We start from the raw sequence: 144,179 nt of genomic DNA, 5'->3' as shown, positions 1-144,179 counted from the left end.
TTCCATGTTTTGATACACGAAAATAAGTCAACGAGTCTTAAATAGGCGTCACAGAAGTTTACAAGCTTATTAGGAAGATGAAACAGTTAAAAACAAGATTTTAGTTGAAAAACACGGCATCTGCGTAGGCACAAGGGTGTGCGCGCGCACGCCCAGGAGATTTTCAAGATGTGTGTGTACGCATAGAGGTGTGCATACGCACAAGTGTAAAATTTTACAATTCTGTTTGCTTGCACAAGGCGTGCGAACGCCCTCAATAGAATGCCCCTTCCAACGTGTGTGTGCGCACAGGTCAGTGTGTGCGCACAGCTTGCAGAACTTTGTTGGTTATGTGCGTGTACAGGGCGAGCTAGCGCTCCCATCAGTAGCCATGTCTCCGTGTGTGTGTGTGTGTGTGTGTGTGTGTGTGTGTGTGTGTGTGTGTGTGTGTGTGTGTGTGTGTGTACGCACAAGGCTATGCATGCGCACAGGTTCAAAAATTCACGGGTTGTGCATACGCACACAAACCAGAAATCACAAATTCTGCAGCATACACAGAATTCAGATTTTGACACCAAACTTTAAATGATCATATATTTCTCTACAAAATTCAGATTTCCAGAAATTTTAAACCATTTCAAAGCTTGTTAAATTATCTTTCATTTGATATAAAATACATCAAATTTCAATAACTGTAGCTCAAGATATAATCCGTCAAAGTTAGCCCAAAACTCATTTTTACCAAAAAGTCACAAGTTCTCAACTTTCTAAAATTTTCAACCAAAATCAAACCAAAACCATACCAAACTCCAATTTATCTCATAACTCACCCTTTGTGTCACAATTCACCATTCATACCAAATTTTCATTCACAGTTCATTATTCTCATCCTCAAATATCAAATATATACACTATAATCATTCCTCCACCAACACATTCGTCAATCATCATTTTATCACTATCAACCTTCATCATCAACCTCATTCATACTCCATATCAATAATCAACAATATTACTCACCCAAGTTCATCATACAGCATACATCAACAACATTATTTAACAACATTAACAACATCAATTCGTCATACATCATCAACCAACCAAAATCAACAACCATATCAATCCAAGCCTATCCTTTGGGTCACTAGCCTAAGTGTCCAGAAATATTATATACTACATAGAGAAAACCGAAACTATACCTTGACTGATTCCCAATATGTACCAAAACTCAAATTGAGTGCAAAATCAAGCTTCCAACCACAACCAAGTCACCAACCAACTCCAACAAGGATCAACAATCACCAACAAGCTCCAACATTCAAGCTAATATCACACATTTCATATAAATCAAAACCTAATACTCACAGTTACTCAATTTACAAGGGTTCTTGAGAAACCTTACCTCACTCACTGAAATTTAGGATAGAACCCAACATTTCCTCACTAATGATTAGCACCTAAACAACCAAAACACAAATATTTCTCAAGATCAACACTCACACCAAACTCGAAATTCTTTGGGCAGCAGGAAGGAAGGAAAAATTCGAAATCTAACCTATGAAAGTTAGATGAAATTAACAGCCTCAGCAAGAGCTTTGCGTAGCCGCTGACGGCATGCGAATCGGAGCACCGTAGCTCGAGATACAAGCGAAAGAAGTTGTATGTGAATAGTGCTCTCTCTCTCTCTTCTCTTCCTTTCCCTTTCACTTCAGCCACTCTCCTTGTGTGTGTGTGTGTTTATGGCTGATGGATTCATTTAATGAACCTATATATATATTGGGCTTGGGCCCAACTTGGGTCCGGTCTAACCCATTAACATTTTTAGCTCGTTTGGCCCAACTTTGGGCCAAACTTTTAAACGCCCAATTTTTTACTTTTAATATTCTACTAAGGTTTTCTACTATTTCTAATTATTCTCGCGCTGTCCCGGGCAGACTTAAACCGGTTCGACCGGTTCGGCTGTCGATTTGCGATTTTACTCAGATTTTTGCAGAAAATATATTTTCTGACTCAGAAAAATATATTAAGTCCAACAATCATTTTTAAATCCTCAAATTCTCATTTTAAATTTTTGGATCCTATTTTGGACAATATTAATTATTTAATTAGACGATTAATTATTCTCGATTCTTACAAGAAGAGGAAAAGAGAACTTTAGAAATGTGATTGATAGGGTGAAGGTTGGAAAAGTAATTGCCTATCTCTAGTTGGTAGAATTATTTTGGCTCAATCAGCCATAGTCCTTAATATCAACTTCGAAATGCAACATGGAAGAGTTTCTAAAGGAATATGCAATGAGATTGAAAAGCCCTAGAGAGGATTTATTTGGAATGACAATGAAAATTAGAGGAAGATTCATGATATTAATTGAAAAACCATTTGTTTACCCAAACATGAAGGAGGTTTGGGATTTAAAAAGCTCAATGTCATGAATGACACCTTTCTACTAAAAATAATCTGGAATATGAAAAAACAATTCTAACTTCCTTTGGTCGGAGGTTTTTACACACAAATATTGTAATAGAAACAACAACCTAGTATAGTGATAAACCACTATTTTATGGTTTATTTTTGTATTGAATTGAGTGGATTTTATCCATTATTCTCACACTTATGCATATAATTCGCATGCTTTATATTATCCTTCCTAATTTTGTGCTATGATTGAAAACATGCTTCTTTGGCCTTAAATTTGCTAATTTTAATCCTCTCTTATTACCATTCGATGCCATGATTTGTTTGTTAAGTGTTTTTAGGGTTTATAGGGTAGGAATGACTTAGAGGATGGAAAAGAAGAATGCAAAAGTGTAAGGTACACAAGAAATCAAGTATTTCAGAATCTGGTAGTGACGCGTACGCGTGGACGACGCGTATGCGTGACTGGTGCAGCATACATACGATGCACACGCATGGCTGATGCCTACGCGCGGCCAGTGCCGAGTCCAAGCGACGCGTACGCATGACAAAGCGTCACGTGCTGCAATTTACAGAAAATGTTGGGGGCGATTTCTGGGCTGCTTTTGACCCAGTTTCAGGACCGAAAATACAAATTAGAGACTACAGAGTGGAGCTAGAAGGGGAACGCACTTTCATTCACACAATTTTAGGTCTTAGATGTAGAATTCTAGACTCTCTCCTCTCTTTAGGTTTTAGGGTTTCTTCTTCCAATTTCTCCTTAGGTTCAGGTTTAATCTTTCTTTAATTTAGTTTTCTCTTACTTTTATTTGTTAAAGCACGTTAGTTCATCTTCTTCTCTTGTTAATTTCCCTTTTTCGCCATTTTTATGTTTATGAGCTCTTGTTTTGTTTGATTTCTTTTAATGCAATTTATTTTCTCTATGTTTATTATTACTCTCTTTAATTGTTAGTCATTGATGCTTGCAATTGGTTGTTTAGATTTAATATTCCTTGTTAATTTTCTATATTTTTCTTTTGTGCCTTCCAAATGTTTGATGAAATGCTTGGGTGGATTTTAATTTATATTTTTATGTTCTTGATTTGGATTGATTATCTAGAGACTCTTGAGTTATCAAAAGTCTTTTGTTGATTGGTGATTGAAGATTGCCGGTTAGCTTGAACTTCATCAAAGCTAGTCTCTCACTACGAGTTGACTAGGACTTGCGAACTCAAGTTGGTTGTATGCACTTGACCTTCCTCCATTGGTTAGAGGTTAACTAAGTGAAGGCAACTCACATTTACCATCACAATTTACAATGATAATAAGGATAGGACTTCTAATTCTCTTTCCTTGCTAAGAGATTTCTTAGTTATTAGTTTATTTTCTTGCCATTTTACTTTCTTGTTTCTTATTACAAAACCCAAAAATATATTTTTCTGTAAAACTCGGTCAAATCGTAATTAATTAAATAATAAATTAAATAGGAGAGAATATGATTTGAAAATTTAGCAATCAGAATTTGGTAATTTAAATATGATATTTGGATTCAGTAAATTTTTCTGAGTCGAAAAACATAGTTTTCTGCGTAAAAACGCACACTGGAATTTTGACCGGCAATACCGGCTGAGATCTGTTTGGTACTGCAGCTGAGAAAATTGATTATGAGTAAATGAGTTTAAGAAATTAGGAATTATAATTAGGGAAGGTAGAAATATTTAAAGTGCGATTTTGAGCGCTAATCTTAAAGGTTTTGGCCCAAAATTGGGCCAACGGACAAAAATAAGTGAACCGGACCTAAGTGGGCCCAAGACTCAACATATATAAACATTAGTTATGAACATTTCAGCTCATTTGCCCTAAAGAATGGAGTTTGGGCGCAGCTATTGAGAAGAGAGAAGAGAAGAGAGAAACCTTAACTCTCTTTGATCTTCAAATCACCATAACTTGAGCTACGAAGCTCCGATTGATGAGCCGTTTACGACCACGCGTTGCTCTTCTCATCCTCTACAATTTTATATAAGTTTTGTGGTGAGTAATCCACTGTCCTCTGCCCAGTTTTCATTTTCCTCTTTAAATTCGAATTTAGTTTGGGTTTTGAGGAAATCTTGTGATTTTGGTTATTTAGGAGTGCTCTAGTATGAGCCATGGGTGATATTCATCACAAACTTCAGTGGGTTAAGGTAAGAAACCCTCCAACCCTTGTGATTTATCAATTTCATGAATCCTAGGTTAATGTATATAAGTGAAATTGGTTATGTTAGTGTATTTAGTGATTTTGGTGCACAATTGGGAGATTGGTGTTGCTTGAAGAGCTTTGGTGAGGCTTGGAGCTAAGGTTGGTGGAGACTTCCAAAGAAGAGGCTCAATTGGTTTGGCTACAAGAGGTACGGTTTAAATTTCATTTAAGTACCATATGGTGTGATGAGAATTCCTAGGCTAGATGCCCCTAGGATTAAGTTTGGATTGTGTGGATGGTTGGTGCTAATGTGCATAATTGATATGTAGTGTGAATTAATGATTGGATTGAAAATTGTATGAAAATTATATGTTTGGTGTGTTGCGAATATGATGTATTGGATAATGAGTATTGGTTTGTGGATTATGCAATTAAATTGTGAATTTGGGCCGGAGGCCGTGAGTTTTGGGCCGGAGGCCAGAAAGAGGTAAGGAATGTAAGTTGATGTGTGTATTGTGTGATGATATGACTAATTGGATGAATTTTAGATATTGAATGTGTGAATAATTGGGTTGGTTCTTGAATAATAAGGTTTGAGAAATTGAAGTGTGGAATTTGATGGTTTTGGGTGAAATTATGTAGATAAGGTAGGTTGGGCTTTGGTTGAGTGTAATTATGTGAATGTGATTGGGTTGTGGTCATTTGGATGAGTGGAAATGAATTTGACTTGTGAACATTGGAAAAATTGGTGATTTCTATGTTTGGGTAAAAACCAATTTTTGACCAACTTTGGTGGTCCGTAACTCGGTCCACATAGTTTGGAATCCTTCAAAAATGAATTTTTATGAAAGTTCATTAAAAGATATTTCCAACGGTTCAAAAATGGTTGAAAAAGGAATTTTGTAGAAGAAGTTATGTGCGTTGGAAGTTTGGGATTTAAAATTGTGAATTCTGCAGCTTTTTAACTTAGTAAAATTTTTGGCTGAACGCAATCCCATGTGTAAGCGTGGCCGACGCGCACGCGCCGTTTTCAAATTTTCACTCCCCTCGCGTGCGCTTGGTCCACGCGTACGCGTCGATGTACTGCATCAGTTGACAAGCCAAATTCCCGAGAGTTGTGCGAGACTTGTGCTGGTTTTGTGCGTGGGGCACAAAACGCACCCACGCGTACGTGTGGCTAACGCATAGGCGTCACTTGGTTTTTTCCCATCCACGTGTGTGCGTGGGCGACGTGCACGTGTGACCCTGTTTTCACCCTAGGGTTGATTTTTGAGTTGTTAAAGCCAAATTTCAGGCTTCTGAGTCTCTATCCTCACCCTTTATGTGCTAAATACTTATAGTATGCCTAGTGATGGAAATAGGCTAGGAGATGTGGTAACTTGTAGACGAAGTAAGGGGAGATTTAATGATGAGTTAGGACTAATAATGACTGTATGGGTGTTGAGGGTGATGATAGAAGTATGGTGTATGTTGTGAGCCAAAGGACTGTATTTGATATTGATTATTGGCTGGTCATAGGTTATGCCATGAGCCGGATGCTTATGATAAATATTGATTATTGGCTGGTTATGGGTTATGCCATGAGCCGGATGGCTATGATGAATATTGATTTATGGCTGGAAATGAAATTATGACTTTGAATGATTGCTTTATCTTAAGCTCTTTTCTCGAAAGTGCGACCCCAGAGAAATGGAGGAAGGTGAAGATCCCCTTCCTTGTTCTTCCTGGTATTGTAAAATTTCCCCCAGCGAGATGGTGGGAGGCTAGGATCCCCTCCTTGGTTCCTCCTAGACATATGAGAACGTACCTCCTGCGTAGTAGCAAGGGTTGTGGTTGCGCCCCACTTGCTCCAGGTTAGTTAGTATAGAGACTCCCCGGGTGGACGCAAGGGTTGTGGTTTTGCCCCACTTGCCCCGAGTTATGATGGGTGATGTATAAATGTGCAATCATGTGATGTATAAATGACAATATGGTCATGACAAATGATTATGGAATGTTATGAATGAATGTAGAATGATTATCTGATATACGAGTTTTCTTAGATAAAAACAGTGACTAGCCACCATATGCTCCAAGTTGAGACTCGATACTCTGCTGACCATATGTCGTAAGTGTGGCCGGACACTGTAAAAGTTTCGGATGAGCTCGCCCCCGTGGATAAACACCAGTGTGGGTGTTGTATGGATAAACACCAATGTGGGTGTTATATGGATAGACACCAGTGTGGGTGTTGTATGATTGTGATTATGATTATGATCATGATTATGATTGAGAATAACTCGAATTGGGGATGCATGACAGAGGGACAGTCCAACGGTTAGCTACCAAGACCTGTCGGGTTGGCTATATAACCGACAGATGATATCATTAGTCATAGGGCAGGCATACATCATTTGTATATATTTGAATTGTTTGGGTTTGCCCAATTATTTTGAATTACTATATCATATATGCTATGTTACCTGATTATGTGCTACTTGTTCTACTTGTACTTTAATTGTGTATTACTTGCCTGCATTGCTTGTGTTTGTACAACTGAGAGGTCCCTCATGTTGGTGTCGGTGGACGCCGAGGGCTATTCTTGAGGAGATGAATTGATAATGTGATTGAATGATGATAATGATTATTTAATGAGATAATTTAAGCTCCCTGGGTGGACACAGTGAAGTGAATTCACTTGCTCTAGGTGAGGATATGATGTATTGATATAGAATTGCTGAGACAGAACAACTGGTGATGGTTTTGTTTATGATCCTGATTCTGATTTGTGGGAGAGCTAGAAAGTCGGGAAGCATCAGAAATATGAGTTAGCTTTAGCTTTCCGTTATGACAGTTGCCTATTTATGGATTAGCGAGAACATAGGGTGAATGCTTGGTGGAAAGAAGTTTAGGATGTTTAGTGAGTTTTTATTGCAGTGCATTGTATTTATTTGACACTTTTACCATACTGGGAACCCATGGGTCGGGGGTTCTCATTCCGTATATATCTCTTATTTTTCAGATACAGGTCCAGGTACTCAGAAGTGAGCTGTGGTTCGTCTGAGAGACGGCGAAGATCTTTATATTCTCTATTTTATATTTTGCTTAGAATCTCCCCACCTTTATTTTGAAGAACTTATATTATGTATTGAACTCTTTTGAACTTGCCTATAGAGGCTCTTATGTTTGTTTTGAGAGAGACTAGGATATATTGTTGTCATCTACTTTCATACTGTACCCTAGCCGGCCTAAACTTCGCGAGTCGTGACTAGTGACTATTTACTTATGTTATATATATTTATCTGTTGTCTATCTCTTAATCTCCTTTATGCCTTTATCTGTATATCGCTTTCGACTTCATGCTTTATCTTTTAGCTGTCGATGCGTGAGTGATGCGTCTCCGTGATTTTATTTTTACTCTTTTCAGGCTTCTCGAATAATACTCCCTTCAAATATACTTATATTTATATATTAAAAATTCACCTGAGAGTCGTACCACCATAATATCATTGACTTATGACTCAAGCATAAGGATTTGAATATTAGGATGTTACATTTTCCATATCCAATAGTAAACATACTTCCCTGCAATTTCTTGAGGACGACCCGAAGTTTAAATACTTCGGTTAATTTTATTGAGTTTGCTTAAATGACAAACAATTTAAACATTGATTGAGGTTTAATTATCGGTTTAGAACTATACTTGTAACGCGATATTTTTGTGAAAATCTTTACCGATATTTTTCCTCCATCATATGGATCATAGCAAAAAATACAGACTCGCCTCTGTGGAAAAAACTGGTCAGACTCTGGCCTTTATTGTTATAAAACACCATACACTACATTGGAGACGGACTGAACACCAATTTCTGGCTCAACCATTGGGTGGAGAACAAAAAAGTCTGTTGAACAGGAAAACCAAAGCCATCTCAAACATGGAAAGCTCTGTGTGGAAATGGACAATTCAAATGAAAAATTAGGATAGACTCAAACTTAACAATTGCTTATCTAAAGACATTGTTCTCAACATCATTACAACACCAACATCATTGGAAGAGTATGACAAAGACAGAATAGGTTGGATGCACACAGAAGACGGAGACTTCTCTGTGGGAGCTACCTACAAAGCCATGCAAAATTGGTCAAAATTTCAAAGAAATCATTGGACCCAAATTTAAAATTAGAAAGGATACTAGAAAGCCAAAATGTTTATTTGGAGGACAATACATGAAAAAATTTTCACTAACCAAAGAAAGACAAGATTATTTAAAGGAGAGAAAAAATGCCGATTATGTGAAGATCAGATTAAAGAGATTACCCATGTTCTAAAAAACTGCCCTAAAGTCTCCAGAACTTGGGCAATGCTTTTGAACCTGAAAAAATGTAAACATTTTTCGGAACCAATTTTGGATAATGTATTGCATTGAACTTATCCCACCAATTGGGAAACAATCAGAACAAAAATTGGATTGCTATTTTTTTAATTACTTGCTAGATAATTGGGAATGGAGAAACAGATAGATACACGAAGAAAATTATCATAGACCTCCTCAAATCCACATTGAAATTTTGAAGACCATGGAAGAGATAAAAATTGCGTTCAAGAGGAAGAAGAAGCTACCTGCAACAAGCATCAGAAGAGAAGAAATCTAGGTTAAATGAAATACACTCCCATCGAATTGGACTACTTTAAACACTGACGGAATAAGAGACGTCATGACAAAAAAGACGGATTGTGGTATTGAGGGATTGCAGTGGAAAGTGGATCGGCGGCTTCTCTCACTTTATTGGGCGGTGTTCGGCGTATAGGGCGGAGCTTTGGAAATTAAGAAAGGGTTAAACTTGGCTTGGACAATAGGTGTTAAAAGGTTGGTGGTAGAGAGTGACTCCAAAGCCATTATATCTCTAATTAATAGCCACATAGGCCACAACAAGCATCCTAATGCTTTAATTAGGAATATTATATTTTGAAAAAAAATTATGATATTAATTTTGTAAATATATACAATGACGATAATAAATATGCAAATTGTCTAGTTCGAAAAAGTTTAAATCTTGACCCAAGATTTTACTTTTGAGAGATTCCTCCTAGAGAGATTAGTAGCATTCTAGTTGATGATGAACAAGGATCTGTTTATCCTATTTAATTTGTAATTAGATTTTTTGTTTAAACGTTTTAGTCCCGTTTTAATACCAAAAAAAAAATTTTAAAAAATATTAAGTACACCAAAAAAATTATGTTATCTATATCTTACCCCAAAAATATTTTTCTCTTAATAGTTAAAATGGATTAAGCAGTTGTTTCACTTTAAAGTTTAAGAGTGTGTTTAGAATTTTAGATACCTTAAGTTGTTAGAAAAAGATTTTTTTAATATAAAATATTTTTTATTTTTTAATATATTTGATAAAATTTTAATAATAAAAAATACTAAAAAATTAAAATAAATCTGTTTTTTAAAAACTATAATTTATATATTTTTAAAAAAAAGATATTTTAATATAATAAATAAATAAATAAATAAATATTTTTATATTATTGTATTTAAATATAATTATTAAATAAAAATATTTTTTTACATATAATATCTAAATATAAATTTTTTTTTACTTTTTAAAATTTTTTAATAAAAATTACTTAAAAAAGATTTTTTTATAGAAATTCACCTAAATAAATTCTAAATTAATTAAAAAATAGGGAAAAAGATATAATTTGTCATCTTGTATTTTTTTTTTTTTTTTCCTCTTGTATTGATAGCACCGTGATTTGTGAGACTATGTAGGATAGGTAGACGCTGCCATTAATTCTTCTTCGGTCCCACCCCCAACCATACAAACAGTAACTAACAAGGAGTCAACGAATACAAACATGAAATATCACATGCATGCTATTGAAATACATCACCATTCAATCATGCTACTTACCTTGTGGTACTAGTACAACAACCAATAAATTAAACGATGACAAGAAGAAAGAGATAGAGACTTAGCGAACATGGGAATAATAATCTCAATTGATTAATTAAGGGCATCAGAGTCGAGAGTAGCCTTTAAAACCTCAATAAACTTAAGGTGAGAAGTAAGCTGAGGAAAATGGCCATCAGTGTGTATGATCTCCAAAGTGGCTTCCCCTTTGATCTTGTTCTGCATGTAGAGTGCTACGCTGCGAGGAACAGCCTTGTCATTAGTGGTCTGTATGATTGTGCATGGAGTTTCAACTTTGTCAAGTAATTCTCTGTAATCACTGTAGAACACAGTCTTGGCTAATGGCAGCGCCACTTCAGCTCCCATTTTGATTAAGCCTTTCTTGTACTTTTCCACGGTCGCAACATTTTCACTGTTAGCTGTATCTGCTATCATCGACGCGAAATGAGAAGCAAACTCTTCATAGTTGTTCTCCATCGCCGAGATTAATTGCTCCACATCTGAGTTCTTAAACCCTCCCTCGAAATCATCTGAATTTAGAAACCTATATGAAACAAGTTAGGTTAGGTGTAATAACATTTTATTACTTGTTAATTAACAGATTGAGTACCTTGGGGAAGCACAAACAAGAACAAGGCGCTTAAAGAGGTCAGGCCTTTTGAGAGAGGCAATGCAACCGATCATGCCGGACATGGAATGGCCAACGAAAGTGGCAGATTTGATGCCAATTTCAGTCAGTAGAGTGATCAAATCATCACCAAAAGCTTCAAAGGAAGAGTACTTTAGAGGGTCGTAAAGCTTCTGATCTTTTACTGATCCAGCAAATGGCCAATCAAAGACAACAACACGGTAATTTTGAGCTAATATGGGAACCACTTTGTCCCAAATGGATTGGTCCGTTCCATAGCCATGACAAAACACTATGGTCTCGCTCCCACTACCTTCAATTCTGGTCTTCAATAACGCTGAAAGTGCCGTTTTTGGTGTCGCCATGCTCTGTTGTCTCTATGTCCTTCAGTAATAACAAGAAAGCACAAAGTTTTTGTAGGAGAATAAAATCCCTGTGCTTATTTTCTTTGTTTGGCTTGTACTACTTGCCATGCCAATTTATAGATAAGGTTATGCCATGTTATATGAAACAAATTTTAGTGGAATTATATGGAGTTTATTTAATGGCACAAAGATTACATATAAAATCATATCCGTCCGTATATAGGGTAAAAAAAAGTATACTTAGATAATGAAAATATTAAATAATATGCATAATGGATATATTGAATATTTAATTTACTAGGTGTGTGGATAGTTATTCTAATATTAAAATTTAAAAATTAACTTGGATTGGTCGAGTGGTCAGCTCACTCGTCTGGTTAAGCAAGTGTTGGGGGTTTGAATCCCGACTTATATATACAGCAACCCATGTGTTTTTATTTTGTTGGACCAATTTTAAAACCTATTATTCATATTATTCACAAAAATTATTATTAGCTTAACAAATTTTATAGGACAAACATATTGAATTTATTGGGCATGCTGCGCGTACCCAATGAGGTTTAACCCGTTCACACCATCCTATCTATCGCCTTCGATTATTGTTATTATCATCCTACCTATATCAAGAAATCTACACATAAATTACTAGCTCCTACTATCTATAAACACTATTAGTCTATTAGCTAGATAAACAGAACAAATTACCCTTTTTAATCAAAATTTTAGATTACACACTATAATTTTTAATAAAAATTGGTTATTTTAAAAGTTTCTGAAAATTATTTCTATTGGACAAACTATTCTCTTAAAAGTTTTAATATACAGAACAAATAAGTTTAAGAAAAAAATTTTCAGTAAGATAAATAAATCTTAAAAAATATTAGTATAAGACAGATTGTTTTTTAATATTTTGTGAAAAAAATTAAAAAAATAATAAAAAATATTCTTTTATTTTTACTTTTTATTTTTCATTTACAAATTTTTTAAAACAAAAATATTAAAAATAAAAAAATAAAAACGTAAACTAAAATGCATCTTTAATCTCCATATATAGGGATCAATTTGTTTCAAAAACTTATAAAATAATATAAATTTGTTAAAAATTAAAGTGTCTAATTTAAAATTCGATCGAAAATATAAAAATTTAGTTTTAGAATTTATCTTAATAAGATTGATATGATCTCGTGTCGTTCGGCGTGCAAAAATATCATATATGTAATATGTCCAAGGAATTCTCCATGAACTGATGAACGTATCCAATGGTCGAACGATATGGGAGGATCAAATTACATTATTTGGTGTACAGATTGACCGTATGTTTTAGCTCAAAAGGCAGAAGAAAGTGACAACACCGAGGTTGATCTATAAATAACAAATCTTATCTTAATACTTTTGAAAAATAAAAAATACTTCATTCTTTCTTTATTTAGAAATGATTAATTATTTCTCATTTATTTAGGTGCATTTTAATAAAAATCCGCAAAATTAGAGCAGAACATACTTTAATCAAACAATGACTGGCAACTATTTCAACCAAAATGTGCAATTTTTCTTCTGAGAAAGTAACTTTTTGTTTGTATCTCAAATTCATTCAATGTCTCAAAATTCCTGATTTGCCGCTAGAACTATTTCAACCACCCTAAGATATATCCAATGACTCTTCAAACATTGAGAAAAGTGTCACATCGAAACACTGTACAAAGTATTTTTTATTGAAAATATAACAACTTGCGTCTGTAGGATTTGCAATCCTATATTATTTGTTTGTTTACAGAAGCGAGAAGCCAACGTTGCATATGCAACGGAGACATCCAACAAGAACTTGAACATCTATGTATTAAAAAAATTAAACTATAAATAATCTATAGTTACTACTGATCTTGGGCTTTTTGCAGTAGAAATATAGGTTTAGAATTTGTTTCACTTTATATTGGAAAAATATGTTTAGTTAGTGTTCAAATTAGAACTTTTCTCTATAGAGTAAACTACTATTTTTAACCATAAAAGTTAAAAACATTGATATATCTATCCATAAAAGACGAAAATTATTATTTGTATCCATAAAGATGACTTTTGCAAGTAAAATTATCCAAATTCTAAAAAATTAAATAAAAGAGTAAATCACCTTCTTCTACAACGGACACTCTTCCTTTGCAAACCGTCACCACCACTTGAATAAAAGAACAGTATTACGAACCATAGCATCTCTAACTCCCAACCCACCTAACTTCTTAGGAGCCTGCACCACTTCCCATTTCACTAATGCTATATCATTCCTACCATCCTCCTTGCTCCATAGGAATCTTCTCTGCAATAAATTCAACTTCTCAGCAACAGTCTTCGACATCTTATACAAACTCAAATAATACAATGGCAAGCCATTTAAAACTGATTTAATAAGCACCAACTTCCTAGATTTATTTAACACCTTAGCTTTTCAAAGGCTGAGTTTCTCCTCCACCTTGTTTATAATAGGCTTCCAGGTCTTGACTAACCTCGGATTTGCTCCTAATGAGATTCCAAGATATTTAACCAAAAGGGTACCTTCCTTACAACCAAGCAAACTACACATGCGTTGGACCTATTGTGCTTCACAATTCATTGGTATCAAGCTAGACTTATCAAAATTAATACTTAGTCCTGACATCAACTCAAAGCAACGCAGGAACCGCTTGTAATTCTTTATAGTCTCCTCTTCTGGCGAGCAAACAAAATAGTGTCATCAGTAAATTGAAGATGTGACAACTCTATACTATCTCTCCCAACCACCAATAGTGAAATACGCCCGTTTGTGACTGCCTCCCCGGCCATTCTATGCAGAACATTTACAACCAGCACAAACAAGAAAGGAGAAAATAGGTCACCTTGTCTCAAACCCCTTTCCATTTTGAACGGCCTAGATGGCAACCCATTTATCAATACCGATATAGATATTGTGGTCACACACTCTATAATCCACGCCATCCATCTACGTCCAAACCCCATCTTTTGCAACACAATGTCAACAAAACTCCACTTGACTTTATCATATGCTTTTTGGAAATCTAGCTTTACTATTGTTTAAGCCACTGAACAGTTTCACATGCAATGAAAGCCCCATCATGTATTTTCCTTCCCTTTACAAATACACTCTAAGCCTCCCACACTAGCCCTGGTATCACTGATCTCATCCTCCTAACTAGCACCTTCGAAATAATCTTATACACACACCCAACCATACTAATTGGCCTCATGTCTTTAATCTCCTTCGCACCAATGAATTTAGGTGCCAAAGCCACCCAAGTGATATTGGAGTTTGTCGGTAACCTGGACGTCTGAAAGAACTCCATCACCGCTGTCGTGATCTCAAACCCAATCTCATCCCAGCATCTCTTAAGGAAATTCATGTTGTACCCATCACAACTTGACGCCTTAGATGACTCACAATCCCGTACTACCTCTCTGATCTCCTCAGTCGAGGGCAATGCCTCCAAATTCATAGATTCATCCTTATCTAACCTTCCCACCAGACCATCTCTAAACCCCACCAAAGGAGAATCTTCCTGATGATACAACTCTTTATAAAACTCTATAATAGCTATTTTAATTCTAGCTTGATTCCTTACCAGTTTGCCATTAACTACTAGTGTATCAATCCTGTTATTCCTTCTTCTTGCTGAAGCTATATTGTGAAAGTATCTGGTGTTTTTGTCCATATCCCTCGCTTGTCGAGACCGCGACATCTGTTTCCAGTGAACTTCTTTCCTCACATACCATCTCTTACAGCAAATGACTAACGCCTTTCTTCTTGCCTCTATCGTTTTATCATACACTCCACTACCTACCATATCATCAATCCTCTTAATCTCTTCCTTAAACTTCAAAATCTTCTTGTTCATCTCACTAAAGTTAGCCTTATGCCATTTCCCTAAAAGAACCGTCAAAGCCTTCAACTTATCTGTGAACTGTATCTCCCCTAAACCTCTCCATTCCTCCTTAACCATTCTAAGAAACCCTTCATGTGTAAACCATGAATCTAAGCTCCAGAACGGCTTCGGACCTCCTCTCAGCATTTCATCTTCCACTATTACAGGGCAATGATCTAACAAATTCCTTCGTCCACCTCTTAACCGAGTTTCTGAAAACTCTTCCTACCACTCCACACTAACCAAAGCTCTATTAATATGACTGCATGAATGGCCCCGAAACCAGGTAAACTTTTGATCGGTGAGCGGTAAATCCACTAAGTGCATATCTTGTATTCAAGTCTTGAATTTCTCAACAAACAGAGGTAAACGATTAGTACCTTTTCATTCTTCCACACGTACTATCTCATTGAAGTCCCCCATAAAACAATAAGGAACCTGACATAACCCAGCTATGTAACTTGAATCCTCCCAAACATGACTCTTCTCTTTTCTACCATGCGCACCATAGACCAAGAAAAAAGCACAGTTGAAATTATTCTTTAATAATACCCCTTCAATACACAGCCATCTTTCTCCCTTACAGCAATTATTCAATTTAAACATCATTCATCCCATATGATCAACAGACCCCCGGATGCACCATCAGAGCCTACAAATTTCCACCCTGCACCATCATTCCCCCATATTCTTGCAACGTCAAACCTCGTCACTACTCGCCTTTTAGTCTCAATCAATCCTAACAAGTTTAAACTATGTTTATTCTTTAGGTTCTTCACCATTCTTATCTTCCCATCACCCCACAACTCCCTAGCATTCCATGCACTAAAAATCATTTAAAACTATTTTGACACACTTGTTTTTTATTTTTGGGTCTGCACTGCCTCATCTTTGCCTTCTGTTTTCTGAGCTATTTCCTCATTCTGTACTTGAAGAATTGCCATGATGTCATCCTCCTCGTTATACAACACAGCACCTGATTCCACCGCCAACTCCTAGGCCATTTTGTTTTCTAGCATTTGTTCCTCCAACTTTGAGCCCTGGGTGTCACTATCTCCCTCCTCTTTTTCAGTTTCTACCTATCCAACGAACTGCATAATTCTATGTCTTTTGCATACCCAACTGCTTCTCCCCATTGACCTCCTAACGTATTGAATGTATCCAATGACCATGCGTGCAATGGAACCCCAACATATTGGAGCCCCACTCTTCGAGTTTCACACCGCTGCGACTCCTCCCACCTCCATACCTTGTGAAACACTTGTAATAGACAATTCAATTGAAAAGTATAAGTGTCGTCAGCATGCAGAACACTATCAAAGGTCAAGAGAGATTTGTATGCTCTCATCTCCCGAATCTGGACAACGGAAGAAAAGTTCTTTGTAATTGTTTCCTTCAAGGAGATGAAATCAATAGGCTTCGACGTAGCCCCTACGAAACTTCTCTGCAACCATTCCAGATTTTCTTTCGCCACTGCTACTTCCACCTCCTTTCTCCCTTCATCTCTATGCAGGTTTTTTACTATTTCCTTCGTCCATAATTCTCGTCCAATTGACAAAGAATCATTGTTGCCTACTTATCGATATGGTTGACAAAAATTTGGGTCCTGACTGTCATCTCCTCTCCGTTTCTTATTCATGTCTGTTGTTTCTGACACTCTTTTATACCTAGTCTCTCCCACAAAGATGATCTTACCTCTCAGCCTCATTCGATTCATCTCCGCTATGGCTTTCAAGACTCCTCCTTTTGTCGTATACCGTATTAAAGGAAAAATGTATAAATCACCATTTTTTTGCTTTCGAGAAAGATATATATCGTTGATGCGCCCAGTCCAGTTGAACAACTGGAATAACTCTCTCTTCTAAATGTCTTCAGACAGATTATTCACAAAAATAGAGAAAGACTCATGTTCTAACCGCCGATACTCTTCTCTGTTCCAAATCCTAGGATCTTTGCCATGTTCCTTAGACCTATCCCTCCCTGTGTTTCCTACGCACACTCTCTCTCGCTCTCATTATTCATGTTTCCATTTTAATATCAATCTCGCTACACATTCAATTTTTTTTGGTAATCAAGTCCAACCAATTGTAGCTTTCTAAAAAGCTATTTAAGTACTTATAGAAAAGTTAAAAAAAATAATTTCTCTCATGATAAAATTTTTTTTATCACACTTCTTTTAAAATAGATACTTTTAAAACTAAAAAAATCAAATACAAAATAACTTATTTATAAACTACTTTTAATATAAGTATTTATTGTTTAAATTATTTTTAAAAAAAAACTTAATTAAAAACTAGGCCTTAATCTAATCTAATATTCTAAAATCTTAAAACAGCTCAACGCTTGACAGAGTATCAAACAGTTTATCAATTTTCAAGCAGCTAAAATAAATCCAACTTTACTCCTCGAGACTTTTTTCAGAATACCATTACGATTGCTTAGGTATAAATTAAAGATTAAAAAGAAAAAGTTGACTGGTATTAATTAAATCAAATCAAATAACATATGTACTTACTACTTAGTCACCAAAAAAAAAAATAACATGTCCTTCAAATGAAAAGTAATGAGAAGTTCAACACTAAATAAATAAATAATATCGTCAACAAACTACAATTCAAATGACATAATTTCTCCGTCTTAACTTAAACATTTTGGATTCAAATTTCATCTCTAACTTTAAAAATAAATAAATAAATAAATAATATCTTTTTTGATTAAATTCATAATAAAGGCGGTAGTCCATGAAATCGCAAAATGGCTACATCTTGAAACTTCACGTCAAAAGATCCTCCGAACCACGGACAAAAGAATTACAGTTTCCACATCTTCAATGCAAATCCTTTTAATGCAAGATAGAACTTGTCTACAATAAGAATGAATCACTTGGAATGTGATTGACTAAAAAAATGCCTGTACAAGGAAGGCGGAAACAATCAGAGGGTAATTTTGACATAAAAATGGTTAACGTAAGATCCATGGGAATAGCAGACTTGTACAACAGGATTCCACACCCTTAGTTTGATGCCAAAGCTTTATTACAGAATCCAGTTCTTGGCCTCTTGTTGGATATAATGTCATAAAAAGAGTCAACAAGTTGCCCTGCCAAACTGCTTGGATCATCAATGAGAGTTTGAACGAAGGTGTTAACCACCCTGCGTTCTTGGTCTGTTGACCTCAGACTAAACCATGTTAGCAATTTCAACCTAAATTCCTGTTTTATGTGACCCTCACATTCTAGCCAACGAATTACTTTCACGCAATACTCGAAGTTCTCATCCAGGGAAGATGAACCATCAGATATGCGTACAGGAGAACCATTTATCAAAGTACTGTCACAATCATGTATCTCTTCATTCGTGCTTGCTATCCTTTTTCTAGTCACATCTATGCGAGAGTCGACAGCTGGCACTTCCCCTGTTGGGCGATGGGTCCAGGTTTGGGAATCACCACTCCCATGGGATCTTGCTAAACCATTCTTCTCAAGATCATGAGAGGCAGCATCATCATCTGCCTCAACAGCCTGCATCAAAGTGCAACCATTATCTTCATCCCTGGAAGACTCAAAAGGAGGTGTTAGTTCTTCATTTAAATCCGGAACTGAAACAACATTTAAATCAAGGCCTCGTGGAACTGAAGGCAACTGCTCTTCTGGAGTTTTAGGCTTGACCATTTCACTTTGTCCACAGCACGTTTTCATATCAGCACAGCAAATATCTTCAAGATAACCTTGTTCCTGAGCCCAAGCTAGATGCAAAATTTTTCCAAGGTCTCGAACCTTAAATCCAGAGTCTTTCATAGTGCGATTGGGCTCAATCTTCGAGCCAGAAGAACAAGCCCCAATTTGAAAATTCTCTCTCTTTCGTACCATAGCAACAGATGGAGGAACGTTTTGAATTATCTCGATGCTCTTCGTGAAACATTTAGCCTCAGAATGACCCAGGTCTCCTGAATCCGTATATGATACAATGCGGAAAGTATATTCTGTACAAGGCTGAAGGTTGGATATCAAAACCCTCCTCTGTGATCTAGGAATCACAGAAACAGGATCTTTGGTGTGTGATTCTTCCCTACTCTTGTAATACCAAAGCTTGTATCCCTTACTGTTCTCAGCCGCCACATTTGATACTTCAAGTAAAATGATTTTGACAGAGGAAGCTGTTACCTCTTCAAAAACAAACTTGCAAGCAGCAGGAAGTGAACCCTCTGTGATGTTAAAAAAAAGATGTCATCATGAATCAAACAATAAAAGTGATGTGAAGAAACCAGCAAGAAATTTGCACAAGCTATTTTAAACAAATTAAGAGAACCAGATCAAACCTCTGGAATCAGGATTCACATTTGGAACACTAGCCAGCCATCTGTCAGCTTTCTCAATAGCAAGAGTGCAGAATTTCTGCACATCACCAGCTATAGGGAGTCTGCTGACAATGCCTCGTGCCATCTTGGCAGAAACCCCATTAACTGGACCAACTTCTGTCTCCAGTTTAGCCTTCGCCTTTTGTACCAGTTCATGCAACTCTCTAAATTTCAAAGTCCCATCCAAGAGCCTGTAGCTCAAATATATCCTGTGACAGAGTGCATCTACACGTCTAGCATCCTTTGCAATAGTTAGCTGTTTCTTCCAGCATCTGCCATTTTTAACCATGAATCACCAATATTATCAAAATAAGGTTGGAAATTCAGTTATAAAAGTTGCAAATGGTATAGATAATACATAGCTTCAACTGTACTGTAAGAGCTGAAAACACCCTATTAGAATTCATCTTCTAAAATCCAAATTGAAGGAAGTAAAAACCGCAAGAGTTTCCCATGCTTTCATGCCACAAACATGAAATGTTAGTGTGCGGTGGGCAGAGAAGAGGCGGGAAACATACACAAATCTTTTAAATTCTATATTCAAAATAGAAGTCAAGAAGCCTTTTTTTTCCTGCTAGACACAGTATAAATCGATTCACCAAATTGGCAAGACCAAACTATATCAAGGGGGGACATAAATTCCCGATAGATCACCAGGTTAGGAAAATCCACTTACTCAAGTATCCCAGTAACTTTGCCACATGATGCACAACAATAGCCACCATCTAGTTGCATCAGTTGCCCATGATCAACAACTCCTACTTTTTCATGTTTGAGAGCACACTCGATATGGCAAGACAATCCACAATAGTCCCCTTGAGTAGATTCAGACAAGCATACCAACCAAAGACTAGGATCTTTGTTATCATCAAAAAGGTGACAAATACAACAAGAACACCGTCTACAAAATGTGTCATCTATAGATAGAACAGCCCTACAGGCAGCATTTTTGCAGATCCAAGAGTTAGAATGTCCAGATTCAGAAGTCTGGTCAGGATTAGGAAAGATCCGCATGGGGTTTTCAGCCTTCCGATTTTGCTTCCTGAAAGGCGGATTTCCAACATTGGAAGCTTTTTTTGAATCTTGTTTCTTAGTTGTCTTACCAGTTGACTTAGTTTCAGCCATCCTTCCTTTTGCAGTAACTTTCTTATGGTCCTTAGCAAAGCACGTTGGAAGAAGTTCCTTCTTCGGACCAGCCTTCACAAACTCTTGAAGGAGTTCTGAACTTCTTGAAGCATCATCAGAATGGCCATTTTTTTCGGGAGTACTTTGCACACTGGAAGAGAGGCTTTGCACACCAGAAACTGAACTTTGGCCAACCAACAGAGAAAACAAAGGGAAAATTGAAATGATATAGTCAATAAAAACTAGACTCAGAGAAAGACAGCAACAACTGAACAAAATTAACAAAGATAACAGACTACAAAAGTATTGAATGGAAAAATTTAGCCCCAATCCATCATTAGGGGCACCTAGTCACAATAGTGTATAATACAGAAAACAGAGGACAATAAAAATATGGAATAGGATGGTCAAAACTATGTGCATTACACAGGAAATCAATGTAATTGATGTGTAGAATCGAAGAAATGAACAGGAAAAACATAATATATGTTTGAAGAAATAATGGTTTCATATGCAACCTCTGAGAAATTTCCAAAAGGTTATATGTCATCCAAATATCGATTCATTAAGCTTTTTGTGAGACACACTAGAAATCATAAACCACCTGATCAAGAAATAACATATAAACGTTGGCTCCTTAGAGGACACCGATTTTTTTTGTAAAAATTCCTCTTTGCAGTGATAGCAATGGTGTTAAATCAAGCCACCTTCAAATTTAAAAGCTTTCAAAATTCCCAGACATCAGCATTGAAATCATGTCCAGAAGCCAACAGCAAACTACATCAGCCATTCAGACACAATCATTTTCAGAACCAGCCAGATCAAACAGAAATATAAATCAGGTATAGGTGTTCTATTCTACCTGCAAATGAACATGCTAAGGACAACACCTGGAATCTGGAAGGGGAATATAAGAAAGAAGAAAAAAAAAGAATACAAGATACAATAAGGAGGAATAAAGTATCAAGCCATCCTGAATCGGATTGATAAAACAATCTTCAAAATAAATTCCAAGAAAGTTATCAAAATCATTCAAGCACACAAAGTACTAAACAGAAGAAAGGTTACAGGGAGTATCTTAGAGACGCCAGATCATTCCTACCACAGGAAAAAAAGAAAAAATTATCTTGAAACATTTCATACAAGGAAGCATCTAAATAGCCGCATACAACATAGCAACCCAAGGCATCCAAGTCCAATGTGTGGCTGCTATGATTGAAACCTATTCATATAGATAGGCATCTATGCAAGTGAGAAAGCGTGTTCCAACACTTCACTTTCTTAAGTTGCTATATATATATATATATATATATATATATTGCACCATCTAAACATGGAAAGTGATTATTCAATGTTATTGCTGGTTTAATAAGAAATCATCGCCTTGACATTCCATATCAGAAATTCAAAGAATTGCTCCTCAATACGTACATAATAAAAAGGGGTGATTTTTTTTAAGAGTATAAATAAGCTAATCTTAAATGTGTGAATAAATTAGAAATCTGTCTTGTTGATTTTAGAATATGAAAATTTACTAATATATCTTCTACATCAGCAAGTAAATTATAAAATGAACCATGTATCTTTTCTAAAGCCTGATGCCAAGTGCATTCTATACCATACTCCACCTTTTCAATAGATTAAGATATGACACTGTGCAAAATAAAATCACTATAGCTAAGGCTCAGCATTATATACAGCATAAAAAGGGAAAATAGATGTTTGTAATGCTAACATTCGAAAGAGAAGATAAAAAGAGAAAGCTCAGAACCACACCTTTACAAACGAATTTCTCTTCTAAGTCCATTAGCAAGTGCTGAACACTACAAGTATACAACTCAATTGCCCTTGTCTGAAAAATGGGATAAATAACATCATAAAGGTGCTGCTTCTGTTAGTGGGATGATCAAAGTAGCGTCATGTACACATTATCACTACACCTTCTGTCTATATAATAGAAAAAGAAAACTTGCAAGTATAGCCTCAACTACGATATTACACCGAAAAAAGTTAAGAAATGGTAATTATCCAGAAAGGTAAATTAAGCATTGCCCTGATCAAGTTAAAATTACAGTTGTCTAAAGATCAAGGACAAGCAACTAAAAGCAACATCAATAAGGAAGTTTAACTTTTGATTGTAGTACACAACTAATATTACTTCCCAAAAAAAAAAAAAAGCGATGATATTTCGTGGGAACAATGTGTATTCATAAAGTCAAATACAAGAATGTAGCTCATGCCTCGTGAATAAACCAGCAACAAAGGAGACTCCAATACAGATTCTTAAAAGTGGGTGGGGAAATAAAAAAACAAGACTACAAATATATGTTTTCTTCTCCATTATTTCATCACAGACCACGATGCCTCATGCACAAATAAATAAATAAAAGGAATGGCATATAAACCTCCCTACAACATTCCAAACACTCAATTACTACGACCAAAAAGAAAAAAGAAAAAAACAATCTTTTTTCCCCTAGAACACCAAATTTAGAAAGTAAGTAGATAGATATTGAAAAAACATAATTTATTAATAAATTAATATATATTGTAAATGCCAAATATGAAGCTGAGGAGGAGAGTGGAAAACACGTTAAAATCGCACATCAAGATTCAACAGCTGTTGTCATATGCATTGTGCCGTGCGCAATAACAACGAGCTAAATTAAAGCCAGCTTTTCTATTTTTCTTCTCCTTTCCAAAAGTAGAAACGATTCCAACACGCAAACATAAACGAAGAAAAAACATGTATTTCTTACAAAATCACGAACCGTTATCACAAATCAGACAAAAGCAAAGTGTAAATGAAACGTAGCAAAGCAAAACAAGAACGAATCTGCGTAGTAATAACAAAACAAAAAAAAAGAAGAAGAAAGAAGGGAAGGAAAAAGATAACCGGAAAAAAGAAGCAATAAATAAATAAAATTTATAAAAGGAAAGAGAAAATTTTGGAAAAGGTGAAGAAGAATCTTGGAGGAGTGGACGCACCTTGGGAAAAATGGGAATGTATCGAGGGTTTATGGAGGGAGCAATTTGCTCCCAAAGGAACAGGAAAACCAATCCAAAGCGCTACTTCTGCTTCTCCGTTGGTTAGTTGTGTTAGCTTCAATACAACAGAGAGAGAGAAAGAGAGAGGAACTTGTACGAGTTGCTCACGTTTTAGAACTGAGGGGGAAGGTGGGGAACATCACGCGCAGAGGAGGGAGCGTGGCGAAGGGAGGCGGAGTAGCACGAAAGAAAGCAGGGGTTTGGGGTTTTCTGCAGGTTCTTGGGAGTTAGGATACTTGCCTCACTCTCGTTGTTATTGCGTGCCTCCTATGCCTACGCTACACGCCTTTAAACTATTTTCCATTCACTTTAATCAACTGCATGGACTTAAATGCCCTTAAATACTCTTGCACGAAATACAATAACTATGACAAATGAATAGCCTGGCTTAGTTTTCCGTTTTTTTCTGAAATAAAATTTCAAAACGCATTAGATATTAGATGCAGACAATTTTTTGTCAAAAGAAAATTCAATCGAATGACGAATTCATATTTCTTATAAATTTAAATCAAAAGGAAAATTTTAGGTAATTAATTCTTTTAGCTAATATTTTAATAAATTAGTCAATTTTAAGCTAAATAAAAAGGTAAAAAACGTAAATAAAACTATTGAAACTCATTACGTAGATGCTAAATAAAAAAATGTTACGTGAATATTTTTAATGGACATATCTATATATATCAATATAATTAATATCGATTTACAAATGTTGATAGTAAATTGAATTAGTATTAGGATGTCAGATAAATTGAATGGGTTTAATTCGATTTATGCATATATGTTGTTAATTTTAGTAAATCGAATGTGCTTAATTCGATTTATTTAGTAATATACTGTAAATTGAATTTGGGTGCTTCCATTTACGATTATTCTACCAAAAAATATAAATGAATTTAGACTAATTCGATTTAGCTCATATTACTAAGTAAATCGAATTGAACACATTCAATTTGTATGAAATCTTAGTAAATCGATACTAACTGTTTCAATTTATATAGAAATGTTCATTAGGGACATTTATATTAGGGGTGTGTATGGGTCGGGTGAAACCGGGTTTGATGTGACCCATACTTGACTCGAAATATATATTGGGCCTATTTATTAGACCCGAATTCGACCCTAAACCCGATGAAACTTATACACTTTCGGGCCATAATTATACCGGATAAAAATCGAGTGAAAACTGAGTCATTAACATTATATTACCTTAATACCTTCTTATAAGCTAGCATGTGAAAATATCCAAATTTCCAAGACTCCAACTATTATTTGACATGATAAAATTCACTTAGAAAAATATAATAAAAACCAATTCTTCTCTAAAATTAAAGCATAACCATAATCAATACTAATATTGTATAATAACACCAAATATTTAAATCAATACAAATAACACAACATTATGCATTAGTCTAAAATCTTATGCATTTTAAACATAAAACATTAACTTATAGTCTTATAATAACTAATAACACAAAATATTAAGGTTTACAATACTTAAATTCCACATAAGAATAGCCATAATCAATCACTAATAACACAAAATATTAATTGTGTATGATGACCGGGTCACCGGGCCGACTTCGGGTGACCCGAGCCATGACCCGGACCCGACCCGAAATAATGACCGGATCTATTTTTGAGACTCTTACCCGACCCTAGACCCGATAAAATCACACCAAATTAGCTCCTAAAGTACTCGGGACCGGGCCGAATCTCCGGACCGGACCGGACCATGCACACCCCTAATTCACGTAACATTTTTTCACCTGAGAGATCTACGTAATTTTAAACTTTAATTGGTTATTTACGTTTTTTATCCTAAATAAAAAGAATATTTAAAATTATTAAAAAAATTAACAAAAAATATCTAAAATTATAAAAATTTAAAATCTAAAAAAATTAAAATAATTAAAAAGAACATCCAAAACTTAACAAAATAAAACCTCTAAAATTATAAAAAAAAACATTTAAAACCTCTAAAATTTAAATATTCAAAATTTAAAAATATTATTTATTTTTATTTACTTTTTAATGTATATTCTCAAAAAAAAAAAATTAAAAACATCTAAATTTAAACGCCTAAAACTTAGGTATAAAAATTATCTAAAATGACTTTATTTTTAATAATTGTTTTTATTTACTTTTAATTATATATTCTCAAAAAAATATTTTAAAACATCTAAAATTTAAATATTTAAAATATAAGTATAAGAAACATCTTATGCCTTCTTTTTTAATAGTGTGTTTTTATTTATTTTTTATTATATGATTTCAAAAAAATATTTAAAACTTTTAAAATTTAAATATTTAAAATTTAGATATATATAAGAAATATTTGTAAGTGATGCATTTTTTTATCATAATTAATTAAAAGAGTTTTGTGTTCAGATGTTAGAATTTTCTGCTAGGTTTCGTATATTATTTTACAATAATTTTTTATCTTTTTTTATGTTTTGAATATTTTTTGTTAGGTTTGGAGTTTTTATAATGATTTTAGATATTTTTTATTTAATTATAAACTTTTTTGTTAGTTTTTGATTTTTTTTATTTAATTTTAGATCTTTTTGTTACTTGTTTATATCCCAACTAATAATTAATTATTGTTAACTGATATCTTAATTAAGAAATAAGTATTGTTTTGGTCTCTGATGTTGAGGGTCAAAATCGAAACCGTCCTCATTGTAATTTTTTATTTAGAATCATCCTTAATGTTTTTTTTCGTATTAAAATCGTCATTTTTAATAAAATTTTTAATTTTATTCCTAAACTACCCCTATTTTAATAAAAAATTATAAAATTTTAAAAAAATAAAATAAAACACGCGTGGGGGAGGGGGACGGAAAGGACGCGGGGATGGGGTGGGGGTGGGGGAAGGGGAGAGGGGGAAGGGGACGGCGGCAGCGAAACTTGGAGCCGTCGTCGTCGGACTTGCCGCCTCGCGCGTCTTGCCGCCTCGCGCGCTTGCCGCCTCGCGCGTCTCGCTGCCTCGCGCGCCTCGTCGCCTCGCCGCTTCATCTGCACCTCGCTTTCTGCTTCTGCATCTTGCTTCTGCTTTCTTACTTTCCTGATTTGGCTTCATGCTTCTGCTTCTTGTTTTTTACTTCTGCTGCTTCTACTTCTTGGTTTGGTGGTGGTGTTGGTGGTGATGGTGTTGGTGTTGATGTTGATGTTGGTGTTGGTGGTGTTGGTGTTGGTGTTAGTGGTGGTGGTGTTGGTATTTCTTTTTGTTTCTGCTTCTTGCTTTTTGCTTCTGCTGATTTTGAGTTTTTGCATCTGTTTCTGCTTCTTGTGTTGGTGTTGGTGTTGGTGGTGGTAGTGGTGGTTGTGGAGGAGGAGGAGGTAAATGCTGGTAGGGGTGAGAGTATTTTTGTCCGAAAAAAATTAAAAGGACGATTTTAATATGAAAAAAACGTTAAGAATGATTCCAAATAAAAAATTACGATGGGGACGGTTTTAATTCTGACTTTCAATGTTAGGGACCAAAACAATACTTATTCCCCTTAATTAATTATCTATTATAATTAAATTGAAAAATATTCATCCATATTTTTTATTGTCCTTTTGTCTTTTATATTTCTATCTTATAATAAAAATGTATATAAAAGTAGAATGTTTATAACTTTTTTTTAGAAGAAAACTTTTATTTAAGAAAATAGCTAAAAGCTATTAAGATAAAAAAGATATTATTTTTATGTTGAACTATAATTTGAGAGGAGATACAGAATTCAATTACAAAGAATCTTATATGACATATATAAACAGAGAATCACAAATTTTTTTATTTCTAATTCTACACAAAAGTATTGTAACACGGAAAAAAATATCTTCTCTTCTTCTCTAAATAGATCTACAAGCTTCGTGAATCTGGAAGTACAACTTCCATGAAAAAAAAGTTTCTTTTATTGCATTTTCATTCCATATATGCAATACCATGTTCAAAATATCCATAAAAAAATTAATATACCACAAAAAGATATACTACAAAGGAAAGAGACCAACCACAAAAAAATTATTATGGATTTAGATCTGAATCTCAAATCTAAATCTCCAAAAAAAAAAGAAAAGAAACAAGAACAGAAAGCAAATAGCCAAGAGGAGAAAGATGGGTGAAAGAAAGAAAAGAAGGGGCGGCAGGGAGATGTGGACGGCGAGAGAGTGGCGATAATGGGAGGTATGACTTGCTAAGAGAAAAGAGAGTCTATGACAGTAAACAAAGAGGAGGATGAAAGATGATAAAGAAGGAAAGACAAAGGAGAGATAGAAGAAAAAAAAAGTTAAAAGAGAGGAATAGAAGAGGGTCATCACGGCCTAGACTAAGGCAGCGACGACAGTCTTTAAGAGAGATTCACAGCTTTTTTTAAGAGAGAGAAAGAGAGAGAGAGAGGCATTGCACTGAATTTTAGAATGTTTATGATTTTGATAGATATTACATACTCTCAAGGTAATAAACTCGTAGTTTATACTTTATCTTAAAAGATTGTTACAGAATCATAATTCGTAATATTTTAAAATGAAATATAGATGACTCATAAATTAAAAACAATATAAACATATGTAATTTTAAAAATATAAAATTAAATTCAAATTTTTACATATATATTTATTATCAATTTTCTTATTTTAATTATTTATGCAGTATATTAATATACTTTAATTACTATAATATAGTCTCTTTTTGTGAAGAAAGATAATTTTATTAGATGTGAATAAAATTATAAATTTTCATAAATAGGACTATCAGCAAAAATAAAAAAGGAGTTCCACACTCAAAGAAAATGAATATAGTAGCAACAAAAATAAATTAAAGAAAAAGAGAAAATTGTATAATAAAGAGAGAGAAATAAAAATTACTATTCAAAATATAACAAAACAAATTTAACGCTAATTCTAACTCTTTTTTTTTTTAAAAAAATTCAAAATTTAAATTTCAAACACTAGAATTTTTCTATTCCTATTCTTACGTTTTTTTTTTTTGTCCGTGTAATTCAAATATTTCATTCTCTTCTTCTTAACAATAAATTAATAATACATTTGTCCCGCTAATCTAATTTCATTATAAACCAATCAATGGATCAGAATGAAAAAAAATAGAGCAAAATAAAATTTCAATGTTGAGAGGGCTGAGAAAAAAAAGGAGAGAAACATAAGAGCAAAGATAATAATCAATGTTGATAGGAAAATAGGAGAGATTGGGGACATAAGTGGTGAAAAAAGAGAAAAGAAAGCTTTAATCGAGAGACAAAAGTAATACAACAACTTTAAGGACAGAGACTATAAAGACGGTAAAAATGAAACAAGACTAGGATTTTGAGCATTTTTATCACCATAACTTTGGAACAGGCCAACAAAACAAGCTTTTAGACTCAGGTTTCTCTCTAGACGTGACTTGCTTGCAGAAGCGCAATTTCAGCGATTTTAAGAGTTTTTCCGACAATTCTACACGAACGCCGTTTCTCTTACTTGAAGAACATAAACGAGACGGAAAGAAGGAGTAAAATCGCAAACTTGTGCGACTTCACGAGTTAACTCGCAATTTTAACTACCCTGCATATTTTTTTATGAGGACCCAAATATTAATCTCTCGTTACTTTGTTGTTAATTATTTGTTTTTATATATCTTAATTTTTTTTGAAAAAGCATTTTTTTATTTTTTAACTTTATTAGTTTTTTTCTAAATAATCAATTATCAATGTATAATTATAAAATATATATTAAAAATAAATTAAATTATATATATATTTATATACAAATATATAATAACTAATTTTAGTGATTAATTTTTGTGTATATATAATTTTTTTAAATATAATATATTGTACAAATTTAGTTGAAAGATTTAATTTCAACTTCCAAATGAGAGGCCTACAATTAAACTGGGCCATATGAATTATATTTTTGATAGGGTAAAGTATTAAATTATTCTCTTATGTTTGGGCATAATTTTATTTTGGTATTTAAAATTTAAAGTGTCTTATTTAAATCTAAAAAAGTTTCATTTAGTTTCGATGTAATATCATCATAAGGTCAAAATTAAATAATTAATGGAATGTCTTACATGACAACAGTACAAGAATAAGGTTGATAATTTGAAAAACCAAGTACAAGCTTTAGAGGCAATATTTTCTATAGAACTAAAAAGAATAATAAATAAATGTAGTAATACATCTACGATTAATTTTGTGTCTCTAGAATTTGTATTTGTTTTTCAGATTGTTGATCTTGTTCTTTTACTACTGTTATGTAGGATATTCTGTTAATTATTTAACTTTGACTTTACAATGAGATTACATTGAAGTTAAATAAAACGTTTTTTATTCAAATAAGACATTTTAAACCTTAAGAATTAAAATAGAATTATGTCCACACATAAAAGATCAATTTAATATTTTATCTTTTTTGATAATTAAATATAAATACTTGTCTTTCATCTGGAATAAAAAAATAAAACACTTTTGTTTTTATGTTCAATTAACTTTAAGAAAAGTGACTTTTGTTTTTAAGTTTGAACTTTCTTTTTTCATGCCTTAAATTGAACGAGATAATTAAATAAATAAGTTATCGATAAAAGAAAATTGATATCCCGACTAATATTGTTGTTAGATTTGTTCTATAGAATATATAATATTACCTGTATGCCTTCATCATAAAATTTTTTCTCCCTTTCTACATAAGAAACAAGTCTTTTGGTTTATTCTTGTCAAAATACAGTATGAACTTTTTCTCCCTTTCTACATAAGAACCAAGTCTTTTGGTTTATTCTTGTCAAAATACAGTATAATTTTATCATAAAATATATTTATTATTCAAACACGGGGCACATGCTAACATAAAACGTGATTAAAACTTTGACCATACTTTTTCTAAGTTGGAATGTGAACCTCAACACAAAATCATTTTCCTGGTAAGTTCATTATCCATTGAGTATAAAACAAATTACAGGGTCACCATCCATAGTGGAGACTAAACCTCGTGACCGTGACTGGTCTCAGTAAGATTCATTGTTATGAAAGAATTCCTAATTAACTTTAATTATTCGGTATTCAAAATGTTTAGTATCTTAGAACAGCGTAATAAAATATTACTACGTGTAAGGGTAAGAATGTCCATTAAAATCTTTTGACAACCTAAAAAAAATGGACCTTGTGATTTGTGAATAGCGAATAACTGGAATTGTTTTTGAACTTTTTATTTTTAATATTGAAGTGGTAATGATATTTTTTTAAAATGTGAATTGTTAGGATGTTATTTTTAATTGTGGAATTGTTTAATTAGAAAAGTAGAAATTGAACTGTCTGATTTATTAGAGGTATACAAATTGAATCGTCCGATTTGTAGAAGTATAGAAATCGGACCGTCCGATTTTTGAGAGTTACACAAATCAGACCGTCCAATTTGTGTTAAAAAAATTAAAAAGTTTGAGGTATAGAAATCGGACCCTTCCGATTTGTGTATTTTCCACAATTTTAAAAAATACCAAAAATTACAATGTTAAGGTATATCACTATTTTTACTTCTATAACAAAAAAAATCAGCCTTATTTTTTAAATAAATAAAATAAATATTTTATTTACGAATATAGATAATTTAGAGAGTAAATGTATTGTATTACATATCTCATTTATAATGTAAACAAAATAAGAATGCTTATATGTCGTTTATATTGTAAACGAAATAAGACACATCACGAAATTCACGTATCATGTTTGCACACATGTTATGACACGTAGCATTTTTATTTTGAAAACGAGATAAGATTTAGACGCGCTTCTATAAGAAACTCGTTCACAGCACCTCAAGTGTTAGTCTCATTGTCCCTTAACCTTCATTTTTCCCTTTGTCAGATATTTTTCTTAATATTTTTGAGATACTCAGATGTTATGGTACGCACAAATACACGAGACAATGACATCAATCGCCTAAATGCGACTTAGCATGTCGCATGAGTTAGGGGTGGTAATGGGTAGGGTAGGGTAGGGTTTGGATCCAACCCTAATCCTACCCGCGGGTTGAAAAGATCTCAACCCTAACCCTACCCGCTCTTAACCCGCGAGTTCCCGACCCTACCCGCGGGTTATAGAAAAGATACACTATTATTATATAACTTGATGATAACTCAAAATAGAACTGACTTTTATGTAAAGAAAATATTAAATTATCAATTAATAATTTTTTTAGTGGCCAATGATCTTTTGCATTTAGTGAGAGGTCTTTGGTTCAACATCCACTTAAAACATATTTTTATATAAGTATATAACATATACATATATAGAGTGCGGGTTGGTCGGATAGGGTTGAGGCTCAACCCGCATCCTACCCTACCCGCTGCGGATCGGGTTAGCAACCCTACCCGACCAGGTGGGGTCGGATTGGGTATCCGCGGGTAAGGTACATATTATCACCCCTAGCAGGAGCGATTGACTTTCAAATTAGTATTGGTTTTTTCCTCTTTTAAATGAATAAGCATATAACTATAGTTATGATACTTTTACAGATTTAGTGCTATTATACATAAGTAGAATAGATTACGTTTTGGCAACATAAAATAAGTTAATTGGCATGTTATTAGCATTTATTAGGTGGTAGAATGTATTCTTGGTAAGCATTAATTAATTACGTAATGTAATTTATTAGTTAATCTAATTTATTTATTAAATATTAATTACGTTTTCTTATTTCTTTAAATCGAATTTTATATTTTTAATTTTAATTTTGAGCATGCTAGATAATTTGCTTTATTGGATATTTGTTGCAATGATGTTAGATAAACTTTTTAAATATTTAATTTTTAAAATTAATTATTCTGAAATGTGACATAATTGTGTATTATCATTATTTTTATCTTTTTATTTTGGAATAAAAATATTTATAATTGAAATAGATTTATTATTGAAATATTTTATTTTTTAACAGAGGCCTCGCCTAATACTCCCTAGACGAGTGAGCCACACTCTTACACCACTGGACGCCATTCTCCCTTATTTGAGGGAGGTTGGGTTTGGCAACACGGTGCATCTCAGGGACATTGTCTTTAACAACTCCCTGAGAGTGTTGGTGTTTGTAGACCCATACTTTTCACCTAGCTTGGGGTGAGTGCACCATCACCTTGCAGGACATTACGTACTACCTTGAGTTACGCACTCACAGAGAGCCAATGAGTGAGTGCTTGCGTGATTTTCATACATGGTACCAGCACCCAACCTGGGAGTGGGTAGAGGAGCTCATGAGTGTCAGGCCACCTCATGCTTAGCAGCAAGAGGCATAGAGGAAGGAGTCATTGTCCATCAAGCTAATGTGGCTGAGGGACCAAGTACGGCATATGCCAGCTACTACAGATGCAGCCACCCTCCAAACAATACATGAGGTGTTACATCTTGTTGCTGATCGGGGGTTACCTGATGACAGAAAAATCAAACAATCAAGTCCATATTAGGTGGCTGCCCTTATTAGAGGACTTCAAGAGGGCCAGAGTCTCTCTTTGGGATCCGCTGTGCTTGCCTGGACGTACCACTCCTTATGCTTTATAACACATCAATCAATCACCAGCATTGCTGGATGCACTCCTCTACTAGTCCCGTGGATCTACCATAGATTTTCTCAGTGGTCTCCACCCGAGAGAATAATTCTGATGTTTTCGCTAGCCGTTAGGTAACTATTTTCATGTATGATTATTGTACTTTTTATGTATGTAATTCAAAAGTTTGTTTTGTAACACCCTGACTTTTAGCACCTCATGATCGTACTAAAAGCATAGGCGTCACAAACCTCTAAACTTTTTTATTCTATACTATCTTTATTTAATATTGAGCCTTTGTGAATACGAACCGATACTTTAATTAAGGAATCAAAAGGAGACTTTATTTTAAATCACTTAACCATAAAAGTATATATTCACATAGTTTTATATACATAGACTTATTTCAAGATTCTCAAAAATAAATCCTACCCTTCTAAAAACTAAAAACAATAAATGATGAGGAAAAAATAAATTATAACAACTCAACTCGTGAATATAATCTTCTATGCTCTTATAGCTCCGCACTAAACCTTCGCACCTGTAGCAGAAATGGGTGAAAATAGGGGGGAAGAACTAAGGAGTTCTTAGTAGGGTCGGGGTTAGAAGTTTAGTTCACTATATATATACTTGGTCAGCAATAACAGTCAACAAGGGACAATCCAATTCAACAATTATAGAACACAGAATTCAAACAGCCATTTAGTTCACCAATAATCACAGGAAACACACTCACAAACAAAAATGCGCAAACAAATATGATGCATGTCTATCCCTAGTGCAGGTAATGAGCTAATATGTCGATTTCGACCGGCTCCCGACGTAACTCAGCAACTTTTGTCTGAGTTTGGTTTCCAGTGCCATAATCTCTGTAAGCAACCTCTGTCTTACAGGTGCGACTCTCTTGAGCCGATGCATGCAAACATAACCTCTGTAAGCAACCTCGGTCTTACAGCTGAGGCTCTCTCTAGCCAATGTATGTATCGATAACCTTTGAAGCAACTTCTATCTTACAGGTGCGACCATCCCCTAGATTGGCCGATGTATCTTTGGAAGCGAATCTCAGTGGACTCACCACCATATCTCATTTTCAGCAGCTACATAATCATCTCAACTCATTCACAAATCTCAATGCCAAACAATATCTCTACTTATCTCCTTTTCTTTTCGTTCTTTCTTTCTTTCTTTTCTTTTCTATGCTGTGCCCTTCTGTGGCAGAGATTCCTTTAGATTCTTTTAATCTTTACTTTCTGCTCTCATGTGGCAGAGATTTCTTTAGTTAATATATTCTTTTATTTTCGCTCTTTGCTCTCCTGTGGCTGAGGTTCTTTAGATTCTTTTAATATTTGTTCTCTGCTCTTCTGTGGCAGAGGTTCTTTTTATATTTTCCTTTCGTTTTCTTTTCTTTCCTAACATTCCATAATATAATTTATCTTTGCATTATTCTCTCGCATTTTCCTAAGTATCTTATGGAAAAGAATAATAAATTACTTTAATTAAGTCTCCGTTCTCTAAAGCTTTTAAGAGTTCTTTTGTTTGCTCTTCTTTGACTTAAATATTCTTAATAAAATGATAATAATATTATAAATAAGATAATTTAAATGGTAAATAATATATATATATATATATATATATATATTTTCTGAAAACTTAGTTTATAAAACCTTATTTTTAAACTTTTATTAATTACTTTCTAAATCACAAACTTTTTAATATTTTATTTTTAACTGTAATATTTTATAAATATTTGAACCCTCACTTATTTTTATATTTATAAAAGTAACCCTGAACTTTTATAAAATACTCATTTTTACTTCCATACTGTATTTATTACCCAAAATACCCAAAAACTTATATAATTTACAAGTTGTACCTTAATTTTTATATACGAATACAATGTTGTCCTTCAAAAATAAAGTTTAAATACTAATCTTTCTCTTGTACCAAAACCAGAACCCTTAGCCCTTTCCTTTCAAAATATCACTTGTGTTTTATTCTATTTTCGAGTTTTTCGGTTACCGATTTTTTTCCGCTTTTAATTTAATCTTTCAACTACCAAATCTCATCAATTTTCTCAAAATACCATATCACAACAATCCTGAAATCATTAAAATAACCACAACTAAGCTGTTCCTCCAAGCCAAACCAACAAATCACAAGCAACAACAATAATTCAACATAAACTCATTCAAACTCAAACAACAATCAACCAAATCAACATTCACTTATCAAATTCACATTTAATTATTATAAAGTTACCAAACTCTACCTCCGTACGAAATCAAAATACTCTACACTCTGGAGAAGCTTTTTGACAGAGCTGCCGAAGAAGAATACGTCAAAAATAGTTTGTGCCTCCTAGAACTCTATTTGGCCGAACTGAAAGAGAAGGGAAGTTACGTCACCATCAACTTCTACCGAACAAAAGTGATGCCAACGTGTAGAGGAGAAAGATACGAACACTTTTATTGGATTATATTTTTTTATTGGAGTTACGGATCACAAAAAATCGAAATAGGAAGGTCGAAGAAGCTTAGGTTTCTCTCTTTCTCTCTTGGTCAATTGTCTTTCTTTTATTCCTCAAGATCAATTCGGTGATGAAGTAAAGAGGATGATGATTATTAAGTGGAAGGTAACTATGTGTCATGTTAATATGAAGGTTCTAAAACTAAACCAGTCATCGAACCGCTCTAGCTACTAGTTCACTGGTTCATAAGTTCAATCGGTTCGACCGTAGTTAAACCAAAAAAACCGTTTTATAGTAAAATAATAAATAAAATATAAATAAATGTATTAAACATAATTATAGTCTAATATAAACCTTAAAATATTATCCAAATTAAAAGTACTACATAAACCAGAATGTTATGATTTCATTCAAATACAAACTCAAATAATAGTTTTTTCCAATTACAATATCACAACAACCTACTCCAGCCTAATAATCTCAAGTTCACAACAAACAACATCCAAAATTATTCACAATTATTCAACAAACAAATAAATTTAGTAGTTCACACTTCACAGCTTAACTAACAATAATTATTCACAATTATTCAACAAAGTTCACAGTTCAGTTCTGTAACTTTAGTTGAATCAGTTAACAGTTTGAGTTTACAAAACCTTGGTTCACACTTCACAGTTCACAGAAAAATAAAAATCAGTAAACCAAATAGTTAATAAAAGAAATTCTGTAGAACTAGAAGTTAGAAAAATCAAACAATTATTCAATCATAGCTAATAAAAAAATATTCACAGAGCTTCACACTTCAGTAAATCAGTTCACTCTTCAGTGACTTCAATACTTCACAATTCACAAAGCTTCATAGAATCAAACAATGGTTCAATATAGTTAATTAAAAAAAATACTAGAAGCTAGAAGAAGCCTTCAACAGAGCATGCAAGAGGGAGACAGTTTCATCGAGTGACCAAGACAAGGAAGAGTAGCTGTGCGATTGGCTTCGAACGTAACCAAGCTAGGTTGCGGGACGGAGGAAGGTTGCGATGGCTGCGCGATGGAAGAGAAGGTTGATATTGATGGCTTCTACACAATAGAGGAAAAGTGAGCGAGCATACGGTGGCTGCTTAAAAGAACGACGGTGGCGGTATGAGGCAGTGGCTGGAGGGAGGTGAGGGACGGCCAGGAGCTCGATTGAGAGGAGCCCTGCCCTGGAATGACTACTGAGTTTATGTGAGAGAGGCAGAGCATTCTAGAATGAGTGAAATTCAGATATGGGCAGCTGAGTTAGGGCTAAGCTAACTGTAGTAGCTGAAACGGCGATGTTTGGATCCCCTTTCCAAAAAATCGGTCAGGTCACGGTTTGGTTCGATAAACTGGTTCCCAGCCAGTTAACCGGTTCAATTGCAATTTTTGAAATCTGCGATTTTGACATTAGCCCGAGTCATTTTCTTAAGCGGTTCACGGTTCGTTCGGCCAATCCGAACCAATTTTCAGAATCTTGGTGTGTGTGTGGTTGAACCGATTTTCAGAACCTGTGTGTGTGCAAGCCATGTTTGGCTTTCTTGATGGCATGTGTGTGTTTGTGTGTGCGTTATATGTGAGCATCTTTCTTATCTTTTCCATATGAATTTGCATTTAATTTGTTAAGTTTAATCAAGAATTAATTGTCTTTTAGCCACTATGGATGCTACTTTGAGTCTCATGCAATTTTGTTTATTTTAGGTAGCATTCGGTTGGATTTGATAGAGTTTCTGTAGCATAAGAATAAACGAAGATGATAGAGAAGAGCGACGCGCGAGTACCTGACGCGTGCGCGTGATTTGGAGCTTTCCATGGCGACGCGTGTGCGTGCCTGACGCGTACGCGTGAAAATCAAAGATTGCACAGCGACGCGTGCGCGTACTTAACATGTACGCGTGACACACGAAGAAGACCATCGACGCGTACGCGTGACATGTGCACGTGCAGAAAATGCAGAAAATGCTGGGGGCAATTTCTGGGCTATTTTTGACCCAGGTTTCGGCCCAGAAAGCACAGATCAGAGGCTGCAGAATGGAGGAATCAGGGGAACACTTCTCATTACTTCCCAATTTAGGCGTGGGTCCTACAAAGCAAGTGGTCCCCATCCATCACTTGAAGACTTGCTGATTTCCATAATTAATTCTGATTTGAATTTAAATATTATAGGAAAAGATATTATCTTAATTTTAGATATTAGATTTTAAATTAATTAGGATTAGATATAAAAGATATGAGGATTCTATGCCAATTTACATTCGGTATTCTACAGTTTACCTGAATCTTTATTTTCTCTGAGTCATGAGCAACTAAACCTCCACTGTTAAGGTTAGGAGCTCTGTCTATTGTATGGATTGATAATATTATTTTTCTATTTTAATTCATGTTTTGATTTATATTTCAAGAATTATTTTCGTTCTTTATTTTATGAATTTGGGTGGAACGGAAGTATGACCCATATTCTAATTGAGTTCTTGTATAACTTGTAAAAGCTCTTTACTTGAACAACAGCTTGAAAATAATTTCTCCTAAATTCTAATTATCTGGATTTAACAGGATACGTGACATATAATCCTCTTATTTTTGGATAATTAGGATTTTTGTGGCATATAAACTGGAATTTGATCATCACCCTCTAATTGGAATTAATTGACGAAGGAATTGGCAGTTAATGAATTTTAGAGGAGACTAGAAAGGTCTAAGGAATTAGGGTCTAGTCACATATAGTTTGCCATGAATTAAATCTTGCATGATTAAAATAGTCAATAAAAAAATCAATCAGAAAAATGGATAACTCTGATAACTTTTTCTCCCATATTTTATTCTCAATTTATTCTCCTGTTGTCTTCAAACTCTGAATTTACTATTTAATACTCTTTGAACACTCAACACTATTTTTTGTTTGCCTAACTAAGTAGTTTAACCAACCATTGTTGCTTAATCCAACAGTCCTCGTGAGATCGACCCTCACTCACCTGAGGTATTACTTGGTACGACCCCGTGCACTTGCCGGTTAATTTGTGGTTGTAAATTACCACACCAAGTTTTTGGCGCCGTTGCCGGGGATTGATAGTGATTAACAATTATTAGTTGTTTGATTGTTTAGATTAGGCATTTTATTTTTTATTTTATTTAAATTTTGCTTTAAATATTTTTGAAAAAAATATTTAATAGCACTAATATTTTTAGTAATTTCTGAAATTAAGTTTGGTGTTTCCTAGTTCAAGTTACCTCACTGGGAATTCTCTACACTCTGACGTAGACAATTCCATATTTTCTTGTCTTTTGTCTATTTATGCGCAGGAACAGAGACAAAGAACATCTCTTAGACTTTGATCCTGAACCTGAAAGGACTTTCAGGCGACGTTTACAACAGGCAAGACTTTACAAAGATGCAAAATCCACTATGGATCCTAATGATACTGCTAATGCTAATGTGGCAAATTCGAATGGGAATGAGCAACAAAGGAGAGTGCTTGGCTCTTACTCCGCTCCTACTGCAGATTTTTATGGAAAAAGCATTGTGGTGCCTCCTATAGCTGCGAACAAATTTGAGTTGAAGCCACAATTGGTCACCCTAGTGCAACAAAACTGCCAGTATCACGGTCTTCTCCACGAAGACACAAATCAATTTATTTCCAATTTTCTACAGGTTTGTGATACTGTGAAGACAAATGGAGTAAACCTAAAGGTGTACAAACTCATGCTCTTCCCGTTTGCTCTGAGGGATGGAGCAAAGCTATGGCTAGATTCCCAACCCAAGGAGAGTTTGGATACTTGGAACAAGGTTGTTACTGAGTTTCTCACTAAATTTTTCCCACCAAAGAAGCTGACTAAGCTTAGGGTGGAGGTTCAGACCTTCAGGCAAAAGGATGGTGAAACTCTTTATGAAGCTTGGGAGACATACAAGCTACTGACTAGGCAATGTCCTCCGGACATGTTCTCCAAGTGGACCCAACTAGACATTTTTTATGAAGGTTTGGGTGAAATGTCTAAGATGTGCTTAGATAATTCTGCTGGTGGTTCACTGCACAAAAAGAAGACACCGGAGGAGACTATTGAGTTTATTAAATTGGTTGCTAGCAACCAATATTTATACTCATCTAACAGAAATTCGGTGAACTCTTAGGCTCCTCAGAAGAAGGGTGTTATGGAAGTAGAAGCTCTTAATGCTCTTCTTGCTCAAAACAAGCTTATGTCTCAGCAAATAAATCTACTTACTCAACAGATGGGTGACATGCAAGTCTCAGCTATCAACACCCAAAATCCACCTCAAGAGGTCTATTATGACATGACAGGTAATTTTGTGCAAAATGATAATTATGATTAAACTCAATCTTCTTCTGAACAGGTCAATTACATGGGGAGTGGTCCTAGAAATCCCAATAATGACCCATATTCTAAAACATACAATCAATGATGGAGAAATCACTCAAATTTTGGGTGGAGGGACCAACCTTAGAGACCTTAGAATTTCAACAATAATTCTCAAGACGGCTTCGAACAGAACAATTACAATAACTGCCAACTTCAGTCTCAGCAACAACAACCACCTCAGCAGGCAAACTCCAAATCTCAAGAAAATTCTAACTGGGAGATGATGAGGATTTTTATGCAGGAAATCAGAGCCTCCATTAGAAACTTGGAAGTGCAAATGGGCCAAATGAGCAAGCAATTACCTGAGAGGTCCGCAAGTACATTTCCAGGTGATACAATGGTAAACCCAAGAGAAGATTGCAAGGTTATCCAATTGAAAAGTGGTAAAGTAACTGGCTCTGAGACCAAGGTCAATAAAGAGTTAGTTGGAAAAGAAACCCCAGAGGAGAAGAAGGAAGAAATAGAGCACGCCCCTCCTAAGCGTGCAGACAACCCATTCCCTGATTCTCTTGACACTTATCCTACCTTGCCAAAGGCTCCCGAATACAAGCCAAAAATACCATATCCTCAGAGGCTTTAGAAGGCTTCCAAAGAAAAGTAGTTCTCTAAATTTCTAGATGTCTTCAAGAAGCTACAGATCAACATTCCTTTTGCAGAGGCTCTTGAACAAATGCCTCTCTATGCTAAATTTATGAAAGAATTGTTGACCTACAAGAGGAATTGGAAGGAACAAGAAACAGTGGTGTTAACCAAGAAATGCAGTGTAATTATTCAACACAACCTTCCTGAGAAGATGCCAGATCCAGGGAGCTTTATAATTCCTTGCACCATTGGAGATGTCACCATTCAGAGAGCTTTATGTGATCTTGGAGCTAGCATCAACTTGATGCCACTTTCAGTGATGAAAAAGCTTCAAATTGAGGAGGTAAAACCCACTTGTGGGTGTTGTTGAGGATTTACTTGTTAAAGTAGGACCATTTATTTTCCCTGTTGATTTTGTTATATTTGACATGGAAGAGGAGGTAAAATCCTCTATTATACTTAGTAGACCTTTTTCAGCTATAGGTAGAGCTCTAATTGATGTGCAAAAGGGTGAATTAACCCTGAGGGTCAATGAAGAACAGGTGGTCCTCAATGTTTCTGAAGCTCTCAAGCACCCTAATGATTCTGAAGGGTGTATGAAAATAGATGTTATTGAACCCCTTGTTCAAGAGGTACTGGAGACTGAGGTACTTGATGACATCTTGGATCCTGCTTCTGAGTATGAATTAATAGAAGTTGATGATTCATCACCTCAGAAAGCTGTGGTTCACACGCCTAAAGAAGAGGAGGAAGCCCCCAAGCTTGAGCTAAAACCTTTACTTTCTTCTCTGAAATATGTGTTCTTGGGTGAAAATGATTCATATCCGGTGATTATTAGCTCTTCTCTGAAGCCTGAAGGGGAAGAGGCGTTTATTTCCGTGCTCAAGAGCCATAAAACAGCTCCTGGGTGGACCATTAGTGACTTGAAGGGGATTAGTCCAATCAAGTGTATGCACAAGATCCTTCTTGAAGATGATGCTAAACCGGTTGTGCAACCAGAAAATGGAGATTCAATCCAACCATGAAAGAGGTGGTCCAAAAAGAGCTAATGAAATTATGGGAAGCAGGTATTATTTATCCTATTTCTGACAGTCCTTGGGTAAGTCCTGTGCAAGTAGTTCCTAATAAAGGAGGGATGACAGTGATCAAGAATGAAAAGAATGAGCTTATCCCTACAAGAACAATCACATGATGGAGAATGTGTATAGACTACAGGAGGCTCAACACTGCTGCAAGGAAGGATCATTTTTCCTACCTTTCATTGATCAAATGCTTGAGAGGTTAGCTGGTCATGCTTTTTATTATTTTCTAGATGGATATTCTGGATATAATCAAATTGCAGTGGACCCTCAAGATCAAGAGAAGACAGCATTCACATGCCCCTTTGGAGTATTTGCCTACAGAAGAATGCCATTTTGACTTTGTAATGCTCCAGCAACTTTTCAGAGGTGTATGCTTTCAATTTTTTCTGACATGGTTGAAAAGTTCATTAAGGTATTTATGGATGACTTTTCTGTTTTTGGTAATTCTTTTGAATCCTGCCTTATGCATTTATCTCTTGTCTTGAAACTGTGTCAAGAATCAAACCTTGTTTTGAATTGGGAAAAATGCCATTTTATGGTCACAGAAGGTATTGTTCTTAGACACCGGATTTTAAGTAAGGGGATTGAGGTTGATAGAGCAAAGGTGAAGGTAATTGAAAAATTACCACCACCAGCTAATGTTAAGGCAGTCAGGAGTTTTTTGGGCCATGCAGGCTTTTATAGGGGATTTATAAAGGACTTTTCTAAAATTACTAAACCATTGAGCAACCTATTGGTTATTGATGTTCCTTTTGTGTTTGATGCTGAATATCTACATGCTTTTGAAACTTTGAAAGCAAACCTTACCTCTGCTCCTATTATAGCTCCCTCTGACTGGGATTTACCATTTGAATTTATGTGTGATGCCAGTGACTTTGCTATAAGAGCGGTCTTAGGGCAGAGGCATGGCAAGCTTGTACATGTCATTTATTATGCTAGCCGTGTGTTAAATGATGCTCAAAAGAATTACATAACTACAGAAAAGGAATTATTAGCTGTTGTGTATGCTGTTGATAAGTTTAGGTCTTATTTACTTGGTTCTAAGGTTATTATTTACACTGATCATGCTACTTTGAAGTACCTTCTAACCAAACAGGATTATAAACCAAGATTAATCAGATGGGTGTTACTCCTTCAGGAGTTTGATATTGAGATAAAAGACAGGAAAGGGTCAGAAAATCAAGTAGCTTACCATCTCTCCAGAATTGAGCCTGAAGCAGGAGAACAACCATCCACAGCTGTGTCTGAGACGTTTCTTGATGAGCATTTATTCCTCATTCAGCAGGCTCCGCGGTTTGCGGATATTGCAAATTACAAAGCCATGAACTATATTCCAGGGGAGTACAGTAGGCAACAAGTAAAGAAGCTATTGACTTATGCGAAGTACTACGTTTGGGAGGAACCATACCTTTTTAAAAGGTGTTCAGATGGTATAATCAGAAGATGTGTCCCAGATGAAGAAACACAGCAGATTCTTTGGCACTGTCATGGTTCTGATTATGGAGGCCACTTTGGTGGTGAAAGGACAGCTACAAAGGTCCTTCAAAGCGGGTTTTACTGGCCGACTCTCTTCAGGGATGCAAGAGCATTTATGAAGCACTGTGACAGATGTGAAAAAGCCACGAATTTCCCTGCCAACCATGAAATGCCACAGCAGGGGATTCTTGAGGTTGAGTTGTTTGATGTGTGGGGTATTGACTTCATGGAACCTTTTCCACCCTCACATTCAAACAACTATATTCTAGTGGCAGTTGACTATGTGTCCAAGTGGGTGGAAGCTGTGGCTCTACCCACCAATGATGCAAAGGTGGTAATGAGCTTTCTTCAGAGATATATCTTTAGCCGGTTTGGTGTCCCGAGGACACTCATTAGTGATGGAGGAAGCCACTTCTATAATAGACAGCTGGACTCTCTTCTGTAGAGATATGGAGTCTGTCATAAAGTGGCAACCCCCTATCACCCTTAGACAAGTGGACAGGTGGATGTTTCTAACAGGGAACTCAAGAGGATTCTAGAGAAGACCGTCAGTGTTTCAAGAAAGGACTGGTCTAGGAAGCTTGATGATGCTCTCTGGGCATACCAGACAGCGTACAAGACTCCCATTGGCATGTTCCCTTACCAGTTGGTCTATGGCAAAGCCTGTCACTTGCCAGTTGAGCTGGAACATAAAGCTTACTGGGCAATCAAGTATCTAAATCTTGATTCAGAAGCTGCAGGAATTAAGCGAATGCTTCAGTTAAATGAGCTTGATGAATTCAAATACTCATCCTATGAGAACGGCAAGCTCTATAAGGAGAGAACCAAGTTATTGCATGACAAGAAGATTACCATCAGAGTCTTTGAGCCAGGACAGAGAGTGCTTCTATATAATTCAAGGCTCAAATTCTTTCCAGGGAAGCTGAAATTCTGGTGGTCAGGACCGTTTGTGGTTACCAGAGCTTCACCATATGGTCATGTAGAAATACAGGAAGAGAATTCTGATAGGAAATTTACAGTGAATGGCCAGAGGGTGAAGCATTATCTTGGAGGCGAGATAGATTGCCAGAGGTCCGCTCATCTGCTGAATTAGCAGAACTGACCGTCAAGCTAGTGACGTTAAAGAAGCGCTTATCGGGAGGCAACCCGATAATTTCGTATCCTTAGTTATTTTCATAGTAGTAGTTTTCTTATTTATTTGAATTTTGTTGAGTTTTATCTTATCATGCAGCTATTTTAGAACAGGAACTGAACTGAAAAAAAAAAGAAGAGAGACGCAGGAAACTTGCCCGAGAGATGCGCAGGAGTGGCGAAGGAAGTATGTCTTGCGCACAAATATGCTCACGTGTACGCGTCCATGACGCGTGCGCGTCGTTTGGAATTTTGGCACTCCACGAGTACGCGTCAAGTACGCGCACGCGTGGGTGAGTAAAATCGGCGTAAAAGGTGTTAAGCCAGAGAGTTGTGTTGGCTTGGGGCTGGAAGTGTGCTAGACGCACAAACTTGTTCACGCGTACGCATCCTTCATGGGTATGCGTCGCCTGGGCTTTCAGCAGTCCACGCGTACGCATTCCTAACGCGTATGCGTCGCCCTAGAAATTGGCGTAAATGGTTGCACGGCCGAGAGTTGTGATGGCCCCGCGCTTGTACTGTGCTAGCCGCGTAATTCAGACCACGCGTACGCGTCGCCCTCACCACATGGCCACCCACGCGTACGCGTCAAACGCGTTGCAGCTCTTACCCATCATGCCGCCCTATTTGTTTTTTCATTCTTTCTCTTCCAAATCCTAATTCTCTCTTGTTCTTTTATCCTTTTCTTCTTCTTTCATCATAATATTCTTTTCTTCTTGTTTTCAGTTCTTCTTTGCTTGAGGACAAGCAATCCTTTAAGTTTGGTGTTGATGCTTCGCTTTTGGCTTTTCTGTTTAACACCAAAGGGAGATGAATGTACTTTATGGAGGAATGAGATGGCCACCAGCATAACTGAGGTGGTTGAGTTCCTTTCATTTTATTTCTCTTCTATTCCTATTTTGTTGTCCTCTGTTTTTTGTTGCTTTGATTGCCTGCATGATCTTTAGTACTTTTAGTTCTTAGATTTAGATTTAATTATAATAAATTGTCTCATGTACCACTCACTATGCTAGAATCTAAAAAGAAAAGAATTTAAGTGATGTATTGCATGAGAAATTGAGTTTATATTTAAGAGGAGCCTTATTACTTAAATGTGGTGGTATTAATTGTGATTTTGAATGCATGACATGAACAGTGCATATTTGAATTTGAATCAAGGGATGTTGATGTATAAGGAATAGGAATTTAGAGAATTATTATGACTTCTTTGAAACAAACAAAAATTTAATCCTTGAAGTAAAAGAAACAACAAAAGAAAAAGAAACTATAAAATCAAGGTCCAAGACTCTGAGTATCAATAACTAGGGAGGTCAAACATGATTAAAAGCTCAAAGAGTTTTTTCCCTAGTCATATGCTTGTGGTGTGATTGTGTCAAGTAACCCTTGAGACAGAACACTTAGAGTCGAGACCAAGTGTGTTTAATAGAGTATGCCAAAGGTTTTGAGCACCACTGTCTGGGAGTAACTAAAAGAAAAATCAGAACTTAAAGAGAGTTCCCCAGTTAAGTGCTTGTGGTGTTTTTGTGTCAAGTAACCCTTGAGACAAAACATTTAAAGTCACGGCTAGGCTCAAGGTGCAAAGCACCAAAGAAAAATAAATTAAAGAAAATCATGTTGTGTTCAAGGATTAAACTGGAGTATAAAGATCAGAGAATTCATAATATGATCCGGATTCTAATTCCGAATGACACTGACATTCCTCTGATTCAAAGGAGAGTGAGATGCTAAAACTATTCAAAATTACAATGAATAAACCCCATTTTAAGAATAGACTTGAGCTTAATCGAACTCTCATTCTCATGGAAATTCACATCCTTAGCCTATATTAGTTTGGTTGCTTGAGGACAAGCAACAATTCATGTTTGGTGTTGAGATGCGTGAGCATCTTTCTTATCTTTTTCTAGTGAATTTGCATTTAATTTGTTAAGTTTAATCAAGAATTAATTGTCTTTTAGCCACTAGGATGCTACTTTGAGTCTCGTGCAATTTTGTTTATTTTAGGTAGCATTTGGTTGGAGTTGATGGAGTTTCTGCAGCATAAGAATTAAAGGAGAGGACAGCAAAGAGCGACGCGCGCGTGTACCCGACGCGTGCGCGTGATTTGGAGCTTTCCATGGCGACGCGTGCGCGTGCCTGACGCGTACGCATGAAAAGCAAAGATTGCATAGCGACACATGCACGTACTTGACGCGTATGCGTGACTGACGCGTACGCGTGACATACGTCATGTGCAAAAAACGCAAAAAACGCTGAGAGCGATTTCTGGGCTGTTTTTGACCCAGTTTTTGACCCAGAAAACACATATTAGAGGTTGCAGAACGGAGGAATCAGGGGAACACTTCTCATAAATTCCCAATTTAGGCGTGGGTCCTACAAAGCAAGTGGTCCCCATCCATCACTTGAAGACTTGCTGATTTCCATAATTAATTCTGATTTGAATTTAAATATTATAGGAAAAGATATTATCTTAATTTTAGATATTAGATTTTAAATTAACTAGTGTATGTTCCCGTACCTTGTACGGGATAATACATAAAATTATATTTTATTAAAAAATTAAATAATATATATAGTAATTATTATTATAAATATTTTATTAAGTTATAATTAAAATCAAAGTCTCAAAATTTTTAATATTAAAATATTAAAAATAATTAGTATTTGTCTTAATCAATTTGAGTTTGTTAAGAGATCATCTCACTCGTCCGCTTAAACAACTATTATGTTAGAATCTCGCCTTGTGTATATAGCAATCCATTGGTTAGCGATAAACCTTAATAAATAGAGTATCAGTACGTGGTTAGACTTGGCAGGAGTTTTCAAATACGCGGGTACCCGACCCGTCCATACCTGGATGAAAAGGGTAATAACTTGACCCGAGTCGGGACAAATTTTGCTCCAGACAGTGTATGGTCGGGTTTAGGGTGTACCCGCCCCAAATATATACATATACACACTTTTTAAGAATTAGGATTTGCCTCACATCACACATGATTCATAGCTTCAGTCTATACTATATAGCCATGCAAGATAAACTCAGTCATCCTCATCTAAATCTTCTTCTTCCCGACTTCTTTACAAAAAAAAATCGCATAGCTCCCATCATGTTGTTGCTGAGTCCATCGCTGCTTACCTATTCACAACTTCCATCTTCCTTCACAGCCAGAGACGGACCCATGTTTAATATAGAAGGGGCATTTGCCCCCACAAATTTTTTTTTTTAAAAAAGTAATACTTATATACATATATACCACTTATTATATTATATTTGTCTCAAAATAAAATATAAATAGTTCTTTTGTATTTTATGTTAAAAAATATTTTGTTAAACTTAACACATAATAATTATATTGTTAAATTTGATTTAGTATGAAAAAATAAATAAATACACTCAAAAAATAGTGATAATTAATTATATTATATTAGTTAATTAATTAATAATTAAATTAAAACTTAGTTTTCTAATTAAATACACTTAAATTATTAGTGATTTTTTAAAATTGTTTAAGATAAAAAATATTATCTATGTATTAATATACTGTAATTATTTTGGTTAAAAAATTTATTTATACTATAAAAATTATAATAAGTAGATTTGACAATTAAGTTAAATAATTGTTTTAAAATATATATAAAAAAAATAATATTTAATCATGTTAAAAATAAAAAAAGTCCTTATGAATATTTTTTGTTATTTTAAATATTATACTATGTGTATGAAATTATATTTTTATTATTTTAAATATTATAATAATGATTGTGTGTATATTTCTAATTCTTATCAATATGTATTAGATAGTTCTAATTTTAAATTTTGAATATATCTAAACCAATTTAGATTGATCAAGTCAAGTGATCAACATAGTCGTTCGCTTAAGTAAGTACTGAGGGTTCGAATTCTGTCTCGTATGTATAGCAACTCGTTGCCGGCCAATTGTAGATTCTTAAATAGAATTCAAATTAATGCCAGATTAGTCCTTAACTTGTTGAATATCGTGGGAAGCAAAAAAAAATATCTATACCTAAATTTTATTATATTTTTGTCCCCATTACTAAATTTTTCTGGGTCCGTCACTGTTCACATCTTATGTTATCGTCGTTGTTCATCCCGTTACTGTCGTTGTTGAGCTCGTCGCCACCATTCTCCTGCCGAGTTTCTTTTCTCTAGGTAAATCTCTCTCTCTCTCTCTCTCTCTCTCTCTCTCTCTCTCTCTCTCATTGTGAGTCTTTTAAGTTCTTCTCTTCTTCTACAGACTCATCACTTAGTCGCCTTTGCTATGAGCCCGGACATTGCCGTTGCAGTTTCATCTGAGTCTGTCACCGAATAAAATAGAATTTTTATTCAAGTTAAAAATAGACATGCATGAGATCATTTTTGCATGTAATTTCTGAATTTTTTCATCCAAATTTGATCTATGTGGTTGAGTATTTTAGTATGGGATCATCGTAGTTTTGTTGTGACACTAATGTGATAAAAGTTTCGGTAATTTCATAACTAATATATGAGATAGACCAGATTATTAAAGTAATAAGAGAAATAACATTCAGATTTGCGCGTAAAATTTATAAGAGGTTATCTCAGGAAAATATATATTTATAACCCAAGTAGAAGATTGTTAGGAAATTATTATTTCTTAATATATTTATGGATAATACATATATTAATTATAATCGTAAATTAAGTAATTTCAGATTAAATGACTTATATAATGGTGGTCTCATTTATTGTCATAAATGTTAAATTAAATAACTCATTATTACTTTTGATTTGGATAAATGAGATTAAAATCATAGATAGCAACATATAATTACTTTAAATTAAGCAACAATTATCAATACTATATAAGGGACACACTATTCCACTAAAAATGATTGTCATAAGAAATAATTTTTCAATTTTTTATACTAATATTAGAAAGTTTATATAATACTATATAATAATATTATCATTATCAATACTATATGATATCAAAACAAAAAAAATCACTGTACTAATATAATATTATCAATATTATATAAATCATCTTTGTATTTATTTTTCTGTGTGTATATAATATTTAATTAACACGTTAAGACATATTTTGTTAATACATATATAATATAAAGTGATTTACAAATTATTTTATTGAATATTATAAATTAGAGTGATTTATAAATTATTATTAATTCATATATAATGTATAATTAAATTTAATGAATTCAATTAGAATAAACAACAAATTATTTATTTTATTTCAGACTTTATAAATGAATAAATTAATTAACTAATATAACAAATTACAATTAATATAGTAAAATTAATTAAGTAATATATATTATAATAAATTATATTAATATTTAAATATCTAATCAAATTAATTAGCTGATATAATTAAGTCATGGTAATAAATTGTATTGAATGAGTTAAAATAATTAAATCGAAAAATACTCTCCAAAACATGCCACGTCAGCTCCATCATTAAGTACAGACATCCAATTTTTATATAATAGAATAGATTAGGATTAGATATAAAAGATATGAGGATTCTATGCCAATTTACATTCGGTATTCTACAGTTTACCTGAATCCTTATTTTCTCTGAGTCATGAGCAACTAAACCTCCACTGTTAAGGTTAGGAACTCTATCTATTGTATGGATTGATAATATTATTTTTCTATTTTAATTCATGTTTTGATTTATATTTCAAGAATTGTGTTCGTTCTTTATTTTATGAATTTGGGTGGAACGGAAGTATGACACATTTTCTAATTAAGTTCTTGTATAACTTAGAAAAGCTCTTTACTTGAACAACAGCTTGAAAATAATTTCTCCTAAATTCTAATTATCTGGATTTAACGGGATACGTGACATATAATCCTCTTATTTTTGAATAATTAGGATTTTTGTGGCATATAAACTGGAATTTGATCATCACCCTCTAATTAGAATTAATTGACGAAGGAATTGGCAGTTAATGAATTTTAGAGGAGATTAGAAAGGTCTAAGGAATTAGAGTTTAGTCACATATGGTTTTCCATGAATTAAATCTTGCATGATTAAAATAGTCAATAAGAAAAATCAATTAGGAAAATAGATAACTCTGAAGCCTTAACTATTTTCTCCCATATTTTATTCCCAACTTATTCACGTGCTATCTTTAAATTCTGAATTTACTATTTAATACTCTTTGAACACTCAACATTATTTTTTGTTTGTTTAACTAAGTGGTTTAACCAACGATTGTTGCTTGATCCATCAACTCTCGTGGAATCAACCTTCACTCACCTTAGGTATTACTTGGTACGACCCGATACACTTGCCGGATAGTTTGTGGTTATAAATTACCACACCAGTGCGCACGCGCGCTTGTAAGTCACGTTTGGCTTTCTTGATGGCATTCGGCCAAAAGAATAGAATTAAATAATAATAATAATAATAATAATAATAATAATAATAAATTTAAATTTTTACCTATTAAAATAGTTTTTAATAAATAATTTAAACTAATAGAATAAGTGATAATTAAATTAAACTTCAATCCTCATAAAATTTTATTTAATTATATTTGGTAAAATAATTTTCTTAAAAACAAAATCTTAATAAATATAATGACACATAAATAACTAATTATTTAATTTTCAAAAATTTAGGGTCTTACATCCCACTTCACTTATAGGAATTTTCGTCCTAAAAATATTACATAGTTTTAACACTTTACTTTTTTAAAATACCTTATGGATAAAAACAAAAAGTCTCAACTCATATGGATACATATATAATTTCAAATACTTGAGTTTTCACATGGCATAAAGATGATAAGGAAGAAGTGTGATTGCAAAGCAGAAGTTACAAGGTAGGCTTAATATCTCAGGAGAAGCGAATATTCCAGGGAATTCAACCAAACATATGCAGTTAAGATCGAATGAAAAACGCATATGAACAAAGAACAAGATTTGGAGAATAATTAGTTCACTTTTCTAAGAAAGGAACTTCAACTGAGCAGCCCTTAGACGCAACTTCTAACGCTTCCAAAATTCACGATTTACGTTACCTATTACTTATATTTCATCCATGATAATCCATTAGTGTTCTCGTATACACAAATCACCAGTATTAAGTTGGCCAGACCTAATACCATGAGAGTTGCAACGGTTGACTAACAGCATTAATCAATAGACAATCAGGCATGTGAAACTCAAACTCTTGTCGTTAGGACAAGTCCTACTGCATGACAGACACTTAGAGTATGCAAAGAAGTATAGTCAGTCAATTCCCAAGGCACTAACAAGAACAAACTGCTCTAATACTATAATGTAACACCCTAACTTTTAGCACCTCATGATCGTACTAAAAGCCTAGGCGTCACGTACCTCTAAACCTTTTTATTCTATACTGTCTTTATTTAATATTAAGCCTTTGTAAATACGAACCGATACTTTAATTAAGAAATCAAAAGGAGACTTTTTTTTAAATCACTTAACCATAAAAGTATATATTCACATAGCTTTATATATATAGACTTATGTCAAGATTCTCAAAAACAAATCTTATCCCTCTAAAAACTAAAAATAATAAATGATAAGGGGAAAATAAATTATAACAATTCAACTCGTGAATATAATCTTCTATGCTTCTGTAGCTCCGCACTAAACCTTCGCGCTTATAGCAGAAAGGGATGGAAATAGGGGATTGATGAGCGGATAATTTATACGCTTTTTGGCATTGTTTTTAGGTAGTTTTTAGTAAGTTTAAGCTACTTTTAGGGATGTTTTCATTAGTTTTTATGTTAAATTCACATTTCTGGACTTTACTATGAGTTTGTATGTTTTTCTGTGATTTCAGGTAATTTCTGGCTGAAATTGAGGGACTTGAGCAAAACTCTGAAAAAGGCTGACAAAAGGACTGCTGATGCTGTTGGAATCTGACCTCCCTGCACTCGAAATATATTTTCTGGAGCTATAGAACTCCAATTGGCGCGCTCTCAACGGCGTTGGAAAGTAGACATCCAGAGCTTTCCAGCAATATATAATAGTCCATACTTTATTCGGAAATTGACGACGTAACTTGGTGTTGAACGCCAAGTACATGCTGCTGTCTGGAGTTAAACGCCAGAAACACGTCATGATCTGGAGTTGAACGCCCAAAACACGTTATAACTTGGAGTTCAACTCCAATAAAAACCTCAACTCGTGGATAGACCAAGCTTAGCCCAAACATACACCAAGTGGGCCCCGGAAGTGGATTTATGCATCAATTACTTACTCATGTAAACCCAAGTAGCTAGTTTATTATAAATAGGACTTTTTACTAGTGTATTAGACATCTTGGGACGATTAGTTCTCAGATCATGGGGGCTGGCCATTCAGCCATGCCTGAACCTTTCACTTATGTATTTTCAACGGTGGAGTTTCTGCACACCATAGATTAAGGGTGTGGAGCTCTGCTGTACCTCAAGTTTCAATACAATTACTATTACTTTCTATTCAATTCTCTTTTATTCTTATTCCAAGATATACGTTACACTTAACTTTGATGAATGTGATGATCCGTGACACTCATCATCATTCTCACCTATGAACGCACGTGACTGACAACCACTTCCGTTCTACTCTAGGCCGGGCGCATATCTCTTAGATTCCCCAACAGAATCTTCGTGGTATAAGCTAGATAGATGGCAGCATTCATGAGGATCCGGAAAGTCTAAACCTTGTCTATGGTATTCCGAGTAGGATTCTGGGATTGAATGACTGTGACGAGCTTCAAACTCCTGAAGGCTGGGCGTGATGACAAACGCAAAAGAATCAAGGGATTCTATTCCAACCTGATTGAGAACCGACAGATGATTAGCCGTGCTGTGACAGAGCATAGGAACGTTTTCACTGAGAGGATGGGATGTAGCCATTGACAACGGTGATGCCCTACATACAGCTTGCCATGGAAAGGAGTAAGAAGGATTGGATGAATGCAATAAGAAAGTAAAGATCCAAGAGGAGTACAACATCTCCATATGCCTATCTGAAATTCCCACTATTGATTTACATAAGTATTTCTATCCCTTTTTATTTTATTTATCTTTATTTATCCAATCTAATCACATTTGACTTTATGAGTCCACTTAACTGGGATTTACAAGATGACCATAGCTTGCTTCATACCAACAATCTCCGTGGGATCGACCCTTACTCACGTAAGGTATTACTTGGACGACCCAGTGCACTTGCTGGTTAGTTGAACGGAGTTGTGACTTCAAATAGAGCCAATTATTAAATTTCATACAAATACAAAGAGTATGTGATCACAATTTCGTCCACCAAGTTTTTGGCGCTGTTGTCGGGGATTGTTCGAGTATGGACAACTGACGGTTCGTCTTGTTGCTCAGATTAGGTAATTTTCTTTTCAAAAAATTTTTTCAAAATTTTTCTTTTATTTTTCGTTTTTCCAAAAAAATTTTTCGAAAAAAAATTAAAATAAAAATACAAAAAAATCATAAAATCATAAAAATAAAAAATATTTTGTGTTTCTTGTTTGAGTCTTGTGTCAATTTTTAAGTTTGGTGTCAATTGCATGCTTTTAAAAAATTTTCTTGCATTTTTCGAAATTCCATGCATTCATAGTGTTCTTCATGATCTTCAAGTTGTTCTTGACAAGTCTTCTTGTTTGATCTTGATGATTTCTTGTTTTGTGTCTTTTGTTGTTTTTCATGTGCACTTTTGCATTCATATTTTCCATGCATTAAAGATTTCTAAGTTTGGTGTCTTGCATGTTTTCTTTGCATTAAAAATTTTTCAAAATTATGTTCTTGATGTTCATCATGATCTTCAAAGTGTTCATCTTGACATTCATAGCATTCTTGCATGGATTCATTGTTTTGATCTAAAAATTTCATGCATTGAATATTTTTGTTGTTTTTCTCTTTCATATTTAAAAATTCAAAAATCAAAAAAATATCTTTTCCTTATTTCCCTCCAAAATTTCGAAATTTTGGGTTGACTTGGTCAAAAAATTTTAAAATTAGTTGTTTCTTACAAGTCAAGTCAAAATTTCAATTTTAAAAATCTTATCTTTTTAAAATCTTTTTCAAAAATCATATCTTTTTCATTTTTTTATCATTTTTTTGAAAATTTCAAAATTATTTTTCAAAGTATTTTCAAAAATCTTTTTCTTATCTTTATATCAAATTTTCGAAAAATTAGCTAACAAGTAATGTGATTGGTCAAAAAATTTGAAGTTTGTTACTTTCTTGTTAAGAAAGGTTCAATCTTTAAGTTCTAGAATCTTATCTTGTAGTTTCTTGTTAGTTGAGTCTTTTTAAAAATTAAATCTTTTTCAAAATATCTTTTTATTAAAATTTTTATCTTATCTTTTTATCTTTTATCTTATCTTTTTCAAAAAATTTTTATCTTTTTCAAAATTTGATTTCAAAATATCTTATCTAACTTCTTATCCTCTTATCTTTTTCAAAATTTGATTTCAAATCTTTTCAATCAACTAACTAACTCTTTGTTTGTTTCTTATCTTTTTCAAAACCACCTAACTACTTCTCCCTCTCTAATTTTCGAAAATATCTCATCTCTTTTTCAAAAATTCTTTTTGTTTAAATTTTAATTTTAATCTCATCTTATTTTTAATTTTCGAAAATTACTAACCTCTCTTTCAAAAATTATTTTCGAAATTTCTCTTCTCTTTTCTTCTTCTATTTAATTATTTAATTACTAACACTTCTCTTCACCTCTCTTCATCTCAAATCACCACCTCTATCCTTACCCATTCTTCTTCACTCTTCTTCCCTTTCTTCTTCTACTAACATAAAGGAATCTCTATACTGTGACATAGATGATTCCACTTTCTTTTCTTGTTCTCTTCTTCCCTATATGAGCAGGAACAAGGAAAAAGACAAAAGCTTCCACCTCTGAGTCATGGGAGATGGAAAGACTAATATAAGCCGTCATAGCTCAGTGGTAGAACATGTGGCTGCAAATCAAGAGATCCCTGAGATACCTCAGGGGATAAATTGTCCTCCACACAACTATTGGGAGCAAATAATGATAAAAACACCAAAATCACTAGGGATCATGCAACAGAAGCAAGGAAGAGACATAAAGGAGCTCAAAAAGCACCATTGGATCTTCAAGAAGGCGCCACCCTCACTCAGGTGGACTCATTCCTTGTTCTAAAATTTTTTTCCTACTTTTCGTTTTTTTTATATGTTTATCTACTTCATGATCATTAGTATGTAGTAACTATGCCTTAAAGATTATGAATAATTCCATGAATCCTTCACCTCTCTTAAATGAAAAATGTTTTTTTAAAAAAAAAGAACAAGAAGTACATGAATTTCAAATTTATCCTTGAATTTAGTTTAATTATATTGATGTGGTGACAATACTTCTTGCTTTCTGAATGAATGCTTAAACAGTGCATATTTTTGATCTTGTTGTTTATGAATGTTAAAATTGTTGGCTCTTAAAAGAATGATGAACAAGGAGAAATGTTATTGACAATCTGAAAAATCATGAATTTGATTCTTGAAGCAAGAGAAAACAGTGAAAAAGGAAGCTTGCGAAAAAAAAAAGTGGCGAAAAAAAAATAGCAAAGAAAAAGAAAAAGCAAGCAGAAAAAGCCAATAGCCCTTAAAACCAAAAGGCAAGGGTAAAAAGGATCCAAGGCTTTGAGCATCAATGGATAGGAGGGCCCAAGGAAATTAAATCCAGGCCTAAGCGGCTAAATCAAGCTGTCCCTAACCATGTGCTTGTGTCATGAAGGTCCAAGTAAAAAGCTTGAGACTGAGTGGTTAAAGTCGTGATCCAAAGCAAAAGAGTGTGCTTAAGAGCTCTGGACACCACTAACTGGGGACTCTAGCAAAGCTAAGTCACAATCTAAAAAGGTTCACCCAGTTATGTGTCTGTGGCATTTATGTATCCGGTGGTAATACTGGAAAACAAAGTGCTTAGGGCCACGGCCAAGACTCATAAGTAGCTGTGTTCAAGAATCAACATGCTTAACTAGGAGAGTCAATAACACTATCCCAAATTCTAAGTTCCCAGAGATGCCAATCACTCTGAACTTCAAAGGAAAAAGTGAGATGCCAAAACTGTTCAGAAGCAAAAAGCTACAAGTCCCGCTCATCTAATTAGAATTAATATTCATTGATATTTTGAAATTTATAGTATATTTTCTTCTATTTATCCTAATTGATTTTCAGTTGCTTGGGGACAAGCAACAATTTAAGTTTGGTGTTGTGATGAGCGGATAATTTATACGCTTTTTGGCATTGTTTTTAGGTAGTTTTTAGTAAGTTTAAGCTACTTTTAGGGATGTTTTCATTAGTTTTTATGTTAAATTCACATTTCTGGACTTTACTATGAGTTTGTATGTTTTTCTGTGATTTCAGGTAATTTCTGGCTGAAATTGAGGGACTTGAGCAAAACTCTGAAAAAGGCTGACAAAAGGACTGCTGATGCTGTTGGAATCTGACCTCCCTGCACTCGAAATAGATTTTCTGGAGCTATAGAACTCCAATTGGCGCGCTCTCAATGGCGTTGGAAGGTAGACATCCAGAGCTTTCCAGCAATATATAATAGTCCATACTTTATTCGGAAATTGACGACGTAACTTGGTGTTGAACGCCAAGTACATGCTGCTGTCTGGAGTTAAACGCCAGAAACACGTCATGATCTGGAGTTGAACGCCCAAAACACGTTATAACTTGGAGTTCAACTCCAATAAAAGCCTCAGCTCGTGGATAGACCAAGCTTAGCCCAAACATACACCAAGTGGGCCCCAGAAGTGGATTTATGCATCAATTACTTACTCATGTAAACCCAAGTAGCTAGTTTATTATAAATAGGACTTTTTACTAGTGTATTAGACATCTTGGGACGATTAGTTCTCAGATCATGGGGGCTGGCCATTCAGCCATGCCTGAACCTTTCACTTATGTATTTTCAACGGTGGAGTTTCTGCACACCATAGATTAAGGGTGTGGAGCTCTGCTGTACCTCAAGTTTCAATACAATTACTATTACTTTCTATTCAATTCTCTTTTATTCTTATTCCAAGATATACGTTACACTTAACTTTGATGAATGTGATGATCCGTGACACTCATCATCATTCTCACCTATGAACGCACGTGACTGACAACCACTTCCGTTCTACTCTAGGCCGGGCGCATATCTCTTAGATTCCCCAACAGAATCTTCGTGGTATAAGCTAGATAGATGGCAGCATTCATGAGGATCCGGAAAGTCTAAACCTTGTCTATGGTATTCCGAGTAGGATTCTGGGATTGAATGACTGTGACGAGTTTCAAACTCCTGAAGGCTGGGCGTGATGACAAACGCAAAAGAATCAAGGGATTCTATTCCAACCTGATTGAGAACCGACAGATGATTAGCCGTGCTGTGACAGAGCATAGGAACGTTTTCACTGAGAGGATGAGATGTAGCCATTGACAACGGTGATGCCCTACATACAGCTTGCCATGGAAAGGAGTAAGAAGGATTGGATGAATGCAATAAGAAAGTAAAGATCCAGGAGGAGTACAACATCTCCATATGCCTATCTGAAATTCCCACTATTGATTTACATAAGTATTTCTATCCCTTTTTATTTTATTTATCTTTATTTATCCAATCTAATCACATTTGACTTTATGAGTCCACTTAACTGGGATTTACAAGATGACCATAGCTTGCTTCATACCAACAATCTCCGTGGGATCGACCCTTACTCACGTAAGGTATTACTTGGACGACCCAGTGCACTTGCTGGTTAGTTGAACGGAGTTGTGACTTCAAATAGAGCCAATTATTAAATTTCATACAAATACAAAGAGTATGTGATCACAATTTCGTCCACCAGGGATAAGAACTGGGGAGTTCTTAGTATGGTCGGCGTTAGATGTTTAGTTCACTATATATATACTTGGTCAGCAATAATAGTCAACAAAGGACAATCCAATTCAACAATTATAGAACACATAATTCAAACAGCCATTAGCACACCAACAATCACAGGAAACACACTCACAAACAAAAATGTGCAAATAAGTATGATGCATGTCTATCCCTAGTGCAGGTAATGAGCTCATCTATCGGTTTCGACCCGCTCCCGACGTAACTCAGCAACCTTTGTCTGAGTTTGGTTTTCAGTGCCATAATCTCTGCAAGCAACTACAGGTGTGACTCTCTTGAGCCGAGGTATGCAAGCATAACCTCTGTAAGCAACCTCGATCTTACAGGTGAGGCTCTCTCTAGCCAATGTATGTATCGATAACCTCTGTAAGAAACTTCTATCTTACAGGTGCGACCATCCCCTAGATTGACCGATGTATCTCTGGAAGCGAATCTTAGTGAACTCACCACCATATCTTTGCTCATTTTCAGCAGGTACACAATCATCTCAACTCGTTCTCAATGCCAAACAATATCTCTGCTTATCTCCTTTTTTTTCGTTCTTTCTTTCTTTTTTTTTTCTTTTCTGTGCTATGCCCTCCTGTGGCAGAGATTCCTTTAAATTCTTTTAATCTTTGCTCTCTGCTCTCCTGTGGCAGAGATTTTTTTTAGTTAATATATTCTTTTATTTTCGCTCTTTATCCTCTTGTGGCAGAGGTTCTTTAGATTCTTTTAATATTTGTTCTCTGCTCTCTTGTGGCAGAGGTTCTTTAATATTTTTCTTTCCTTTTCTTTTCTTTCCTAACATTCCATAATGAAATTTATCTTCGCATTATTCTCTCGCCTATTCCTCAGCGTCTTATGGAAAAGAATTATAAACTACTTTAATTAAGTTTGTGTTCTCTAAAACTTTTAAGAATTCTTCTGTTTGCTCTTCTTTAACTTAAATATTCTTAATAAAATGATAATAATATTATAAATAAGATAATTTAAATGGTAAATAATATATATTTTTTCTGAAAACTTAGTTTATAAAACTTATTTTTAAACTTTTATTAATTACTTTCTAAATCACAAACTTTTTAATATTTTGTTTTTAACCGTAATATTTTATAAAATTATATTTGAACCCTCACTTATTTTTATATTTATAAAAGTAACCTTGAACTTTTATAAAATATCCATTTTTACTCCCGTACTTTATTTATTACCCAAAATACCCGAAAACTTATATAATTTACAAATTGTACCTTAATTTTTATATACGAATACAATGTTGTCCTTCAAAAATAAAGTTTAAATAGTAATCTTTTTCTTATACCAAAACCAGAACCCTTAACCCTTTCCTTTCAAAATATTACTTGTGTTTTATTCCATTTTTGGGTTTTTCGATTACCGATTTTTCTCCGCTTTTAATATAATCTTTCAACTATCAAATCTCATCAATTTTCTCAAAATATCATATTATAATAGTCCCAAAATTATTAAAATAACCACAGCTGAGCTGTTCCTCCTAGCCAAACCAACAAATCATAAGCAACAACAATAATTCAACATAACCTCATTCAAACTCAAACAATAATCAACCAAATTAACATTCACTTAAAAAATTCACATTTATTTATTACAAAGTTATCAAACCCTACCTCCGTACGAAATCAAAATACTCAAAATTCTGGAAAAAATTTTTAACCGAGCTGGCGAAGAAGAATACATTAGAAATTATTTGTATCTTTTAGAACTCCAATTGGCTGAACTTAAAGAGAAAGAAAGTTACGTCACTATCAACTTTTACCGAACAAAAATGATGCCAATGTATAAAAAAAAAATACAAATATTTTTATCAAATTTAATTTTTTATTGGTATTACAAATCACAATCGAAGTCGAAAGATCGAAGAAACTTCAATTTCCCTCTTTCTCTCTCGGTCTCGGTCAGTTCTCTTTCTTTTGTTCCTCAAGTTGAACTCGGTGATGAAGTAAAGAGGATGATGCTTATTAAATGGAAGGTAACTACGTGTTATGTTAATATACACATATATATGTGTACTTACAAGCCACGTTTGGCTTTCTTGATGGCATTCGGCCAAAAGAATGAAATTAAATAATAATAATAATAATAATAATAATAATAATAATAATAATAATAATAATAATAATAATAATAATAATAATAAATTATTATTATTATTATTATTATAAAAATTAATTTAAAGTTTTGCCTATTAAAATAATTTTTAATAAATAATTTAAAATAATAGAATAAGTCATAATTAAATTAAACTTTAATAATCATAAAATTTTATTTAATTATTTTTTGTAAAATAATTTTTTTAAAAACAAAATCTCAATAAATATAATGACAAATAAATAACTAATTATTTAATTTTCAAAAATTCAGGATCTTACGTATTTCATAAATTGAGAGATTGTTATTGTTGCATATTTTCACAGGTTGATAAGCATGACCCAACAGAGTTGGGACCAATTTGACTAGCGAGTTTTTCGATGGCGTCTTTCATTGGACCAGTTACAATTGGATGAGGTGCGTGAAACTGTTTTAGTTAGTTATATATAAATGATTAGTTCTCCTATATAATGAACTGAACCTGATGATTGTATTAGACTTTATTTTGCAATTTTTATGGATATTGTACGACGACCCAACCCTGCAAGCCATCTGTTTGGACTGGTTGAGAGAGAAGATAAAGTAGGGGACATGGATGAGTATTGTTTCCCTTGTCTGCTTTAACATTGTTGAGTTTCACCATGTTGACTTGGTGAAATTCCAGTTCAGTGGTGAGCAGTCGATGCTTGGAGACCCGGTTAATGTCTACCGGTTCCTAACCACCACACGACGGGGTGAAGACGTGTTGTGGCCCACTCGTCATTAGAAGTGATATGATAGATGGAGGGTTCTACTTGAGGAAGGCCATAAGATCTCTTTTTAGTCATATAGTGACTATCAGCCTATGTTGGAGTATTGGGGGCTGGTTCCAGCATTCCTACCGCATTAGACATCTGTCCGACTAGGACGTGTTTGATGATCCCATGACTTTTTACTCTTCCGGATAATGTGTAGCCTACCGCCAGTCAGCCTAGGGATGTGCTTGACCTTCTCCGGAATGTCCTTGATCGTCGTAGGCGTTCCAAGGAGGTTCGAGTAGACAGTCGAAGGCCGACTAGGATAGAAAGGGTTGCTAGGGACTATAGAGGAGCTGTAGTGCCCCGAAAGGAGTAGGTCAAGTCTCGTAGGGAGTGGTTAGATGTCGAGTCTAAGAAAGAGGCAGAATATGACTGGCAGGAATAGCATGGTGACATACTAGCCGCGCGAGGAGGCTCACCACCACCACCACCAGGGTCACACACACAGCTAGTTCAGGACGATCCTTTTGTGGCCCCACCTGGCTGGGTGAATCTTGGTGCATTGAGCAATCGTCATGAGGCCTCTATGGTCGAGGAAATCTAGTTTGATAAGGCATTTTAGATTCATACCATTGACCAGCATACTATGCAACATATTACGGAGGAGTTCTACACGAGCAGAGGGCAGAGTTCCAGACAAGGTTTCCATCGTTCATCTGCTCGTGGATCTACCTCAGTGTGGGTTAGGGGTGGCAAGAGTACCCGACCCGCCCCTACCCTGTCGGGGCGGGTTTAAACCTGACCCGAGGCGAGGCAGGTTTTGATTGGGGCGGGTAGTTCAGCGGGGCGGGGTGGGGTCGGGGTCAGGGTAAACCCGTCCCTACCCGCCCCAGAGTACTTAATATATATATGTTTTTAGAGATTAGGGTTTGCCTCCAATCCACCAACCATCAGACACCAACCCCAAGTCCCCAAATCCCAAGTTGGCCGTCTTCTTCCTCATAGAACCAAAGCTATTTGCTCTTCAGCTCAGTCTCTCATCCCTCCCCACCATTGCGCCCTCGCCACAGTTCCTTGTCGTTGTCGCAGCTCCTTGCCGTCGTCGTAATTCCTTGGTGTCACCACTTAGTCACACTGCTCCTTACTGTCATTTCTCACCTCCCGCTTGCTCGGCCTGTTGCTGCTCAGCCGCGCAACTCCTCGCCCTCGCTGCTCAGCTCGCACAGCTCCTTAAGTTCATCTCTCTCTCTCTCTAGCTCTCTCGTGCTCTCTGTCTCTCCTTCATTGTGAGATCTAAGTTCTTCTCTTGTTCTTCTACAGATTTATCGTTTGGTCACCGTCATTGTGAGCTTGACCGTTGTTGTTGCATGTGAGCCTGTTACCAGAGCCATTTTCCTCTGTCTCTGACTGTCGGTAAGTCTTTGAGCCCATCTATCTTTACAGATTTGCCATCCCACAAGCATGCTCTACCAGATTTGAAAAATTAAAGTTGTTTTGATTGATAAGAAGTGCATGTTTAGTTTTGATTTATCATTTTTACGTATTTTGAATTTTGATTTTAGTTTGATTTTGCAATTGTTATCGAGTACTGAATGGACCCTTCAAGATTAGAGTGATTTGGTTTATGAAAGGGAATATGCTCAAGGTGTTATAATTATGGTGTTATAATTATGGAGAGAATTTGGCATTTGAAATTAGCAGAATTAGTAATGTTCGGCAGTGTTATCCTTGGTAGGGGAAAAAAGTAGAGAAGATTAGATTCTACCATTAATCTTATGTTAAGAAAATTATAGAAGATTGAAAAATTGAGAAGCATGGCTTTTGTTACATAACTGAAACTACTGCATTTCTCTCGTCATGCTTCAATTAGTAGCTTTCTTAAGTAATTTGTATGATGATCTTCTTTATACAATATTATCATATGATCCTATAAATTTTCTATGTGCAAGACATAAATTTCTTTATAGGTGCTAGCATTTGTTATTTTATATGATTTTGCCTTTATTATGTTCGTTAAAGTGTCTTACTGTTGTTCTATCATATTGAATTGTGGACAAGAATTTGTAATTGTCATTGAGTACATATATATAGAGAATTTTTTTAATCAATATAAAAAAGGACCATTATATTTTATTTATGCCCTCTAGCTATTGAATCTCTTTATTATCCTGCACACTTATATATCCCTGTGAATTTTGAATAAATGCAACAGTAGTTGGTGCATCGGCTTATTATATTAGTAACAAAGAAATATTAAAAAATCAGCAGAATTATTTATTATTTTAAAATTGTGCATTCAAATTTTTGGTTGTAGGATAAATTAAATAATACTGATTAATTTATTAATTGCTATCTCTTTTGATTTTTAGGTTTGAATCTTGACCTTCAAACTTTTAATGATGATGATGTGAAAAGTGATCAAGAATAAGGATTGAAGATTTTTTTATATTTTAATGATGCAATTTCTTTATGTTTGTATTTTAGTTTAGTTATTTGATATTGTATGAACTTTTTTTTAATTTAAACTTATTTGACATTGTATGAATCTTATGTTTGTATTTTAATTTATTTATGAATTTTAAGTTTTTATCTTAATTTATATATGAATTTGTAAAAATTAAAATGTTATTTAATTTTTATAGGGGCGGGTACCCGTGGGGGCGGGTTAGTGTAGAGTAGCCTACTACCCGCGGGTAGGGGTGGGGCGGGTAGTAGTGGAGTGTAAGGAGGGCGGGGCGGGGTCAGGTAGGGCAAAAACCCGCCTCACTGCCACCCCTATGTGGGTTCCTTACTTGTCACTAGGGCTTAACACCTCATACAGCACAGATGTCCACTCTGGTGCTCAGTATGTGACACCCCCATTGGTCGACTATAGGCGGTTGATGACTACATCACAGCTAATGCCGCCACCACCACTTTATCCACATGTATAGCCTCGTTACCAGATACAGTCATATCTGTATGTGCAGTACTATGATAGTCATGTGTCTCCACATTCTACGCACCCTCCACCACTGCACGCATAGCCTCCTCCAGCTCCATGACGTGGCAGACCCTCTCGGCAGACACAACCTCCATTCTGTGGCACTGGGCATTGCTTGCATTACCCGCCTGACCAGCACCAATGATCCACTTTACTTGCTTTTTGTATTATTCAGATTGTATTATGTACTTCATTTATTTTGTGTATTATGTATTATTCAGATTTTATTATGTACTTTATCAGATATTTGGTTTGTGTATCGACACTTATTGGTTTAGTAACTATTTTCAAGTTTATATGAATAAAGTAAGTTGAATACTAATTTAGATTTTGCATTCAATTGCTAATAAATGAAATAAACAAAAAAAAAAAGATAATGACACCATAAAAATACAAGACACAACTAGTGCAAATGATATACTTCAACAGTCACGACACAGCTAGGTATCCTCTGTGGGTTGAATGGGATAGCCTTTCTGAGTATGCCCGGTTTTTCTACAGAACACCGTTTCTCTTGGCGCTAAGCCTTATCCACCTCGTTACGAAATCTGGTAGAAACTGGTCTGCCAGTTGCTTTCATATGCATAGCGGGATTAGATGCAACCATGTTCTATACCATTCTGAGTTTCTGACCATAGCTTCTTGTCTGGTATCGGGGGAAACTCTACCTCGTATACCTTGAACACAGCCTCTTGCGTGTACATCAGATGAACATATATGCCCCACTCAATACTTGCAGCGGCACAAACAGCAAATGCGTGACAACATGGAAATGAAGTGATTGAAAAAGGCCACAGTCACATGTGTCCACACTCAACCAAACACGAAATAAATCTTGAGACCAACCCTCAAACGGCTGAAACTCCTCCACCATAAACACTGAGGCCTTTCTATCGCAATGCATAATACACATCCTAGAAATTCCCTCCTTGTTATTTTCAACAGTAGCTATCAGCCACTGAGAATACTAGTTACCTGCTATTAGTTGTGCTTGTGCCTTCCTACCCTTCCTGACGAACAACTTCTGTAGCCTCTCGTAAGTACATCTAACGATGGTTGAAATTGGTAAATAATGCGCATCCTTTAGAATTGCATTCATGTACTCGGAGAGGTTCATTGTCATGTGCCAAAACCTGCGATTGCTGTCACAATCTTGTAATCATATTTTCTTGTTGAATCTATCGGCCTAGTCTACCATCTCACACGAAAAACCTCTTAAAGCATCCATGTACTACTCGTACCTAGTCTTGCTTGGACTATAAGCAACATTCATGAGATATCACTTTCCCTTGCCAGATTTGAAATGAGACATGAAGTTTGCGGCCATGTGCTTGACACAATAAGCATGAAACACTCTAGGAGGCTTTCAACCACTATTATCAGCTCTAAGTGCAGTCTTGATTTCTTGGGATCTATTAGATATAATAAAAAATCTTTTTTGTGGTGTCATTTGTTGTCTTAAGTTGGTAAGGAAGAACATTCAGGACTTCGTAGTCTCAGACTCAACAATTACAAATACCACAGGAAGGATATTACTGTTACTAACTTGTGCCACTCCAATTAGCAACACACTACCATATTTGCCATACAGATGCATGCCATCGATGAAGACAAAGGTCTTGCAATGCTTGAAAGCCTCCATACAGGCACGAAAAGCCTAGAATACCTTATCAAATTGGCTGCAATCGCGTACCACCAAGTATCCATCATAGTACAGTATGGCCTTAAAATCACATATTGTTCCAGGACAACAAATCTGCATATTTGCAGCAACCTCAGCACCTTATTATATGAATCATCCCAATCATCGTATATCTGTGCAATTGCCTTTTGCTTTGCCATCCAGACTTTTTGTATAAGGGTTTAAAGTGATAGCTTTGTCTAACTGTACCTTGTAGAACAACGATAGTGACTGATAGGCTGGACTGTATGAGGGGTAGAATGACACTACAAATGAGAATGTTGTTCAATTGTCAATGGTCCTAAGACATGGTGGAGGCTAAACAGGTGTGTGCACCTCCAAATTTATGCACCTCCCTAACAAAATAAAATATATACAATAGGCATTTATAACCAAAATAATCATGATAAATAAAAATATACACCATAATTATACTTGACATCACCAATATCCAGGATTCTGTCAGAGGACAACACGGATTCTCCAAGGACATCCTGCTATAAATTGTTGGCAATGCATATAGTACTTTAATTAATCCGACTCCACAACTCGGTACTTAATATTTCTTTGAATGTTGTAATTCTTCACACCTTGCATTACTTCCTCTCAACTTTTGAATCTGTGGCTAATGCAAAACTCCACACTACCGTCTATGTTGTAATTATCTCCACCCATGTTGGAAAATAGGATTTTCTCAAGCATTGCGTTCAGATCTAATGTATAATAGTGACTGAGTACAACTAATAAGGCCAGAATTAGTTGCGGGGCAGGATAAAGATACCGAACTGAAGCCACAACCGGAATCTCTGGTACAAACTCCTCCTCATCATCATCCTCAGAAGAAACACTATTGCTATCAACAACATACTCCTCATCGAATTCCTCACCATCCATGTCCATGTCTACCACTAGAATAGCATAGTAAAACGGTGGTGGTACAAGAGGTGGGTCATCTTGGACAAAATTCAAGTGGCTAGATCCACCACCACCAACATCACCAACCTCTGCAGAAAGCTCCATAACTTATTTTGCCATGATTCTCCCATGGATATCAAACATGAGGTGCATATGCTCATTGCCATAAAGCCAAAATAGATGAAATTGAAAACTCCATTTTCCATCAGTGCTAGCAACCTATACCCAATTCTTCCAAGCTCTTTTGGGCCGCGAGCACCAGTGTTTGTCAATATTAGACTCTTTAGCTTAAACAAAGAATTTAATATCCGAGTGTGCAACATAATAGGGTTATCACACTTAAATATCACCCCAATGTCACTGTTTCTTATATGACAATTGGGATAGAACTTGCAACCACATATCCATGACCATTAGATATTTTTTATTAATTTTTAGAAGAAAAACAGAGAAAAAGAGAAGTGAAATATTTGTGGAGAATACAAATGGTTGAATATCCTTTTATAGCTACTCAAAATTTGTCATACTTTATCTCATTTACAGTACAAACATCATAACTTTTCCAATATCTCATTTACAGTGTAAACAAAATAAGTGTTATATCTCATTTACACTCTAAACAAGATATGTGTTGGTCGTTCTCTCCCATGTGTCACGTATGCAAACGAGATATAAGCATTCTTATTTCGTTTACATTGTAAATAAGATATGTAATGCATTGCAAATTAATAAAAATGCTTCAATTACACCACAAAAAATGTTGAGTACCATCGAAATTACTGTCGAAATGCATTTGACAGTATAAACGGCACCGGAAACAATTTACTGGGCGGATTACTTCATCCAACACTAATTACCAGCGGATTTTGCATCATATTTTGCAATTAATGCAACAAAGATAAGCGGGTTGTTACTGTCGAGTTTTTTTATCGTAATTTTGGCACCATATTATGTTTTGTGGCGCCCATTTACTATTGGATTATTCCACTGGTAAATCCGATGGCATGCAATTTTTTCTTTTTTTTGCACAATTAGCGCACAATTAGTAGTCAAATTAATTTTTTTTACAAAATTAGTGCACAAATTCTAAATACCAGAAATCAACTAATAATTTTATTAAATATCAATGACATGAATATCATAAAAAGTTAAAGAAGTAAAATACAATGAAATAGAGATAAAATAAATTAAATCCCTAAACCGCACGGATCTCGATAATCGTCGTCGTCTTTCCCTTGCTGAGGCGACGAACTAGGTGCTGATGTTGGTGCCCCACCAGCAACACCATTGTACACCGCCATCTAGTCTCACAAACTCTAGCCGCTCTAGTTTTTCTATCAGCTTCAACATGATGGCAACGGTGTCTCCCATGCGTGCAAGAAGCTTGTTGTACCTCTGTTCAGAATGCTGAGCTTATTGGTGAAACTCTTGTGTGAACCTCTGCACCTGCTCCCTCAAATCGACAACTTTGTCGGGATCGGCCAGTAGGAGTATTGGCGGAGGCAGAGGCAGATAAAGCTGCCATTGTGGAGGTGTGGAGGTCGCTAGTGAAGAACGACCCCAACTCATAAACGCTATTCTTGTAGGGCTCAGAGGCAGTCTCGTGCTAAACTCTACGACTTAGTGACAAACCCCAATTTGACGGTTTATCTTGTATTGATTTTAGGGGATTTTATAACCTTTTACCCACATTTATTCAATGAAATAGCATGGTTTTGTATATTCTCCTTTAATTGTGCTTAAGAGTAAAAACATGCTTTTTAGGTCTTAAAATAGCTAATGTAATTTACCTTGATTCCATTAGATGCCTTGATATGTTTGCTAAGTGATTTCAGATTTAGGAGGCAAAGATTGGATCAAGGGAATGAAGAAAAAGCATGTAAAGTTGGAGAACTCATGAAGAAATGAAAGAACCGGAAAGCTGTCAAGCCGACCTCTTCGCACTTAAACGACCATAACTTGAGCTACAGAGGTCCAAATGATGCGGTTCCAGTTGGGTTAGAAAGCTAACATCCGGAGCTTCGAAACGATATAAGATTTGCCATAGTTGCTACAAGTATGGTGGCGCGCACGCGCATAGTACGCGCACGCGCCGTTGCTGCCACCTAGTCCACTTGAAGCAAAACGTGGCCAGCGATTTTAGAAGCCTTGTGGGCCCAATCCAACTCATTTCTGATGCTATTTAACCCAAGGAGTGAAGAGGGAAACACATGTTAGTTACCAATTAGTTTTAGTTTAGCTTTTAGTTAGTTTCTAGAGAGAGAAGCTCTCACTTCTCTCTAGGATTAGGATTAGGATTAGGTTTAGTTCTTAGATCTAGATTTTAATTCATCTTCTTCTACTTCTATCTTTTCAATTCCTTGTTGTTACATTCATCTTCCTCTATTCTTTTGTTGTAATTTCCTTTATGTTGTTCTTATACTTTGATCGTAGATCCACTTTTGTTCCTTCCTTTCTCTTTCAATTCAATTCAAGGTAAATCATAATAATTGTGTTCCTTTTGATTTGTGTTGTTAATTCCTTTCAATAATTGTTGTTAGATTTTGTTCTTGTTGTTGATTTACTATGTTTTCCTTTTATGCCTTCCAAGTGTTTGATGAAATGCTTGGTTGGATTTTAGAGTAGGATTTTATACTCTTGGCTTGGAAAGGTAACTTAGGACCTCTTGAGTTACTAATGTCCAAGAGATTGATGATTGGGAGCCATTGACTCTAGTTCTCACTAATTGAATTAGTGGAGAGTTAGGACTTATGGACTAGGATTGATATAGCTCATTTGACTTTTCTTTACTACTAGTTAGAGGATGATTTAATGAGATTAATCCTTGCCAATTCTCATATTGTGGTTAGTGATTAGGATAGAGATCCTTGACCACCAACCCTTGCCAAGACCTTTTTAGGCCTTAGTTTACTTTCTTGCCATTTATCTTTCATGCTTCATATCAAAACCCCAAAATAACTCACAACCAATAACAAGACACTCTATTGTAATTCCTAGGGAGAACGACCCGAGGTCTCAATACTTCGGTTTATAAATTTAGGGGTTTGTTTTAGTGACAAACAAATTTTTGCATGAGAGGATTATTGATTGGTTTAGAAACTATACTTGCAACGAGAATTCATTTGTGAAATTCTATACCATCAAAAATCCAAATCGTCACTTAGGCACTAGAGCCGGGGTCATCCTCACTAGGTCGAGTTTGCTGGGTCATGGCCTCCAATCTTTGCGTGTAGTTCTCCTGTGTAATATATGTTGTGATTAGGATGACAATTAATTGACTTTAAATCGAATACATTTCAAACCTAGAATTAATTGAAACTCACAAAATGAGCTGCAAACCACTCATCAACAAATCTCTCCTTGTTGGCCTTCAACGTATGGGTATACTTGAAAGTATCCACTAATGTCGCCTCACGCTCCAATGACGTTGACTACACATATTGAAACCAACCAAAAAAATCATTCAAGTAACAAATAATTCAAGTAATAATTAATAAAGCTTAACAAATTATATACCAACCTGCTCTTCATCTTCATGAAAGTCGCCGAGCCACCAGTATACTTCAACGACCTCAGCGAATCCCTACTAGTTCTGTTTGACAGACAAGGATGCTTGAACCCTTCATTAGTACTAAAATGGATGTTGAGTTCCTTTTTAATATCTAGACAAAGCCAAATCATAAGGTGGTTGTTCCCTTGACAAATGTCCTGCATCATCTACTGAAATCGCCTAGCTATCTAGTTGTCAGAGATCTTATTGATCAAGATATCATGTTCTCTATCCTATATAAATTTCTTCTACACAAAGTAATTCAATAATATTTGTTAGTCAAAATAAAATACAGTTAATTCAACAACATTAGGTTCTTACCGCCAACTTCTAAAATCATTGCTCTCTGGTCTCAGTAGGGATCTTCATGTAGCTCGGCCGTGGGTTGTCGTACATGGACTTAATCACATTAGAGATCTCTTGTGTACATGCATTGTTGTTTGGTATAAACTTATCAATGAAAAACTTAAGATTAGTAAACACATAAAAAAACATAAAATTTAACACATTCAAAATAGATTGCGGATAAAAGACATTAAAATAGTACTCATGCATGTATGCCATCAAGCCAAATCCTCATCTGTATGATAGGCGGTAATGGAGGAGCATCTGTTTGAGACGCATTAGAGGAATCATCCATCGCAGTTTCTATCGTTGGAGTTGAAGGGGGCGTAGTAAAAGGAGGAACATAGTTGGGGGTTCGGGACCATAATGAACTGTTGGTCTAGTGGACCTGCCTGTGATATCATTAGGGTTGACGGGATAGTCGGGGTAGAGGGCGATGACGAAGAAGTCCCTGGGGTACCGGTTGAAACCCTCCATCTACCATGACCATGAGATCAACTCGTGACACCTCTGCTACCTGTTGTCATGTCTGCAAAGAGAATACCAGGTAACACTAATAAGCATACATACAATACAAATCCTTCAACATTTATATTATTTCTAATAAAATTTGATATAACCTCCCCTAAAATTGGACATACATTCATCTTTACGGTCTCCACAAATCTAACCAACCTCAATCCACAACATCAGTCAAAACTCAATTAAATTCACAATATTTCTAGCAGAATATATTAACTTATTTATACTATTGTATACAGGGGCAAAACTAGAGTAATTTTTAAGAAGGGGCCAATATAAAAAAAGTATAACTTTAGAAGGGGAGAAAAACGAAAATTAAGGGGCAATGTAAAAATTAAAGGACTATATACATAAAAAATTTAAATTGGGAGGGACTATTTTCCCTTCTAATATGTGAGGCTCTGCCCTGATTGTATATATTAATAACGGCATCATATATATTGATATTTAAATCTCAAAGAATGTCATTATATGTAACGTTAATCATTATATATTATTTAAAAATATAGGGAATTAAGTTAAATTTTACCAAGATTTAAAAAATGAGTGTTAATTGTTGCCTTAAAATAAATTATTTCTTCAATAACTATACATATGAATTAGAATAATCCTAAAATTAATGCACTTACATTGACATAGTAAATGAGTACAACTTAATAGTTTAAATCTAACATATCTTAACAACTTAAATCCTCTAGTCAAAACTAAAAATTAAATCTAACTTGGCATAATACTAATTATCAACTAAAACACAAATTAGATATAGCGGCATATAATCGAGCACTTGGCGTGCAAAACTATGAAACAACAAGAAATAGCACAACCAAATATTTCTTCAATATCAATTCACACAAATCAGCATCAATGACACAACAATCAGCAGCACATTACATAAATTCAATAGAAAATCAATCAATCCAGTCCAAACAAATTAAAATTAGAATCAAGAAACTAACAACATGTTGAACTATATATAAACTAACAACAATTTCAATCAAAAAAATCCTACATGTTATGTTTATTGTTATAATCAAGAGATAAATTCTGGATAAAATTAATTGGTTGATCTATTTAAGTTGATGAAAATGCATGCACCTGTTATAAATTATATATATTTCTATGTAACATAGATGGTATGAAATTGGTTTCTACTAGTTTGGTTTCTGCTACATCTGTATGTCATATGCAGGACTTGATTTCTGCTGTGGAAGAGGTAATGCCACAGGTCCATCATCGTTTCTGTGTACGACACCTATGGCAAAATTTCAACAAACAATGGAAGGATCTTGAGCTGAGGAGATTTCTTTGGGAGTGTGCTACCTCAACCATATTCTAAGACTTTATGGACAACATGGACAAGATAAAGAGGGTGAGTGAAGAAGCATGGACATACCTCAACAAATGGTCGAGGCATTCATAGACAAAGTCTTAATTTTTCCACAGGCCAAAGCTGGATAATATTTCCAACAATGCATGTGAAATTTTCAATGCACGGATCAAGGAGGCTAGGAGCAAGTCAATCATCACATTGCTTGAAGAGGTAAGGATGTTTGTTATGAGATCGATTGCAAAGAACAAAGTAAAGTTGAACAACCATGTCGAAAAATTTCCTCCTGTTATTCAGAGCCAGTTAGAAAAGGTTAGGAAAAAATAAAAGAATTGGGTCCATGTATGGACTAGAGATAAAGACTATGAAAAGTTTTGAGGTTCATGGACACCCAACAAATATAGTTGTTGATCTAGGAAAAAGACTTTATAACTGCCAGTTCTGAATGTTAACATGTAATGTTTTTTACTTTTACAACAACTTTATTTTTTAGTTTCAATATAAGTGGCCTTACATGAATTATTATGTGATGGTCTGGAGTTAAATTGGAAATGATTAATTTACTGTAGGCATTTCCTATGTTTATGCTTGTGTTGCTCTTGCACGAGTGAACAAGAGACCTAAGGATTTTTGTCACCCTTTGATCACAATAGAGTCATAGAAGAAGACCTATGCACATCATATCAATTCTCTCCCAAGTCAATCCATGTGAAAAAAATCAATCTACAATCATCCACAAGCTCCTAATATTAAACAAAAACTAGAAAAACTCACAACCAAAAAGAAGAAAGGATGCTGATAAGGGTACTCATGGAAATAAGAAAGCTAAACCAACTGTTAGTCTAAAGAGACATCTGAAGCCATTCACATGCACATATTGTGAAATAAAAGACCACACCAAAAGGGGATGTAAAAAAAGAGAGCTGATGAGCTTGCTGCTGTTCTTGTAGCTGCAGTGGCTACTGTGGCGACTGCCAAGTCCAAAGCTACTCCTATTGGGAGTACACCTGCAGCTAAAGCAAGCAATACTGTCAAAGAGGCACCACAAGTAGTTGAAGCTCCTCCTGGTACAGGTATCTAAAATCATCCACATGTGACTGTTACTATCACAGACAATCTTCCACCACCCGTGGGAATTGACTTATCCCCACCAAATTATGGTGGAACACAAGATGAGATAAAATTTGATCCTAACATTTATTTTCTACTTTTTTGTCATAGCTCCTAATTCACACTAATTCAAACTAACAATAACTTTCCTAATTTTAATCAAGCACCACCACCAACAATAACAAAAAGGCCACATAAATTACCAACCAAAAGGAGAAACTCTAAACCACTAGTAACTGCTTCTGTTGATCCCATGCAAGGAGCAAGTGCAGCAACATCTTCTAGGTTAGCAAATTTTCTGAAGTTTTTTCCAACTCCGATATTCAAAGCACGAAGAAAAAAAAATACTTGATATTGAATGTATTAGCTGCTGATGTTTGATTAAAGGAATTTCGGTATCAATTTTTTTTTGTTATTTCTATTTAAGAATAGTACATAACCAGACTGTATGGTTTCTTTTTTTTGTAGTGAATACTTTACAATGACCCTTTAAATTTGGAGATCTTCTTGTGTTTCTTTCTGATTGCTATTTTATGGTGTTTATATGTGTTACATTGACAATGTGTTAATTATAATTAAAAAAACTGCTATTATTAATTTACTTCTTCTATTCGTTCAATTTGGTTTTTATTTTCGTAATCTATCTACACAGACCGTACCAATAAAGCAAGGAGTGCCCATATATTCATAAACATATGCTTTTAAACGCAATTGTTATATTTTTACCATCACAGCTAAAATAACAACTAACAAGAAAAAAATCATCAATCCTAACATTTGTATTATATATTTTTAGGTCCTTAATTCAGCCACCAAATTGTTAATCCTCAAAGCAAGACTGACGCTCACTTCTTCATTGTTATTTGCTGTAGCATCTTCTAAATTTCCATTATCATCTTTTACAATGTCTGCCATTCGAAAAAACTTGCACCATCTTTTTCCACTACTTTGTGTGTAGCAAATTTAAGAGTTAGCATAAAAAAACTCAACAATAATTCTTAAAAAACACTCACATTATAATTTGGGCATCCAAAAAAGGACTTATTTGGGTGAGTATCTATTCCAAACCATCGGAGCACAGGACGTTTCCCACACCCATACCGCTCTGACACTCGCAAGGTTCTGCTCCAACTTGGCATCTTTGTTGTTGATCAAATAGAACTCCCATCACCTTCATTTGAACGTTCAACCATCGTTCCAACCAGTACAGCAACGGCGAAGAAAACAAACAAGAAAGAAGAAGAAGAAGAAGAAGTGGTGTGCTACTTCTGCAATTAGGGTAAAAAAAAGGGGATTACGACTAAATTGGGTTAAACACTTTCAATTGTTACCTCATGTAACTGTTAGACACTCCAGGGTGCCAGGTCAATGCCAGGTCACTCCCGCCGAGAAGCAACTTGAACGAAAAATTGCAAAGGGATGAACTTGGTGTGTTTTTTTCAAGGTTCTGAAAACCGGTTTGAACCGGCGGTCGAACTGGTCGAACCGTGAACCAGTGAGGTTTTCGGTTCGAACAGAAGTCATAACCGTTCTTTTTAAAAATCGTTATTAAACCATCGAACCGGCCGGAAACCGGCCAGTCGAACCGAACCGGTACCCGGCCGGTTTTCAGATTTTCCACCAAAACGGCAAAACCTAATCCTCTTCTCTCGTCCTTGAGCACTCACTTCACTCACACACACACTACCCGCAGCAACATTTGGCCTTCGAGCTCCTCCATCACTCTGTCGCTTGCTCCGTCCAGCCACTGCCGTGCCACCTCGCCGTCGCAACTGTCATCTCCAGCCACTCTCCCCTAAGCCATTCCCCCAATCCTCAGTCCTTCCTCTCTCAACTCTCAACCCTAGGTTACAGTCTTCCCTACCACCGCAAGGCTCAACTCAGCGTAAAACAATTAGTGCCTCCGGTTGTATATTCTCCTGGTAGCCCATCGCACGTCGTGGATCGTCGTGCTCATTGCCTAGTCGATCGTCGCCCTCACCTTCTCATCACCGGTGTTCTTGCTCCTTCTCCTTCATACTCTGCTCATTGCTCATTTCTCAGAGTCTCATACCGAAAGTAATGGTTAGTTTCTTTCCTTTTTTTTGTTCATTTGTTGTTCAGATTCAGAGATGTCCCTTTCCTCCTTTGCTTGGTAATATTAGTATGATTTAGTTTATTCATTCAAGATCTTGCTTAGGTTTTTTTTATGCTTAATCACTTAGTTGGGCATTTGGTTAAATTGGGAATAATTGTGCAGAACAATAACTGGATGAACATTGCATATCTTGTTTTAGTTAGTGGTTCTTTTAATTAGTAGGTTGCAGTTTTAGTTCTTATTTGGTTGTTGGATTGCTATATTAACTTATTTTGTTATGCTCTTGATCTTTCTAATTTGTTACTTTGATAAACTGTTGTTCTAGGGGCTGTTATTGATTTTGTAAACTGTAATTGTTAGATTGTGCTGGTTTTGACATTTTAATAACTTATTAATTTGATAAATTATATTTGTGGTTTGTTATTTTTTATTTTGATATAGGTGCATAGGGAAGGAACTAGACAAAAGGTTATTCAATGTAATACTGAACACTATTAGTAATACGAACAAAGGTAATTCAATGTTCTTCACATCAATTCCTTAGTTCTAAGCTTGATGCAGGTGTCCACAAGGAAGGAACGACAAGCTATCTTAGATATGCTTCCTTAGATGTTATGTTTTTCTTAGATGAGTTTGTGGAATGTTAAGAAAACCCATAACGAGAAGTTCTGTTCCCCGCGCTCCAGCTTTGTTTTTAATGATTAGTATGTTGTTCCAGTTCTTGTTTTCTTGTTGGTTTACTATATTTTAAAGCTTTAGTTGTTCTTGTTATTTTGATTTTCAGTTCAAATTGATCTTATTAACTTGTTAATTTGATAAATTAATGTTTTAGTGCTATTCTTAACTTTTAAATTTTAGATTGTTAAGTTGTTATGTTGTTCTTGACCTTTTGATAATTTGTTAATTTTATAAATTGTTATTGTTATGGTTTGCTGTTCTTGATTTGATAAATTGTTCATGTTATTAGTGTTGATTTGATAAATTATTCATGTTGTTGATCTTAATTTGCTAAATTGTTCATGATGTTGATCTTAATTAATTGTTCTTGACTTCTTTATTAGAAAGAGAATGAAATTGAGGTATATCAATTTACAGGTAGCTATAAATTAAAAAGAGGATATTCACTGGACAGAGCTCCTTTGTTACTTCATTAAATATTTTTTTGGGTTTCTAATGCAATACCTGAGATTAAGAATTGAATGGAAGATGAGCAATTTGACATGTAATATGAAGATGGCGAATAATTGATTGGTTTGTGATTGATTATTTATTTTTTTGTTATTTGACTTTTGTGTTTGTATTTAGATAAGATTATAATAGTGGTTGATGTAATACTTTTAATTTGGATAATATTTAAAAGATTATATTAGTCTATAATTATATTTTTGTGTGTTTATTTATATTTTATTTATTATTTTTTTACAAAACGATTTTTTTGGTTCAACTACGGTTGAACCAGTTGAACCTATAAACCAATAAATCAGTTACTAGAGCGGTTCGATAATCGATTCGGTTTTTAGAATCTTAGTTTTTTTCAATCTCGAGGACATAAGTAATGCAATTAAAAAATCAGAGACTAAATCGGTGTATTTCGTAAATTTCAGGAACTATTTTGAAGTTTAACTCCACTTTAATTATTTGGTGGTAGGATAATTTCAATTCTCATTAAATATAATAATCAACATTGATGGTTTTATATATGTTTCATCAGGGACTTTATAGAGCATTGAGAATACATACGGCAAATTCACATGACGCTAAAATTAATTATTATGACTTTGAAATTTTATATCATTTTAATTTTTATTCATCAATCAATAATTATTTAACAAGGGTAATGAATAATTATTTTTTTATAAGTTTTGGATGTGTTAAGAAATTATTTAGTGTGCTTTATAGTTTTAGATGTATTAAAAATTATTTATGTTAAAAAAAATATAAGCACAGATTTAGGTGAATTTTAGATTGTACAAAAAATATTTGTGTATTATCTTATTATTTTAAATGTTAAAAATCATTTATGTTAAGAAAAATATAAACACAAATTTAAATAAATTTTAGTTTATTATTTTAGATGTGTTATGAATATATGTAAAATAATAAAAAAAAACATCACAAAAATAATCATACTAGAAAAAAAGAAAAATAATGTTAAAATACAAACATATAAAATTAAAATATAATTAAATACAAGAGAAAAGAGGTGATATTATTCAAATCCAAGAAAATATCAATAATGATCTATAATGTTTTTACACCTTGAAAAGGAATCATGAAAAAAATACATCTAATAATTTAAAATAGATATTAGGATAAAATAATAAGAAAATACTACAAAAATGATCAAGAAAGCATTATTTATTTGTGTGTACAAGAAACAATACAAAAATTGTGTATAACAATATACAATGAGTTTGTCCACAAATAGTGGATAGTGGATTGATTATAACAGATTAGAGTGAGGTTTTTATTTTCAAACGCAAATAAAATATTTTATTTCATTAGAAATAAAATATAGAGTCTGAAATTTAGGATGTAAAAAAAAAAAGAAAAGTAAAAGATTCTCAAACTTCACAATACAGAAGTACGAGAAGTACATACTCTTTTAGAAGTGCGAAGATAAAGAAAAGAAATTTAAGTAAGAGTAAAATAAAAACTAACATTAAGAAGTGAAAATTTTAGATAAAATAAGTATATGATGGTTGAGCTTTTTGGCTTTATCTACCACTCCTTTAAGTCAACGTCTTTGTTGTTTAAAAATTCTTCGACACCATTCTTTCCAAATACACCAAGTAAGGATCAACAAGAATCTAATTGTGTTTAAACTAATAATCTATTGACTTGGTCTAATTACAACCTCCTTTCACTAATCAAAGAAAGACTTACAACTGGGACTCGGAATCAGAAAAGTGATTGAGTTGTGCTTCCAGATTTTCTATGCATGTCCACATCAGAAAAGGCAATGGAAAACGTCATCTAATTCTAAATGACAAATTGGTCAAGATGGAGGGGGTATTGTTCAATCTCTGATTGATAAGCTGCATTACTGGCAATCTACTATAAAGAAATTTTTAACAAAAAATGAGAATCTTGTAGGGGACGATAATTTTCCATAGAGAGTTCTAGATATAACGCTACTGCATGATTAAAGGGCAGAAATATGTGGAGACATGATGAAAAAGGTAGGCTACTCTATAGTCAAATAACATTTTATATTCATTTGATTTGTTTAAAATTCACTATAACTTGTCTTTATCTGTTCCTAGGGTAATTGAGAAAATTCTTTGAGGGATCTTCTATGAAAAAATTCCATCTATTAATGCCTGGTTCTATTGCTTGTTTTCTATCAGCAAGTCTTGCACCCAAAGGATTCGATTAGAGTCTGAGGGTTGAACCATAGAAGGAGGAATCGTGAATGGATAGGGGGAGGTAGCCATGGGTCTTTTAATACCTTAATAGAGTCATCAAAGCCAACACTCCAATTAAGATCTTTTTTTTACAATACTTCTGCCTTCTATGATGCTTCTCTATCTCCATGATGGAAAGGTACCAATTTCTGCTTCTAGGATTGAGTTGTAACTGTAATATTTTCCTTTCAGTATTTTAGCTAGAAGTAAATTAAGTTGAGTAACTAATATCTAATATTGTTTCTTCAAAAGCGCTAAGTTTTGAGCCTGTAACTCTTTGAATCCAAGACCCCTTTCTTTTTTTGTTTGGACATTTTATCCCAACAAATCTATGTCATACGTCATTTTGATCATTGCTGTCCTCACCAAAATTGGTTTAGGATACCATGGATTTCAGTAAGCAAATTATCCGAAAGTCTAAAACAAGAAAAAGTGTAGATGGGGATCGCTTCTCTTACTGTCCAAAGTAAGACTTGTCCGTCACTGTTAGATAATAAGCACGTTTTCCATTCTTGTATCTTCTTGAAGACCTTTTCCTTAATAGCTGAGAAGGTGACTTTCTTAGAGCGGTTGATTATGGACGAAAGGCCTAGATACTTATCCTGAGGTCTGAAATAATCATAATAGAGGCTAAAGAAAATCGAAAAGCATTAGGTGTATTGTTGGTAAAAAACTAAGGACTTGTTAAGGTTTACCCTTTGCCTACTAAAACTTTCATAATTAGCTAGCAACTCTAGGATCCTGTCACAATCTTTCTCAGAAACTTTACAGAACAAGATGGAATCATCCGCAAAGAGTAAATGGTCAATAGTAGTGCATCTTCTGGTAACTTGAATTCCTTGAATGAGATGGTTTTGCTTTACGTTGTGTAGTAAGAAAGAAATGCCTTTTACACAGAATAAAAAAAGGAAAGGGGATAGAAGATCACTCTGTTGGATGCCTCTATTCGATTTAAAGAAATCGTAAGGTTGACCTTCCATAATAACAGAGTAAGAAACTGTTGTCACCAATTCAGGAATCCACTTTATCCAGGTTTTATCAAATCTTATCTTCTCCATCATAAACTAAAGAAAGTGTCATTCCACCTTGTCATAAATCTTACTCATGTCAAGTTTAATGGCCATTTCATACTCAAGACCTTTCTTTTTTTTACTTGAGGTAGTGCATACATTCGTGAAATTTGTGAACTAGAACTTTTGAGATAATCTTATAGAAAATGAAAGATAAAATAATCAGCCTAACTTGTGACATATCACTAGTGATAAGCAAAAATTAAAGCTCATGGATATCGGCAAGTGCACTGGATCGTTTAAGTAATACCACGATGAGTGGATATTGTTTCCATGAGGATTAAAGAATTGAGCAAGCAATCATCAGATTAAATGCCTAATTAGATTAAAAAAACCTGGGTTGATGAATGCAGAAGTTGTATCTTGCTTGGAATTATAAGTGCTTGAGTGCTTGAGAGATAGTGAGCTCGGATGTTGATTGAAAGAAGACAATGATTGTGAGAGTCAAAAACTTCGAAGATATTTATGCTCTTAGGAAAATAACCCTTGTTTACTTATTTTGAAGTATGTAAAGATCTTTCACGACAAATCTTTACTAATTGATTTCTAATTCCTTGGTTTCTCATTTTCTCTTTAATCAAATAGTTGTCAATCAATTAATTAAAGAGTTTAAGCACAAAACTTATTTAGTTTCTAATAAGATTTAAAAGTAGTCCTTAGGTCGAATTATATGTCTCACATTCAAGCTAGTCCTATCGAGTTAAACCTTAGAAGAAAATATAATTTTTAAAAAGTTATTCTAATCTGAATTATATGTCATATATTCAAAATTAGAGTGATTAAAAATTATGCATGTGTCGCACACTAATTGAACCGAACCACTATTCCTAAGCGAATTCAGAGAGTCATGTGAAAGAGTTTTCAAGTTTTAATTCAAATATCAAATTTTTCAATTATAACAAAAGAATTCAAAAGGGATTACCATACCTTCTGATAATACTAATCCGAATGAAGAACGAATAACTCAATCATGAAATATATTAATGCAAGACTTCAAAATAAAATAAGCGTAGAGTAACAATCCATCGAAAACATAAATAGTGCTCCTAATCTTTTGACAGAAGATTAGTTACCCATGGAGGAATGAAATAAAATAAAAAGAAACTATGCTGTAGAATGGGTTTTGGATCTGAAGATCCTCCTCCTCGATGGATTCTCTTATGAACAAAGTTCACTTATTTATATCCTAAGTCTAGAATTCAAATTCAAAAGTATCATAATCTTATCTTTTGAAGGAAGATAAGGTAACTAACTTACTTACTTCACATTCAAATCAAAATAATAATTCAAAATCAAATTCTAACAACCAAATCTTTAATGTATTTAGAAAGAATTGATAACTAATCTTCTAGAGTCTTGAATGTGATTAAGGCTTTAATGATGTGTATAATTGAGATTGGGCCTTAACTGTTGCACCTTGAGAATTGTAATTGTCTTTACGCTAGGCTTGTATTAGAGGAATTTGACGTAAGCCCATAATGCACTTCCTAGGAAGCACACACGCCGAGTGTGTGTCTTGGAGGCTTTGAGGGATGCCCGGCAAATGAAGGGAGAAGACAGAGTCTGTCAGGCATGTGAGGAGGTCGTCGGGCGTGCTGGGGTGAAGGGTGAGGCCCGTCAGGCATGTGGACTGTCCACCGGCGTGGGTGTTGAGAAGTTTGAGGTGTTATTTTTCGTGTTCCAAAGATGAGGGTAGTGCATGGCTCAAATTACACGTCCACTATACGTACATACATACATATGCACTTGTATAAAAGTGAAATACATACATATATATCAAGGATAATATACAAAACAAAACCGAAGATGCATCGTTCACAAAAAATGATAAGACAAAAAGCTTATACAGAAAACCAAAGCTAAGGCCGGTTTGTATATATATATATAGGCCAGAGGCCGTGATTGGTTAGGTTAGTGGTAAGTTTTGATTAAAATAGTTTCTTAATATGCGGTGAAATGTATGGAATGTTATTTTACGTGAAATTTTTATAAGAAAAATATGAGTTTTAAATTTGGATAATGAACTGACGAGCACTAAGATTGAAAATAGTTTTATTTAAAATATCTTCTTATGACAATTTTTAAAAAACCTTCTACTGAGAACCAGCGAGGATGATATTCTCACCTCCTTACAGACTTTTCTTTTCAAGACGGACAAAGAAGCTTATAGAGTTTTTATTAAGTTCTTAGATATGCTGTTTCTATTTGTATACATATGTTATAGATTTTTCTTGCCTTTATTATTATATTTTTGTAAGAGAGATGCGAGTCATGACTATAATGACATGTATGTATATAATATTTGTAAGTTGATTGAGTAAGAAGTTTTGTATATATGTATATGCTTGTTTTTTTTTAATTTAAAATATATTTTTATTCTTTTTAAAAAAACAGCAATACAGTTTCGAGTCAAAGGCTCCTATTTTATTATTAAGTATATGAAGTCGTCGTAATACTTCTCACTATCAGAGTGGCGTAACCGGAAGCATGACATTCTGATATGAGGGTGTTACACGCAAAACCATCATTAAAAGTACTTTTTCGGCTCAAAAGTCTCTAGTGAAAAAAATAATCTCATGATAAGCTAATATTTAATATTTACTAGTCCAATTTGACTTAAAGGGATTCATTACCCTCATAAAGTCAAGTTTGGCCTCATTAATTTCCTTTTTTCTATTTAATTTTTGTTTTTTTACCCTTGGGCTTGCCTCACTATTTCTTGTTAGACCGTGGTTCCGGATTTGCGAGATAAATTTGAAAATAGTTAGAAAAAGTCTATATCCCGAAAATTGGGTTCTTACAGTTGGCGTTTTGAGGCTATCTCCAATCTTTTCATTCTGATCAACAATGGTATTAAAATCTCCCATAATAATCACATTACCTTGTAGTTGTTGTAGAGTGGTCGAAACCTCAAGGAACTGAGTGAACCGAACCTGTTCATTGTAATGAAAGTGAACTCCAAGCAGATTCCATTCGTATTGAAGGAGGTATTTGTCACCTAGACCACTATAAAGTAATTTGAATTACTTACGATCTGCATTACCACATTATTTTTTCATGCAAGAGCTAATCCACCAATATTACCTATCGGATCAGCTATTTTTCAACTATTATATCCACATAACCTCAATTTTCTTTCCACCTGTTGAGATTAGGTTTTGGTTTCACAAAATAAAAATCATCTCGGGGGAGTGGAATTGAGTAATCCCTTTAATATTGTGGATTATCAGGGGTTTTCCCAAACTCCGACAATTTCAGCAATGATCTTCATATCCCTTGGGTTGCCATTGAACGACTGGTACCCTCAACCCACTTAGCAGTACTCTGTTTCTCCTCCGCATAGACCTTTTTAAACTCATCTGCATTCTCTTTTCCTTGACTTCTTCTTTTCAGACCTCTAATCAGGTTATTTGTATCCGTCCCTTCCTGACCAGTTGCTTTATCTTGATCTTCTTCCCAGCACTATTTATGTTAAGGTCATAATGAAAATCAGTTTTCATAGTATTAATAGTACTGGTAATGTCCTCCAAGAGAATCAGTCTCTGAAATTTTATCACTCTCCACATTATCATTATTTTTTTGAATTTCAGCTGACGAGCCTGACATAGATAGATTAGAGAACCCTTCAATTAGCCAATTTGGCATGGGTTTCTTCCTCGGTTGGGTAGGTTTCGAATTGGCTTTTTATGCGCCAGAAGAGTCCTCTCTATCACCAATATCCACTCTCTTATCAACTTGACCAGCCTTGACCCATTCTCCAATTCAGTCTTGCTTGACAGAACCAGAAGCAGAATTAGAGATAAGTAGCGACGCAGTGTTTCGAATCATGACTAATATGAGCATAGTATGTGCAAAAAATTCCAATCCTTTCATAACTCAATCCAATTTCCATAATATGTTGAGTTGTGTCGGTCATCCGAATTAAGTCTTTCACCCTTTTTTCTCCATTACTCAGTACTTTGGCTTTAAGAATTCTTGATTCTTTCTTGCGGACATTGAAGAAAGCTACCTCCAAAATATAACTAATTTTTCCCCAAATTTGAGCCCAGATTCGAAAGGTTGTTGTTTTTCCAGCACCCTAATCCTTCGCCTCTATCCATCTCCTGACCTAAACAATATAATCCTTGAAGAGCCATGTGGATTTTTTTTATTTTGAGAGCATCTAGATCATTTTCAAAAAAGAATTGGAATTAATTGGATCCCTTCTCTATCGTTCTAAAACCATCTGATTTCTCCCAAATTTTCCTTAAACCATTGTCAATGGTACCAATTGGAAAAATCCTCTAAGTAAAAATACTGCTATATAAATTTTTTGAACAAGCCTCCCATCCGGCTGCGCCACTCTGATATCAAGAATGTTACGACGATTTTCATATATTTAATAATAAAGTATGAGCCTTTAACTCGAAATTGTATCACTATTTTCTTTGAAAAACTGAAAATACTTTTTATTTCAATCAAGCATGCATATATAATCCAATTCATATCACAATTCTCATATACATATACATATATGTACAAAACTTCTTATACAAGTAACTTACAAATATACATACATACATATCATTACAACTCCTATTTCTCTTACAAATATAATAATAAAGGCGAGGAAAAACTATAATTATATATACAATAATATACAACAATCAAATGCGTAGAAGAAACTTCTTAAACTCTTCGTCCATCCTAAAAAGAAAAATCTGTAGTGGGTGAGAAAACCGTCCTCGCTGGTTCTCAATAGAGGGTTTTTAAGAATTATCATAAGAGGATACGTATAAGAAAAGAATTGATTTCAACTGCAGTGATTATCGCTCGTCTTATGAAATCTATTGAAAACATTAATAATTAATTATTCAAAAATTTAAAGTTCACTTCTTTAGTTAAAAGAATTGCAAAACTCAGTTAACAAATCATACCATAATCAAGTTCAGCTTCCGGCTCAATCAAATCTCGTTATGGCCTCCAACCAAAGCAAATCAACTCCGCATCCAGCCCAACTCAAGTCAAAATACGGCCTCTGGGTCAACTCAAATCAAATCACCATCAAAATCAGTCTCAAAAAAGAATCAATTATTGGCATTAAACGGTACAATACAAATACACCCAGAGAACAATTATAGCTAGTACTACATTAGGAACAACTCTTAGCATCACTACTGCTAGTATAAGGGACCTCTCAGTTGTTCAAGCATGACAAAACAATACAAGAAAAATACAAATAGAGAGAACAGTTATAGCAATTAGTTCAATTAGCATGTATATATAATTATCCAAATAGACAAGCCAAATACAAAATACACACCCAAACAATACGTAATACACACAAATGTGATATGATGTATGCGTATCTTAATTACCACATTTGTCTTATCCTCCTCATTACCTGATTCTTGATGTGAATTCCCTCCTCCACTCGAATTCATAATGGGAATGGTATGAATCAGGGCAAAGAAAAGAAATAATAGATATAATGAAATAAGTCAATAAAAAAAGGAAGAAGAATGAGAAAAATAGAGAGATGAGACTATGACAAAGAAAATTAAAAGATATTAAGAAGATTTGATAACTAAAAACTCTATTGTGGGCACTACTTTTAAAATTCTAGTAAAACAAAGAAAAATTAAAAGGATACATACTTTGCGTACTTTTTGCACTTATTTCAACGATTAGAATGAATTTAAAAATGAATTTTAATGTATATAAATATAAATAATTTTAAATAATTTTAAATTAAAAAATTTCAGGAATAAACTAAACCTGAATTTAATTGGGAGTTATTATTAAAATAGGAGATTAAATTTTTAAAAATAACTAAATTTATTAATTAAGTTTAAAAGCTGAACAAATATTAAATATTTAAAGAAAGAGTAACATTATTGAAATAAACGGTAAAACCAATAGTTTTCCATTAGTATGTAATTAAACTAAGAGAAAATTAACTAAGTAATTATTTTCTGAAAAAAAATGGTGAAAGTTGAATTATTAATTACATGTTTATTAAAACACTGTTTGTAATTTAGTCTTTTGCATTGAGAAATCTTAAGATATTATTACAACTCAATATTGGTGAAGAAAGTGAACACATTTAATATTGCAATTTAGGTTTTACTCTATTTCGAATTTTCGATAATGTCACCTGTTTCGAATTTTGATGGAGAATATAAAATTGTGCCCACAGATTCACTCATTTGATCATCGGAGGCCTTTTCCTATATACGTGACAAATAATATCTAGTTTTAAAATTTAATTAATATGTATCATATAATACATGATAAATTATTATTAGTAAAAATGTTAATTTTTAATAAATATAAATATACATTAAAATTAATTTTTTTATATTTTAATAAAAAGTGTTAATTTATAATTTTAATATGTACTTTTAAAATATAAGTTAACTAAATCTTTTAAAAAATATTGGATAATGTTAGTTGACACTTTTACATGTAATTTTATTAAATAAAAGAGGGGCACGGATTCGGTGTAGGGGAGAAATTTACACACCAAAACGCCAAAATACTCTTTAGTGCATCAGTCAGCTATAAAATATCAAAATTAAAATATTTATTTTTATGGGGTCTTTTTTCCAATTACACATAAAATAGAGGGATAACTTTTTTTAATATTTTTAAATGAATACATTTCAGTATTTCACTTAGTTGTTAAAAGACGCTAATCTCCAGCAAATTCTCTTTTTCTCCTTCTTTTGCCGTCCCAAGCGCACCCTCCTTCCATTATTTCTACCGCTAACAACCACTCAATCCTCCACACCGTCTCTCCTACGCTCTTTTGCGCTACCAACCAACTCCTTCTCTTCCTCACTCAGTCATGGTGTCTTCGGCACCGTCTTCTCTGGCACGCAGTCCACTGCCCACACTCCGTCGAAAATTACAGTGACTCATACCGTCCATTCCTTTAGAAGTGCCCACATCCTCATGCTCAACAGTTGGATCCACTTTTATAGTATAGAGATTGATAAAGCCATTGACTAAAGTTGGAGTCTTTGTGAATCGCAATTGAGAAGGAAATTGTGAGTTGGGTTGGTGAAAATTATGAACAGTGGCTAAAAGAATTGAGAGTATTGAGCTGCATGTGGTTTAGCCAACGCCACCTTTACCACCAACGAACACCCATTTAAGAATTTTTTGTTCTAAAATATTCTGCACCGTTCCTTCTGGCTGATCCGCCATGGTCACTACTTGTTTCTCTTTCAACTGGCTGATTCGCCATATTACGACATATTACTATAATTAATAAAATTAATCTAACAATTATTAATTTTTCATATCATATTATTATAATTAATAAAATTACTTTAAAATTATAGTAATTTCTCATATTATATTACTATAGTTAATAAAACTACTAAAACGATAACTAATTTCCTAAATCATATTACTATAATCTATAAAGTTATTCTAAAAAATTACTAATTTTACATAACATCTTATTATATAATGAATAAAATTATTCTCCATATCAGTTAACTATAATTAATAAAATTAACGTAACAAATCACTAATGTTCAATATATATATTACTATAATAAATCAAGTTACTTTATAAATTACTAATTTAGAGTTTAGAGTTTAAGATTTAGGGTTTAGATTTTCTTTTCTTCTTCTTATCCTCGATATATTCCATCTTATTATTTGAACATTACAATTTTTTACGTATATTTTCTTTTTATTTTCGATTTATTTCACAAGTCAATGATAATACCTATCAATTATTTAATAAAATTAATTTAAAAAATACTAATTTCATATTCTATATAATTAATAATTTTTCATGACATATTACTATAATTAATAAAATTAATTTAACATAATAATTAATTTCTCATATCATATTAACATAATTAATAAGATTATTTTAAAAAAAATTTAATTTCTTAGATTATATTATTATAATTAATAAAATTACTAAAAAAATAACTAATTTCCTAAATCATATTACTATAACCTATAAAATTATTCTAAAAAATTATTAATTTTATATAACTATCTTATTAAGATTAATAAAATTATTCTCCATATCATTTAACTATAGTTAATAAAATTAATATAACAAAATTATAAATTTATATATATATATATATATATAATTAATCAAATTACTCTAAAAATTACAAATTTAGAGTTTGATATTCAGGGTTTATAAGATATTTATTTGTGTAATATGAGACTTCTTCTTCTTATTATTATCTTCTTGAATTTTTTATGTGTACTGTCTGTACTCTTTATATACTCTATATCTGTATTAATTTTTACAATATCTTACTATAATTAATACTCTATATAATTAATAATTTTTCGTAACATATTACTATAGTTAATAAAATTAATTTAACAAAATTGTTAATTTTTCATATCATATTAATATAATTAATAAAATTATTTTAAAAATTTACTAATTTCTCGAATCATATTACTTTAATTAATAAAATTACTAAAAAATAACTAATTTCCTAAATTATATTACTATACTACATAAAGCTATTCTAAAAACTTATTAATTTCACATGACATCTTACTATAATTAATAAAATTATTCTTGATATCATTTAACTATAATTAATAAAATTAACGTAACAAAATCACTAATTTTCAACATATATATTACTATAATTAATTAAGTTACTCAAAATATTATTAATTTCTCGTAATATCTTACCTTAACAAAAGATATATTTTATATATTTAAATATTACTCTTATCTTATATATACAAATATCACTCTTATTTTATTTTTATTTTTTATCTTTCTTTTATTAGATTTTCTTAAAAAAACAAAACAATTTTAGAAAATATTAAAAATATTTTAATTGATAAAATTAAAATATTATATGGATATTTATAAAAATTTTAAAATATTAGTTTGACTATAACAAAATATATTTGGAAGTTTCGAGTTGGGAGCTTGTGATTTGGGTTTTGGGGTTTTGAAATTAGAGTTTGGTGTTAAAATTTTTATTAATTTTTTTTTAATTTTTAAGTGAGTATAAAAAAATTATGCCATTTGAGTCATAACTCATTGATCATTTTTTTTTTACTTTTTTATTTTTATAAACTAAATAAAATACAAATATTCTCTAGTTAAAAATAGACAAAGTTCATATGTGGAATAATATGAATATGGTTATTTGTATTGGTTTTGCACATGCATTTCAAATTTTAAATTATTATTTTTTAATTTAAAAATTTTATATTGTTATTTTTTTAAAATTTTATATTGTTATTTTAATTCATATTTTATATAATTAATAAATTTTTATGACATATTACTATAATTAATAAAATTAATTTAACATAATAATTAATTTCTCATATTATATTAGTATAATTAATAAGATTATTTTAAAAAAAACTTTTAATTTCTAAGATTATATTACTATAATTAATAAAATTACTATAAAAATAACTAATTTTTTAAATCATCTAAAAAAGTACTAATTTCACATGATATCTTACTATAATTAATAAAATTATTCTTCATATCATTTAACTATAGTTAGTAAAATTAATATAACAAAATTACTAATTATATATATATATATATAATATTAATCAAATTAATCTAAAAATTATTAATTTAGAGTTTAGGATTCATGATTTATGAGATTTTTATTTGTATAATATGAGACTTCTTCTTCTTCATGAGAATATCTTACTTTATAAGAAAATCGAACTGAATTATTTAACTCATAATAATTGGTTTAGAATATATAATTAATTTTTGTTGGTGATTAGAATATAGAATTAATTTAAAATATAAAATTTATTTATTATTTATTTTTTCTTTTTATACAATGTTTCATTCTTCTCAAAACTCCAACAAATAATGACCAATAGATAAATCTAACCAACCTCATTTTTTTGCTTTTTGTTTAACAAAAAATTAAAAATAGTAAATTGTAATAATCCAATAAATTAAAAGGAAGATCTTGTTGTGAAACTCACGCTCTCTATAAAGTTGTTGTGGAGTCCAGAGCATCACTGAGTTCTCGCAGAGGAAGAAAGATGCGAGAGAAAACAGTGTCAAAGCCGTCATGGCCGATTGGAGAGGAGAAGGAGTTGATGGCGTGACGAAAGAGTGAGTAACAGATGCAGTGGGGAGGTTTGGAGTCGTCGCCGGCGGTGAAGATAGTGAAAGGCGCACTGAACTTGCAACAGCGGAGGTAAAAGAGGAAGTCAAAGGAACGACGAAGAGGAGGAAGGCATCTACCCTCTGTACACGCGCAACAGCATCTCCCTCCTAATTTCATCCCTACCATACCGTAATCCTCCTCGTCGGGGCATCTGCGCCATGGTTGTTGTCGAAGAGTTGCTACACACCTGAAGTATTGTCGTCTGCCGCGGTTGCGGGCGTTGGGGATGCAGTCATCGGAGGTGAAAGACCGTGTTGGTGGGGAGGGTCGTGTGCATTGGCCAAGAAGCTATCTTGCCCACACGCTGTGCTATCATCGGAGTTGAAGTTCGATCCTCTTTCACTTTGGTTTGATGCTCCCACTCCGGCTTTTAATAATGTGCAAAATAGTACAATAAAAAATATTTTATTCAATAAAAATTTTATCAATTTTGAATTAATTAAAATATCTAATTTTTTATTTTTTGATATAATACCACAAAACATTTTAATTTTAACAACAATAACCATCATAAAAGTAATATTTATAAAGTTACCCCATTAACATAAAAATTGTATAAAATATTAACTAACCAATCATATGAAACTAAATTCAAAAAAATCTTTATCATTAGATTAAAAAACTTACAATAATCTAATGATTTCTCATTAAAAATACTCACCGGTACGCCAAATCACTTTTTGGCACTTGAGTGCGCAAATACGGTTGGAATACTGAATCCGGCCCCATAAAAGAGAGAGAGAAACTAAATCTCTCAATAGTCAATATTTTATTGAATATTAGGTTTATTTCAAAAGAAGTTGTCAATGTAATAATAAGGCGAAGAAAGAGAGACGGTGATTAATGATTATGCATGTCACTCAATTACATGAGACGGTGTTTGGCACTTTTTTGTTGCGCTTTGGATTCAATGGGGCGCAGCCACATACACTTATAATAAGACTCAGCTTCCATCGGGCCTCATTGGTTGCCGTGTCTGATTTTGACAACTCTCTAACTCTGCTCCCTCTTCTTTAGTCACCACTCACCAGTCACCACCCATTCAAATATTAACAATAACAAATAACCCTGCCCCAAAAAAACAAAAAAAATAACAAATAACAATGCGATTCCCATGAACCATTTAATTTCATTTTTTTATTTTTCCTATTTTTTATTGAAATCTGCTATATATACAAATCTTTATGGCTTACAACTTACAAGTTATACAAGTTGATCAAAGTCAAAAAAAAAAAAAATACGCGTACCACTCTTTTAAAATTGAGCGTCCAACGCACATGTTCATTATGCCGCACTCTTTCTCTTCTTCCTCAATCAAAACGCAAACCGTCAAGATTCACACTCTTCCTCTTCTTTCTCAATCAAAACGCAAACTGTTAAGATTCAAGCGACATTCGAAACAAAAGACACGTTCCAACTCCTCGCGAAGAGTAGAAGAAATCAAGAAGAAAAGATACAAATCTCCATAAAAAATCACCAGAAAAAACGAAAAAACATTATTCAAGGTACTGTTTTACTATTCTTCTAGGTTTTTTTTCTAAATTGTCTCTGTCATGTGCCTCATTCTTAACCAGCAAAACATTAAAAGATTTCAAGAAGAAATATACTATCTCCCCATATTTTGGGTGTATTTCTTAAATCCTTTGGGTGTATTTTTGTAATCCTTTGGGTGTATTTCTGTAACAGTTTGGGTGTATTTTTATAATCCTTTCTGTAATTATTTGGGTGTATTTCTGTAATCGTTTGGGTGTATTTCTGAAGTTCCATTATCTTCAAAACAATTTCAAAGCTTGATTTCAGAAATTATGAAAATCGAAAAAAAAACGAAGGAAGAAGGAGATCCAACAAATTTGGCAAGAAATTCGAAAAAAGAAACAAAATCTTTTGAAAAATGGAAGTTATATATTTACGCGTTAATTGATTTGAATTGATTTAAAAGTCCGTTAAAGAGGCACGTAACATAAACCGCGCGTTTATTGGGTTTCGTTTTCTTTAAACTTGTAAAATTTGTAAGCCCAACACACTTGTATGTAGAGATTAATCCTTTTTTATTACTCAAGATCGTATCTATTATGTGATAATAGAATAAGTGATAACAGATCAAATCCCATATATAATTTTTTATTTGCTTTAAGAATAAAAGAGTGTCTTTTATACGTATTGGAATCTATCAATAATGTTGAAAAGAAAGGGGTTAACTTAAAAATATTTTAAATTTAAAAATTTAATTTTAAATAATAGAAATAATTTACACCATTAATAAAATATAAAAAATAATATATATTTTAAAAATTAATTACTAAATTTATTATTATTATTATATATATACTATTTAATTATTTTAAATATATATTTTATATTTTAACATATTATTCATAAATTTTTTATTTAAATTACTTAAATATGATAATTACATAAATATGTAAAATATATAGTATTTATTTTTATCCACAATTGTTCATATTTCGGATGCAGTGAGATAAATCATGTTATATAAATATCTTGGATATATTGTACTCTAAATGTGAAAGAACCACAAAAATCACATTTCGGAAGCTATTAGGATCTGATCAAAATTTAGTAACTCGATATATAAAGTAGAAAAAATAAGCACAGTGCCCGAAATACATAGAATCGCTATAAAAATGGTGTAGCCGAGATCTGTTGATTTCATTGGGTATATTTTGAGTTTTTGGAAGTTACAAAATATTCATGGTTAGACGAGGGGGTTACGTTTGATCGGACAATATTAACAAACTGAATGCAACTTGGTCAGTGGTCAATGGTCAGAATATTAAATTTTGAAGTAAGTTTTTATGTCTATTATTTTAATATTTAATTATTTAATATATGTTAATTTATTTAGTTTTTAGTTGATACTATCTTTATATGCTAATTAGATGTTCAGTGTTTATTTGGATGAGACTTATTAAAAAACTAAAACATTAGAATTTGATTATATATAAAATCATTTTTATTTATCGTGTTAGTTTATTATAAAATAATTATATTTTTTATTTGTTATTTTTAATTAAATAATATATTATCTTATGAATTAAATTAATTAATGAGTCATGCTTAAATTAATTAGGTATATTGACATACACTTTACCTGTCGTGTTAATTTATTATAAAATAATTATATTATTTATTTATTATTTTTAATTAAATAATATATTATCTTATAAATTAAATCAGTTAATGCGTCATGCTTCAATTTAATTAGGTATATATGAAATAAATTTTATCTGTCATGTTAATTTATTATAAATTAATTATATTTTTTCTGTTATTTTTAATTAAATAATATATTATCTTATGAATTAATCAGTTAATGTATCATGCTTAAATTTATTTAAATAATATTATATTATTTAGCAATTAATACATTTTCTAATGAGTATATGCATTAGATTATTTAATGAGTCATGCTTAAAATTAATTAAATTATATTTGTAATTATTTATTATAAAGTAATAACGTAATAAGTAATTAGTTAAGAAGACTAATGAATAATAGTTGTACAACCACATCAGAATCTCTTCGCATGTTGAGTGATTTTGAGAATTTTACCGTCTAAGATTTTACTATTTTATATTAAGGAGGGTGGCTTCAGACATGCAGTAAAGTTAAAAAATTTTATTTTCGACAATACTTTATTCTCTGTATTTGTAGGGCGGTGGAGACCAAAGATCCATATTTTTTTACCTTTCTGGAACGAGGTCACCATCACACTCTAGGATGTGACATACCATATCGGATTGTGTAAAGATAGCGACCTAATAGGCAGCTGCACTAGAGATATTTAGCAATTTCATGGGCGTCCCACGTGGCAGTGAGTTGCGAATTTGCTTGATGATAAGCCTCCTTCCTAGCCCGAAGATAAGAACCAGAATTTCGGATTGAAAATGACTTGGCTCAGGAACAGGGTGTCCCACATTCCAGCAGGGACTGATGCAGCTACTCTCTGCTAGTATGCCATATGTTATTTACTTATGTTGATTGGAGGATACTTGTTTACAGACAAGTCACACAACCTTGTCCCCTTCCGATGGTTGTCACTACTGGTGGACTTTGATAGTTGCAGACGTTTGTCATGGGACTATGCGCTGTTGTCGCACACCTATCACTCATTGTGCAACACTGCCAAGTATGATACTACAGACATTGTTGGGTGCGTGTCGTTGGCCATGTCGTGGATTTACCATAGGTTTTTGACTTTCTAAAATATCTATCAATCGTATTTTCATTGTAGTGTGGAACTGCAACACAATCATGTATGGTACTAGAAAGACAGTCAGACAAAGCTTGTAATAGATTGAAAATTTTGTTATATGAATCTACCTGATCGCCAGAAATCTGAGCAATCACCTTCTGCTTTGTCATCCACACCTTTCAATATGATGGCTTGAAATGATAACTCTGTTTCACTGCACTTTGCGATATTGGGATGGATACAGATGGATCAGTATGTAAATTGGTAGGATAATAGTACAAATCAGACTGCTATCTAACTGAGCGTGATCTTGAGACATAGTTGGCGCCAAACAGGTATGTGCCCCCTAAACCTCAGCACCTCCTTACAAGAGAACTCATAAATCTAAACATCTAGCGTATAAATTAATGTACATTAATTTAATTCTATAAATTGTTAATTGTAACACTTACCAATAGTACAAATTCTATCGATATGCTACACAAAGACTCCATGGACACCCAGCGGAAGATTGCTTGCATCGACAATAGTATTTCAGCCTATCTGACTATAACACCCTGTACTAGACGTTTTTTTGAATGTTATAATTTTTTACTAGCAAGAGAACAATATGTTTACTCCTAAACCTGTGGCACACTCGAAATTCTACCCCTCCACCTGTGTTGTAATCCTCGCTATCGCCAAGATGGAAAGGACCCTCTAGTTGCATCACATTTAAATTAAGAGTCTGATAATAGCCTAGAACTTCTGATAATTGTGGCACAGAAAATGGGAGAAGAAGAAGAAATCAAACACATCCACCAGTTGGGGTATTCGACACATATTTCTCAAACGACTCACTATTGGTGGACGAATCAGAGTTGATAGCATAATCCGAATCTGACTCCCTTAACTCTACTTCACCATTACCCCACGGATCGGCAAAGTGAATCGGTCTCACCGGGGCCAGAACTTCATGGAGTATTAAATATATTGTGGCATACAACTCTATCATATATTGTGGCATTAGTCTACCATGCACATCAAATATTATACTGACGTGCTTATCGGCCTTTAACCCAAAACGTCTCATTAGTAAAACCTCCACTAGGCAGCGTTGATAGGAATCTATATGCTACTCGACCAACCTCTTTCGAACCGATTGTCCAATATTGCTCAAGATGACATTCTTAAGCGTATCTAGAAATCAACACAAAAGTGTGTAACATTACAGTTGAATTGCACTCAAATATTACTTCCTCGTCTCTGATGATTCCATTAGAATAAACTACCATATAAAAAACTAATAACTAGCCTTTTTTTTTGGAAAAAAAAGGAAGATCAAAATAGAAAAAAATAAATGAAATTTGGTATAAGGAATGCAAGCCAAAGAGTTACTTATATAGTTGTTATGTATCTAGGATGTAGAGATTTCTGTTTATTTAAGTACGTATTCTATCCGGGTATAGTGTCACTATATTAGTTATGGCTGTATTCCAGATACGGTGGTAGAAAATTTATTACGGCTCTATCTCGAGTATAGTACATCGATTTGTGCACATTTTTTTAATTACTCATATTTTGGATACAAAATACTCGAATTGCGTTTTTAATGATTTTTTATACTCTATACCCAAAATATGTAACGTATATGTAAATTAAATAATTATTCTATATTTTATATATTTTTGTAAATATTATATTTAATTAATTTAAATAAAAAATTTATTATTTATACAAATTACTTGGTTTTAATATATATGGCATAATTATAAAAATATAACTATGGCAAGTAAAAAAATATAGTTAACTTTGGCTATTATCAACACAAAAAAGAATAAAAAGTAACCTATACATGATTCAATTTTTTTAACTAAAAATAAAAAAACTTGAACTTACGCCATTTTAAAAAAATATAAAAAAGACTATATTATTTAAACTATAACTCATTTGCATACATGATTTAATTTAATGACTAAAGAAAAATAATTCTTTATTATAAATATTTGGTTTCACTAAAATAGTCAAACTCATTCCTCAACCAATATAATTCTGCCAGAAAATAGTGTCTTTATTCTTATTCTGATGCAAAAGGGGAGAATCAGATATCAAGCGTCAACACTACTGCTGTGTAAACGTTACTTTAGAGTACACAAACACAAGAGAAAGATGATGTTTAGATGCAGAAAATAATACTGTAGTATATATTGAAGTCAACTAGCATAGATTCCTGGACTTGCAGCAACCAACCCTGTTCGGTCTATTGCATGCATGAACCTCGAAATAAAACACGCTAACGAGGTTTTTAAACAATGAAAATAACATAGAAAATTTCAGTAATTTTTAATCGTTATTTTTAATTATAAAAAATATATAATACATATAATTATTAATAATTAAAATTTATTAAAACATATTATTATACTTAAAAACTTTTCAATAACATAAAAATAAAAATTTGATATCAAAGTCAAACTGTCATTTTCTTTTTTTGAGAAATAAAATATAAAAACACCGCGCACACACATGACACCCTTCACACCTAAAAGTGATAATAGGTAGGATAAAATAGAGTTTGAATTTAACTTTAATTCTATTCGCGAGTTGATAATATTCCAATCCTAACTATATTTATTCTTAATTCGCAAATGTCTAACTCTATTCACGGTTATAAAAAGAATACAACATTATTATATAACTTGATGATGATTTAAAATAAAACTAATTTTTATGTAAAAACAAACTTATTAAATTATTAATTAATGATCTTCTTTTAGTGGTTAAGGATCTTTTGCATTTAGTGAGGGGTTCTTAGTTTTACATTTACTTGAAATATATTTTTATATAAATATATAATATATACATATATTGGGTGTGGATTGGCTGGGTAGGGTTGAGACTCAACCTGCACCCTATCTGACCTGCACGAGAACCCTATCCGCACCCTACCTGATGCGAATCGAATCGTCAATCCTACTCGATCGGATTGGATACTCGTAAGTAGATCAACCATTTTTAATATTTTTTAATATCATTTGACTAATATACAAATTAACTTATTTTTAACAAATAAATTTTATTAATTTATATGTATAAATTTTTAAAAATATAAATACAAAATTATATTGATTCACGTATACAAATTCTAATAAATATAAAAAAATTATTACTAAATAAATATTAACTAAAAATAATAATATTTTGGTGATTATGTAGCATTATTATATTTGATTTGTATCATAAATACTTTTTGAAGTTTATTATACAACTCTGCTATTAAAGGGAATGAATTCTCTCAATTATTTAAAAAAAAAATTGTAAGAGTAAAGTGTGATCTCTAACTTTTCATTGCTCTCTTTCTTTTTTTATTTGTCCCACTTATAAAATTAATGATAAGAGATCATACTTTATTTCTTTAATTGTTAAAAAAAATTAAGAGGATTCATTTTCACTACTAGAAAGGTAATAAGCTTACCCTTAAAAATATTTAGCTTGTATTTTCTTTTTCTTTTTATAAATCTTAAGGTTGGAAAAGAAAATTTATATATTTTTCTAAAATATTCCATAAAAGAAAATTTATTGGTAATGACTAATGAGTTTTACAAAATATATTTTTCTAATAATTCCAAAATGGGTTTTTATATATTAATTTAATAATATATGATACTGAAATTATCTTAAATTCAATCAAGTCAATTTATTTATTTATTGTTTAAAAAATTGTAAATACAATTAATTTTTTTTTTAATAAATTAGAATCAATTAGACTCTAATTTTTTAAAATAAAATAACAACATTTTCATCAATTTTTCTAAAAAATAATATCATGAAAGAATTAAATTATAAATTTAAACATTAATTAAGAGATTAATTTACTTGAAATGTTAGACAAATATTTGATTCACCAATATGACAATATCTACTCGAGTATAATCTGGTAAGACTCAGTCCAGAAAAGTTTAAGCCCATAGAAAGATTAATCATCGGCATTAGCTCTTATCTTAGCGGACCCAAAAAAAACGCTGTTATTGTTTTAAATGATTCTAATCACAACCCAGAAAAAAAAAAAGTTAAGAAAACTCACCGAACTCCAGAGATGATATCAATATTAAAATACTGGGGAAAAAGTGCAAGGAGAACAGAAAATTCAGGATATTTGATATAAATCGTAGTGGTATCTGGTACTCAAAATGATGAGGATTGAATCAAGTGATACTCATGGGACTAACTTTATTATAGACAGTATCACTTTAATATAATAAAGTTTGAACAAGGGTTGTCATTATCGTCTAGTGTTTTTCTTATGAAAACTATAAGCATTCGGGTATGCAACACAAATCATTATAAGGTGTTCTTATGTTTTTTCTTTTTTTTTTTTTTTTTGGACACAAATCAATATAAGGTTAACATCATGTGAAGTAGTTGAAACATTTAATGATGATAGCAAACCCATTCCCCCTTCTGTCCAACTTCTGATTGCGATTCAACTCATATTCTTTAAAATATTAATTTTAATATACAGCAACGGTTTCGTTTGGTTTTTGGAATCTCAATAGAATATCGAATCAAATTTATACCAAAATCTCAATTCAAGAAATAAATATGACTCTTTTTATAAAAAAAAGAAAACTCAATCAAGAATTTATTAAATATGTGTATTAAACACTTACTTATATATAAAATGTATGAAATATTTGGTACAAATTATATCAAATAATATAAATATTGATAACAAATAGAAATACAAAAGATAAATGAAATCTTAAATAAATAAAAAACTAAAATTAAAATTGAAAAATAATAAAATACTTAAAAAATAAATAAAATAAATTAAAAATTAACTTTAAACACTCACATGTACTTATATTTTATGATTTTTCTTGACCTCAGTGTTATTTAAAAATTATAGAATTTTAATATAATTTTTATGTTCAGGTTGAAGTCTATTTTTCTAAAATTTTTCTATTTATAGAATTTTAATATAATTTTTATGTTCAGGTTGAAAATTTTCTAATATCTCCACATTCTTTATTAAAAAAATACTTAAAAAAATAAATTGAAATTAATTCTAAGCACTCATATATTTATACTCTATGATTTTCTTTAACGTCAGTGTGACTTAAAAATTATGGAATTGAAAAAGTATAAGAAACCAAGTGTCTAACCAATCAAGAATTCAACAACTCAATTAATTATAATTATTAATAATTAATTTTAAATTTTTTAAATTCAAAATTTAAATAATTAAAAATTGATTAAGTAATCTAATTAAAAACTTATAAAAACATTCCGCTTCTCTCTCACATTAACTTACGCACTCCAACAACAACACACACCCCCTCTTCCTCACCGTTAGGCCCCCTCTGCCACTGCCCTCCCTCAAGACGACCTCAAGAAGCTTGCCGCCAACAAGGCCATGGAGTACGTCAAGTCTGGCATGGTCCTCAGCCTCAGCACCGGCTCCACCGCCGCCTTTGTCGTCGTCAAGCTCGGTCATCTCCTCTCCACCGATCAACTCTCCAGCATCATCGGCGTCCCTACCTCCAAATGCACTGAGGAGCAGGTATGCTCCCTCAGATCCCGCTCTCTCTGTCCTCAACGACAATCTCCGCCTCAATCTTGCCATCGACAGCGCCAATGAGGTGGATCCAACCTCAACTTTGTAAAAAGCCGCGGCGACACTCTTTTCTGCGAGAAGATGGTGGAGGCCGCCTCCGACAAGTTCGTTGTGGTGGTTGACGAAACGAAATTCGTGTCAGGGCTCGGTGGTAGCAACCTCGCGATGTCGATGGAGGTGATGCAGTTCTGCTGGAAGTACAATCTGGTTCAACATAAGGAGTTATTCAAAAAAGGAGTGGTGGAGCACGGGCTGTTTATGAACAATTGCAGAAATATATAAAAAATATCTATTTAATATGAAAAAAATATCCTAATGCTTATAGAAGAAATATCCAGTTATATTTTGGCAAAAACAATCCGATACCTATAGGATTTAAAAGAAACCATACAATTCTTAAAAATATAGAGACATCCACATCTGCAACATAAAAAAATTCGAAAAATACATAAAAAATCCATTTAATATGAAAAAGAAACATCTAGATGTTTAGCAAAAGAAACGTCTACGTATATCAACTTACCTTTGTTAAAAAGGGCTTTGAGGTCTAGCCTATTAAAAAGTTGGCAGAAGTTGACTGAACTCTTATTGATTATCTAGCAAAACTAAAAAAATTTTAATATAATTTTTGTGTTCAAGTTAAAGTCTCTTTATTCTTTTAAATTTTTTCTATTTATAGGCTATCCACAATGGCAAATTATAAAATGCTTCTTTTTTTTTAGGATCCATCTTTCTTTTTTCTTCGAGTTCTCATAACTCACCATTTTACTTTGACTATGAAGGATCTTATTCTCTAACTTGGACATCTCACATCTTTTTTTTTTTTTTTTTTTTTATATCTTGGTCACTAAATATTTATTTCCACATTCTTTATTTATCATGTGTTAATGAATTGACCTATGTGTTATTAATAAAATTTTGACTTAAACCCTTCTTGGACTCATATTATACAATACATGATGTAATCGACATTCGGTTTCATCATGCACATCTTGTCGAATTTTTGTATTAACCGTGACAAACTTGAATATGTTACATAATTTTCGCAGTGTATATCCGATAAAACCTTCCTGCTGCTCTAGCCGGTAGCACAAATATAACGTAGGATAAGAGGTAAGAACTTATATATATATATATATATATATATATATATATATATATATATATATATATATATATAATTCAAGACATAGGAACAAAATAAAATTTGTTTAGAGAGGTTAAGGAAGCGTCTAAGTTTGTGATCATCATAATTTAATAATCTTGTTTGCACTAGTGGCAATGACCATAGTTTTCTTGGACGGTCTCATAGATCTTATCTTTGCGTTTAAGCATAAGTATTAATCACCGGCCAACCAACCAAGCAGAGGTTTATATATATATATATATAAAGAAAACAGAAAGAAGATTGATAACTAAAATTTTCCAGTAATAATCAGTCAACATTTTTCTCTCTTTAAATTTCACTTTCTCTTTTCTTAATTTTTAATCACTTATTACTTTGTTAGTTGATTGTTAGATAAAGAAAAGTTAGTTACTTAGCAAAATCGATTTTTTACTGTTCCTTTTTATTTGCAAACGAGATTCGGGATAGAAGCACCTAATCTCCTATGAACAAGCTACAGTAAGATGAGAGAGTATATGTTAACAGAAAATGCAAAGAAGTATCATAAATTTGTAATTTCCTTTTTTCTTTGGGTTGTAGCTTTACACTAGCGAAATCTTTATATATTAAATACTATTTATATATTAAAATTAATTATTATATATTTTTATATAAATATATATAATTTAATTTATTTTAATATATATTTTATATTTCAATATATATTCTGTATTGTATTAATGGTTAATTGTAGTAGCTAATTTTCCTATAACCTAACATAGTTGACCGACAAAACATAGTAATATGCGAAATTTCACCGGGAGAGACATTAATGCATCTCTCTTTGTCATTGTTTCTCTTTAACTTTTCTTTCTTACAAAAGAATTGCTGGAACATGGCATTAAATTTGGCATGGGGTATCAATCTTATGATATTCTATGTATAACAACAACAAAAAGAAAAAAATGACAGAGATAAAATAAGAGTTGTTGAATCTGGTGCTGAGGATGGTGGTTGTGTTATGAGCAGAAGTTTTTTCCTTATCAGTTTTCAGAGTGGAGAATTCCAAAGCTCTGCATTTTTAACCTTAGATACACTTTCCAATACTTCAAAAGGAAGAATGTCGCCAATAACAACTACCATTTTGGTTTCTAGATCTACCTTGTATGAACTCACTCCTGTGTCGTAGAATAGTAAACATAAGTAACTGTTAAAAAAAGGTATCAAATGTTGGAAATAGTAAGGATTGGAGTGTGGTCTCACCTTCCAACTTTGAGATATGCTTCTCCACTTTTCTAGCACAACCATGACAATGCATGGATACCCTCAACACCACTATCTGAACATTAGATTAATATGTAAATAAATCAGATAATCAAAATAAAGATGCTAGAAGAAGAATAACACACTAACCTTAGGCTTCAGTTGAAAAGCCAAAGTCTGTTTTCCTGAGACAACATCCTTGAGTCTTAGTTTGTGATCATTATTGCCACTTGCAACCAAAGGCTTGTTCTCGAATTCATCTTCAGCTTCCATGGAATTCAAACAGAAACAAGAGTTTGATCCTGAAGAAAGACAGAACGTGTCTAGCATCCTACCAAGCTTCCCCATCCTATCAAATCTCAAGCTGAATGCAGCAAAATGCAAATCAGGCTAGTTATAACAATAATACCTTATGCTAAACAAAGCTTAATGAATGTCAAATTTTATATATTGGGGAAGAATTGAAGAAGGGCTGGCACAGAACACAATGAACAGACGCAATAGTGATTTAAGGTTGTCATGTGATGAACACTAAACAGTGGACACTGACCAAACTAAAACCCACTTAAGACAGATGACACCATAAAAGGTGGAACATAATATAACATGTGTCTCCTTCACCACTTTAGCTATGGATTATAACAGAGGAAGAAGCTGTGATCATAACACAGGAACAGGAACTAGCAGTCACAAACATTATTTTTATATAGTGCGGTTATGTGATGTGATGTGATGTGAATGTGATGAATTTAATAGCCCAAGATCGGGGAAAAGCATATGTAGTAACATCAAAATTAGTGAACTATTATTATATATAAGCATGGTAAAGAGGTCAAATATAAAGTAACAAAGTCAAGGCATATTTGGTAATACATACAACTGTAATGCAAATTGAAAACAAAATGGCTAAAATAAAATCGATGGCCACAACGTGGTTCAAGTATATAGATATATATATATGCTCCCCAACCATGTTTTAATAATATTCAAAAATCGTCATGTAGCAATAGTGCACAGTACTGATTGACATCATTATTATTGAATTGAATAATGTATAAGCACGTATCTATAAACAGCCGGTGAGAAATCACACTCCACACTCTATCTCTCGAACTAAATACTTGATTAGGAGGGTTTGCATGCTTAACTATAGGGTTAATCAATTTTATATTCATAAGTATTAAAGTGGGAAGTGATAGATTAAGTAATTGTAAATAATTGAGACTCGAAAGAATCTGAAATTGTTGACGTCTTTTGTCTAAGGCTTCAGTATATAGTAGTTGCGAAATGGGACATGGGCCAGTGCATTATTGGTCACACTTTGAGCTCAGAAGAGAGGCGTTTTTTGCAAATAATTCATTGATTGAATAATTGCGTTAAATAAAAAGTTTCTTTTATCCACAGGTTGGTCCATGTGATAGTGTCAATCACACTGTCGAATTTGGCAAAGCTACAGGCAAAGACAAATGTCAGGGGGCGTGTCTGTCACATGATGAAGTAGAGTGCTTTTATTTCGAGTTTAATCTGCTATATAATGCCTATACCTCAACCAAAAGAATCAAATACCAGTGATTTGAATTATTGTGAAATGTGTATAGTTTTTGGTTATTAACATTATTTAACATGTAAAAACTACGAATTTTTATTATAGCATAGGTCGAATATGATACTCTCTCTCTCTCTCTCTCTCTCTCTCTCTCTCTCTCTCTCTCTCTCTCTCTCTCTCTCTCTCTCTCTCTCTCTCTCTCTCTCTCTCTCTCTCTCTCTCTCTCTCTCTCTCTCTCTCTCTCTTCAAATGATATATTTTACCCTACAAATTAAAATTATTCATTTCTGACCTAATTGGATTATTGCAAAGTGAAACTTATATTATAAATTACACTAATGCTTGCATTATTTGTTTCTTGCGTAAGAGATTCCTTAGAAAAATAATCAATCATATATACCAAACAAATTATATAAGATAGGAGATAAGACATTTGTTTAACTATATTAATTGGATAAGTGACTCTTTAGTGCAGTGGTGAGTCGTCACATAACTTTCTTCGTTGCCGCCCCGAGCTTCGGCTGATACTTAGTAGGCACTATTTTATAGTGGCAGGTCGTAGTGGTTAGTTGCTTCTGGATACTTATTAATGGAAGACACTTAACGCAATTATATCTGAAATCATTACTTTAGCATCTTCTCTATTAAAATACTGATTACACAGATCCATGGAAGATATATAGTTTTTTTTTTTTTTTTTTGGGTACTGATCGTTAGCTATAACTTGATCACGAAGCTCTTTATAAATTGGAAATCAATAGCCACATGCATAATTCCGTTATTAAAGATAATACATCTTCATAAAGAATCTCTAAAATCACCTAAAAAATAGATCAATTAAGTAATGGTACTATAGCATGTTCGAACTAAAAGTCTATAAAAAACTTAAAAAATAACAAGGTATACTATTTACTTTGAATTGGATTATACTCATTCACTTTCTGACTTGAGAGTCCGATATATACCTCATTCAGATATATACCTCATCCAACCCAAGCCAAAGCAAGTTCAACCTTGAACTGGACGAGCCATACATCTCCCAAGGTGTACCACACAGGAATATTTGGTGCCGACTTTGGAACCAAAATTTTAAACTAATCCACAATCATCTCTTCTACTCTATTTTTACCTCTTTTGTGCATGTCATAAGCAATGGCGAAAGAGCAAAATAATCCACCTTCTCCTCCTTACACTGAATCCGAGCTATTAGCTATTAATGAGTCTCTACGGGTTGAAAATTAACGGATGACCGACTTATTAAACCAAAAGCAAACAACCAAAGTAAGGAGGAAGAGCAGAAAAGTCCTAGGAACGACAATGGCCAAAGCTCGATAGCAATCACCCTAAAGTCGACAGTGAAAAGGACCAATCCATTTTCAAAAGATATCATGAGATTTCAAATGCCAAAAAATTTCATTCTGCCAATAATGCTGAAATCCTATGAAGGAATCGGTGATCCAACATCCATGTCACCAAGTTTTATTCAATGATGTTTATAAACGGTGCATCTGATCCCATACTTTGTCGTACGTTTTCCACTTTCCTAGACGGTGCTACTTAATATGATTTTCTGGTTTATCTACAGGTTCTATATCAAACTTTGACAAGTTAGTCGACCTTTTCGACAACAATTTCATAACTTCAAAGATTTATGTGCATGGCTCAGATTACCTCAGCACCATAAAACAAGGACAACATAAAAGCCTTAAAGACTATATGACAAGGTTTGCTAAGGCTGCTATGAAAATACCTAACCTCAACTCGGATGTTCACCTGCATGCGCTGAATAGTGGACTCTGTCTTGAAAAATTCCAAGAAATCATAGATGTGACAAAACCAAAGATGCTAGCCAAGTTCAGAGAAAGGACAATAAGTCAAATTGAAATAGAAGAACTGTGAGAAATCCAAAAAGCAAAAAGACCTAGCCCTAGCAGAGAGGAGGACAAATGAAACAAACAACCAAACAATAAGGCAGACCAAATGTCATTCAAACTGACACCAAAATTCGACATGTATACTTCGTTCAACATCAAAAGAGAAGACATCATTAAAGATATCTTGCATTTCAAATTAATCAAACCACCAAACAAAGCGGGAACCTATCAATATTAACAATATGTGGACAAATCAAAGTAGTGTACTTTTCACTAGAAGTATGGCTATACCACAGACGACTGTGTTATAGCAAATGATCTCCTTGAGAAGCTAGCTCAACAAGGTCTATTAGACAAATACATCGATAGTCAAGGACATGGACGAAACGCAACAGAACTCGACCAACATTCAAAGTCAAATAATAATTATAGAGACAAAGGAAAAAAAGAAAAACGAAAATCCTAATTAACCACGTGGCATTATTAACTGTATTTTTGGTGGTTTCGCAGGTGAAAGATGCAATAACTCTGCCAGAAAGAGGTTGTATAGGGATGTCACTGACTGAGTCCAAACCAACCTTAGCCACCAATGAAAATATCTCGGAGATCACATTCAAATCTTCAAACTTCAAAGCGGTGGATAACAACCTAAATGTTCCTGTAGTTATATCGCTTTAAGTAGGCGAGCTGTTGGTGAAAATAAGTCCTTTTAGACCTGGAAAACCGTGCGGACATGTTGTTCTATTTTACATATCAAAAAATAAAACTAAGTGGCAAAGTCCTACAACCATCGACTGAAGAATTGGTAGGTTTCTCAGGTGAGCATATTTTGAAAATAACCCTAGGTGAATACCCAAACTGTAAAACCCTAGATATCCAATACTTAGTTGTGGACTATCAAGACCCATACAATATCATTTTAGAGAGACCTTCTTTAAACACATTTGGTGCAATTGTTTCTACTGTACATCTATGTGCTAAATTTTGTATACAGGATAACAAAATCGTCATGTTCCACGCTGACCAGAAAGAAGCCAGGCAATGTTATAATGCAAGCTTCAAAACAAATCCCCCAAAGGAATCCGAGAAATAACACATTCATGCAGTCTATAACTCGGAGAGTTTACCTCCCTTGTGCTAACAAAATTTTTCTTGAAGCATATCAATTTTGAAGAAACATGAGAAGTTTTATACGCTTTATGTATGCGCACGACATGTGCCACCTTTTCAAATTTTGAAATTTAAAAAGACGTTTCTAAAATAATTAATGCCTTTGCGCTTTATTCTCTGTGGAAAACGTAACATTTTCTTCAATGAACTAGTATAACACATTGCTCGTTCTTCTCTCATCATTTTTTACTTCTACTTTTTCAAACTCCTATTATTATTCATTTCTTTCTTTCTTTTATGTGAGAAATCTTTCTCTTCTTCACTTATACTTTTTTAAACTCCTATTCTTCTTTATATCTTCTTTTATTCTTTGTGAGAAACCTTCCTCTTCTTCTACTACCTCTCTTTATGGCTTCTCCATCTCACAATGTTAATGTTGTCCTCTGCCTCTACGATAGTTGCATCATCTTTCCTTCTAATGGCTCCTTTTATCTCTGCTGCTGCAACTACTTCTTCTGCAGCTACCACCATCGAAACCACTATTGTCAAGGCCACTGAAAAAATTACTAGTGTTGTACAAGGACATGATGATGATGATGTTGAAGAAATCGCTCCCCTTATTATAATGGTGTCTATTGATTAGTTTTATAATCAAAATGGAACACTTGAGGCTCCAAATCCTGCCATTGAAACCACTGAGTTGTAGTGTAGCTAGGCACTTCTTTCTTTTAAGGAAATGACACAACTTATGCATTCTTAGGTCCTCTTTCGACTCGAGATCAACTAGACTTGATTAGTTTATTTTTTTCCTTCTTCTTCTAACTGTGTTTCTCTTATATTTTGTAAAGGAGTCAAATTAAAGTTACTTATTTCGGTAGTTGAGTTTTTAAAACTTCACTTCCTAAAAAGTCAAGTACCATGTTTGCTGCTTGGATGTCTAAATTAGAATCATCTTATAAAAATCTTTGGCATGTAGTGGCCTTTGACAAGCCCTAAAGTTAGCCACTTTCAACCTGTCCTATATTATACCTTTGCTAGGGTCTAGTCTTTACGTTTGGTATTTTTTGACCAACAATTTCTATTTCCATATGGCATGATAGGTCTGACCCTTATGGAAGTTTTAGCCTTAACTGGCTCCCACTGATGGGGAAGCTGTTTCTTGGGTTACTGAACTTCCTATGTTAGAAGAAAAATTAGACATTAATTTCTAGTCTTATGTTGTGTCAATCTTTATTCATAACGATATAGGTTTGAAAAATGAACTTGTCACTAAATTTGAACATGTGGAATTTCTCTTGCTTTGGCTAAATGCCTTTGCCTTTTTTCTTAAATCTATTCAAATTCAAAAGAATAACTATCTTTCATTAGCCATCATTAGGCAATTTTTAAACTACAACTTTCTCTGTCTTCTCCCCAGAAAATACCCAAACCTTTCTTGGATGGTATTCGACTATCGCTTCTATCTTGGCCAAAAATTAAAAATATATCTGCAAGAGAAGCTTTCTATCACTTCCTCAACACAAGTAAACATCAAGTTAGGAGATAGTGACCAATATTTCACTAGCACTTTCACTCGGGTCGACAATCACATCACTTTCTTAAATTCATTTGTCAGTTCGAAATCTGAAGACCAAGAAATTATCAATGACCTGTGGACCTATGTCATGACATCTCAATTTCTCCTAGTTAGCTTACCCAAAAAATTGAGCCTCACTCTCAAAAAGAAAGTGGTCACATATTCTCCTTAATTTATAGCTCGAGAATTTGGGTTAGTCCAAGCTCTTCCTTCTCCTTTCTTCCTTGAAGCTGAAGTACAAATAGAGCTTTCTAATATATATGAGTTTAATAGTATTTTGGAGTTATACCATCAAAGAATGTCAGAGCAGTACCATCGAGCCAATGTAGCAAAGCGCTTTCTTTTAACTCCTGCCTTCGAGGATTGAGGGTCAACATATTTTTCTACTCACAATGCAATTCTCAATCGCGACTTCTCTAATTTGGTTCTTCTTCCTTTGCACTCCTCTTTTAATTTATTAAGCTTTTCAATTTATTGTACTTTATCAGCTAATTGAGCCAAGTCGAGAAACTTTAGGTTTATTAGCTTTTTGCGAATATTAAAGTCGGGGCCTTTGATTTCCATTTTGATTGCGTCGGGTGTAGGAAGAATAGGAGTGAAACACTTGTTTTTTATATTCTTAAAACGTATAAGGTAGTCATTAAATGATCCTGCTTTGTCTCTCTTGATTATAAACAAGTCAGACATACTTACCTTTAATTATCCTCTGAAAAATTATTCATAAAAACTTCTGTCTAATTACACCCAACTATGAATTAAATTGGGTAACAAATTTGTAAAAATATTTTTTGTAAATAAAGAAGGAAAGTATATCATCTATAAATATTCATTACTAGCTAACTCTCCTATTTCAAAGAAGGCTGATTTGTCACTCTTATGTTAAACCTGGATTTATTCAAAATTTAGTCGACAATTTGAGTTATGTTTTAACCATAAGCTTAGCCAACATTATTTTCCTATGCCTCATTAATCACCCTATTAGGATCATTTCCCCTTTGTAAGACTACCGGGAGATTGTTTAGAGGTACACCCCCATATGGGGTATAACATGATTGAATGGTTGATTAATTATCACTGCAATGTCATCGACGCGTTGAGCAACTTGCTCTATCCTTGCATTATTATTCTCAATCATAGGATTCAAGACAATACTCTGTATAAGTATATTAACTAGATCATGGTGGCTATCATTTATCCATTGCCTGAACATAACCAAGGATTTGACTGTGTTAGGAGGAGCTGTTCCGGCAGATATTTGCCTCAGCATTTATGGAAAAACATATCCTCTGACATCCATTGTCAACACACATCACGGTAATGATCCTAAGCCTTATGTTGAAGGGATACTTGACATAGTTGGTTGCAAAAGTGTCGGTATAGATCCTAAATATGGAGTGTTATTCATTAAATATTGATAGGCACTATAATTAGACTCATTAGGGTTATAACCTCCATATGCATCCATTAAAGGGTATATTGGAGATGGCAATGATTTATATAGAGGATTATTTCATATTGAAGAAACCTCTCCTATCCTTGGAGTTTGGTTACCTTCATAGAGTGGGGAGTAATTTGATGACAATCCATAAGAAGGCCACGTGATAGGTGTAGTTAACAAAATTTATCCGGGAGCAACTACTAGGGTTGTTCTTCGGCTTTCACTAATGGCTGGAGAGGCTATTCTGACCTCTGTGTATCTCATGCTAGTCTCGCCAGCATGTCCAGCTTCTCCATTCGACCCTTTTGTTGAATTAGATGCTCTGTCAAACATATTTATTATTTTTTCACTTTGTAATTGCATGCAAAGTTAGATACTAAACTCAGTCCAAGGACCCATTGGGCATGCCAATTTATTTTGCTTAACTTTTGTTTGACATTGACACAAGTGTCGATCAAGCTTGTATCAATGATCTTGATGACACGTCATCTTAAACAATTTTTAAAGTTCTTTTTCATTTACTTTCTTAGGTTTTAATTAAATTTATTATGATTTCTAAAGAAATTTAATAAATAATCAAATATTTGGAGTTGAGATAGTATTTTTATGTTTTTAAGAATTTTTTGCTAAAAAACAAGCAAGAATTAAAATTTTTTCACAAAGAAAATACAAGTACAGAAAAGCGTGGCGTAAGGAAGAGAAAGCATGCCCTAAAGAACAAGGAAATAGACCAAACTCCACGCCTAGCGGACAAAAAAGCACGCCTGGAGAAAGACCCCTAGGCCCGACGGCCTCTTCTCACGCCCGGCGGACCTCCTCGCAGCATTCCCTCATGCTCAGCGGCCTAGTTTCCACGTCCGACAAACTTGCCTCACCTGGAAGTGTGTTTTTTGACTTTTTGCTCAACTTTCTCTAATATAAGTCCGAGTTAAAGTTAATTACAACTCTCATAAAGTAATAATTAAGGTCCAGGCTTAGTTATCCACATCTTCAGAAGCCTTAATAACTTTCAAATATTGAAGACTCTAGAAGATTAGTTATTAATTCTTTCAAGAAACATAAGAGATTTGGTTGTTAGGATTTGATTTGAATTATGGCTTTGAATTTGAAATTGAAGTCAGTAAGTAGTTATCTTATCTTTCTCTCCGAGAGATAAGATTCGGATAGTTTGAATTTGAATTCTAAAATTTAGGATATAAATAATTGAACCATGTTCACAAAGAAGGATTCCATTTCTCAGCATATCTTCTTTTTTTTCACTTGTCCAAGAAGTTGTGGATGAAGAAATCCTTGAAGATCCTTCATATCCCATGGATTTTAAAGCTAAAGAGGAGTTGGACAATGCATGCTTCATAGAAGATAACATTGATAGGTGCTGTGAAACACCCCAACTACCAACCTAAAAACCTCAACGTCAAGTTAGTGATGATAAAGAAGCGCTTGTTGGGAGGCAACCCAACCATGGTTAGTATTTTCTTTTTCGTTCTTGTTTCTTTCAGTTAAGAGACCTTAGTCATCATCATCATTTTCTTCTCCTTCTTCCTCCTCCTTTGCATACATATTTACCTTCTTTTGATTTACGTACTTACCTTTCAACAAAAAATAATTGGGGTTATACGCCAGGTGACTATGCTCACACACCTGGCGTATGAATCAGGAAAGCTCCCAGGGGAGTATGCATGCAAGGACGCCCGTCGTTCTTAACTGACGTCGGGCGCTTTCAAATCAAATACCCCTAATTTAAAATCATGTTGATTAGGGTTTTATCTTATTCTTTTTTTTCGTGCATGTATGCTTTTGTCCATGATTTACACCCATTATTTTGTCAATCTTTAAATTTAATGTAAATCTTCATGTTTGGTGTAAACCCTTAAGTTTAGTGTTGGTAACACCATGGATCATAAAAAACCGGCACAAGAAGTAGTGATGATAATTGAATAGACTTAGGTAAGATTAGAATAAGATGAATCCTCACTACTGATGGTTAGTTATTTTCTTTCTCCTTTACTTTCATCCATTCTATTTTAGTTTTTCTTACTTTTTTCTTTTATTTACTTTTTTCTTCCCTGCATGCATTGTATATTCTATCCTTTTTTTTCTTTCTCTTCTCTAAAAACTTAAAATTTGAATGCTTGTTCCTCTATTAACTATTTTTATGGAGGACATCTTAATTAAAAGATTGAATTAAATAATTCTAAAATAAACAGTGGAGGTGCTTAAGTATATGTGGTTACATTTGAACAAATATGAAATGCTTGAATCTTGAGGAAATGGAAAAAGAATATTCAAGAACGGAGATTTAAAGTATTGTGAGAATTATATCATCATTAATTACTTGAAGCAATTTCAAATTCCAAAAAAAAGTTTGGAAAGATTAAAGAAATTAAAAGTTATAAGGCTTTAAGCACCAATGATTAGGGCCTAGTTATGTGCCTGTGATGTTTCTGTTTTAAGGATAGACTTGGGCTGGAAAATTCGAGGGGTGCTTTATCACCCGATAACTTGGGCCAACTGGACCGGAATTATCGATTGAAAGTCTTCTTTAACAGTTTCCTTAAGACAAAACATTAAAAAATCCAAAGAGGCTCTGGGCATCGATGTCTGGATCAAAATCCTAATTACGTACTTGTGGTGTGACTGTGTCAAGGAGATGCTTAGATAATTAGATCTGAGGGGTGTTTATTACCCAGTAACTTGGGCCAATTGGCCCGAGATTACTGATTGAAAATCCGTTACGAGCTGCCTTGTGACAATATTTATTAAGGTCTAAAAATAATATTAAAATTAGTACTATAAAAAATTCTTCAAATTTAATATTATAAAAAATAAAAAAATTTATATAAGGACTAATTAATTTGATTAATTTTTAAAATTTTAAGGATAAAAATGACTTACGTTTAAACTTTAAAGGACTATTTTGATTATAAATAACTTTTTTATGCGTCAAGTGACACATGGCATGCTAGGTGTCACTAACCTGATACGTCAATCAATCATATTGTTACACGTGGCATTAACATACCACATCATCATGCCACGTGACACTTAACATGACATGTCATCATACCGTCATCATCTAACTAACAGAAGGACCAATTTGACTTAAGTTTTATTTTTTAAGTATTAATATGACTAAAAAAAAATTTTGATGACTAATTTAAAGAATGAATAATCTTTCAAGGACGAATTTGACTATTAACTAATCAAATAATACCACATACTTTACCCTAGGGGTGTTCATAAAAAAAACCAAAATATAGTTAACCGGTTAAAAACTATAACCACATTTTAGTTAACCAGTTTAATAAAACAATTTTAAAAACCATATCCATATTTTTTAGAATTGGTTAACTAAAACTAAATTAAAAAAAATCGATTTTTAACCGGTTAACCAAAACCAAAACCAAATTAAATTCTCCCTTCTCTCTCCTTTCTCTCTCTCCCCTTCTCTCTCTTCTTTTCCCCTCTTTCTCTCCTTTCTCCTTCTCTCCCCCTCTTCCTTCCCCTCTATCTTCTTCTCTTTCTCTCTCTCACTCTTTTCCCTCTATATCTCCTTTCCTTCTCTCTCTCTCTCTCTCTCTCTCTCTCTCTCTCTCTCCCTCTCTCTCCCCCTTCTCTCTCTTTCTCTCTCCCCCTCCCTTCCCTCCTTTCTTCCTCTCTCTCACTCTCTCTCCCCTTCCGCTCTTTCTCTCCTCCTCCTCTCTCTCCCCTCCCCTTTTTTTCTCTCTCCTTATTTTCCTCTCTCTTTTTTGCTCTCCTCCCTCTCTCTGTCTCTCTCTCCTTTTCTCCCCTCTGTCTCTTTCTCTCCCTCTCTTTGCCCTCTTTCTCTCCTTTCATTCTCTCTGTTTCTCTCTCTCCTCCACTTTCTCTCTCTAATCATCTCTCCCATTTCCCCTATCCCCTCCTCTATCTCCTCCTCCTTTCTTTCTCTCTCTCTCTCCTTTCTCTCCTCTCCTTCCCTCTCTCCCATATCTCTCTCCTTTCCGTTTCTCTCTCTCCCCCCTCTTTCTCCTTTCTCTCTTTCCCCTTTCCATCCTTTCTCTCCCCCTTCCCTCTCTTTTTCTCTATCTTTTTTTCCTTTTCTCTCTTTCTCTCTCTTTTCTTTCCTTCTTTTTCTCTCTTCCTCTTCCTTCTCTCTCTTTCTCCTCTTTTTTTTCTACTCTCTCTTTTCTCTGTCTCTCTCAAGCTTTTTCTCACTTCCTATCCCTCTCTTCTCTCTTTTCTCCTCTTTTCTTCAAAGCAAGAGAGAGAAAAAGAAGAAAAAAGAAAGAGAGGAGGATGATATAGAGAAAGAGAGAGAAAAGGGGGAGAGATGAGAAGAGAGAAGAAGGAGAAGAGAGAGAAGAAGAGAGCGAAAGAGGACAAAGAAAGAGAGGGAGAGAGGGGAAAGAGGAGGGAGAGAGATACAGAGAGAGAGAGAGGAGTAGAGAGGAGAGGGAATGAGAGAGGGAGAGGAGGGGAGAGAGAGTGAGAGAAGGATAGAGAGAAAAAAGAGGGAGGGAGAGAGAGAGATAGATAGATAGAGAGAAGGGGGAGAGAGAGAGAAAAGGAGGAGAGAGAAAAGAGGGGAGAGAGAGAAATGGGAGAGAGGGGAGAGCGAGAGAGGAAGACAAAGAGAAGGGAGAGGGAGAAAGAGGGGAAGGAGAGAGAGAGAAGGAAGAGAGGAGAGGAGGGGGAGAGAAAGGAGAGAGATGGAGACAAGGAGATAAGAAAAAATTACTCGTATCATTTAAAAAGAAAATTATTTACATTAGAAAAAATTATTTATAGAAAATGTTGAAAAGAGATAAGAAAGAAAAAGGAACAAAGCAATGGAGGGGATTTCATTATTTACAAATGTTACTCATTTAGAAAGAAAAAAATTTAATTTTTAGATTAAAAAATTCAATTTAACAAAAAAGGTTAAAAATTTAGGTTTTTGTATGTAAAAAAATTAATTTTTGTGTAAAAATCGATTTTTAATTGAAAAAATCAATTTTTTGGTATAAAAACCAGTTTTTTAGTAAAAACCGATTTTTTTTAGTATAAAATAAAAACCGATTTTTTTAATAACCGATTAAAAACCAATTTCAAATTTTACTAATCGATTAATAATCAGTTTTATCATATACAACCAATTTGATTAATTAACCAAAATTATATTTTTAATTAATCAAAAAATTGGTTTAATTTTTAGATTAACCAAAATATGAATACCCTACTTTACCCGCAATTTTTAGCTTTTCTCGTGAAAAGCTTTTACATTAATTTTATCTAAAACTCATAAATGAGTTTCTTAAAATAAAGTATTATAATTGTTAACACACTCCACGAGTTGTAATTAGAGGTACTATACGGCCATACGGGGATACGGCCGATCAGCTTTTTCAGGGCCACTTGGGGTATATCTATCTGGATTGCAGCTAGAGTAATTCTCTCTGCCAGTCCCAAACAAATTAAAATAAATAAACAAAAATAATGCTCTGGTTCTAGGCATTAAGCCACCGACTAAACGATCACTTATTATTGGGTATTTCCATCCATGTAGCAGCATCAGGGAACAAAAACCGTAGTTCACGGTAATGGTAAATCACGGACAGCGCACTAACTACGGATTAAAATGTACATACATAGATTCCCACAAAAAATGAAATGCTATCTACAGGACAACCCGCTTGAGGCACATCTTTCTTTAGTATACATTTCCTCGTGCAACTATACTTGAGAAATAAGAGGACATTCAAAACCCTATCAATATGGATCACAAATTCACAAGTAGTCTTGGTTTTTCCAAATCGTCCATTATTGCATAATCCTACCAAAGAGAAACCGTAGTAACAGATTACAAGTAGTAAACCATAGAAACTATACACTTCTCAAGGCTGATCTCATTTTCTACTGTCACACTTGCTCGAGCCATACCCACGGTCAGACTGGTAAAGCAATTTGGCTTAGAGGCTTGATCCGTCTCTGACAATATTCATTTTCAAGTTGTGCCGCTGAAATTTAAAAGAAAATAAAATATGATGGACCAATGTATAAACATGTCGAGAAGCTATGCTAATAGAACAAAATACACTTCTATCTGCTAGGTGTGTAACTGCTTATTGATGTTACAAGTTTGACTTTCCCATATTTGTGCCTCTATTTAAGAAGCATATATATACTTATCCAGGAACGCTGGTTGAAGGGGAATTATACGTACAGTACCAGAATAAAGGGAGTCATAAAAGAAATACGAGGAAATTAAACAGCAGCGTATTATTTAAGTAGATACAACTTTAATACAAATGATCCTCAAAGTATCTAATTAAGAATATGCCATCAATACTTACAGTTGTCCTATGTAAAACCTAAATTTATTAAAGCCAAACTCGCATTGAAGTCATACCTTGTCTTCCGAAAGGTTTTGAGGCTAGTTGACACTGTACTGAGGAGTATATCCTGTTAGCGTTATGAGAGCATGATCATCAACAGTACCACAAGGCAGGCCCCCATGATGGATACCTGCATTAAGTGATTAACAAAATTAACATAATGAAGATTCAACCGAAATTAGTGCATAAACAGACCACAATTTAGACTTGGTAATTGGTATATTGGAAAATCCACTACTCAATAGCAAATGCAGATGAAGTATATATATATATATATATATATATATATATATATATTAGAATTTGAAAATAGCAGCTAAGTACCAGGCAGTAATAACAGTGAAGTAGTTTGGTGTAGTGTTTCACCGGATGTGTTTGTTGGCAAAATCTTAGCTGAAGCACGGTACTCTCTGGAAGAACTAGAAGTTGAAGCGCTTTCCTTGAACTTCTCATGTCTACAAGGTCGAAATGTTCAAAATAAGATGGCATTAAAAATAACCAACACTAAAACTAACAGAAATTGTACACGAACGGCATATACATTTGATCTTTGGACGAAGAATTTAGATTATTGCATTTCATAATAGGTTTATATTTTTTACGTCCTCTTCCTTTAAAAATTCTTAAAGTCTGATTATTCTGATTTCCATAATTGTCAAGGGATCCAAATTGGTTCGTCTTCATGTATCTCTGGCCCTTGGTTTGGTTCTTCCTTTGTTGTTGATCATTACTCTTCGGAGGACTATTATCCTGAAATTAAAATATTGTAACTAGCACCGTTCATCATCACAGTCAGGCAATAAAGTATCAGAAAATGTAAAACATTTAGTATGTAGCATGTAACAGAATTTCAAACGAAGATGCAGTAAACTATTATCAATAGTTCCTCACTTTCATGTCTTCAAACTTGTCATGCTTCCACCTCGGTTCATCTGTGCAGTTGGCCCACAATTTCATTCCAGTGACAATGCCCCTGGATGACAGCAATTATTCAAGGGGAATCCATGAACATACATATGGCACACTAAATACCTTTAATGTACCAAAATTAATGCACAATGTAGAACTATGAATTTGGCTATTGTTTTACGGAGAACTGCTCAATGTTAGGCACTGAAAAGATATAATACAAATATATAATTAAATGTTAATGTAACAATATGAGAAAGAAGTTAAGTAGAATTAACATAGCTCTATTACATCTAATGCCATTCCCTACTAGTAGATCTAAACCATAATCAAAATGCATTCAAAACAATAATTAGCGTTTCTCTTTAAAGAAATCAAGAAAGAATTGAATTCGGTGGAAGAATCTTTGAAATTCTTAACAAGTTACAGAAACCTTTAAAAGCATGAATGGAAGCATGTGTAAGCATTTGTTTTAAAACTTGGAAGCACGAAATCAAGCAGGTAATTTCAGTAAACATCAGATCGAGCTTGAATTCAGAGTGAAACGGTACAAACAAATTAAAGTATTTGATGGCAAAAATACCTGCGCGTGCGGTAGCGGCGGCGGGGACTTAGAAAGCGATCGTCGTGCATGTAGAACGAACCATGCGTAGGCACGTAAGCGTCGTCGCGAACAGTAGTCTCCTTCTCTTTCTTCTTAGTCACACGATGCAGAGTTTCTTGAAGCTCTTCTTCATCTCCTTGGCTCATTTCTTCGAGCTCTTCTTCGAAAACAACCTTCTCTCCAAGTTCTTGGTACCAATCCGGTGAACCTTCGCCGCCGCCGTCAGATTCATTTGGAGGATGAAGTTGAGCAAAGCACGGCCGGCACTTTTCTGTGAGCCCATCGTGGCTGTATTCTTGGTCTTCATCGTCACTTGCTTCAATCCTCCGTGCCATCCACCACGGCGCTGAGACTCCATCGGCGTCGCTCTCATACTCAATCGATTTGGTTTGCTCTGAATCGTCCGCCATAGATCACAGAATGTTTGTGAGTAGGAGGTTATAGCAGTAGTACGATTTAGGAACAGAGGAAGCGAAGAGGAGCGGATTAGAAACGTGTGAGAGGGAGAAAGGGAGTGTTGGCGCTGAATGGAGGGAAAACAGAATGTTAGTTGAGCCCGTTGGTTGTGGCCCGCGCTATAACTGATCTGAAAATTAAATGGGTCCCGCTCTATTTTTCTACGAAAATTTGTTTTAAAAGAACCTTAAGGAGATTAATTATTAAAACTTAAAAGAGATATTTTTTTATCAAAATTATTAAAACAAATTAATCAACAAAATGAATAATATTTTACATTTAATTTTTTATGAAAAAAGTCTAAGTAAGTTAAGTAATAAGATTTTATACTTTCATTTTGAGTAAATGTCCAATTTAATTTTCAAAATTTAAAATACGCATCAATTAAATTTTTTACTTTTGTAAATAATTAACCACGTCTTTTATGTTAGAAAATGTGAATCGTCATTTATTGTTGAATAAACTGCCATCTTAACAGTACTAGTATATTGTTAAGTGCTAACTTGTGATTATAACTATACGCTACGCTAAAGCGGAAAAAGATTGAACATGGGTCAAATTGGTATCCAAATTTATTTTCTAATGTCCAAATCAATCCATATTGAATTATAAAACTCTAACTCCCACCCTAATTTTCATTTCTTTTCTCCGGTTCTTTGTCTTTTTCTTTTAGGGTTAAATACTTTTTTCGTCTCTAATATCTAAGACTAAAATCAAAATTATTTCCAACCCTTTTTTGTTTTTAAAATCATCATCAACGTTACAAAACGTTATAAAATCGTCCTCATAGAATAGACCACTTCTTGTGCGACTAAGATATTATCCGTATTGATCCTTTCTGAGATAAAGCTTGCTTGAGTATTAGACACGATGACCCCTAGGTAAGTTCGGCTTAATCCTTTCAGCTATCACCTTGAGAATGATCTTATAGCAAATGTTACAAAGGCTGATTGGTCTGAATTGAACAAAGTTTTCCGAAAAAGGGACTTTAGGGATGATAGAAATAAGGATTTGGTTCACTCTAACAATATTTTCTAGATTCCTAAAAATTATTTGAATCCACCTCACTAGGAATTCGGCCATAGTATCCTAGCAATATTGAAAGAATTTTGCTGGAAGTCCATCACTTCCGAGAGCCTTCTAACTATCCATATTGAAACTGCGTGCTTGACTTCCTAAAAAGTGATATTCTTGTTTAGGTAGAAAAAGTCATTTTCGACCACTCTAAAAAATTTACCTGCAATAGAAAAATTACAAAACACCAAAGAATAATTATCAAGAGCATATACAAATTTTAAAAAGGATACACCAAGGTGATTAAACTCTTCCATATCATTAACCCATTCTCCTTTATTGTTTTTGAGCGAAGCGACATAGTTCCTTCGTCTTCTTCCATTTGCTTTTTGCTTAAAATATTTAGAGTTTTTGTCTTTAAAATTAATGATATTACATCTAAACATTTACATTTAATAGCTCTCTTCTTAAACAACAATCCTTTCATATTCTCTCCAAAGGTCATTATGGAGTTTTCCTAGAAACAAATTATTATTAAAAGAGAGACTTTGGTTAATGCCATTAAGTCTGAGGAGGATTTTTTGCTTTTTCCTAAAGATGTGATAAAAAAAAATTTTCCTCTTTCTTCTCTTCATCTTTTAGTTTATTTTTTTTTCATCATCATCACCATCTTCTTCTTCTTTTTTCTTATTCATTTTTTTCTTTTTGTTTTACCTTCTTAAATTTCTTCTTACTTTACTCTCTTAACAAGAATAAAAATAAAAAAATCAAACAAAGAAGAAGAAGAAGAAACACATAATGCTGCAAAATTACCTAAAAGAGAATGAACTTACATTCATTTAACTAAAAGAAAGAAAGAAATAAGGAAAAGAAGAAGAAGGAAAAAAATGCAACATTAAAAGAAATATTTTTTTTTTGTACAAAAATATTATTTGTACACTAAAATCAGCCACCAATATATTTATGTGTAAATACATGTGTGCTTTAATTTATTTTTAATGTATATTTGTATTCCAGATGTATTTTATACTGGTAGCTGACTTTGTTGGTTGATTTTAGTGTACACGTAGTATAACTCATTTCTGTATTTGCAGCAAATTTGTGTGTAAAACGAAGATATTTGGGTGTAACAAGAAGATATTTGGATGTAAAACGAAGATATTTTGGTGTATTTTTATTCTGATAAGTTCTACATAATTCAGAACTCTTCATCTTCCTCCTCCTCATCTTCTGCTGTTGCTTCTTTTTTTTTCATCATCATCATCATCTTCTTCTTTTTTTCTTATTCATCTTTTTCTTTTTGTTTTACCTTCTCAAATTTCTTCTTGTTTTACTCTCTTAACAAGAATAAAAATAAAAAAATCAAACAAAGAAAAAGAAGAAGAAACACATAATGCTGCAAAATTACTTGAAAGAGAATGAACTTATATTCATTTAACTAAAAGAAAGAAAGAAATAAGGAAAAGAAGAATAAGAAAAAATGCAGCATTAGAGGAAATATTTTTTGTACAAAAATATTATTAGTACACTAAAATCAGTCACCAATGTATTTGTGTGTAAATACATGTGTGCTTTAATTTATTTTCAATGTATATTTGTATTCCAGTATGTATTATATACTGGTAGCTGACTTTATTGGCTGATTTTAGTGTACACGTAGCATAACTCATTTCTGTATTTGCAGCAAATTTGGGTGTAACAAGAAGATATTTGGGTGTAAAACGAAGATATTTGAGTGTATTTTTATTCTGATAAGTTCTGCATAATTCAAAACTCTTCCTCTTCCTCCTCCTCATCTTCTGCTACTTCTTTTTTTTTCATCATCATCACCATCTTTTTCTTCTTTTTCTCTTATTCATTTTTTTCTTTTTGTACCTTATCAAGTTTTTTCTTGTTTACTCTCTTAACAAAAATAAAAATAAAAAATAAAAAAAAAGAAGAAGAAACACATAATGCTGCAAAATTACTTGGAAGAGGATGAACTTACATTCATTTAACTAAAAAAAAGAAAGAAATAAGAAAAAAGAAGAAAAAAATGTAGCATTAGAAGAAATATTTTTTTGTACAAAAATACTTTTTGTACACTAAAATCAGCCACCAATATATTTGTGTATAAATATATGTGTGTTTAATTTATTTTCAATGTATTATTTGTATTCCAGTATGTATTTTATATTGGTGGCTGACTTTGGTGGTTAATTTTAATGTACATGTAGCATAACTCATTTCTGTATTTGCAGTAAATTTGGGTGTAAAATGAAGATATTTGGATGTATTTTTATTCTGATAAGTTCTACATAATTCAGAACTCTTCATCTTCTTCCTCCTCATCTTCTGCTGTTCTTATTCATCTTCTTATTTCATATTCTCATAATTTTTTTTGGAAGAAAAAAATCAAATAAAGAAGAAAAAATACATAATGTTACAAAATCAAAAGAAGAAGGAGGAGAAACATGACGATGAAGATGAAACACGCGAAGAAAAATGAGGAGAAACACAAAAAAAAGGAGAAGAAGAAGGAAGAAGAGGCGGAGGAGTAGAAACGCGAAGAAAAAATGACAGTTATGATTTTCATCGATGAAGAAGAAGAAGAGTCGTTCTTAATAGTGATGGAGCACTTTGGAAACGTGATGCGCGTGTTAACACTTTTGTGAGTGAGCGTAGCTTCTATTGGATTTGGTCCAACTTGTAAGACTTGTAAGTCAAAAAAACTTGCATATGTAGCATGACTGTTAACAATATTCTTGTAGACAACTTGGTTATTCTTGTCACGTCGTATGTTATTGTCTATCCCATCACCTAACGTCCAACCACCTTACATTAGGAAGGTTGAATTCGGAAGGTTGAGTTCGAACACACAGTAGAACTAAAGGATTTTAGGTTTGACATTACCTTATTCTCTGCATTTATTGAATGGTAGAGGCTTGAGACACATAATTTTCACTATCCGTGGGACGGGTTACCATCATACTCCAGAATGCACACAGATGATGACTCGTTTGGAAGTTGTATTAGAGATTTTCATCAGCACCATGGGCACCCCACCTGGCAGTGGGTTGAGAACTTGTGGTGACAGGTCTCCACTTCAGCCAGAATTTTGACTTGAAGATGACTTGGCTTGAAAACAAGGTCACACATATTCTGTTAGGGACAGATTTAGATACTTTCCGCCAGTATGTCTGGTGTTGCTTGTTGATGTTAATTTGGAGGTATTTGTTTACGGACAAGTCAGTCAACCTTGTTCCTATCAAATGGTTGTCGACTTTGAAAATTTTGATAGTTGCAGATAATTATCTTAGAAATCTGTTTTGCTGTCGCACACCTACCATCATTCTGCAGCTCTACTCGGCGTGATGTGACGGACATTACCAGGTGCATATTGTCAGTGGTGTCATGGATTTACCACAAGTTTCCGTACTTCTATCCGACTGGCAATGATGTACTCAGATTTCTGTTTCTTCAAGATAATTAATGTTTATTATTTATTGTTGTTTACTATTTACAATACTAAGTACTAAACATAATTTTTCTTCCATGAATAGATTGGTGGGACTAGGACAGCAGACTAGAGACCACCATCACGGTAGAGGACTACGACTGCGACACAGGCTTTGGCAAGCTACAGTATCTTCAGTTGTCTCAAGCTTTGGCAAGGGCAACGCAGTGCTATCTGCGACATCGATAAATATAAATTAGAGTTCACAGGCTTTGTTTACAACAGAAAACAACCCAAAGGCACCCCCTTTTTTTTGACGAAAAAGATAGAGAACATGCCCCTAGTGCAATCAGCGCCAAACTCGTTCTATCATAGTTAACAACACAAGTTATGAATATGAAAAACTTTAATTAACATCTATTAATGATACTAAAGTACAAACTAAGCTTCCTCATTGGTACATGTACAAGTTTATAGTGTTTCTTTCTTTTTCCCAAACTCTGTATTTTCATGTAAAATGGAACAAATCCAATCCGTATATGTGCATTGTGCCAGAACCATTCTTTCCGTCTCCCCCTGCGAACCATTTCTTCGACTTGAGAGTGTCCTGGTCCAGGATGTTTAAACTGAAATGCTTTCTCATATCTTGCAGAGTTGAAGAAGCTCACTACATGTGCAGCAGAGATATGAAACAATCTGAAGATCTTAATCCCCAACAAAAATACTAAAACTAGAATATGTTTGAGAAGTTTTCAGGTAGAACCAGCATGTCTATTCTTCCATAAGATTGGAGCCACCAGTATCCACACTGAAAAGAGATAAACTTCGATTAATTGCTTCTTAATTGCTTAATAGTTATATAGAAAGGGTAATAAACTCTCTCTCTCTCTCTCTCACTCTCTCTCTCTCTCTCTCTCTCTCTCTCTCTCTCTCTGATTTTTAAATGTCAGTGTCTTCATTATGCTTAGAATATAAAAAAGTCAACTGTTCATGTTGGACTTCAGTTTACCAAAAAGATACTTACGATAAACACACACAGCCAACCACTCATTTATAATTCTGACCCATGTGCTGGTCCAGCCCACATCAATTGTCCACCTGCAGAAGAATAAAAAGGTTGGATGTCTTACTTCTGCAAAAATTTTGAGTGACCGAAAGAGATTTGTACCATTATCAGTGTTTTACACTAAATAATGATGATGACGATGATTGTGATGGTACTGACTTCTGACTACTATTAATAAAGCACTAGGATTCATAATTATATAAAGTAAAACAGAACTGAAACTTCATGGGAACCAAATTTGTTGAGTCCGGGCATTTGGATTCGAATATGACTATTAGAAATGCATTTTCTTTGTTTTCCCTTTTCTTAAAATTTTCTGTTGAGGGATAAAGCACAAAAAGAAAGCTCAGTGAAATACTGAAATGCAGATAAAATGAAATGAGCCAAATACAGTAGGGTTGGGGAGCATACTTTCTCATAGAATGATGGCTATTCCATCCAATCAATAGCATAGCAAAGTACATTGCTCCTGTGGCAAAAACAAAATGGAAGAAGCCATAGCCATATGGAACATCATCCTCTGCTGGCGTATCATCCTTCCTGAACTGCATGGATCTTTCAGATAAGTCTTGGGGAACCTAATACTGAAGTTCAAAGTCAAGTAGTCAACTGAGTTTTTTAACCAACCTGGAAGCATTTGGAATCTATGCCTGTTGAAAATGTTGCAATAACGATTGCCAGTATTGCCACAACAAAGCTCTGCCAACAATAGCCATCGTCAAAAGTAAATTACCGGTTAAGTAATTGAGATAATCACATAATGAATTTTTTCAAAGATTTATAAATTAAAAGTGCCTAAGTTTCATAAACAAGATATGATGAATCAAAATCAAAATCAAAAGATATTTTTATTATAGAGTGCTTAAAGATTTTCATGAATAGACAAGAAACATAGAGTCATATTTTTGGCTGCCATTATGAGTTTGTCCTTGTATATTTTGAATGGATACAGAATGATGACACCAATAATGAACAGATTATCTAGGACAGAGACTCAGGATCAAATACACAATAGACCTATATATATGTTAGTTTACAGCTACCAAGTTTAAAGAGCAGTTCTATGACAATTCAAATTTGAGTTAAACAAAGAGATCTATATTACAATGATGCTAAGCCAGTCTGTTTTGGTGGCAGAGTCCGACTTCCTGATGCAGTTTTCCCCAGTTGGTTCACTGCATACAAAATATATACCAAAGCTCAGATTCACTAGAAATGAAAAGCGAGAAGCAAAGAGTTGCAGAAAGCAATAAATGAACAGAAATCAAAACAAGACACAGACGCCTGTCTCGTCAGTTTGTTTTACACCCATACTTCATATGGGAGATAATATATACAATAAAGTGCTAAACAATCATTGGACAATAATATCAATGCAAGTCCAGCGTGGAGGCAAAGATTGGTAGCCCTGCCTTCTAATAGCACACCAGCAAAGGAAGACAACATAAAGCCCCATCAGCCCAGGAGTTAGAATGCCGGCATTCACCTATTGTAGAAATTCCACATCAAGTCAATAATAATAATAATAATAATAATAATAATAATAATAATAATAACAGCAGATAAAATTCCACATCACAATACTTTGTAAGGTGAACGCAAGCAAAAGACATGGCAAAAGATATAACTTACTTTTGGGTGCAGAGACACGCTTGTCATGAGCTGGAGAAGTACCAGTGACCATGTAATGAAAAAAATATTAAGGAGACAAGATGGCTTCGGTGCATACCAAATGTACATCAAAATGATTCCCACCAAACATACAACATATGCGGTCGTTGCAAAGAACATCACATGGATTTGGCTGCAAGGAAATTGATCAATGCATATTTACAAAATATATGATAAAAATATTATTCCTGATATCAATTATATAATAAATTCATCATCTTCGCATCATATCAAAGCTTAACAAAACTTTATATGAAACAAATCAATTATAAAAATTTACATAGCTATAAATATATCAAACAAATTGTTAGTTCCAATTAGTTCTTTTATATACTGAGGAGATCTTACCATCTTGCTGCGTACTTTTCAGATTCACAGCATTCATTGAGCCATGTAATGAACCGGATTATGCTTACTAATTGAATTAGGAGAAAAACCCTGAAAAAGATATAGAAAACATTTTAAAATATCAGAGTTTAGTTTCTGAAAAGAAATGACATGTAAAAATCATTTAAAATATCTGAAGACTATACCCGGCACCGAAATGGGCAACCTCCCCTGCGGAAAAATAATTATGTCAGACATGATGACAAGGTTATACTAGCAGCATATACTACCAGAAAGGATTATTAATACTATAAGGCTTGTTGAAAGAAAAAGTTTACTAACCGTAAATCTGAATAAATTCAGAAGGGAGTAAAAATGGGATGACAGTCATGGCGATCCAGAGAACAATCTTGACAGACCACCATCCAGAGTGCCATGTATCTCTAGTTACGTTCAGTTTAGAAGTGCCAGCAGTTGACAAAAACATGATTATGTAAAATATCTGATCTCAGGTTAAGGTTCAGCTTAAATATTCGGGTAAGTGATGACTCAGCTATGATGTAATGTAGTACTTTCATTAAAGAGCAATCATGTACCCCTCTCTCTCTCTCTCGAGCATAAAAGAATATATACTACTGATTATCATGCTTTGCTTAATCCTTCAGCAACAATGTTTCATGCATATAATCGAAGGATACAAAGCAACCCAAACTCACACGTAGAACTCCTTCAGCACCCAAACAGTCTTTCCCACCATTGCAACCTTTTAATCCTGCAGGATCAATATATTAGATTTAACGTTCACTGAAAAATCTTCTAAATTTGAGGGAACATGAACTTGGTCGTTCAATATATGTATATGGCAGTGCCTGTAGCAATTTCTATTGACTGAATTAAAGAATTGCTAAACACCTTTGAAGTTCGACTTAAAAGGAGGATTGAAATTTAGAATTAAAAAGCTTCCTTGTCCACATTGTAAATCAAACCACCTCAAAAAAGATGCTCACCATGTGTATACATTTTCGACTTCTCATTGCAAACATCAGAATATCATAACATCTAATTCATACTTTGATGGGACATGATCAGATTTCAAACCAAACATTGTGAACCATAGGGTCTAGTATTCAGTATCAATAAATAAATTAATTAAATAGATAAATTTTATATACTTTAAAAAAATGCAAATGGCATAGACAGGACTGGTATGCCGTGCCAATAAATAAATAAATTCAATAGGTATACTTTATTAAAAATTACAATGGCATAGACATGTGTATGAAAGAAGCAGCAGAAAACTAAAATTGGCAACAGGATGTGAAAGCCCATCAATGTAAGGGTTTAAGCAATCTTACTCTCCATTTCTGTTAGAGCACCACGACCATAATCACGGGCAGCCCATGCCAACAGATTGGCCACTAGAAAGAACAAGGCATAAACATATCTTGCCATCCAAGGATTGGATGCATTTCGGAACTGGCTGAACCATGAAGAATCCTTGGATATGATACACCTCTCGTTACCATTGTTGCTTTGCCCAGTTTCCATCTGCACTTCAATACAGCATGAATGGCGCACGTATAGGAAATATATGTTATTCCATTGAGATTATCTATTCTGTTCCCCCTGTAACGTAAAGCAGAAAAAGACTAGTGTTTGTTAGAGTGATTCATTACCGTTAGCTAAACCTCAAATTAAAGAGAACAGCTACAGTTTGAATGTTGGTGAGATTTGGGCAACATTCTTTGTCCTTTACTAATGGATTTTGTCCTCACGTAACTGAAGAATAGTAGTTACTCACTGTTTTTTCCCACTATTTGGTATCGATAGTTATTTCACTTTAATTTGTCCTAACCGTCGCACATTTTTGCCAACTATTACCTAACAATCATCGTAGAATAAATTTTGACTCCAACAATTGAAGGGGTATGCAAAATGAGTACAAATCAGCACAATTCGCATCTCTTTAGCGCTCAACAATAAAGAAGTCAATTGCGATTCTCTCGCTATTCTAAGAAATAATGATAACCCAATTGCAATTGGACAATCATGCTTCCACTTGACAAGATAATCTAATATTTGCCCCAAAAAACATAATAAAATTTATGGGTTTTGGTAGGAAGTACTTCTGAAAGATAATTTAATTCTTACTACCACGCTTCCACTTAATAAGATGACCTACTATTTGCCTTAGAAAGTATAACAATAATTTACCCGAGTTTTTGTTAACAGGCATAGTAGGACATTAGATAAAGAAATATGATATGTTGTATCAAGTTAAAAAAGAAAAAAAAAAAAGAAAGAAAGAAGAGAAGAAAATGTACTGATAAACAAACTTTAAAAGTTCCTTTTTTCTAAAAAACATATTTTTAATTTCTTAACAACTGACTTTAAAACATGATTAGCTAAAATCAGAATAACCTGATTCTATTCACGCGGAAAAAATTCATCTCTTTAAACCTTTTTTTTTTTAATACTAAATGATATTAGACATTATTTTAGAAATTTACACAAATAGACATGTCCTATCTTTTGAATAATGAGTTTATCAATTAAAAAATTTTACTGAAAAAGCTACAAAATAAATTTATAATACATTTAATATATATTTAAGAAAAGTAAAATAAAACTTTCTAACAATAAGAACCCATAAATAAAGCCTCAAATAAACGGCAGTGACCTCATACTTCCATGAGTTCCATCCCCACCCATTTCTATACAATGGTAAAACATTACCTATAAAACGAACTGATCTAAATAATAAAAAAATTGAGTAAAATATCTTTTTGACGTAATAATAAATGATTAAATATTTATGTAAATTTTTTATAAATTAACCATATCTACAAATTAAATTTTGATAAGATCAAACCTAAATTAATGTGTAATTATTCAAATCAGTCCCTAAAATTTTAAAAGTAGATATTTTAGTTTTTAAAAAAAATTAATACAAAGATTAATCCTTAAGATTTTACTCGGGCAAACAAAAGTCAGTCCCCAAAAAATTTTAAAAGTAGACATTTTAGTCCGCAAAAAAAATTAATAGACAGATCAATTTCTAACATTTTTTTCCGTCAGACATAATAATTCTCCATCTAAAAAAAGTAAAATAAAATTATTATTATTATTATTACTATTATTATTATTATTATTATTAATTGCACAATAATATTTTTATATTTTTTGAACAAAATAATGATAAATTTATTCATTAGATTCTTATGTATGTATTTATAATATAAAAAGTATATATATAGTCACTCAATATAATAATAATAATAATAATAATAATAATAATAATAATAATAATAATAATAAAAAAATTATTAGAGATTAATTTATAAAAAATTTAAGGTTGAAACCATTTGATATTTTTGTATTTAATATAATCAAAAGATGTCCTATTTTAAAAAGAGAAGTGCTAGAAAACTAATAAATTTTGTATTTTATAGTTATTAATTAGCCATCATTAATATTTTTAATGGTGTGAGCAGTTATTAAATGTATGTATTTATTCCTTATTATTATCTGTTTTACAAATCAAATCTATCTAATTTTTTATGATATATAGAGTTTAATTTTAATTAACGAACAAATTACACAATCATCTAATTATATCCAATTTTTTAAATAATTATCTGTGCCGTCATGTGAAAGGTATGTAGTATTACGTCATTAAAGGTACATGTAAAATTATTTTACAGGTATTAAAATTAAATTCATATTATTATATATAAAAATATAGAAATTAAATAATTCTTGGGAGTACGAATTTTATGCTCTTTCCAAGTTCTGTTTATATGAACAGAATATAGTACAAGCAATAGCATTGCACAACTTGAAGGGCTGTTTTAAGGAATGCGTTAATGGTCAGAACTCAGAAAATTCAAAACCTGATAGTCTCTACTTTCTAGTTTCTACACGGGAGAAAAAAGGAACCAAGAAAAAAAAAAGCTTATTACGTCATTTATCACGCGAGTAGTCAGCCAGAATATTTTTAAAAAATAAATGATTTAGTTAAAAACTTAAAATATTTCTATTAAATAAATAACCAGAGAATTTTGGTTACAAAAGAAGTGAAAAATTGTCGTTTATCTGTTAAAAAAGCACACATTTGATGAATTTTCAGTCCAAGAGCATTTTTCAATTATATTTGAAATAGTTGAGTGTAGTGGAGTGATTCGTTTTCCTTTACCTCGAAGTAAGCGTCTAAACTTTGCTTTCTTCCTTTCCTAATTTTCTCGGCGAAGAAACATCAAAACCATATCGATCATTCATTCATGTGGATTCAGCATTTCTATCCAGGAAATCAAAGAAAATGTATATCATCGACTAAACCTAGCTAATTCATAATCTTAATAAGAGAATGCAGAAAACTGAAGTGAAATTAAAATCAACGAAATGAACACACGAATCAGCCAAAATGCAGCTGCAAGAGTACAAACAGTCAAACAGAGTCTTCAAAATCTTGCATCAATATATAATTTAACATTCACAGACCGCTAAGAATGAAAGATATTCGGAACAAAAATTGTTAATGCGCAAGTTCAGATGGAAATGTAAGGCATGCAAGTAGCTGAATTGAGAAATGAGAAATTGAGAATCGCTTATCTTAACGTAAATGCGAAGAATAATTGAAGAAATGCTATTGAATACCTGAACTGAACTGAGCTGAAAGCAATGGCGAAGAAGACGACGCAGATCTACGAGCTGCCAAAACACACCAGTTGAATCAGTGTTTCCAATTGGAGAGAGGCTTTCATTCTCTTTCTATTTTCAATGTTTCTTTCTCTTTTTGGAGAAAAACACAAATAAACGAAAAAGAAAAAAAAAATGACGGAATGAGATCGGGTTGGTGCTTTTGGCCGAGAGAGAGAGAGAGAGTTTTTGGTTTGGTAGTTTTTATTTGCTTTTCCTTTTGTTTATTTCCCGCCGTAGCCGTAAGCTTCCTCCACTTGCTTTCCGCTCTAGACCAGTGTAGTACTCTTCCTTCCTCTCAAGCTATTTATTTAGGAGAAAAGGTCCAAGGATAAAGAAAATTTTACTGATTTTTGTCATCACTTTTGGGGATTTTTTATTTTAATAAATTAAATAAATATTTTATTTATTAAAATAAATAAGAGCAATGCTAAGAGGCCAACAATTTTTGTGATTGTTAGCCATCAACTAGCCATCAATGATGATTTGATGGTGTGAGATTGGTATGAGATTTTATCCAATGGCTCACCTTTCTCTGTTCGTTACATGTTGGTCAAAATTCAATAAAACTACTGGCTCTCTAGACTTTTCCAATAAATAATTTTAAAAATTATTACAAAATATGTCAGCTTTTCTCATCTTACTTTTGATTATAAATTTAATTTTTTTAGTTTAAGTAAGTGTCGGAGGTTCGAATTTCGTCTTGTGCATGCGATACCCCATTAACCGGTAATAAATTCTTAAATAGAGTTTCGATTCGCGATGGATTAGTCTTTGACCTGTCGAGTTGAAGAAAAAAAAAAGATAAATATCTATTGTGTTAAACTATAAATTAAAAAGAGGCACAATATTCAATTATTAAAAATTTTAACAAGAAAAAATAAAAATAAAATTGTCTTTTTTTTTAATCTACATAAATGTATTGTAATATAATGATTTTTTTTTTGAAGAATTAATCTAAACACTTTTAGTGTGTAAAAATATCTATAAATAAAAAACTTTCTTCTTGACATCTTTCTCTTAAATTTGAAGAATTCGCACAATCAAACCCAAAACATCTATAAAAATAGACGATTACATTATAAAAGAAAAGAAAACTAACCGCTAAATGGTTATTAAATCTAGATATCTAAATATCAAATAAAAATTGCAACATAAACGAGAAGAGGATGGTGGGAAGAGAAAGAGAAAGAGAAAAAGAAAAGAAAAAGGAAATAGAAAAATAAAAGAGGAAAAAAGAAGCATAACCAGAATCATATGAAAAAAAAAAGGTGCAAGAAAAAAAAAAGAGAAAAGAGAAATAAGAAGAGGAGGATTATGGATGGTAGCAACAGCTTTTGTTACTGGTTACTTGGTTGAACTTGCAGAAATAAATTTTTGGAATGAGAAAAAAAGAGAGACAATGATTTTTTTAAACAAATACAATAAATAATTTATTTATTAAAATATATAATTTATAGTATTTTTATAAAAATGTATCGTATATTTTATCTTATTTACAGTGTAAATGAAATAAGAGTGTACGTAAATAAGATAAAGCATAAAACGACGTGGTCAAATCACGTTTATACACGTGGTGTGTAACGGCTTTATCTTATTTACAGTATAAATGACTGTAAATAAGATAAGAGTAGAGAAGGCCTATATATGTGTATTTCATTCACAACGCCATTCGAGTCCTTGTTACATTTATTTTTTCAATTTTTCTCTCATTTCTATCATTTGTTAATCATATTATCCAATTACTAGGAAATTATGGCGTGTGCCGATACACATGATGCAAGCGGGCATACACTACAAGAAAAAAGGCTTATGGCCATGTTTGTTTTTTTTTGCCACGCTAAAGCGTGGTTAAAAGTAGTCAATGGCCACGCTTTTATGAGAATGGCGATTAAAGAGATATTTAGCCACATTTTTTTTATTATGTTTCAAAAACATGGCGAAAAGAGTCAATAACCATGTTTTTATGAGGATGGCAACTGATTAGAGATTTGGCCACATTTTTTTTACTACACTTAAAAGGAGTAGCCATAGAAAGAAACAGGCACGCTTTTAAAGCGTAGCCATCATCCGATTGAACGCGACATGGCATATCGTTGGACCACGGACGAATCCAAGAGGGCAAGCATAGGCCTTGGCTCCCCCAATTTTTTTGAACAAAGTTAACCATTACAAAGATATAAAGTTCTTATGTATTATATAATTTTACTTGAAAATTAGAGTAAGTAATTATCTTAGATAAATAATTAAATTAGTAAACTCAAAAATAAGTAATAATTTTTAAATTGAAAAAAATATTATTGGTAATGACTTTTCAATTAATAAACTTTCAAATCTTTAAATATTTAAACTTTTTTCTCTTTTTAATTTTTTTTTAATTTTTTACCTATTATCATATAAAAATACTTTAATATTTATAATAACTAAAATTTTTTTTATATATTATAATACATAAAAAAGAAATTACTTTAAACGTCATTTATTTTTCTCATGATATTATATTAATAACATACATATGATGTAAATTTATTAAAATAATTATATTTTATATATTTTATTCGTGAATATATTTTAAATGCATATAATAAAGTTATTAAAACAACTTATTTATATTATTTTATAGTATATTTTTTTTATGATATGAAGCATAAAAATATAATTTACTGTCACAATAATACTCAACAAAGTATGCTAATAAAAAAATATAACTTTTATATTTTATCAAATCCAAAATAAAAAGAAAATATAAGAACTAAAATAAATTTTTTATATAACAAGCACTTATTAGTATTTTTTTAATAAAAAAAATATTAATTATGATTATATATATTAATGAATATATAATATTTTAATTTTTGACCCCTTTTTTACTAAATTTCTAGATCCGTTCCTAGCTGGGATAGTCGATTTTGAAATTGGTGTTATTTTTTTATATTTATGTTAACGTTAAATCATACATGTAGCCATATTTAAGGTACTTTTATAGAAGTAGTATACATTATATGTTAGACGAATAAATATATTATTAGCAATGATTTAAATGATATATGATTTTAGGTATTCGTGAAATAGATTTGTTACCTAAATGTTTATTTAGGTTTGATTTTTTTTAAACTAAGTTATTAAGCATATGTTTATTAATTTAGTTATTATTTATTTAACTAAATATTTATAGTTAACTTAATTAAGTAACAAGATGTTTATGTTTCTAGTTATTAATTATTTAAGTAAATAATTTTATTTAAATTTGTTATTACTGAAATTAAGTTATTAAGTTGATGGTTTACTTATTGTAAATTATTTAAATAAATGTTTTTACTTAATATAAGTTATGAAGGAAATAGTTTATTAATGTTGTTATTAATTAGTCAACTAAATATTTTTATTTAACTATATAGATATTTATTAATTTAGTTATTAATTATTTAAGTAAATATTTTTATTTAAATTAGTTTATAAAATAAATATTTGTAATTATTTGTTAAATTAGTTTATTTATAATTTAAATTAATTTGTTATGTAAATATTTATTGGGAGAATTTTTTACTTTAAAATTTTTATAGCTTGATAGGTTTATACATTTTTCATTCGAGTTTTTATTGTTTATCAAAAGCCTCGTATACTTCTTTTCAGGTGAATGAGTCACACACTCCCACTACTAGATGTCATTGTCCTCTTTTTGAGGGAGGTTGGCTTCGACGACACGGTGCCACTCAGGAATTTTGTGTATTGATAGTTTTCTGATTACGTCATTCGTGAAGCGCTGGCATCTTTAGATTCACATTTTTCACCTGCTATGGGATGAGTGCACCATCACCCTGAAGATGTTGTGTACAATCTCGGGCTATGTGTTGAAGTGGAATTTTATAAAACCATAACTTGGTAAGTGCATCGAAGCATATCAAGTAATACTATAGGAGTGGATTATCATTCTCAGAGAATTAACAGACTAAGCATACAAGTGTTAATCGATTATTCTAATTAGACAAATCATAGAAACAGAAGAGTAAATGAGAAATTTAAAACAAACATATAAAACAGAGACAATTAAATAGCGAACAGTGAGTGAACGAAGCCAATAATGGTGAGGATGCATGTTAAGGTTTTAGAGATACTCATTCTCTAAGAAAACAATTCTTATGTTCATTTATTTGAGGCATATAAAGATCAATCATGATAAATCATAAATAATCAAACCTCAATTCTTTGATAATTCAGTTTCTCTTTAACCTAATTAATCGCTAATTTTTTGGTCAATTATTTAAGAAAAGATGTGAAGTACAAAATTGATTTAATTTCAAATAAGATTTAAGATTATTCCTAAACGTTTAAAACTTACAAGAAAAAATAATTTCAAAAGTTTTTTAATCCAAATTTTATGTTATTTATTCAAAGAGCAATTGAAAATCAACACATGTCGCAACACTATTTCTAGAATAAAAAAATAGTGAGAATAAGTTTTCAAGTTAATTCTAATATTATTTTTTTAAAATAATATTTAAAATCTAAAACGGAATTAGAACGTTTTTTAATAATTCTAAATTTTTAGGAATAAAGAACGAAAATTCAATTATGAAATAAATTAAAGTATAAATCTCAAATAAAGTAAAATATTTAGATTAATAATTTATAAAAAGATAAATAAAATTCATAATCTGAGCAAAAACTTTTTTTTACAAATTATGCAAATCGACCTGACAAATTTCGACTCGTTTGGCGTCCTTACATACAAGCTCATCCGTTAATTTCCTACGCCTATATTATTCTATGAATGGAGAGTCGGCAATAATAAACAGGATTATGGTTACGACGTACGCTTTCCTATGTACATTGCGTTAGAGACATCAGATTACAAAGCTTGCAAGGTTAAACTTTTAGATAATACTTCACATGCACACAAGAGAATAACACTAATAATGTGACTCTTGTGTGAACGTAACTATATATAAGGCAGGCTAAATATTTATATCGAATTCCATAAGATCATATTGCTCTGAAGTAATATTTAATAATGGTTGCACGAAATTATTTGTGACAAGGGGCGGATCAATTATGATTCGAATTAAGAACTATTGGGTTCATATATATTAGAAAGTATATATTAAGTATATATGTGGAAAATAAAAACCGCCAGAGAAAATTATTGCAAGAAGTTCATTCTTTTAAAAACGTGTATAATGTAATTTCCTAATAATTTATGCTCTATCTTTAGAAAAAAAATCACTCTTAAACTAAACTTTTAACAAAATTGATCATTTTATTCCTTTCCATCGTCCTTGTCGGACATATTGTTCAAGGCTTTGCTGTGTGCACACCTAATGAGTAATGATGAGTTGATGCACTGTACCAAACACACTCCGGCGCACCAACATTCTTTAGTAGTTGGCTATCGACTAGCTACCACAATGCAACTATATGCAAGTATCGCCCCCACTGAAAAAAAAAAAGAATACTTACTACATTTTCCATAAAAATAATTATACATGATTACGTATCTGACTTTCTTTTAAAGTAGTTATATACTTATATGACCATGTAAAAATTCAATAACGTGGATACAAAACATTATCATTAAATAAAAATTGATCTCTTTAATTAAATTCTAATTATATTTTGTGAACATAAAAAGTGAATTAATAAATTAATAACTAGTATAGAATATATATTAGAATACAATATATATTAAAAATAAAACAAATATTATTTACACATAAAAATTAGCCAATAAAATTTGTTATTATATATTTATGTATAAATACATATTTAATTTAATTCATTTGTAATATGTATTTTATATTTTAATATATATTTTAACTCATAGCCAATTTTAGTAACTACTTTTAATATACACTTTATCTAACATGATTGATTAAAAAATGTAGAATAATACACTTATGTAAAACCTGGTTAATTAATGACTAATTAACCTATAAATTAAAATTTATTCTAGAAAGTTAAAAATGTGTTTTTTTTATGGCTTAATATGATAGAGGAGACTAAAACGAGAATTTTGATACCAATTTTATAGAAATCGGCCCAAGATTGGATCGAACGGGCCAAATCGGACCAATCGAACCCATATTGGGTCCTTGTCCCAACCAAACTAAACCTAAAACCCTAAAAACAGCACTCTGTCTCCTCTCTAAACCTCACTCACGCTTAAAAAGGAAAATGGAAAGGGGGGAGAACACTCTTCCAAAGTTCTACCCTTATTTGATCTTCAAACCACCATAACTTTTGATTCCGAACTCCGATTGCCGCATCGTTTGCGGCCACGCATTTACCGCGACGAGTTCTAAAAAACTCACTACTTGGTTCTTGAGGTAAGCCACAATTTTAGTCCAATTTTCTCAGCCTTAAATTCGAATTTTTGGGTAAAAAGTGTTGAGATTTTGGACTCTTTGATGTTAAAGGATCCAACTAGCTTGAAGGAGGGGCTTAATCTTGTCTCCTTGATCCTTGGGTGCGGTAAGATTCTCAACCCTAGTGGAATTTGTTGGTTTATGATGTTTAGGTATTAAGTTGTTGTGCTTGGATGTGATAATTGTGGCTTAGGTAGTGTGTATGTGAATATTGAAACTTAATTGAGGTTTTGGAAAGCTTGGGAAAGGGTTTTGGTGTTTTAAAAATCTGTTCTTGGAGGTGTTGAAGCCTTGAGAGCTTGTGGAAAAGTGATTTGAAAGTGCTCCGGTTTGAGCGGAGAAATCGGCTAAGGTATGTTCTCGGATTCCTGTTTCTAAAATGTAATGTGGTGTGAAAACTTAGGCTAGAGGCCCTAAGATAGGGATTGAATTGTCGATGTTGTTGAATGGTTGAGATATATTATGTGGTCATATATGTGATTATGAATATTGATGTTTTGATAGTATAATGCATGAGGGATATGCATGTTTTGATATATGCTTGATGATTAGTTGAAGTTGAATTGTGAGTGAAACCATGTTGATGGTGTGGATGATATTGATTGTTGGTGCATGGAATTGTGAATCACACTTTTCACAACTCCGGTACAACTAACCAGCAAGTGCACTGGGTTGTCCAAGTAATACCTTATGTGAGTAAGGGTCGATCCCACGAAGATTGCCGGCTTGAAGCAAGCTATGGTTATCCTGTAACTCTTAGTCAGAAAATTAATAATAAAAAGGTTTTTTTTTGTAAAAAGTAAAAGAGCATAAATTGAATGATACTTGTTATTCAATAATGGAGAATAGGTTGAGGTTTCAGAGATGCTCTGTCTTCTGAATCTCTGCTTTCTTACTGTCTTCCTCTCCAAACACACATGGCTCCTTCTATGGCAAGCTATATGTTGGTGGATCACCGTTGTCAATGGCTACCATCTGTCCTCTCAGTGAAAATGGTCCAGGTATGGTTTCCGCACGACTAATCATCTGTCGGTTCTCACTTGTGTCGGAATAGGATCTCTCTATCCTTTTGCACACTGTCACTGTGCCCAACATTTGTGAGTTTGAAGCTCGTCACAGTCACCCTGTCCCAAATCCTACTCGGAATACCTCAGACAAGGTTTAGACTTTACGGATCTCAGGAATGCTGCCAATTGATTCTAGCCTCTACCATGAAGGTTCTGATCTCACGAGTTTGAATGCTCTATTGTCAGGAGATGCAAGTCAAACTCGTGGATTAGAAACCCAAGAGATACGCACTCAAGCTGTCGCCCAATGACTACATTGAGCTCAGATAGAATGGAAATGGTTGTCAGACACGCGTTCATAAATTTGAGAATGATGATTAGTGTCACAGATCATCACATTCTTCATATTGAAGTACGAGTGAGTATCTTAGAACAGAAGCAAGCGTGATTGAATAGAAAACAATAGTAATTGCATTAATCCATTGAAACACAACAGAGCTCCTCACCCCCACCTATGGGGTTTAGAGACTCATGCCATAGAAGATACAATATGAGATGTAAAATGTCATAAGTTACAAAATGAATCTCTAAAAGTAGTTTTTATACTAAACTAGTAACCTAGGTTTACAGAAAATGAGTAACTAAGTGCAGATAGTGCAGAAATCCACTTCTAGGGGTCCACTTGGTGAGTGTTTGGGCTGAGCTTTGAAGCTTTCACGTGCATAGGCCATTCTTGGAGTTAAACGCTAGCTTGGGTACCAGTTTGGGCATTTAACTCCATTTTTGGTGCCAGTTCTGGCGTTTTACGCCAGAAAAGGGTCTCGGGCTGGCGTTTAACGCCAGTTTGGGCCATCAAATCTCGGGCAAAGTATGGACTATTATACATTTCTGGAAAGCCCAAGATGTCTGCTTTCCAAAGTAATTGAGAGCGCGCCAATTGGACTTCTGTAGCTCCAAAAACTCTACTTCGAGTGCAGGAGGGTCAGAATCCAACAGCATCTGCAGTCCTTTCTCAGCCTCTGAATCAGATTTTTGCTCAGGTCCCTCAATTTCAGTCAGAAAATACCTGAAATTAAAGAAAAACACACAAACTTATAGTAAAGTCCAGAAATATAATTTTTGCATAAAAACTAATAAAAATATAATAAAAAGTAACTAAAACATACTAAAAACTACCTAAAAACAACGCCAAAAAGCGTATAAATTATCCGCTCATCAATTGTATGTAATGATGGTTGATTGGAAATGGTGTTAATGGAAATTGGGATGAGGGAGAATATATGACATGATAATGTGTTTGAAATTGTGTTATTTGATTGAGTTGGGTTAAAACAGTGGGATTGTGGTATGTGAATTTGGTAAAAATATGAATGTATGAGTTGAGGAGGCTTGATTTGATTTTTGGTATGTTTTGGTTGATTTTAAAAAGGGTTGGAATTGGTTTGTTTTGAAAATGGCACTTTGTGGTTTTGTATGAAAATGTGATTTTTGGGCATACTTTGACGGAGCATAACTTGGACTCCAGATCCTCGATTTGTGCCAAACTTGTTTAGAAATGAAATTGGATCCGGGATGTTTATGACGTTTGATAAACGGGTGAAAAATGATTTGAACGGAGAAGTTATGCCCGTCGGAAGATTGGGGTTTGAAACTGTGAATTCTGCAACTTTTAACTTAGTAAAATTTTTGGCAGAACGCACTCCCACACGTAAGCGTGGCCGACGCGCACGCGTCGATGTGATGATCCAATTGCTCAGCCAAATTCTCGAGAGTTGTGCAAGAATTGCACTAGCTTTGTGCGTGGGGCACAAAAACGCACCCACGCGTATGTGTGGTTGACGCGCAGGCGTCACTTGGCTTTTCTCCCATCCACGCGTGCGCGTGGGCGATGCATACACGTCGCTATACTTTTGGCTTTCCATGCGTGCGCATGGGCGACGCGCACGCGTCACCTGGTTTTCACCCCAAGGTTGATTTTTAAGTTTTCAAAGCCAAATTTCATACTTCTAAGCCTCTGATCTCACCCCTTATGTCATAAATCCTTATGAGTTACCTATCAATGAGAAAGGAGATAGGGAATATGGTAACTTGTGAATGAAGAAAGGGGAGAATTAATAATCAATGATGATCAAAGATGATTGTATGAGATACAAAAGATGGCGGTGGAAGTGCTTTATGTGTCATGAGCCGAAGGGCTATATTTTTTAATAAATTGGCTGGTTATGGATTGAATTACGAGCTGGATGGCTGAGTTATTGCCGAATTACGGTGGATCCATTAATGAATTATGGCTGAGTATGATTGCATATATGTTTATTGAATGAAATGTGAATGTTGCACTTCCACTATCTGAGATATGGGTTTCCCTGGGAGAAAGTAGTGGCTAGCCATCATGTGCTCCAGGTGGAGACTTGATACTCTGCTAACCCTATATCGTAAGTGTGGCCAGACATTGTGAAAGTTTTGGATGAGCTCGCCCCCGTGAATATACACCAGTGAGGATGTTGGAAATGAATTATGAATTATGTTGAGTATAACTTGAGTTAGGGATGCACGACAGAGGGACAGTCCAATGGTTAGCTACCAGGACTTGTCGGGTTGGCTTTATAACCGACAGATGAGACTTATCAGCCATTAGGACAGGCATGCATCATATGCATATTATGTGAATTATTTGGAATGGCCTAATTGACTGCATATTACTTGCTAATTGTCTAAATGTTGCATCTGTTCCCTATTTGTATATCTCCTTGTCTGATATAATTGTGTTTGCTATATTATATTACTGCTGGTGGTTGGGAGATCTGAAGGATTTAGAAAGGGAAATGTTAGTTAGACTGAAGATCTTTAGTCAGTTGCCATTTATGGTTTAGTCTATTATAAGCTTTGATTTATCTGTTGGAAGTTATAGGATTGCCTTCGGCTTTCCCAGGATATTACATGTTAGATATGTGGGCACTGTTACCATACTGAGAACCTCCAGTTCTCACCCTTGCGGATTTTGTGATTTTCAGATGCAGGTTGTGAGGCTTCTTGCTGAGGCATGCTGGAGGCTTCTGGATTAGCGAAGATCCTTGGCTCTCGGGACTTTATTTTGGTTTTATGTTTTTTCTTAGATACTTATTATCTCCACTAAATAATACATATTGTGTTGACTCCTCTTAGAGGTTATCTTGGAGAACAGGCTTTGTTTTTGTCCTTTGGGTCTTTCTTTGGGTTCCTTACTTTATATATATGTATATACTTTTATGCTCGGACCGATTATCTTCACAGCCGGATCTTGAGTTTTGATATTCGTGTTTTTGGCATCTTTAGTATATATTCTCATTTTAGCTTATCCTTGTCCGTTACGTTATGTTATTAATCGGAATATTGCACTTTTCAATTTACAATTTTGTTTTACCCCCCTTTTCTTCAAAGACTCATAGTTATAGACATTTTTCACACTACTATACGTACTAAATTTATTTTAGAGGTCATAATATCTTGCCAACTCTATTTTATGACTTAAGCATAAGACTTTGTATGGTAGGGTGTTACAACATACACATATAGAAATGTGAATTTGTCCTAGACTCTAACACATTGTTTGGATTAAGAGAATACGAAGAAAAAGAAAATGTGAAGAAAGAAAAAGAATAAAAATTGATTTTTTTTTTGTTGTTTGGATGAGAAGAAAAAATTGAATAGAAAAGAAAAAATAATGTGGGATCTATTAAAATTTTTTTTCTCAAAGATGAGGTGAAAAAAAAGATAAGATGTGCAAACATTGACAAAATTACTAATTCACCCTTTGATTAATAAAAAAAATAAAAGATGTAAGAATGTTAATGTAATTTTATTCCATTATAATTTTCTCTTTTCTCACTTTTTTTTCAATCCAAACAAAAAAAATTCTCTATTTTATTTTCATTCATTTTTTTCATTTTCTTTCTTCTCATTTTCTTTCTTCTCATTTTTATTTCTTCTATTTTCCATCTTTTATTCAAACAAAGTATAAAATTGGTCCTAGATAAATTGACATTCTGAAGCACTAACCATTCTCTAGTCCAAATTCTTCAAAAAATTTGTTGAACTTAACTCGAAAAAACTTTTAAATTAGATGGCTAATCCTATTAGTCTATAAGTTAGTCCTAAATTATTTAAAGACATGTACCACTTATCGTATGACACCGGTTAACTCCAACAATTGTTGACTGACAATGACCTATAAACCTTAACATACTGACCGATCAACTACAATCTACTATCTTATCCTATCATATCCAAACCAACCACTAGTCGACCATTGATTGGCCCTCGATTGACCTAGGTGACTTTCAGCAATCCTAAAAGATATATGACAAAAAGAGATAAAAATAAGGTAATTTTAAATAATTTCTTGAATAAGACTAATGTTGGATTTCGAGTTTTCTTCCTATGTGGAGAAAAGGCCAAATTATTGGCATCTAAACCTATAGTTTCTCTTGGTTGAAAGTGAAGTGGCTAAGATGAGTTAGAATTGATAAAAAGAGGTTTCATTAAGCAAAAATAACAAACACTTTGAGATAAGAGAAGAGAGAAAGTCATTTTTGCATAGAGACAAAGCTGTGTTTGTAAATCGGTTGCTGGAAATTTGTTAACCTTATATCGAGCTAAAATTTGGAAATTGTGTTTTGGACACTTGGTTCTTTATTTTTACCGTTCAGATCTTCAATAAGAAATCTATAGTTATAGATATTAGCCATGCAGCAGCAGCTTGACGGAGGAAAATTTGTTGGTTTAGAAGTCCTATCCTCATTATCATCGTCAATTGTGATGGTGAATGTAAATTACTTTCACTTAGTTAACCTCTAACCAATGGAGGAAGGTCAAGTGCATACAATCGACTTGAGTTCACAAGTCCTAGTCAACTCATAGTGAGAGACTAGCTTTAGTGAAGTTCAAGCTAACCGGCAATCTTCAATCACCAATCAATTGTTTAGTGACTACTTTTCGTGCCAGACGTACGAAAGCTGCCCAGTTCCATCACAACTCTCTAGTTTTTGTACTAGAGGTTGCAACATTCAATATGACGCGTGCGCGTCGGCCATGCGCACGCGTGGGACACACATTTTTTTGAACCAACAAGCTATCAAATTAATGCAAAACATTATTAAACAGGTGAAAACCAAATAAACCCAACTAAAATCGAAAATTTAACTTATTACCAATATAAATAAAAGAGAAAATAGGAAGAATTTACCATGGTGGGGTGTCTCCCACCTAGTACTTTTAGTTAAAATTCTTAAGTTGGACATTTGGTGAGCTCCTTGTCATGGTGGATTGTGTTTGAACTCATCTTAAAACTTCCACCAATGCTTGGACTTCCAATAAGATCCTACATTTCCAAGTGAATTCACCAAGCTTTGATGAAGTTCTTCACAAGTTTTGATCTCCCAAAGTTGATCCTCTTGTATGCAGGGATCCCAAATCTTGTTTCTACACCCGTCTTTAAGTGAATCATCATTGTTCCAACCGGGTGGCAAGCAATCCGAGTTCTCAATGAAGTACCAAACTCTTCTCTTAGATCCAACCAATTGATCACCAGTCCAACCCTTGCATCTAGCTCTTGAAATCTCAACATTGATGAGTCTTGATTTGCAACTCCAACCATTAAGCATCCTTCTCTTATGCTTCATTCCACAAAACCTCCTAAGTTAACTGATAGGCAAATTTGTGACTCATACTTTTCACAACTCGAACAACTGCTAGCAATGGCTCCAAAAACATGGTGCACAATACTATGGTTCACACACCTTCTTCACAACTTCGCACAACTAACCAGCAAGTGCACTGGGTCGTCCAAGTAATAAACCTTACGTCAGTAAGGGTCGATCCCACAGAGATTGTTGGTATGAAGCAAGCTATGATCATCTTGTAAATCTCAGTCAGGTGGATTCTAATGGTTATAATGGTTTTCGAATATAAAGATAAATAAAGCATAAAATAAATATAGAGATACTTATGTAATTCATTGGTGGGAATTTCAGATAAGCGCATGAAGATACTGTGTTCCTTTTGAATCTCTGCTTTCCTACTGCTTTCATCCAATCATTCTTACTCCTTTTCATGGCAAGCTGTATGTTGGGGGATCACCGTTGTCAATGGCTACCATCCGTCCTCTCAGTG

General features: G+C 33.4%; 5 protein-coding genes and 1 pseudogene across 18 annotated transcripts; 1 reads left to right on the top strand and 5 right to left on the bottom strand.

The window, feature by feature from the left end:
- Positions 1-8,318: 8,318 nt before the first annotated feature.
- On the bottom strand, positions 8,319-11,610 carry LOC112790269 (probable strigolactone esterase DAD2). 2 transcript variants are annotated; one of them, XR_011879775.1, is made up of 5 exons: positions 11,064-11,610; positions 10,586-10,997; positions 9,078-9,152; positions 8,850-8,904; positions 8,319-8,651 (listed from the first exon to the last, which is right to left on the bottom strand). XR_011879775.1 is itself a non-coding variant. In XM_025832593.3 (4 exons), the coding sequence occupies exons 1-3, from the start codon at positions 11,444-11,446 to the stop codon at positions 8,857-8,859; spliced, it is 843 nt and encodes a 280-aa protein (XP_025688378.1). In that variant the 5' UTR covers positions 11,447-11,610; the 3' UTR covers positions 8,319-8,651; positions 8,850-8,856. The 2 variants fall into 2 exon arrangements, 1 of the variants encoding a protein (XP_025688378.1); XM_025832593.3 differs by lacking the exon at positions 9,078-9,152.
- Positions 11,611-18,042: 6,432 nt separating this feature from the next.
- On the bottom strand, positions 18,043-24,520 carry LOC112790268 (VIN3-like protein 1). Of its 10 annotated transcripts, none has more exons than XM_072232797.1 (7): positions 23,821-24,311; positions 22,609-22,684; positions 21,695-21,729; positions 21,437-21,609; positions 20,384-21,011; positions 19,669-19,979; positions 18,043-19,554 (listed from the first exon to the last, which is right to left on the bottom strand). In XM_072232797.1, the coding sequence occupies exons 5-7, from the start codon at positions 20,830-20,832 to the stop codon at positions 18,365-18,367; spliced, it is 1,950 nt and encodes a 649-aa protein (XP_072088898.1). In that variant the 5' UTR covers positions 20,833-21,011; positions 21,437-21,609; positions 21,695-21,729; positions 22,609-22,684; positions 23,821-24,311; the 3' UTR covers positions 18,043-18,364. The 10 variants fall into 10 exon arrangements, with proteins under 10 accessions (XP_072088898.1, XP_072088899.1, XP_072088900.1 ...); XM_072232798.1 differs by having other exon boundaries at positions 21,540-21,609; positions 23,821-24,191; XM_072232799.1 differs by having other exon boundaries at positions 20,384-21,016; positions 23,821-24,142.
- A 65,835-nt stretch (positions 24,521-90,355) lies between these two features.
- Positions 90,356-100,493, top strand: LOC140183414 (probable ribose-5-phosphate isomerase 3, chloroplastic; annotated as a pseudogene).
- Positions 100,494-102,121: 1,628 nt separating this feature from the next.
- Positions 102,122-103,501, bottom strand: LOC112790267 (protein SODIUM POTASSIUM ROOT DEFECTIVE 2). 2 transcript variants are annotated; one of them, XM_025832584.3, is made up of 4 exons: positions 103,457-103,501; positions 102,730-102,943; positions 102,580-102,655; positions 102,122-102,494 (listed from the first exon to the last, which is right to left on the bottom strand). In XM_025832584.3, exons 2-4 carry the CDS (start codon positions 102,925-102,927, stop codon positions 102,367-102,369), a joined length of 402 nt encoding a protein of 133 aa, XP_025688369.1. In that variant the 5' UTR covers positions 102,928-102,943; positions 103,457-103,501; the 3' UTR covers positions 102,122-102,366. The 2 variants fall into 2 exon arrangements, with proteins under 2 accessions (XP_025688369.1, XP_025688368.1); XM_025832583.3 differs by lacking the exon at positions 103,457-103,501 and adding an exon at positions 103,130-103,450.
- A 12,097-nt stretch (positions 103,502-115,598) lies between these two features.
- On the bottom strand, positions 115,599-118,538 carry LOC112770239 (uncharacterized). The gene is made up of 6 exons (XM_025814634.3): positions 117,972-118,538; positions 117,371-117,452; positions 117,021-117,229; positions 116,804-116,934; positions 116,494-116,609; positions 115,599-116,101 (listed from the first exon to the last, which is right to left on the bottom strand). Exons 1-5 carry the CDS (start codon positions 118,400-118,402, stop codon positions 116,518-116,520), a joined length of 945 nt encoding a protein of 314 aa, XP_025670419.1. The 5' UTR covers positions 118,403-118,538; the 3' UTR covers positions 115,599-116,101; positions 116,494-116,517.
- A 4,748-nt stretch (positions 118,539-123,286) lies between these two features.
- On the bottom strand, positions 123,287-130,941 carry LOC112790265 (uncharacterized). 3 transcript variants are annotated; one of them, XM_025832580.3, is made up of 14 exons: positions 130,619-130,941; positions 130,158-130,259; positions 127,318-127,588; positions 126,661-126,734; positions 126,305-126,464; positions 126,169-126,193; positions 125,984-126,073; positions 125,597-125,768; positions 125,377-125,450; positions 125,070-125,139; positions 124,592-124,663; positions 124,376-124,509; positions 123,923-123,996; positions 123,287-123,706 (listed from the first exon to the last, which is right to left on the bottom strand). In XM_025832580.3, the coding sequence occupies exons 3-14, from the start codon at positions 127,508-127,510 to the stop codon at positions 123,651-123,653; spliced, it is 1,194 nt and encodes a 397-aa protein (XP_025688365.1). In that variant the 5' UTR covers positions 127,511-127,588; positions 130,158-130,259; positions 130,619-130,941; the 3' UTR covers positions 123,287-123,650. The 3 variants fall into 3 exon arrangements, with proteins under 3 accessions (XP_025688365.1, XP_025688367.1, XP_025688366.1); XM_025832582.3 differs by lacking the exon at positions 125,377-125,450 and having other exon boundaries at positions 125,694-125,768; XM_025832581.3 differs by lacking the exon at positions 130,158-130,259.
- Positions 130,942-144,179: the final 13,238 nt, after the last annotated feature.

This window comes from Arachis hypogaea, chromosome 3, assembly GCF_003086295.3.
Source record: "Arachis hypogaea cultivar Tifrunner chromosome 3, arahy.Tifrunner.gnm2.J5K5, whole genome shotgun sequence".
NCBI classification, from domain to species: Eukaryota; Viridiplantae; Streptophyta; class Magnoliopsida; order Fabales; family Fabaceae; genus Arachis; species Arachis hypogaea.
This window is presented reverse-complemented; position numbering and strand designations above follow the sequence as displayed.

What these genes read in the sequence shown, in the direction of transcription:
- LOC112790269 (XM_025832593.3), bottom strand. Translation starts at nt 11,446, where the DNA reads ATGGCGACACCAAAAACGGCACTTTCAGCGTTATTGAAGACCAGAATT. An exon ending in CTTGTTTGTGCTTCCCCAAG is followed by an intron (nt 10,998 to 11,063) that starts GTACTCAATCTG and finishes TGTTTCATATAG; the next exon opens with GTTTCTAAATTCAGATGATT. An exon ending in CTCACCTTAAGTTTATTGAG is followed by an intron (nt 8,905 to 10,585) that starts GTTTTAAAGGCT and finishes ACATTTTTTCAG; the next exon opens with GTTCAAAAGCATTGCCCAAG.
- LOC112790268 (XM_025832585.3), bottom strand. Translation starts at nt 22,639, where the DNA reads ATGGACTTAGAAGAGAAATTCGTTTGTAAAG. An exon ending in AGAGAAATTCGTTTGTAAAG is followed by an intron (nt 21,012 to 22,608) that starts GTGTGGTTCTGA and finishes GCCAAAGTTCAG; the next exon opens with TTTCTGGTGTGCAAAGCCTC. An exon ending in AAAGTTACTGGGATACTTGA is followed by an intron (nt 19,980 to 20,383) that starts GTAAGTGGATTT and finishes TAAAAATGGCAG; the next exon opens with ATGCTGGAAGAAACAGCTAA.
- LOC112790267 (XM_025832584.3), bottom strand. Translation starts at nt 102,927, where the DNA reads ATGGGGAAGCTTGGTAGGATGCTAGACACGTTCTGTCTTTCTTCAGGA. An exon ending in CTTTTCAACTGAAGCCTAAG is followed by an intron (nt 102,656 to 102,729) that starts GTTAGTGTGTTA and finishes TCTAATGTTCAG; the next exon opens with ATAGTGGTGTTGAGGGTATC. An exon ending in GCATATCTCAAAGTTGGAAG is followed by an intron (nt 102,495 to 102,579) that starts GTGAGACCACAC and finishes TCTACGACACAG; the next exon opens with GAGTGAGTTCATACAAGGTA.
- LOC112770239 (XM_025814634.3), bottom strand. Translation starts at nt 118,402, where the DNA reads ATGGCGGACGATTCAGAGCAAACCAAATCGATTGAGTATGAGAGCGAC. An exon ending in ACAAGTTTGAAGACATGAAA is followed by an intron (nt 117,230 to 117,370) that starts GTGAGGAACTAT and finishes TTTTAATTTCAG; the next exon opens with GATAATAGTCCTCCGAAGAG. An exon ending in TCTTCGTCCAAAGATCAAAT is followed by an intron (nt 116,935 to 117,020) that starts GTATATGCCGTT and finishes TCGACCTTGTAG; the next exon opens with ACATGAGAAGTTCAAGGAAA.
- LOC112790265 (XM_025832580.3), bottom strand. Translation starts at nt 127,510, where the DNA reads ATGGAAACTGGGCAAAGCAACAATGGTAACGAGAGGTGTATCATATCC. An exon ending in GCGTGTCTCTGCACCCAAAA is followed by an intron (nt 125,451 to 125,596) that starts GTAAGTTATATC and finishes TTTCTACAATAG; the next exon opens with GTGAATGCCGGCATTCTAAC. An exon ending in AGCCATCATTCTATGAGAAA is followed by an intron (nt 123,997 to 124,375) that starts GTATGCTCCCCA and finishes ATTCTTCTGCAG; the next exon opens with GTGGACAATTGATGTGGGCT.